This window comes from Malaclemys terrapin, chromosome 22, assembly GCF_027887155.1.
Source record: "Malaclemys terrapin pileata isolate rMalTer1 chromosome 22, rMalTer1.hap1, whole genome shotgun sequence".
NCBI lineage: Eukaryota > Metazoa > Chordata > Testudines > Emydidae > Malaclemys > Malaclemys terrapin.
In genome coordinates this window covers 10,443,160-10,565,471 of record NC_071526.1, presented here as the reverse complement: position 1 = coordinate 10,565,471, position 122,312 = coordinate 10,443,160, and the positions used below count along the sequence as shown (strand labels likewise).

Genomic DNA, 122,312 nt, shown 5'->3' with positions numbered 1-122,312 from the left:
GGATTACAGTAGATCACAAATTAATATGAGCCACCAAGATGATGCAGTTATTAAAAAAGGCCAATATTGTTCTGGGGTGTATTAACAGGAGTGTCGTATGTAAGACGGAGGAGGTAAATATCCCTCTCCACTGGGCATGGCTGAAGCCTCATCTAGCGTACCGAGTCCAAGTTGGTGTGCTGCACTTTAAGAAAGATGAGGCCAGAGGAGAGTACCCAACATTATAAAAGGTTTAGTAAACCCTGGGCCGTCTCCATCATTTCTGCTGCCCCAAGCAAAAAAAAAAAAAAAAAAGCCGTGAGCGGCAGTGGCAGGTCCTTTGCTCCTAGAGGGAGTAAGGGCCCTGCTGCCCCCGAATTGCCGCCCCTCTCCCTTGGCCGCCCCAAGCACCTGCTTGTTAAGCTGGTGCCTGGAGCCGGCCCTGAGTAAACCTGATCTACAAGGACAGGTTAAAAAAACTGGGCACGTTCAGTCATGAGAAAAGAAGAGTAAGGAGAGGATCTGATAAGTCTTCAAATATGTTAAGGGCTGTTACGAAGAGGATGGGGAGCAATTGTTCACCCTGAAAGAAGGATGAGAAGTAACCAGCTTAATCTACAACAAGGGAGATCATGGATAAATATTATAAAATACTTTCTAAAGGCTAGTTACGTACTGGACTAGGGTAGCATGAGGTTGTGAAATCTCTGTCATTGGAGGTTTTAAGAACAGGTGAGACAAACACCTGTCTGGGATGGTCTAGGTCGGCTTGGTCCTGTCTCAGCGGGGGGGGGGATGGACTAGATGACCCTCCTTTCTATGAGGATTCAGAAAGGTGATGGTCAGGAGTACTCCTGTTCTTTTTGCGATCACAGGGACGTGGCACTGGGGGGACACAGGGCTTATTTTGCCAGGTCCACACTCGGCACCCCACTCACAAGGAATGAGTCCTTTCAAGGTAGAGCCCAATCGAGCCCATTCATTTGATGACATTTCTAAACATTTCCCCTCACGCATACACGGGTGAAGGATTTTGGCCCCGGGCTATAGGGGGCTATGGGAGCCACCAACATCAGCCCGGCCCGGCCCCGCAGCGCTGCTCTGCGGGATCCTTCACCTGAGCGAGCAGCGGGGCGGGGGGCACCAGGCTGGCGCTGGAGAGCAGCGGGGCAGGGACCGGGGCTGCCCCTTTATGCACCGGGAGAGTGGGGCGAGGGGCCGCCTTGGGCGGGCGCCCGGGACACCTGGCCAGGGCTGGGGCCGCCCGGCCCGGGGGAGCGGCTCGGCCCCGGGCAGGAGGGAGGGGAAAAGCCGCCGCCCGCCCCATTGGTCTCCGCAGTCACATGCTGGGCGGAGGCAGCTTCCAGCGGCGGAGCGGAGACGCGGAGAGGGAGCGGCCGCGAGTCCAGCACCATGTCCGGCCTCAAAGTCTACAGCACCTCGGTGACCGGCTCCAGGGAGGTGAGCGGGGCCGGGGCCGGGGCCGGCAGCGGAGAGGGGCCCGGCTGCACCGCCTCCCCCGGGGCTGCCCGGCCCCGCCGCAGAGGGGCTCGCACCGCGGGGCGGGGCTGCGGCACCTTCCCCTTTCCCTTGAGCGGACACGGTCCGGCTTTTGTTCCGGGGGGTCGGGACTCGCTCTCCTCCCGCCCCCCCCCATTTTACACCCCAACGCTACACCCCTCATTGTAACCCCCCATCCCGCTGTGATATCTGTACCCCCGTTGTACACCCCAACTCCGCACCCCCATTGAACACCCTAACCCCCCCATCCCGCTCTATCGGTACCCCCATTGTACACCCCCAACTCCGCACCCCCCATTGTACACCCCAACTCCGCACCCCCATTGAACACCCTAACCCCCCCATCCCGCTCTATCGGTACCCCCATTGTACACCCCCAACTCCGCTCCCCCCATTGTACACCCCAACTCCGCACCCCCATTGAACATCCTAGCCCCCCATCCCGCTGTGATATCTGCACCCCCATCATACACCTCAACTCCGCACCCCCCATTGTACTCCCAACCCTGCTGTCATATCTGCATCCCCATCATACACTGTAACGCCGCACCCCCATTGTACACCCCAACTCCGCACCCCCATTGAACATCCTAGCCCCCCATCCCGCTGTGATATCTGCACCCCCATCATACACCTGAACTCTGCACCCCCCATTGTACTCCCAACCCTGCTGTGATATCTGCATCCCCATCATACATCCCAACTCTGCACCCTCCATTGTAACCCCCCCATCCCGCTGTGACATCTGCACCCCCCATTGCACACCCTAACCCCCCTCCCACATCCTGCTGTGATTGCCATCGCGTCCATCCCCCCCAAAATTATACACCCTAATTACCTGTGGGGCCGGGTCCATCTCCCAGATCCTGCTGGGATCCCTGTACTCCTCTATTATACACCCTAACCCCCACTCCTCCCACATCCTGCTATGATCACTGCACCCCCCAATATACACCCAAACTTCCCATGGGGCCGGGTGCCTCTCCCAGATCCTGCTGTGGTTCCCCATGGGGCTGGGTCCTTCTACCTGATCCAGCTGTGATTCTCTCCTCCCAAACCCATGGACTAATTCGCCATGGGCCAGGTGTCGTCAGCTGGGAGTCATTCCCCTCCCTGCCACTCCCAATAGGGCCCAGTCATCGCTATCCCTGTCCAGCGGTGACTGACTTCTTCCCTAGATGCCCTATTTCCCGTGGGGCATGGGCCATATCTAGCTGTGACTCGGTCTCTCTCGCAAGTCACTATTCTGCACACACCCGGTTTGTGTATGTGCTTCTGGAAACTTAAAAATCTTCAACCCTTTAGCCTGTCAGACACAGGGGAAAGTGTAACCTGCCTTCTCAATCTGTGTTTCAGATCAAGTCCCAGCAGAGTGAAGTGACCAGGATCCTGGATGGGAAAAATATCAAGTATGAACTGGTGGATATCTCCCAGGATAATGCCCTGCGGGAGGAGATGAGGACCAGGTCAGGCAATCCCAAAGCCATTCCACCCCAGATATTCAACGGCGACCATTACTGTGGGGTAAGGCTCAGAATCAATGTAGATGGGCTATAAGGACCTCAGAACCCAGGGGTTTGGTATTGACCAGTGGCTCTCAAACTTCTTTACTGGTGACCCCTTTCACATAGCAAGCCTCTGAGTGTGACCCCCCCCTTATAACTTAAAAATACTTTTTATATATTTAACCCATTATAAATGCTGGAGGCAAAGTGGGGTTTGGGCTGGAGGTTGACAGCTCATGACCCCCCATGTAATAACCTCGAGACTGCCTGAGAGGTTCTGACCCCCCGTTTGAGAACCCCTGGTATTGATCTTGATCTCCCAGCCTGGGTGTGCAAATGACGAAGTGCATTTAAAAGGCTTTCTCTGGGAAGAGATGTCGACCTGGCACTACAGGCCCTTGTCTTTAAGTTTAAAGGGCGCATGAGAGAAGGCTAACAAGCAAAGGGCATTGTGTGGCTGTCATAAGGGGACCTGGCGTTATGTGGGAGATACCGCTGACCCTTACCATTGCATTGTGGAAGCCACTGCATACGGTCCTGTCATTGCACCTTTGTCTGCAGTCATCAGTTCTGAAAACTGCCAATGCATTTGCTATTGCGTAACACATTCTATAGGCGTTTGTGAGGTGAGGCTGATTCCGCTGGGTACTGAGTTGGACCCACCGTATTTGCTTGCCCTGAACCTGAAGGGAAAGGCAACTGAGCTGTGCCTTTCTCCCTCCCAGCACTTGTTCTGTTTGTGCACCTGGCTGTGGCGGAGCAGGGGTGCCCACCTGAGCTGTGTGCCCCTGGTTTTGTTCCCTTCCCTGTTCTGAGCTTGTTTTGTTGCATTTTCTACCTGCAGGACTATGAGTTGTTTGTGGAGGCCGTGGAACAGAACACCCTGCAGGAGTTCCTGAAGTTAGCCTGAGCATTCCTTTCCCATCCTGGACTTTAACTCTGCATTCCCAACCAACTGCCTCTCTGATCATCTTAACTCCTAGGCTGTCTGTGCCATCCCGGCCTCATGGTCTATCTCCTGCCGCAGGGAAACCCAGGACCAAACCTCCTCTTTGCAGCTGCCTGCGATTTCTTCCTGCCTAACCCCAATAGTGTCTGATAGGGCCCCAAAGCAGCTCTGATATCACTGCACGTTCCTTCGACCACTGCCGGGCCTTGCTCCCAGGGCAGCTGCCAGTGCCTCTCGAGAAAGGAAGTCACCTGAAGTAAGGCCGTTGGAAAGCTCAGCTATTCCTGCGCCCCTCTCCTCTGAATGAGTCTTGTGTTTTAGAAGGGAAGGGTGTGGGATTGTGTGCTTCCTCTTTCGTCCTATCATCAGTTGCGGTTCTGGGTGAACACAGCAGCCTGTGCTTCCTTCCTCTCATGCTGATCGTAGACATGCTGAGGGCAGTTTGTTGTTTAAACTCAATGCAGAAGCACTGCACAAGAATAGGGTTTGAATTCCCTCATCAGCCAGAGAGAGGGAGGATGAAATAAATAAAACTACTTCAGTAGAGTGCGGAGCTCTCTTGAAGAGGCTCTGAGGGGTGGGTGGTGAGGGCAGATCTGCTATTAGGGGACCCATACAGTTCCATTAGCACATTCCTGTACTGATGTGATGTGAAAGCTCCCTTTAGGAGGGCTCAGGGGCTGCTCCAGAATGTCTGACGCTCCAGCCTTCCTGTCTTTCCTTTTCGAGCTGGCTTGCTGCGACCTGGACCAAGTGCATTTTGTTTTCCTGCCAAAAAGCATCTTTCTAACCACTGTTGTCTTCTGAGATGCTATTAAATGTTACTAAGCCTTTCTTGCTGGCTTTGGTGTGGTTTTTTTTTTTTTAATTGGTTTCTTTATTTTGATGCTAGATTGGGCATCATCCTACTTACCAATTCTGAGTGAGGGCCCAGCTCAGAGGAGCTTAGTCAGTTCTCATTGCTTTGGCCTGGCACAAAGATCTTAACACTAGAACGCCAGCACGGGCTTAAAGAACTTGCGTTGATGCCTTTACAATTCTGGAGTCTCTTCCAGAATTGCTCCCAGTCCCCCTCTAAACACTAGTGAAATGTACATGGCATGGAGGGGGGCAAGCTGCTAGTGAGGAAAACACTTGTCTAACTAGATGAGCAAAGGCCTTAAAAGTTACAGGGGATCCTTCCTATCTATGCAAGGGGGAGAAGACCTGTTTCCATCCACTCACTGAACTTCCTGTAGTTCAGGACCATGCAAGAAATGAGCTGGGGTGAGTGCAGTGGAGAGGAGTTTTGATGCAGGATTCTCTGGCGCCAGCCGTTTACCTTTCTAGTGTATTGTTGGCTGACCAAGGCTTTAGTACTTCCCCAAACATTCAAGTGAAAGTTGATAGATGAGAAACTGCAGCAAAATAACTGCACAGCTTAAGAGTGTTTGAACCGGTGAGAGTGCTGTGTGCTCAGGAGGGCCTAGTCAAAGGGGAAGTTGCCCAAAGGCTCTGCACTGCCCAAAGGGTGCAGCATCTTCATCCCCAAATGAGCTGCAGCTTTATCGTGTTCTCACACTGAATGGTTAGGCGGCTTTCCCGGACAGGAGGGGGGGGAGGCTAGCATATGAACATGGATTAAGGCTCCGTCCCTTCAGGGAAAGGTGGGGTATGTGCATAAGCCAGTCCCAGAGATTGTACTCTGTCCTTTAGTGAACTAGGCTGATACAGAAGGGGGCTTGGGTCCTTAACTCTCAAGGCCTGGACTCCTCCCATCTTATACTTTACACACATGGAAATGATACGCAAAGTGAAGAACAGCACTACTCATCTGATTGAATAGTACTTTGCCCAGGGGATAAATGACAACACAGTACAAAGCCTGAGAATTGGGCCCTAGCATAGGACAGAAATGGGGGTAGTAGGTCTCGTGAAAGCACTTGTTTCGTCGCCACAGGGCCAACGACTGGGGGAAAGGCAGAGGTCAGCCATACAGACCTGTAGGCTGTTAACATTGGACACTTGGGGCCTGTTTAAAGGAAGAAATGTTTCATGTAGAGGAAATGTAAGGATTGGCACCTCCTCACTGGAGTGGTTCCGGCTGTGTCTCAGTGCTGCAAATGACTCAGAACCTGATTCCACTCAGTCCAGTGTAACCCTATTGACTTTAATAGTTAAGCCCGTTTGTACACCAGTGAGAGATCAGAATCTAGCCCTAATGAAGAGAGCAGATGCATGTGGAAATGGCACTGTAGCCTAGCAGGGAGGGCCCTTACAGCATTTCACCTATGCTGTATATAAATTTACTTCTTGAAGGCTCTGTCTACTCTGCAATAAAAGACCATGGTATGGCCGTGTCTGGCCTGGCTCGGCTGACTGGCTAAAGATTGCAGTGTAGACATTCAGGCTTGGGCTGGAGCCTGGCCTCTGAAACTCCACAAAGGGGCGGGGGTCTCAGTGCCCTGGCTCCAGGCCACACTTGATCATCTATGCTGCTAGTTGCATCCTGAGCCCAACTCAATTGATGTGGGCTCTGAGATTGGTGCTAGTTTTTTTATTGCAGTGTAGACTAAGGGACCTGTAGACGAGGGCACAGGTGTTGAACTGAACTCACTGCAACCTCTGAGGGGCAAAAAGCTCATGTGACCTTCAGCAAAGGTGGAGAGAAACCTAGTTTGGATATAAGTCCCCCAGGGTAATATTTACACAGGCTGTCATGTAGGCTGCCATGTGATGAGGCCACAGGCCCAAAAGGGCTCTAAAGACAGCCCCCAGAGGCTAGTAGGATCCAGACTGGCAGGGTGTGTGGCCTTGTCATCACAGTTCTCTCACCAATAGTGCAGGGAGGAGCTAGATCTCCAGGGCTATTTCTCCCCCTTGCTTTGCCTTCAGGAGGTGGTAGGCCCAGGTAACAATACAGTTCAACTGAATCTGGAAAGACAATCCCACCCTTCTTCCCCCTTGAGTAAGGGAGAGGTTGTAGCTTATCTGATTGTGCAAGGCTGTTCCTTCCTCTTGTCTTATTGTAGAAACGGATGGGTGGGGAGGAAAGCAAATTGCTTCATGTGGAGTAGCAGTTGCAAGGCCAACTGGCTCATTTGAAGTTGTTAAACTATCTGTGGCCCTGTCCCTCCTTGGCCAAAGGGATCTTTTCCCGCAGCAGAAGGGAGGCGTTGGGAATCAGTCCACACTCCTGCAGGGTCATGAAGTTGTCAGTATACACTCTCTGGGGAAAGGTGCTGATGATCTCATACGGCTGTGGTTCTCCACCCCTAGGAAAGAACAGTACAATCTTTCCTGTGAGCCATGTTCCAAAAGATTCCACAGAGCTGCTGGAAATAAGCCAGTTGCAGGGTTACACAAGAGCAGAGGGCTGGAGGGAGCATTAGAGGAACAGCTGAGATGTAGAGCCCAGCCACTCGAAGGCTGTTCCAGACTGCAGCAGCCCCAGATGGGAAAGCTCTTACAACTCAATAACGGTGAGATCACCAGGCACACACCAAGCCTAGACCAGCAGGGCTACGTCCTGTGAAGGGAGCAGGGACAGGAGAGAGAAGGTGCCTCTGGTAGGCCAGAGTTGCTTCCAGGATGTTAAGAACAAGGACAGTTTTGAAGTGGATTGTGAGAAGGGGGTGACAATAGTCAAGGCGTCGGTTGCTGAGGAGCGAGTGTGGGGAGCAGAGGCAAACAACGACATTCCCAGGTACGGCTGCAGGAGGTGAGGAGGAGATGGGAACTACTGAAACCGAAGAGCCAGAAACGTGGAAGACTATGGGGATGTCAGCTCCCTGCAGGGGGGGGGGGGGGGGAATTTAAATCTATACACAATTCCCAAACCATGGGCCTGATCCTGATTCCTCTCTGGAGGTGCTGAGTGTGACAAGCACCTTCAACCCCCACTAACATCAGTGTATGTTGAGGAGGCTCAGCACCTGGCAGGCAGGCAGAGGCACTGTGATCCTGCACCTGCCGGAATTACATTGTAGAGTATTCTTCAGGCGGCTCAATTCCGGGGATCAAGTGGGATTTGGAAATGCCACTAGCTCAGTTTTCACTGTGGCCTGACTCAGTGGAGTGGAGGAGTTGGACTGGCTCCCAGACACCCCCCTTTCCTCTCCCTATACCTGCCTGCTCTGGGCGAGGTGCCGGCGCAGGTCTCCTATGGTCTCTGTGAAGAGCATTTTTACAATGTAGGTCTGCTCCCCATTCTCAGATTTTATCCGGAGAGTGGAGATGTTGGAGGCTGGAGGCTGGTCCTGTTCGTCTGCCTTCAACCTGAAGGCCATAAAAGCCAGTGAGACAAGAAACAGCAATTTTATAGAGAGACTGATCAGGCAATGCTAAGTGGGCTAGGCTGGACAGGGCATCAGGAGGGAGCCAAAGGGAAAAGAAAAGTGCTGGAACAGAGAATCTTAAAAATCTACAGAAAAGTCTACACTAGCTGGTAAAACAATTGGCGGTCGGGGGTGTGAAAAAAACATCCCCCTGACTTGCCATAAGTTTCACAGACAGAAGTGCCGGTGTGGACAGTGCTATGTCGGTGGGAGACGCTCTCCCGCCACACGTTGGGGGTGGTTTAATTATACCGATGGGAGAGCTCCCTCCTGTCAGCATAGAGTGGCTATACAGGAGACCTTACAGCGGTGCAGCTTCAGCTCTGCCGCTGTAAGGTCTGTAGAGTAGACGTACCCTTAGCAGGTTCCTGAACCCTGATTGACTGTGGGCAAATAGGCCAAAATGGCCTACAAAGTGCTACGTGCCTTTGAAATAGCTTAGGGTTACCATACGTCCGTTTTTTCCCGGACATGTCCGGCTTTTCGGCAATCAAACCCCCGTCCGGGGGGAATTGCCAAAAAGCCGAACATGTCCGGGAAAAATACCGGCCGGGCACTTCCTCTCCCGCGACTGCTCTGCTCCTCCCCGGACTCAGACTTCGGCTCTGTTTAAGAGCCAAGCTGCCCGAGCCAGCGCTACCGGCTTCGGGCAGCGCCCTTGACTCCGGACCCCGAGCCGCCGGGCTCCAGCTGTGCTGGGGAAGCGCCGGCTGGGGGCGCAGGGTCTGGAGGCTGCCCGGCAAACCATGAAGCCGGTAGCGCTTGGGCAGCCCTTTTCGCGTGGCTGGGAGGGAGGAGGGGGAGTTAGGTAGGGGACTTTGGGGAATGGGCGGAGTTGGGGCAGGGGCAGGAATGGGAAAGGGGCGGGGCCAGGGCCCCGTGGAGTGTCCTCTTTTTTTATTTTTTAAATATGGTAACCCTAAAATAGCTGAATGTGGAAAGACAGCCCCACCCGCCTACTCCTTTGCGTGAGGGAGAAGTTGCGGCCTATCTGATGATGCAAGGCTGCTCTTTCACTTTCTGAGATAAGCTGGGGCCCTTTTTTGTTCCTTATTACGGATCAAGGCTGCCTGGTAGGGTTGTTTATTTGCTTTTTTAAATACAAAATTCTGCTTGATTTATGGTGACATTAGAAATTCAGCTCTTGTCTAGCCTGGAAGACTCTGACTACAGGAGAACTAGTGAAATGGTGACCCCATTTGCTCATCTCTTCTCTGGAGGCACTTTCCCATTCAGAGGGTGAAAATTGAAAGAAGAAGGAATTTATAGCCAGACTGGTTCAAACTCCTTGGGTTTTGCTTGTTCTTGTGAACACCCCTTTAATACCAAGAACTAGCTAACATTTTGAATAAAGGAAGCCTTTGTTGAAGATGTCAGGATTCACCATAAACATCTCAGAGGCCTCCCAAAACTAGGAAAGATCAAACCTGGCCTTCCTGCTATTTCTAAAGTAAAAACCAAGTGGAAAAAACTCTAGTGGTTTTGCTTTAAAACACACAAATGAACCCTCCCTTTCCAGGCCCTCTTTATCCATCAGAAAGCAGCAAAAATGGGCAAAACCATTAAACAAATCTTTGCAGGTTGCCTCTGATGGCTAGTGGACGGACAGGAGAGACTGACCGTGCATTGGCTAAGGGACCACTGCCCTTTACCTCTCCTTCATTGCTGCAAGGCTGGGCGTCTCCACCAGGATCACTTCATTGCTACCTGTCCCATCAGAGCCCTGAAACCAAACAGGGAAACCTCAGATACCATCTGCCCAGCTTCCCTCGATTAATACCTGGGGGACAATCCCCCTGTTTTCTGGCCACAGGTGGAGAATGTGCCCTCCTCCTCAGCCCACCAGCTACAAGGCCAATGGCTTCTCCATCCTACCTCTCATTCCCATGCAGCATCACAAACCCTCTCATCTGCTGCTGCTCCCAGCAGGCTGCAGCAGGCTTGGCACAGTACCAGGCAGTCAGGTTTCTCCAGCAAATGGTAAATATGGCTTCTAAACTTTGTACTTAGTTAAACTATTTATTTAAAAAAAAAAAATCTGCCTACACTGGTCCTGGTGTTGGCTGTGGCTTCTTCTAATCTAACAACTGACTTCCACATTAATTGATTAGTTTGTTTTAAGCCAATAAAACTAGATTGGTCTATTTCCTTGTAAATGTTCTGTATGGGCACAAAGTTTAATTATCATAATTAAACCTATCTGAGGAAAGTACTTGCTCCCCTTCAAGCAAAATGACAGGGTCTAGATCTAACACCCGAGACAGTAACTTAACTTAAATATTTACTCAATCATCAGATGGGTTAATAATGATTTTTTTCCCCCAGGGAGAAACAGTTCCAGAAAGGGGTGAAAGGGCCTGGTGAAAATACATCTAATGCTTTCTGCTGGAGTCTTTTCTGAATCCAGGAGGTTGAAGATTTTTGGAGTGAAAGGGCCCAATCTGATTTTATTTGCACCTACATAAGGTTGTTGGCTTCCATAGAGTTACTGCTGATTCACGCCAGTGTAGCTGCAGAGTCAGAAAATGTCTATACTACGAGCAACTCAACTACAGCACTGTAGCTATTCCGTTGTAGCATCATAGCGTAGACACTTCCTAGAGCGACGGAAAGAGTTTTTCACATCACTGTAGGTAATCCACCCCCCTGAGCTGTGTTCTTCCGTCAACCAAACTGTGTCTACACCGGGGGTTAGATAAGCTTAACTACTGAGCTCAGAGGTGTTTTTCACACTCCTAAGAGATGTAGTTAGATTGACCGAAATTTTAAGCATAGCCTAGCCGTTAGGCTTATTCCGGGGCTCTGTCATACCTGCAGAGTTTCTTTGATTGGTCCTCGGATATCAATCACTTGTCCCTCCCGGATCAAGGATTTAGGAAGTTTGTTGAGAAACTGCTCCAGTGAGAGCTTGAGACCTGCCACGAGAGGGGGGGCGGGGAGGAGAGACAGGAACAGGGAGAAGCAGGAAGGGGAATCCTAGATGTATCACATCACACCAAGCAATTATATGAATACTAGAATGTTCCGCTTCTTGGGCTCATCAGAATTGTACTTTGGGCAGTTCCCTTTTAGGAACGGGTTATTAGAATCACCCATAAGGCATGTGATCCGAAGTCCATAGTATAGGAGAAGCTCTTCACAGCTAAATAACAGGGTGATATACAATTGCTGATGGGAAATGCATATGCCTAGATTATTATATATTGCCATATATGGCTGTCCAGGAACATACATAACCATATATGACTACTCCCACTATACAACTACATGTCAGAACATATGTGACCAGACCTTCCAAGATCTAGTCAGAGCAGTTTAATTTTCAATCTGTGCGAGTAATTTTTGGCAACTGTTGGAGCAGATTTCTGGACTGCAGAAGGAAAACAAGGAACCTGTGAGCTGGTCCTATATAATGTGTCTTTCCCTCATGGCTTGGAGATGTGCTGTGACATATCGGAGATGGAGAAGATGAGGCTGGCATCTTGAGGGGAAGATGTCCACTTACATAAGTAACTTGCAATAGAACAATTGTTTGTTTGAAGGCCCAGTCCCTGAAGGCCGTCACCCACACCATTCTTCTGAATGTCTCAAGTGGGCGATGCTGGAAAGACCTCTGCTGAGAATGAGCTCTGGGTTTCATGTGGAAAGTGGGTGGGTTTCATGCACATGCTGGGAAAACTGCCCAAACTGTGGTATTTTATGAATGGCGAGTCTCAGGACTGTTTGCTTCTGTGATCCCCGTGAAACTGACTATTGTGGCAGCTGGCTCTCAGCTACTGCAGCAGCACATGAAGCATAACACTCCTCTCAGAAATGTCACCAGGCAACTCTCAGAATTAACTCCTTGGTAACTGGATGACTGTTGCCAGGCTTCACCGGGGCTTTATTTATCCTCTATTTTGGGGCTAAGTAGGGGATCGCCAGGGATTAGCGGGAATGGCAAAAGACTCACCTGGGATCTCACTGGTTTCCTTTACCTCACTTGACCTCGAATGGCCAACTACCTGCCCCTGGCCAGGAAAGTTCTCTGGTAGCTGCCTCTCCCGAAAGAAAACGTCTCTCCTGTCAGTGACCTGTTCAATTAAAGCTAGCTGCCATTAGCAAGCTTGTCTGCCTCCAGGACCCAGCTCTCACTGCAGGGTAAGCAGCAAGAACAAAACAAGAACAAACAACTAACAGAGACAGCTAGTTCCTCCTGAGGGTGATTCTAATCTAGAAACACCTATAAAAGAAGCTGTCTGAAGATCCTTTTAGACCCTCCAGAAAAATAAACCCACGCCTGTGTCCCTTCAAGTCTAAAACCCTTCTAGTTAGCAGTTCAATGTCCCATCCAGATCCTAAGATAAGACAGATGATCACTCCAGCCTTGCACACATTAGTACAGTGCTTCGATCCTGCTTTGTGCCTCAGTTTCCCCATCTATGAAAACTGATCCTCAGATGAGAGGTGATGTGAAATTACAAAGTATTATTTTGTAATCGATAGGCACACCTAGGGTTTGCCTTGGTCTGTGCTAACAGAACAAGGGATGCGCAAGCAGCCAGGACCACCAGATGTCTCTCTGAAACCAAAGAAGCAAAAGCACCAGATTCAGCCCCCCACAGTCCCTAGTCCCACCCAGCTCAGCAAAACACAATTGTCAGAGAAGCACATGGCCACTGTGGTACGTCCACACTACAATAAAACCCCTGTGACTCATGGACCTCAGGCTGTGGGGCTATACAATTGCTGTGTAGATGTCTGGACTTGGGCCTGGGGCCCAGGGTCTAGGACCCTGTGAGGGGGGAGGGTCCCAGAGCCCAGGCTTCAGCCCGAGCCTGAACATCTGCACCATAACCTGAGGCCTGTGAGCCCAAGGGAGCGGACACAGACCAGCTGCAGGTGTTTTACGGCAGTGTAGATGTATTCTAAGTCCTGACTGGGTGTCTTCCATTCCCCCATGACACTCTAACCCCCACAGCGATAGGCCCAACATTTTCAAATCGTGTGCCTACAGGCAGGCACCTACACAGAAGTGGCCTGATTTCCAAGGGGGGCTGAGGACATACAACTCCATGGGATTTGTGTGCCTAATTTTAGGCACCTATATTTGAAGATCTGGATTATAATAGCCTCTGCAGCTGCCTCCTGTGATGTATCATTCCATATTCTTTATGAAAATATGCTTATGATCTGAATATGACGTAACAGAGATCTACTTTATGCAAGACAGCTCATGCGAGGGATCACTGGAAAGGTTATGATTTACTGAATGCGATTATCCTATTTGTACGCCTGCCTCATTGCTGTATCTGAAATTAGGAATATTGACTATGTATCTGTATTTCAACTATGCTACTTTGGGTGACACCCGCTGCTAACGCTTCAGGTACAACAATGGAAAAGGTAGACAGTGCTGATGGCCCATCAGCAAGGACAATGGACTGTAAAAGAGTTTAGTCTTCCTGTGAACCTGTGGGTCAGCCTGTGAAGAATGGCTACAAGGGCCCTACAGAGGCATGTGACCATGTCACCTGATACTGGAACCCATCTTGAATTCTGTACTTTTCCACGAGAAGCTGTGGGGAGGGGGAAGAGTGTCAAACAAGGAAACAAAGGACTCCCGCCTTATGCAAATCCTATTTAAGGGTGGGGAGTGAGATAATCCAGGTCCTCAGTTCTCCCCTGCTATCCCACCCAAGATGACTGCTGGAAACGACTAAGATTGAACTGGGGGAAAAGAACTGGACCCAGGCTGGAAGGGCGTCTGGCCTGTAAAGAAGATTATTAGAACCACATTTAACGTGAGAACGTACATGTAACCAGTTTCTTTAGTGTTTTAAGCTTAGTTTGCGTGCTCTGTTTTATTTTCTTGGTAATCTGCCTTATTCTGTCTGCTACCTCCTTAACTACTTAAAATACACCCGTTATAATGAATACATTTATTTCTGGTTTATAATATAGCCCAGTTGATGTGATTTCTAATGGGAGGGGGGAGAAGTTGCACACACCCTCCTCCACCCACATGGAGGGAAGAGGTGAATTTCATAGAATTTGGGGTTTGTACTCAAGGGAGGGTGGACAGGTGGGTGCTGTGGCCAAGTGACACCCCAGAGGGTTCAACCCATCACACCCCCTTTGACTGCTTTCTAGTGACGCAGAAATTTTGCCCTCACTGTCTCTTTCTAACCCAAGATTCACTGAATCAGAGAAACCGTTCAGTTCTAGTGCACCAAAGACCAAGGCATTTCCTGTAACGGCTGTAGCAGGTGCGTGCCCCACCTCAAAAGTCTAGCTGCACATGGGCTGGGTTTAGAAACATCAAACCAGATTTCGCGTCGAGAAAGGCCTGCAGAGTGGTGACTGCAAACAATAAGACAGAAGCAGTTTGCATGGAGAGAGGGATTTCTCCTAAAAGGAAGATGGCAGGGGCTTTGCATTGCTTACCTGAAAAGGAACGCCATCTGGATAGCGCGTCTGTAGCTCTGAGGGAAAATAGCCATCCATGATATCCTGAAGACATTGCTGAAACAAAGCATGAATGCTTAAAAACCAGGCCTCGGGCTCCATAGTACCTCGCTGCTGATACATTCCATTCCACCCGCATCAGACCTGGAGACCTACAAAGGCACCACAGGATCTCTAACGGAGAGAGACTGGCAGATCCTCTAACAACCATCATTCCTCACGAAGCCCTGTGGGGGGCAAATGGGACTAGAGTCACCCCACAAGCCTCAGCCTTTCCCCATTCCCACCCTCGGCCTTTGCTGAGGGAATAGTTAGATGGCAATAACTTGACTTCCTCCAGGAATTGGTCCATACCTGCGTGGACGGCTCCTCGTACGACCGGAAAGGTCCATTGAACATGACTATCCCATTCTGATAAAAAGTGAGGGCTATCGATTGGGGCTGCCTCAGTCTAGCACCTCCTGCTGTGCGCTCGATTTGAGACACACCTTCCCCAGCCAGCACGTTTAAATCTTTCAGGTTTTCCAAAATTAAATCAAAATCGATCAGATGCTTGGAAACAGTTGAGTCGCCTGCAGCAAGGAAAGCAGAGTTATCGAGGGGGAGGAGCCTGCAGCCAGGAGTGTTGAATCCACACGTACATCTCCCTGCATGGGCATGTTAAAGGTGCTGCCCAAACCCTACCATTTTGGGCCTGGCTCCCACCTGCCTCCACGTTGTGTCATTTACTCCTTTGGGAAGGGAGCGTGAAATGCTATCACGTCAGAATGGCAGTGCTTCGCTTCCGCACGGCAGAGGCATATATAACACCACAGTGGAGAACCCGTCCCCTTGTTACCAACTTATGAAACTGCATCATCAGCCAATGCCACAGCCTGCACTCCTTGGAGGCCCTGATTATTTTGATGGTTACAATGTACTTCGCATCGTTCCTTGCTTGGTACTGCACAATACAAAGAGGGAGGTGAGGTGCTGTCCCAAAAAGCTTACAACCTACGTTAGACCAGCAGCTGACTTCAGGACAGGCTCCTGCAGGGAACTCAGATGGGACACCAGCTGACTGACTGATCTCCGAGGCAGGCAGATTGCTTTTCTAAATAAGCCTTTCGCCTGCTGGGGGATTATTGGTGAGAGGGAGGTCTTTTGGGTGCTTGAGAAAGGGATGTCAGGTTTATGGGGTAGGGCAGGAGAGATGTGTAGATGACAGTGGGAGAAGTATATGAGGAGAGGAAGTGCGTGCAGAGATGTTGACTGGGATGAGGCCTTTGATATTTTCAATTCTGCTTTTGACAGATTCTTCAAAGGATAAAAATAGCATCAATAAGCAGAAATAATCTCTGTAAATGCATCAATCAGCAAATAAGGCCAAGTGAACTGACACACTAACCTCTGTGCCTTAAGCCCACTGCTATCAGAGATCATCTCCCTTACCTACTTCAAGGGGCTGTGAAAGTTAATCAGCTGGTGTTTTTCACAGCACTTTGAAGGTGAGGCTGCTACAAGTCCCAAGTATATTCTTCTCTCTTACCACTTAACAGGAGGCCATCACTAAATACTATAGGATTCAACACAATGCAACTAGCTCCCAACTCACGTGGCTGCTGGAGGAAGGGAACAATAGTGTGTTTTGATGCGGTCAGGCAATAGGGGCAAATAAATGCACATGATACATACGGAAAGGGCCGGATTTTGATCTCACACGCATTTTATGCCTGAGTTGGGAATCAGGCTCCAAACATTCAAAGTATGGGGACTGCTTCTGAAGATTTTCCTCCTGATAGCTGACCCATCAGCTCCCCAAAAGAAATGGGCTTTATAAAATATATGCAGTTACTAAACTATGTTCCTGGTGCTGCTTGTGTTACATTACAAGTCTCCTTTCTACTGAAATGGGTTAGGATGTAGACCCCAGGACCACCATGAGGAAATCATAACAGGGAAGGACCTTAGCATTTGAAAGTCTGCAGGACCTATCATGCCCAACCCACATCCAAAGCTATCTGTAAAACATTCGACCCTTTCATCCCCGCATCAAGTAGTACTAATTTTCACTGGGTATCTTCACCCCTGCTGTAAGCTGCTTTCACACTGTGCTCTGGCCATACAAAATCCTTCCCCCCTCACTGCATTTTCTATAATTTAAAGATAGGGTTTTCAAGTCCCACTGATTGCAATGATACCTGTACATCTACGACACTTATGAGCTTTGGAAAATCCCACGCTACAGTTTTTTGTCTTTCCCTAAAGCAAAGAGGTTGATGTAGGGGTTCAGATCCCAGAAGCCACCATCCCTAACATGCCCCCTTCCATGGGCAGCGTGTGAACCGCCGGCTGGGGTAGGCTAGCCCCCAGCTCTGCCCCTTCCACCTGAAGCCCCACCCCTTCTGCCCCCCCACTGCAGTCCCCGGCCCAGGCTAGTGTCCCTAGCCCCAGAGCACTGTGCAGGCGGCACAGCCCCGCTCCCAGCCCCAACCTGAGCCGGGGCCACAGCACAGGGATGGGAAACTGGCAGGAGGGAGCCTAGGGGCAGAGCATGGATGGGGACACGCCTGGCTGTTTGGGGAAGCCATGCCCCCTTCTCAGTCTCAGCAGAGAGACCAAGGGCTTGATGTCATTGACACCAAACTCCTCTCTTAGCCCTAGGGGAGGTCTCTCCAGGTCAGAGTTGAAGCACATTGGGAGGGGAGTGCAGTATGGGGGAAGCCTGATGTGCTACTGCCCACACAGTGCCTGTTCTACAGATAACAGCGGGGAGGTTTTCAAAGGGCAGTTAGGTGACTGAAGTCAAAGGGTGTTAGGTGCCTATCTCCCATTAGCGCCTTTGAAAATCTCCTCCGTTATGTCCAGAGATGTTAATAAAGTTTATGTAAAGGGCACTAAAAATTCACCTCTAAACACAAACTAAAAAGCCAAACACGTGAACCAAACAGGTTTTTGGACCAGGCATTTCAGTTGGAAAGGTGCATCTTTCCAGGGTCACACCCAGCTAAGATGTTATGTAAATAATAAGAATTGAATGAATGACCTACGGGCTAGGAGCTCTCTGCACAAGTCCTGGCACGATGGAGCAGTTCAAGAAGAGTCACAAAGGCCTATCGTGCCATGAATCTGATTGATTAATAAATCCCTAATTATCTGTTTTTCCAATCTGGAGAATATTATGCCTTTTTTAAATACCCCTGAGGGGCAGGCTATCTGCCTCAGCAAAGGGCATTGCTGCTTTACCTGGTTTCCAGAGACCCCTTGATGGCTGATTTTCCTGCTTCTTCAATGATTTCAGCTGTTCATTGCTCTCTCCAACCCAAATCAATCCATAATCATTCAGAAACCGCTGCATGGGGAAGGGGAGAAGAGGATGAACTAGCTTGAGAAGCATGGGAGCATAAAAGGCCAGGAATGGGAGCTGTACAATGTGTGTTGCCTTGGACAAGTCTGACCTTGTTACAAGGTACAGGGATGAGAAAACTCACTGAGCAGGAAGAGTAGCATGTCATGGACTCCAAAAGTTGTATGAACCTATCCACAGTGATCAATCATTCAGTACTCAGTCTATCATGTCTTTGATCACTGCAAAGACTTGAATTCTACTGAGTCAGCCAGTTAATTGGAACAGCAACAGGAGGGACTGAAACAAAACTAAAGCCATACAGATCAAAAGGAGGAGACATAAGTGTTTGTGTATAAGAGCTATTAAAAATGCATGCAATCTAGCCAGGTGTCAATAATAATGATATGCTATATTTACTTAGCACCTTTCTCCCACGAATCTCAAAATACATCACCAACATTAATTTATTAAGCCCCACAACTAAATATGAGTTAAGTCAGGACAACTACCTGCATTTTACGCACTGGAAAACAGAATAACAGAGAGGTTAGAAAACTTGTTCAAGGCCACACAGTGAAATTAGTGGCAGCACTGGGAGGAGAACCCAGAAGTCCTGACGCCCAGTTCCCTGCTCTAATTACCAGGTTAAAGTTTCAGTCAGACATCAGTTTTGCATTATAGAGGAAAGTGGTGTGGTTTCATATCAAACAGCTGAGCATGTATCAAGAGCCACTGATTCTGGGCTTGGGCAGGTCACTTAACCTTTCTGTGACACAGCTTTCCCGTCTGTAAAATGGGGATAGTAACAGAGCAGCTTTGGGATCCTTGGATGAAATGACTTAAATTGCAAAGTAATAGTATTAATAAATGTTCCCCACACTGCAATTTGGATAAATAATTCTTCACTTCCTGTCCTACAATCTTGTGTAGTGTTGCTGTGAGCTGTTCAAAGGCTACCGTATTCCACCCTAGAGATGACTGCATATCACAGGTGAGTGACGTGCTCCCCAGAGTGATGGATTCTCCAACACTTGAGGTCTTCAGATCAAGACTAGATATCTTTCAGGAAGATATGCTTTAGCCAAACAAATTATTGAGCTCCTTACAGGAATAGCTGGGTAAAATGTAATCGCTGATGGTATACAGGAGGTCAGAAAGACTAGATGATCTAATAGTCCCTTCTGGCCTTACAATCTAAGAATCTATGTACAATTCCCTGGGTTTCTTCAGAATGAGCAGTGATATGATTAGCAAGCTGCTAATTATAATTGAGTGTTACATCATATATCAAAACTGATTCAAAAGGGGAGAAAGGAAAAGGAGTGGGAAGGGGATTAGGGAATGTCCCTCATCTGCCATTTAACCTGTTCCTTCTGTACTGAAGCTGTAATAATAGGCAGTGATATTGAAACTGTCAGCTTAGTAAGAACCAAACATTTATGGACTGAATGAACAGGAAGCCAATCCCAGGGAAGCATAGGGTGAGGCCAAGGGGGTCCATCCATGAATCTCACCTCCATTTCCCAGACCTGATTCTGCAGCTGAAGACACTTCACTTCCAGTTCCTCTATTCTGCTTGACTCTGGGGAATCTGCAGAGGAAAGACAGAGACATGAAGTGTTTTATTTTTGCTCTAAAAAGCTTCAGACAAGAGCTGAGATAACAGTGTCAGGGAGTACTGAGTGTGTCTGGGCTCAGCTTGAGGGAACTATTGCTCTCCTCCCAGTCTTGCTTCTTCTAACCACTCCTAAGAACCACGTGGTTATGTGGCCATCTTCTGCTCGGGTTTTCAGTCTTGTGGGAACACTTTAGCACAGTGAAAGCAGGTCAGAGTGTGGCAGTTGAGTGCTGCACCAGAAACCAGCAGCTTAAAAGTCAGCTGCAGATGCATGCATCTGCGGCAAGTGAAGCAGTGAGTGTGTAATTCACAGTTGTCCTTGGGGGAGTACTGGAACTGGGCTTCCCCAAGGAAAGGACTGTGCTGAAGTCCCCAGCAGCACCTCCCAGTGCTGGAAAAGAGCACAGTCTGAGATTAAGGCTGTGTCTACACTGCCATTTTCAGCACTAAAACTTTAGTCATTCAGGGGTGTGAAAAAACACCACCCTGAGCGACAAAAGTTTTAGCGTTGAAAAGTGTCAGTATAGACAGCGCTTTATCACCAGGAGCCGCGCTCCCGGCGACAAAACTACCCCCCCTCATTTGGGGTGAGGGGGTTTAATCGCCGGGAGAGCTCTCCGCCGCGATAAAACGTGACTACACTGCCCACGCCACAGCGCTGCCACGGCCGCACTATAACGTGGGTAGTATAGACATACCCACACACAGGAAGCAGAAGGGTGCCAAGGACAGAACAACTTACCTTTTCCTTTCTGAAGGATCTGCACCTGCTTCTCAAGTTCAGCAACCTTTCTAGCCTGAAGATCCCAGAAAAAAGGCAAAATAATGATTCCACTTGGTTCCTTTCCTCTGAGGATCTCAAAGCACTTTCCACATACCGAAGATTTAGCCATTCTGCTCCCAGAAGCCAGGTAGGTTAACTACACACCCATTTTATGGATGGGCAAAGTAAGGTCTAGAAAGGGTGTGACCTGTCCCAAAATCACATAGGGCTAGACTGTGGAGTTACCACAGGCCCTGACATAACTGCGCAGTCCCAGGAGTAGGCCAGGACCAAGTCACCCTGCCTGCCCATCCATTTCCCACCTGCATGAGATGGGGAGTAGTGACCCCACGATGGCTGCTCCTCCTCTCGCACACAATCCAGTTACGCAGGTTGTGCTCATGCTCTCCTACCCCCCTTTGAGGGTGCAGCTCAAAGTTAAGCCAGTGGTGAGTACATGGCAAATCTGGGGTTAGAACTCAGCAGTCCTGATCTACTAGCCACTAGAAACACTATTTACCCTAAAGTGTCTATAACACCAACAGGGTACTATCCATCCCCATTTCTATCGGGTGTGTCTGCTTCAGAGAGACCTCTGGCCTTCTAATCAACTCAAACATTATAAAATGGAAGGAAGAAAAGAAACGTGCAAAGCAGAAGAGTCAATGACATTAGATGTTAGGGCTCATCTTTCCCTAGGATCACTGCAGTCTCGGGACTGTCCCTTACTGCAGTGCGGTAACAGCAGCTGGGCCTCTACAGTGAGTGGTCTCTGTAATTAGTAAGATACAGGCCTAGTAGTTGCCTTGTCTAAAGAACAATTACACGGTTTTAGCCCAAACTAGGTGTGATCGTGGTTCTGGCTAACGTGGCCAGAACTGTTCAGAAAGGGCCCAAATGAGGCTGGCATTTTTACCTTCAGCTGGATTTCCTGTGCTTGGCTCTTTGCTTTTTGTTCCAACAAAGCAATTTTTTGCATCATGGAGGACATGAGCTCCATGTCAGTCGGAGCTGCCCCTATAAGCACAAGTACAACACATCACCCAAAAAAGCACCTTCAGAATTGCAAGCTTAATTTGACCAAAGGGAACGCTTATGATCATCCAGTGCCATATTACATGGGCGGACGGCATCGTGCAGGAATCCTGGATTAGCCATCGCGGACAGCAGGAATGGATGCCCTGAGGGCAGCGTGTATAAATACTGCAGGTCCCGGGCCGAAGTAACTGGGGTCGATATGGACCTTGCAGCAGACGTGGTGTATGCATCCCTGGATCACCAACAGGCACACTGTGTAAGTGTTCAGGGAAGTGAAATGAGCACCAGACTCTGTAGCTGGATTCACTAATCAAGCCCCATCTGTGGATCATTACGGTTATAGTCCCTGATGCCAGCACTGTGTCTGAGTGAGACATTACCATGGGTACTTGTTTTTGTGGCTGTTCCCTTTGAGCAGGAAGGGGAAATGTCTTGCACTGGAAGCTTTGTTCTAGGAGACAGGATGTCATTCAGCAGCGCAGCTTCATCCTCTGTGAATCCAAGAGGCAAAAAAGCATTAGAGGCGGGGCCAGGTCCACTTTTTAGATGAAGCCTTACAAAAATCTTGTGACGAAGATGCTGGGTGTATCATTAGGGAAGGAGCAGGTTGGGGAAAGAGGTGTGACACAATCCCACTTGCCCACCCAAAGGCTTCCAAAGTGATGATTATTAAGCATCAAGAGTGTGCTTGGCACAATACGATACTCAAAGGACAATACAGTCCATACCCTGAGGAGCGACAGACAAAGATCAGACACCAAACTGTACTGGGAGACAGAGAGCATGGTGCTAATTTAGAGCATCTTTTTCTGGGGGTGAGAGAGGTGAGTGGTGGGATTGAGATTGCTTTAGAAAAAGGTGACGACAGCATAATACTGTCTAGGCTTAGCGTTTGTGAGCCTCACAGAAGAAGGGAGTTTCCAAGAGGGATTTGGAAGAAGCAGTTTGCTCTGCGACAGAGTGGGTGTTCTGAGCATAGGTGACAGCATGGAAGAATGAGGGAACCAGCTTCATTTGGAACTGTAAATCATTTTAGAGTCTAACGTGTTCTAACGAACCCTGGGGATGGGAAAACGACTTCCTACTAATCTGATATCAGACACATGTGGAAAGGAGAGAGAGAAACCAAGGACAAGAAAATGAACTAAGCACATAACACTTCAACGCAAAAACACATAAAGGGAAGAGAAAGGCCTTACTCACCATCGTAGGCACTCAGTTTAAATGGCACTGTCCTTTTCCTGCACATAAGAATAGGGAATACAGAAAACAAACAGCAGACAGATTAATTATCTGCTGGCTGGCCTGGGTAAATTTTTTTAGGGATAATAGACTTGTAAATTACATCAAAAATCTTCTTAAAATACAACCACCTCTACTTTCTTGCTAGTTCACCACACAGAGATAAACCAAACAAGCCCCCTCTTGCTTTGTAAGCTGAGTGAGCTCACACCCAAACAACAAATTCAGAGCAGCCTAACAGCAATTAAGATCACAGGAAGCCACAACTAGTGTTAGCTGCTTCACACTAGGGAAAAGCGAAAGAAAGACAAACAACAAACCTGGCCAACTGTGCTATGCAGAATTGTACAATATTCCTCCTGGCCCCAGCTGGGGATCAGCTTGCACCGCAAGGCTATAGAACAGGGGTGGGCAAACTTTGTGGCCCAAGGGCCACATCTGGGTGGGAAATTGCATGCAGGGCCATGAATGTAAGGCTGGGTCAGAGGGTTGGGGTACAGGGGGGCGGTGCCGGGTGCAGGAGGAGCTCAGGACAGGGCATTGGGGTGCAGGAGGGGGTGCAGAGTGCAGGAGGGGGCTCAGGGCAGGGGTTGGGGTGCAGGGAGGGGTGCAGAGTGCAGGAGGGGGTTCAGGGCAGGGAGTTGGGGTGCAGAGTGTGAGAGGGCTCAGGGCAGGGGGTTGGGGTGCAGGGAGGGGTGCAGAGTGCAGGAGGGGGTTCAGGGCAGGGAGTTGGGGTGCAGAGTGTGAGAGGGCTCAGGGCAGGGGGTTGGGGTGCAGGGAGGGGTGCAGAGTGCAGGAGGGGGTTCAGGGCAGGGAGTTGGGGTGCAGAGTGTGAGAGGGCTCAGGGCAGGGGGTTGGGGTGCAGGGAGGGGTGCAGAGTGCAGGAGGGGGTTCAGGGCAGGGAGTTGGGGTGCAGAGTGTGAGAGGGCTCAGGGCAGGGGGTTGGGGTGCGGGAGGGAGTGAGGGGCGTGGGAGGGGTGCAGGGTGCTGGAGGGGTCTCAGGGCAGAGGGTTGGGGTGCAGGGTGCAGGAGGGGTTCTGAGTGCGGGCTCCAGCCCGGCGCCGCTTACCTTGAGCAGCTCCGGGGTGGCAGCGGTGCGCAGCGGGGCTAAGGCAGGCTCCCTGCCTGCCCTGGCCCCGCTCCTGGAAGCGGCCAGCACCACGTCCCATGCTGCCCTCCGCCTGCAGGTACCTCCCCCGAAGCTCCCACTGGCCGTGGTTCCCCATTCCCGGTCAATGGGAGCTGCGGGGGGCAGTGCCTGAGACGAGGGCAGAGTGGGGAGTCCTCTGCCCCCCCACCCCCCAGGGGCTGCAGGGACATGATGCCCACCGCTTCCGGGTGCAGCGCAGGGAGCCTGCCTTAGTCCTGCTGGGCCACAGGGCTGGCAATCCCACGGGCCAGATCCGGCCCTCGGGCTGTAGTTTGCTCACCCCTGCCATAGAACCAAGAGCCCCAGCTAGGTTATTCTTGCTAGTATAACTGCACAGACTGTTCTGATTCATATAGGCCCCACCATGGAATGGTGGCTCACAGCTGGATTTGGGATGGCACAATACTGGATTTTAGGGCCCAATTCTGCAAGGTGCTGAGTGACTGCAGAGTGTGGTTCTGATCACCCTTAAATCCTACTGACTTCAATGGGAGCTGAAGGGACCAAGCATCTTGAAAGATCAAGACCAAAGAAGAACCCTCCCAGGTTACACCAGGCAGCACACACAGCTGTGAAGTATATAGCGTGGGGTGAGAGTTTGCTGGTCTTGAGGCATTTGTCATTTATGCCTTGATTATAGTGCTCGGAAGGAGAAGCAGCTGGTATCAAAATTTCACAAATAAGCAAGGATGGCAACAATACAAAGCAAGGAAGAGCCCTCATGGCTCATTTACCCTGGACTGTGTAGCTGCAGTGGGACTCTGCGGTGCTTTCCCAGGGAGGAAAGAGGAGAACTCATGGTTTATACCTTAGACAGCTCTAGATCCTAGGGAACAAAGATAGCGTTACAATTCCAGGCTGCAGGATGAAAGTGAGTGAAATGCCTTGGAACACAAGATTGAGGCACACCGTGAAAAGCAGATGACCCAGGATGTATTTTATCATCACACACTGTAGAGGTTTCCCTCAGAGCAGGTTGGTCTTAGGGCAGACCACGAAGTTAAAAGCATGACCCTTCATCTTTCATACAGAGCAGGGAGCCTCGCAGGGAATTCGGGTCCAGCCATGCTGCTTGGAGCAAAGGGTGCATTTCATGCTGGAGTCTCTTTTGCCCATAGGGTCCCATAGGATATGTTTATATAGCATATTAAAAAACACCGCTGGCCTGTAGCAGTTGACTCGGGCTCATGAGGGTCAGGCTGTGGGGCTTTTTCATTGCTGTGTAGACTTCTGACCTCAGGCTGGAGCCCGAGCTCTGGGACCCTCCCACCCTGCAGGGTCCTACAGCCCAGGCTCCAGCCCAAGCCCAGAAATCTACACAGCAATGAAACAGCCCCGCAGCCCCAGCCCCGCAAGCCCAAGTTGGCTGGCACAGGCCAGCGGCAGGTTTTTCTTTGCTGCTTCGACAGACCCATAGAAATGACGTCAAGCACTTCATTGTGGGCCCTGTGGTCTCTACACAGGCTGCAGCCTCCAGGTGACAAACCACAGTCTGCTCCATTTCATGCCAGTTGGGTGCAGCCCTCAGGCGAAGGCTGCCACGTTCCTTGGGTTGCTCTGGTGGGACAAACTCCTGCATCACGCGTGCCCTTCGGTCACTGCACCAGCGCAGCACAAAGGGACACGCTGATTTTGCCTCAAGAAGTCAGCTCACCGTGTCACGCCACCCTCATGTCATCACGGAAAGTGATGTCATGAGGCACCACCGTGCACCGTGCTAACATCGCAAGTCACCACAGTGCAATGCAATGATGCCCGGAGGCATCCTCATGCGATGCTGGGACATCACAACACATCCTTGTGGAAGCACCATGACAGCACAAACGGCCACTGTGCAATGTGATGACGTCAGGAGGCGTCCCCGTGCAACAGGGTGACCTCACAAGGTGCTACCGAATGACCCCAGTGACCTCATAAGGCGTCACCACGCAACCCAACGGCTTTGGGCGCCCTGGGCAAGGCGACATGTAACGAGGCACGAGGCCCGACGTCGCGCCCCCGCCGTGGTGGGCCCAGCCCGGCCTTACGGGGGCCCCTCAGGCTCCCAGCCCCCACGGGCGAGAGGGGCCAAGGGCCGGCCCCGCCTGGGGGAGAGGCCGCCTCGGGGTTGCAACGGACTCACCCGCCCCGCGTCGGGCTCGGCTCACGCGACGCCATCTTGTTTGGAGCGGTTGCCCCGGTTACGGCCGAGCGAGCTGATTGGCTCCGCGAAGGTCCCGTGGCTCGACCCCTTCTGAAAAGACTACTAGTCCCAGCATGCAACGCTCGGGTGTTCTGCACCCTCTCCCCCCCTCCCCCCATGGATCTGAGCAAGAGCTGGGGAGAGAGGCAGGGAATTGACCCCTCCCAACCTGAAAGGGCCCCTCGTGGGACAAGGCAGGGGCTGGGGACTTTGCCCCCCTTAAAGGGCAATAGCTGAGGGATCCCCCACCCCAGGAGAGAGGTGGGGCTGGGGGGCAAACTCCCCTAAATGGGAATGCACCCCCCCCCGGGAGCAGAAAAGGAGCTAGGGGGCCTTAACCCCCCTTAAAGGAGCAACCCCTGAGAGACCCCCGATGGAATATAGGGGAATGGATGTGGCATTAGGGGGGGAGGAATAGTTCAGTGGTTTGAGCACTGGCCTGCTAAACCCAGGGTTGTGAGTTCAATCCTTGAGGGTGTTGGGGTTACTAGGCCTGCCTGAGCCAAAGTTCTTCCATGTTTAAACTCTGTCCTTCCATGTTTAACTCTGATCGACCTCAAAAACCAAGGACAGGAATTGGAATGTGTAAACAGCCAGTTAGCAATTACAACTTTGCTCAAACCAGGTACCAAACAATAATGATGAGGTTTGCATGTTTCTAGCTGGGGAAGGGATAATAAACTAAGGGTAAACAGAACCAAATAACTGTTTAGAGGAGATGTTTCAGAGTAACAGCCGTGTTAGTCTGTATCCGCAAAAAGAAGAACAGGAGTACTTGTGGCACCTTAGAGACTAACAAATTTATTAGAGCATAAGCTTTCGTGGACTACAGCCCAGCATCCGAAGAAGTGGGCTGTAGTCCACGAAAGCTTATGCTCTAATAAATTTGTTAGTCTCTAAGGTGCCACAAGTACTCCTGTTCTTCTTTTTGTTTAGAGGAGAATTACTAACAAGCTAGATTTATAGCCCTAGAATGATTTAATTGCTTAAATGTATAAACATGCCTTTGGTAGAGGGGGGGCTTAGTTGTAAAATGTATAAAGAAGAGAGAAACTGTTTTTGCTGGTGTGCTTGATTTGAGACTTGCCTGTCTCCTTGCACCATTTTGAGATCTCAAATAAACTGTGATTGTTTCTCCACCCCGGTATGTTTATTGACGCAAAGCACTCCGGGCAACGAACCCCACTGTTGCTGTCCTTGGGCCTCTGTGCCTGCAACAAGGGGACCACTTGGCGATCTGGGGCAAAATCAGTACTTGGTCCTGCTAGTGAAGGCAGGGGGCTGGACTCGATGACCTTTCAAGGTCCCTTCCAGTTCTAGGAGATGGGATATCTCCATTAATTTATTTTATTTATTTTATTTATTAACCCCCCCATGTTAATGGGGCCAAGCCCAGGGATCCCCATCCCCAAGGACTGCGGCAGGGTCCCCATCTGGAAGCCCTCAGAGAGGGCCCCCACTTCTGAGCCTGCTGTGACTCCCCACAGCCAGCCCCGGGCTCCTGGCTAATTCCCTCGTCACCCTGTGGACTGCAGCCTGCAGCATGTGCTAGCCCAGGACACGCATTGCCCCACCAGGCATTCCTTCCCACCCGCTACACTCACCCCATGCCCACACAATGGCTCATGGGACAGCTGTATGCTGTTCTGTGGTGAGGCTTTCCCTTACCGCGTAGTATCTGAGCCTCATGTATGTCAGAGGGTTAATCTTCACAACTAACCCTGAGGCAGGGAAGCAATACTATCCCCACTGTGCAGATGATGAAACCGAGGCACTGAGAGGGAAAGCAGCTTGCCCAAGGTCACGCCGCATGTCAGAACCCAGCTCACCTCTGGCCTGGTCCTGTGCTTAAACCACAACATTCAGAATTGTCAACTCTAGCAATGTTCTTGGGAGTCTCACAACTCAGCTCTTGGAGTAATGTTATTACATGAGAGTCTCAACGTTCATTTAAACAAAATACAGAAATTCCAGACCTCGTGATTGTGGAGAAAAGGTGAACCCTAAAAAGCTACAAAACCAGAATGCAAATAAAAAGGATGCGAAATTTATTGTTCTAAAACTCCCATGCTTTTTAAGTCAGTCTCATGATTTTGGGTGGCTTGACTCATGATTTATGAATGTAGGGGTTGACAATGCTTTTTTGTTGCTATTTCATGGTTGCTATTTTTCCGTTTCCCCACATCTCCCACCAGTAAGAGTCAGATTTTATTCATGAGCTTTAACTAAGAAATTATTCTTTTTTAGAATCTGTTAAAAAAAACACTGCTGAGAGTTTTCAACTTTATGAACTGATCATTCAAGGTTTATGTCAATGGATTTGCACCCCACCCTTATCCAAAAACAGATCTGTGAGGGTCATGAAGATATCTTTTTAGTTGTATTTTCACAGTTTTTTCCCCCTCACTTTTTTTTCTTTTCTTTTTTTTGACTGTTTCTCTCTTCCTTTGTCCCTTCTCTGATCTCCGGTACCATGCAGCTTGTTTTGTCTGTGTAACATTGGAAAAACTCTATAAACAAAATGTTTGAAATATCCAAGATGGCTGTTTGGTTGTCATCATGCCATTTCTGGGGAACCCTTATGTATTTTTTAGGAAAAGATCTTCCATTGAAGCTATGCCAACAATTGACAACAGCTAAGGATCTGGCCTTCTGAATTTGAAATATGTGCTGAAAATTACCACACGCTCCTTTCATGGTCTGGTAGTCTCCACCAACAAACTTTCATTTCTACTCTTCTGCTTACTGAAACTGTCAAGAAAGATCTAAAACAGCTAAAGCAGAAGCTTCCGCATGTTCTGTTTCTTTCAGATATTGTATGTTAAATCTTTCCCTTTCCAGAATCTGATACATTTCATCCCTCAAAGAAATTCAATGGGTCCATTTTATCTGAAATATTTTGGTCGATTACTTTTTTCAAGCTGCCTTAAAAAGGCACAAAATAGTGAAAGAAGAATTAGACCCAGCTTGACACCAGTGTGAATCGGGAGTAAATCCACTTAAATCAGTGCAGTTACCCTGGTGTGAAACTGGTGTAAACTCAGGATGAAGCTCATCCGCTTTGACTAGATGTTACTCAAGTTTAAAAGGAAATATTACTATCCTCTGTCTAATCTAATCTATCATCTTTCTAGGTATGCTGCCCCTTCCTGTGGTATCTGTTGCTCAGTACAACATCCAAATTCATGACGTAGGAAATGCTTTTCATCATGAGCAAGCTTCAAAATATATTTTTAAATGTTTTTAAGAGAGATGGGGCTGAACTATCCCTCGCCCCAGATCAAAGCACCACTGAACTTTGTGGGCTCACAATCTACACCTGAATGTTCCAGTTGAAGCTATTTCTAGTTTTCAGTTGAAAAATAAGAGGGCTAGTTAACAAACCTGAAATTCAGGCCAGCTTAGCTGAAAGTTTGGCTGATGTTTGCAAACATCCCAGTGAGATGATTTATGATTTTGTCACCCAAGGCCTGGGAGATATGTGGCTGTTTTGAGGTTTCTAGAAAAACTTGAGCATGAGAGTGGGGGAACCAACACTTAAGTATAGATTCGCCCCCGTCTTCTCCAAGCCATAATGGCTGAGTTGTCCGCCCCATGTGGCCCTGTGCTTTGGAGACCATGCACTTCCTGGAATGTAGGGAAAAGAGAAGACTGACAAGAGCCCTGTGATCTGGGATCCCTGCAGAACCCCCATCCCAGATGCCAAACTCCTCTGCTGCTCCTTCTTGCCGTATCAAGAGAGCACAGTTGCCAACTTTAACACGATAAATAAGCACCCTGACTTTCACTATTAGCCAAAGATCAAGCTAATCCCATTTCAAAACAAGGCCAAAACAAGCCAATCCCTAAGAATCCCAACACTCTATGTGTCTAGATCCCCCCAGCATGAAGTCTGGGACTGTGGTGGGCCCACTGTGCATCCCTATCTCCACAACTTGCCCCTGCTTGCCGGGAGCCGATCAAAAAAAAGAAGCAACAAGCTACAAGCCAAAAACTAGTCAACAAGCAATTCACAAGCCAATTAAGCCAAAAACAAGCACAATTTCTGTGTTTTTTTCAAGGGTTTGGCATGTCTGCAGGAGAGTCAACCCAAGCCCTCCAGATGCCAAAAGCCTCTTAACCACCCCCCTGATAAGCACCACCACCTCGCTCCCCAGGAACAAACCCAGCTAGCCGTCAATCGATTGCCTCTCCAAATCCAGATGTGCAAATTTGGAATGTCTGCTTGAGCCCCTGGTATATGAACCCATGGCTAGTTTTGATTGTGGTTGATGAATTGCCCATGCTGAGAAGCTGTGATTTTATCAGTGCTACTGTCCTGGGTGTTTTGGGAAGGGAGGGATCTTGGGGATGTTATGATCAGAATGAATGTTGTACATTTTTAGGGCAGTTTCACTAACAATAAATCCACTCTGACCAGCAACCCAAATAAGGTGTGGCATAGAGGCTGCGAGGGGTTTGATTGGTGAGAGCTCTCTGCGTCTAAACAGGCAAAATTAAAGCTTCTGTTTCTGTTCTGGTGGGGGTAGAAGAGGACGCTTCCTTGCACAAGTTGCATCTCACTCACAGAGGTTTAACATGAAGACTGTCCTGCTTGTCACTGCTCTTCTCCTGATGAATTTGATGACTGAAACCTTTGCTACAACGGTAAGACCAGCCCAAATGATTCAGGTGGAGACCAAATTCCACCGAAACCACATTTGGGTCAGCTGAACCCTAATCAGCGAAATGGGACTGGGTTCTGGGGGAACTGATCAGGATCTATTTGTCTCTGTCTTCCTATTTTATTGTATCTTTCTATTTTAATGTGTAGTTTACCTTAATCTAATTCAATCTGGTTTTTATACCATGCTCACCCCCATCTGGGCCGGCTTTAGGAAGTGTGGGGCCCAATTCGAACAGTTTCGACGGGGCCCCAGCAGGGATGACTAAAAAAAAAACACGTAAAAAAAACAAGTGAGGCTTATACTCACTGGGCGGCGCTCCTAGTCTTCGGCGGTGGGTCCTTCACTCGCTCCGGGTCTTCGGCGGCACTGAAGGACCTGCCGCCGAAGTGCTGCCGAAGACCCGGAGCGCCGCCGGGTGAGTAAAAATTAAAAAGGAGCCTCTAGCCAGGGAAGGGATTCTCGGCCACTTCTCCCCCTGCCACTGGGCGCGGGGCCGTCTTAGGCGCGGGGCCCGATTCGGGGGAATTGGTGGAATTGGTCTAAAGCCGTCCCTGACCCCCATAGTATTTGAGCATCACATGAATTTTAAAAAGACATTTTATTTACCAATATTGTTTATATCTTAATTTCTTTCCCTCCAGCTCCACCCATAGATGTTATTTATTATTTGTCTTACCATAGCACTTAATGCTATGCCCATTGTGCTAGGTGTGGTACAAACAATTATCTATCTATGGTATGTCTCTGTCCCTCATTACCGTAGCATCTCACCATCTTTAATGTATTTATCCTCACAACACCCCTGTGAGGGAGGGAGGTGCTATTATCCCCAGATTGATCCCCAATCTCTCCCTTCGCCGGTCCCCTGCATCTGTAAATTAAACAATCCCAGGCCTTTCAATCTCTCCTCATATGGAGGGAGGTCTTTCCAGCCATCTAAGTATTTTTTGTCTCCAGTCTCTAGACCCACTTTATTCTAGAGACAGTGTGACCCACCCTGCATATCACCCACCAATTTTGCCACCTCCTTACTCAACCCCCTCTCCAGATCATTAGTAACTATGTTAAACTGTGGCCTCCCAGAGCCTGGATCTAGTAATTTTTCAGGTAATTTTTCAGGCATGCTGCGAAGCCCATGTCTTCTTGTAGGCTGTTAAGGCGGTTGGGGGTTTATAGGCAGAGGGGCTGAGCAGGGTCTCATGTTACGGCTGAATAAAAGGATCGGTGTTTTTCTTTGGTGGGAGAGTTTCTCAATAGTATTTGAATTACTGGAAATTTCAAATGAAATACTGTATGGCTCCATGTGAGATATTTAACAATGAGTTAAAAATGCTGAGAGGTGCCTAGAGAGGTGACTAGGTGGTGAATAAACTGAATAAATCAACAGGCTGCGAGCGCAAGTCCCTGTATTTGCAGGTGTAGACAGCGACTAATCAAAGATAATAATAAGGACTCAGGCTCAACTGCTCATTTTGTTTAAGACACCCCCCCCCCCCCAATCCTGTAGTTTTTTGCACGTTGACAGATCCCTGCAGCCTCCCAGAGCCCTGCTGACTTCAACGGTATCGGCGCAGGTACAGGCTTTGGAGCCTTAGGGTATGGCTACACTACGAAATTAGGTCGATTTTATAGAAGGCAATTTTTTAGTGTCTATGCGTGTAGGTCAGGGGAGGGCAAACTACGGCCCACGGGTGGGATTCGGTCCGCGAGCCGTTTTAAGCCAGTCCATGAGCCGCACCACACAGCTCGGCCCTGTTCCAGCACTCCAGCCGGGGCGCTGGGTCGGGGGCCACACCACGCGGCTCAGCCCCACTCTGGCCGAGGTGCAGGGTCGGGGACTGCACCCCAAACCTCTCATCCCTAGCCCCATCAAAGAGCCCGCACCCCCAGCTGGAACCTGCACCCCTTCCCGCACCCCTGATCTCCCTCCCATCCTCCAAACCCCTCAGTCCCAGCCCACAGCACCCTCCTACACCCCAAACTCCACATCCCCAGCCCCACCCCAGAGTCCTCACCCCCTCCCACACCCAACCCCAAATTTGTGAGCATTCGTGGCCTGCCATACAATTTCTATTCCCGGTTGTGGCCCTCGGGCCAAAAAGTTTGCCCACCCCTGTGCTAGACACTCTGGTAATGGAACCAGATGAGTACCTAAGATAGACAGAATTCATTCTTCAGGACATACGTCAACCATTAACTAATGGGGGTTCAGAAGAAACTTTCTCTATGGACAGGTCATTCTATATCTGCCTACTGCAGGGTTTCTTGCACCTTCCTCTGAAGCAGCTGGGACTGGCCACTGTTAGAGACAGGAGCCTTGGCTAAATTGCCCCTAGTCTGATAGAGTCAGGTAGTTTTGATGTTCCTCTTTTGGCCCTTCCTTTTCCATTGTTTTCCCAGTGCTCGGGTTCTGCTCGGTGTGATTTTTTTCCCAACCATTTTTCTCTGCCGCTGAGCTCAGCGTTCCCAGCCTGCCTCAGTGGGGTGGGAGCAGGGGCGGCTGGACTAGATGGCCTCTTAAGGTCTCTTCCAGCCCTGCTTTTCTATGATCACTGGGTCCCCTCCCATGTCATGGTCTAGTTCCACAGCCACTGCTGTTCCCAGAGTCCCCACAGACCTCTGGGTGGCAGATAAATGGGTTCCTCGTCTCCTCCCCACACACACTTTCCAAGGGTGTTTTGCTAGATGAAGTATGAGAACAAACAACACGTGACCGATGGTAATCATGTCACTTACTGCTGGGAGGTGCTCAGGCACACATGGAATAAGACCCTACAGAGAATAATAAATAAAAATAATGGGACAAAATGAAGAAAGAACTAAATTCTTTTCCAGTTGCACTGGTGCAAATCTAGAGTGGCCCCAGAGAGGATGTCCACTGACTTGCTCCAGGTTTGCACCAACGTAACTGAAAGGCAAAACTGGCTCAGAAAAGATAGGCGAGGCTCCCATAGAGTGGGCTGGTCTGATGGGGAAGTGGCAGAAGTTCCTACAACCGAGTTGATTGTGCAAAGTGCCTGAGTGACCCAGCAGATCTCGTCCGTTTCTCCTTTCTATAGTTCGCTCTTCTCTGTCTCTCTGGATTTCCCCCTCAGTCAGTGCACTGGTCTGCAAAAGGAGACCTGCTACATAACAGGAAGCTGCTTTCAGGGCTGGAATTGTTTTGTTCACACAATGTCATGCATGCACTGGAAACAACAGCCTTGAGGTCTTGGCAGCACAGTGGCGGAGGCTTGCAAGTCCTCAGCACGATACCTGCTCCGCTGGTTGGAACAGAGGACCCTTCTCGAGCCAAACTGGCCCAACTAGGGACACGTTCTAGCCGCAGAGAGAGCAGGGTGGGTCTAGGCAGCACGGCTTAGTAGGCTGAGCACATGGCTAGGATGGGGGGAGGAGGTTCTGAGCCCCTCACAGCCATTTGGTAGCATTGAGAAAGTCACTTTCCCTGTGTGCCTTAATTCCCTCCTCTGTGAAACAGGGATAATGACACTTATGTACCTACGGTGAGGACTGACTGGTTACAGTTTGTAAAGCAGCAGAATGGGGAGAGGAAGATACTGAGGATTCTTTAACACTGTCCCTTAGGGCAGGATGGGAGCTGAGAATGGTGGTACTCTGCCCGCAGCCTCAGACTACATCCCCCACCAAGGGAACTGCATGTCTCTGCTACATGACATTTTAAATTCCCGTCCCTCTTGGCTGGGCAGGGTTCTCGGCATAGGGGGTCCCAGAGTCACAACCTGGGGCTGGATTTTAAAATGGGACGGATGCTGTTATGTATCCTGTGCAAGCTGAGATCAGGATAAACGACCCTCATGCTTCAAGACGTAAGCTGATTGCCTGGTGGGGTCAGGAAGGAGCTCCCACCACTGCCTATGCAGCATTGCACAATTGCTCACGTTCATTAAGGGTCTTTATCCCTTCCTCTGAAGTATCAGGCACTGCTCAGGGCCAGAGGCAGGATACTGGGTTATATGGACCAATCGGTTAGAGCCATTATGGCAAATCCCACATTCATATCTTGATCTGAATGAGGAAGGTCCAAGTATCCTCACAGCTACTCAGCATGGGGCTGCCTGGGAATGACACAGAGCCACTGCCTTACTCAAATAACCTTTCTGATTGCTCTTCCAGCAAAAACCCACGGGGTCACCCAAAACAAGCCTGGGCACCCCCTGCTGCGTCCCAGCTTCTCTTTTGCTGGTGTTTGCCTTGGCAGCAATTTACCTCCTCCGAGCAAAATGAGCCCCCACACTTCACTCCCCAGAGAGATGCCAACGCTGCCTTCTGCCTGCCACCAGCTCAGCCTCTCCTGCCGGACACCCCGCTGGAGCCTGCCAATCCGCGTAACCCAGCCAGCATAACCGCTCCAGTTCAAGTCTTCCCGCAACACACCCACTGCGCACTTCTCTTCGCAGCCATCGGCTTCTTTCCTTGTTTCCCATCAGAGCCATTCGTTCCACCACCTGCGATGGAATCCCGGCAGCAGAGTCCAGCTTCACATGGAGATTCCCATTAGGATCACATTGGAGAGGCAGATGCATGTCTCACCACAGCACCTGAGGAGCCTTGCCATTGATTGACCAGCTCCTGTGCAGAATGGGCCTCCCCAAGGAAAAGAGACCGAGATTGCAGCAAGGGTGTGTTTTGTTGCATGCTTGTGTATGTTAGGGTTACCATATTTCAACAATCAAAAAAGAGGACGGGAGGAGCCCTGCCCTAGCCCCGCCCCTGCCCCTTCCACTCCCTCCCACTTCCCACCCCCTCAGAATCCCCAACCCTCCCCCCCACGCCTTGTCCCCTGACTGCCCCCTCCTGGGACCCCTGCCCCTAACTGCCCCCCAGGACTCCACCCCCTACCTAAGCCTTCCTGCTCCTTGTCGCCTGACTGCCCCCTCCTGAGACCTTCCCCACATCCTAACTGGCCCCCTAGGATCCTACCCCCTACCTGTCCCCTGACTGCCCCAACCCTTATCCACACCCCCACCCCCAGACAGCCCCCCCCAGAACTCCTGACCCATCTAAACCCCTCTGCTCCCTGTCCCCTGACTGCCCCCTCCTGGGACCCCTGCTCCTAACTGCCCTCCAGAACCCCACCCCCTACCTAAGCCTCCCTGTGCCTTGTCCCCTAACTGCCCCCTCCTGAGACACTTTGATCTTAGCTCTAAGGAGCCGAGAAGACCCCCCACCTGTACTCTGACTGCCCAAAACCTTACACCCCCAACCCCCAGACAGCCCCCCCCTGAACTCCTGACCCATCCAACCTTCCCCCTGCTCCCTGTCTCTTGACTACCCCACCCCCCCGAACCTCCCTGCTGCTTCTCTGACCCCCGGCCCCCTTACCGTGCTGCAGAGCAGCGCGCTCAGCAGCAGGGGGAGGGGAGCAGGGTCGGAGCTCCAGACTGCCGGAGGCCGAGGCGAACGGCCGGCCGGCCGGCGATCTGCGAATACAGGGGGGGGGGGGAGGGAGAGAGAGGAGGGGAGTGGTCTCAAGTTGCAGGGGAGTGGAGGGGGGAAGTGGAGGAAGGGCTTTGGCTGCTGGAGCCCCGTGCGAGTGGCTCGATCCAGCCGGCTGCCCTGTAAGCCTCACACGCTCTGCATGGGGGGGAAATCCGGACATTGACAAATTCCCGCCGGACGCTATTTTTAACTCAAAAAAGCCGGACATGTCCGTGGGAATCCAGACGAATGGTAACCCTAGTGTATGTACTGCACTAATCTGAAGTTCCCCAGGCCTAGCCCTTGGAAGGCAGATCCCAATTCCATGAAAACATGTTCTGATGCTTTGAGAAATGAATGTGACTAGAAATGCTTTGGGGTCTTTCTGATCCTTGCAGAATGGCAGCCAGTTCAACCTAATAAAATGAAAGACAAGCTTCCTTACTGCCGCGTGTGTGTCATCATCTGCTTTTAGCTGAATCAAATTCCTCCAGCCCAGTGGGGGTTTCAAACTTTTACGCTGCGTTCCCCTTTCCAAATAATGTCGTCTCCCACATACCCCCATCTGAGATAGGGTCGTTCTGTTCCTATGGTTAGATTGCCAAGTCTTAGGCCTTGGCTACACTTGGCAATTCACAGTGCTGCCGCGGCAACGCTGTGAAGCGCGAGTGTAGTCGCGCCGCCAGCGCTGCGAGAGCTCTCTTGCAGCGCTGTAAGTACTCCACCTCGCCGAGGGGAGTAGCTTGCAGCGCTGTGAGCGAGCGTGCAGTCAGGACCGGCTCTAGGCACCAGCAAAACAAGCACCTGCTTGGGGCGGCACATTCCCAGGGGCGGCACAGCAGCTGGTAGCAGTTGTGGAGGCAGCTGGGCCCGCATGGCCTCAGCCGCACAGTGCAGGGCGCAGGGCATCTGCAGCACGCGGGCGCCGCTCACCACCTCGGCCAGGTTGTCTTGGCGCATGTTGCCCATGCCGGCCATGTCATGAGCAGGCGCAGTCCCCAGTAGCTCACCCCCTTCACCCGCAGGATGTCCGGGGACTTGGCCGCCAGCACCGACTTGTGGGCTCGGATTCGCCGGCCGGTCACTTCGATCACCAGGTCCGGCTCCTCCGAGACCAGTTGCTGAGGGCTCCAGGGCTGCGCTCCAGCCTGTGGACAGTGTTAGAGCAAAGGTCAACTATTTGCCTATTTTCCCAGCCGCTCCCCACATCCACGAAGCTGCCTTCCGCCTATACGTATACAAAACAATCAATCAAGGAAGTCCAACAGCTGTATCCTGTTTACCCCTAGAAAGGAATTTAAAAATTCCAGAGGTTAGCAGAACGTATGCACGCTAAGTTGTTTGTTACTGTGTATAAAAAAGCTTGCTCTGCGCTTGTAAGTTGTGCTTCTCCCTCTGGCATTAGTCGAGGGGGACACCCGCTCAGCTGACTGATCAATAAAGAACTTGAAGCCCTCTTCTAGACTCCCGTGCCTCCTTGGGGTCATTGGGCAGCTCCAGGGGGAAACGAGCCCATTTGGCTAACAACAGTAAGTGCCAGGGGGCGGCCGGGCGATGTCGCCTCCTTCGGACTCGGACACGCGCGTTGTTAATCTCCCACTGGCTCTTCCCCACCTGGCTGCAGGAGGAGGCTGCTCCGGGATCCTGCCGCGGGGCTTTGTCCCCCGCCCCGGGCGAAGTGAAGCACAAGGAGTAGCTGAAACCGCTGGGAGCTTGCAAAGGGAGCGCGGCGCTTTCCCCACCCCCGCTCTCCTCTTCCCCAGCTGATGCGCTCCCTTCCATGGAGCCGGTCAGCTGCTGGCTGCCCTTGCTTCTCTCCGCGTCCCCCAGAGCTTTCCCGGTGGCCCTAGCTGCTGCCCTGCTCCTCTGCAGAGCCTTTCTGGACAGGTCTTTGCCTCCCTGATATTCCCATCACCCGGATAAAGGACACAGGACAGGACTGGGCTCTCCATGGCTCTAGCAGAGGCTGGACCTGGCTAATGTCTCCCCCCCACACACACACACACACACTCCCAGCTCAGCAGCACAGTCAGCCACCCCTTCGCCTTCCTCTTCTCCTCCTCCCCCCCCCCCCTTTGCCTTTTTTTCCTTTGCCGTTTAACGTTACTGTGGGTTTTCCTTGCTCAACTTTCCTTCTTGGCACATGGTCAATTTCAGCCTTGTTTCCCAGCCTGGCCTCCTCTCACATGCCGACAGCAGAAAGAGGTGTGGGACAGCCGTCCCTGCAGCCACTCGCTGCTGAACTTTAAAACTCCACTAATTTCAACATTGGTTAGATCTCTGTAACCATCATATGTTTGCTGCAGCTTGATTGCTCAGACTTTCCGTGAGTGGCATTGACAGATCAATGTATAGCAATAAAGTATCTCACTTCCTGTTCCTTGGGGGAGTTGGAATTTTTTTTCCTGGAGCAATTTAATTTTCTATAAGCCTTTTTCCTATTTTTTTTTTCTTCAGAGTAAGCGACACATGTTCTTTAACAAGTGAAAGATCACTGAGATTTAAGAGTTTTGATTTATCGGATGTTTGTATCAGCCTGCATGCAACTCCCAAGATCAGTTTGACTAATTGCACTGTTTTATTTCAGCTCAAAGAGGAACTAAAGATTTTCCTTGTACTTTCTGCTCTGAAATTTGCAGCCACAGAGTCAACTAAACATGCTGATCTGTGATTATATTCTGCGATTATTTCCCCAGTATGCAAACATGTGTAAAAGCCAAAAAAAAAGGGGGGGGGGGGAGGGGGCCACCAACATTTTTTTTGCTTCGGGCGGCAAAAACCCTAGAGCCGGCCCTGCGTGCAGTGCTGCAGGCACTGATTTCACTGGCGCTTTACAGGGCTGCGCTCGGGGGGGGGGCGTTTTCACACCCCTGAGCGCAGCAAGTTGCAGCGCTGTTCAGCACCAGTGTAGCCAAGGCCTTACTACATAAAATGCATTGTCCACCATTACAGGATGTTTCTCGCATACCCCCTGACGAGAGCTCGTGTACCCCTGGGAGTCTGCGTACCCCAGTTTGAAAACCACTGCTCTAGACACACGGGGCCAGAGATGTAGCTGAGGTCACTCTGAGTTCAGTGAAATCACAGCAGGTATGAATTTGGCCTGAGGGTTCTTCAGTTGCCCATTTCCCCCTCACATAAATACCCTCTGGACATGGCAACAGTGCAGACCCAGCCAGAGAAGCTAAAACCTTATCTACACATAACCTTGCACCAATCTAGTTAAAACCAGTTTAAAACCTGAGCTAATTAAACACAGACAGCCACGCATATCAGTTTAAAGCTGGCATCTGTACCTTTACTGATGCAAGCTAGAGCAATACAAGCCAGACTTAAATGAATTATCCACACAGGGCTTGTACTCATGTAACTAAACGGGTTTAAAATCACACCTTTAGTTAAACTTGTGCCTGTGTGTGAAGACCAGGCTTGGCACAAACACACGGTTGCTCCTCTCCTGGCTCTTTGGAATAGAGAACAGTGAAAAAGCAATCGTGAAGATCACACGAGAGGGGAAAGGGATGTTGGACCGGTGGGCTAAGAGAACACTCAAAGTTTGTCTACACACAGCCTGTGGCCTGCGTTGTGTAGGAGGTGAGACTAGATGATCATAATGGTCCCTTCTGACCTTAAAGTCTATCAGTCTATGAATTGGGACAGCCCCTGGGTGGACACGCTTCTTTCACCACATGAATATTCCCTAGCTCCTATGTCCAAGGCCCGGGCTTTAATCTGTTACGCCACCCTGCCTAACGTTTAGTTCAGCTTCTTCCATCCATCCCCGGGTGTACCTCACTAAATTGGTTTAAGAATGACTTATTGTGGTTTAGCTTAAATTTGATTCCTAATAAATGTACACTAAGCCAAAACAAGCCACTCTTCTCAGTGAAAGAAGCGTGTCCACCCAGGGGCTGTCCCAGTTCATAGAATCATAGACTTTAAGGTCAGAAGGGACCATTATGATCATCTAGTCTGACCTCCTGCACAACGCAGGCCACAGAATCTCATCCACCCACTTCTGTAACAAACCCCTGACCTATGTCTGAGCTCAAATTGTGGTTTAAAGACCTCAAGGTGCAGAGAATCCTCCAGCAAGTGACCCGTGTGCCACACTGCAGAGGAAGGCGAAAACCCCCCAGGGCCTCTGCCAATCAGCCCTGGAGAAAAATTCCTTCCTGACCCCAAATATGGCGATCAGTTAAACCCTGAGCATGTGGGCAAGACTCACCAGCCAGCACCCAGGAAAGAATTCTCTGTTGTAACTCAGATCCCACCTCATCTAACATCCCATCACAGGCCACTGGGCATATTTACCTGCTAATAATCAAAGATCAATTAATTGCCAGAATTAGGCTATCCCATCATAGGGTGACCAGACAGCAAATGTGAAAATCGGGACAGGCGGTGGGGAGTAATAGGAACCTATATAAGAAAAAGACCCAAAGATCGGGACTGTCCCTATAAAATCAGGACATCTGGTCACCCTATCCCATCATACCATCCCCTCCATAAACTTATCAAGCTTAGTCTTGAAGCCAGATACGTCTTTTGCCTCCACTGATCCCCTTGGAAAGCTGTTCCAGAACTTCACTCCTCTAATGGTTAGAAACCTTCGTCTAATTTCAAGTCTAAACTTCCTAATGTCCAGTTCAGCGAATTGGTTTAAACCCATCCCTTTAGGGAAACCAGCACAACTTTCTCCCCTAGACATGGCCAAAAGAGAGCTTTTCAAGGTGGGTTAGTTAAAGCAGTATAAGTTTTGTACGTAAATCCCAGCGTGGACTGCAGAAACATGGCCTGGAACGCTGCCTGCCTTACAGGTAGGCCCGAAACAAACCCAGCTCCAAACACCCCTGACTGAGGACAGTTCAGCCCTGGCTTCCCATCAGCCGTCTGCAGCACGGGCTCATCTTTAGTTTGAAACAGGATGGTGCTGACGCCCACTGCCCTCCTAAATATACCATTTCCTATGTAAGGAGACTGCATGCAGGCATGTGTGAAAAGTTGCAGCACCGCTTGAGTGGCCTCAGGCCACAAAAATAGAGCAAAAAGAACAGGCAGGATTTCCTGGTTGCAAAGTGTAACAATGGCTCTCATCCCAGGGCTCAGCACACTGGGAGTGTGTGTGTGTGTGTGTGTGTGTGTGGGGGGGTTATGTGTGATGTTCTCAAGCCATTCATCAAAGCCAACTTTACCCCACACCAACCATGGCCGTTTTAAAAGTATTTCCCCCCCTGGTTTAGTTGCTGAGGGTTTGGGTGCACAAGAAGCTATATCTGCCTAGGTGCACAAGCTGTATCTGCCTAGGTCCTCCTATCATGTGGATCCCCCTGGTATCTGCACATGGCGTGTGGTTAGGAGAGGCCCCCGCCATATGGCAGGGGCGCCGTCTTTGCATTTGCAGAGGATGGGCTGAGCCCCGCACACCTGACAGAAACTTGATGCTCCGTTGAGTTTCCAAACTATTCAAATCAATTCGCAGCTCACTCGAAATCTAGCATGAGCTCAGGACTGAACAGTGACCCAGGATCACCTCACTGACTGTTGAGAGTCCCAGCTCCTCGCAAGATGGGGCCACCCATCTACAGTGAAACAGGCCTTTAGGAACCTGTTAGCTCCTCAGCTCAGGGATTGAAATGACTTCTGCTGCTCAGCTGGGCTGTTCACTCAAGTGCATCCACACGCCTCAGAGTTTAGGGCCAGACCTTCAACTGGTGTAAACAGCACAGCTGTACTGAGCTACGCTGATTTACCCCAGCTGAGGGTCTGGCTCGTAGGGCCTGCGCCTCAGACAAGGTCATTGACCTTTCGAGCCTGACCCATGCAGTGACTAAGAACTGATGTTTCAGTGGATAATGTTTTCACCCATCAGCTCACAGAGAGCTGAGAAGCGAAACTGAACAAATAATGCACCAATCCAGTTACTGCAGTTGGGGAGAAATTGCTTCCTGACCCCAGCAGCAAACAGCTCGTGCCCTGGAGCATGAAGTTTGCTTCCATCTGGCTGAACTCACAGAACTAAAATGCTAACCTTGGCCACAAAATTATCCAGCCCTTTTGTGTGTTTGACTCTATGGCCTCTGACAGGAGCAATAGTGCAGCTAACAAATGAAACTCCCTTCTCAGCCCTATTGCACCCACGCTGTGCTGTGCACACCTCTTTCCTTTCGCTCACCAGATCAACAGCATCATTGCACAACATGCTTAGTGAACAAAGAGTGGCCTCTAGAGGTCACGAGGGAGTACAGCAGCCATAAAGAAACTACCCATCAAAGCTTTGTCTCCATGAGAAAGGTGCCTTAACTTCAGATGTCATTTTAACCGGATACTGTGAAGCTGGTTCAAAAGGCTATGTAGACACTCTTACTTCAGCTGGAAAGTCACTTATTTTGATCTCACCCTGATCAATTTAAGTTAAACCAAGATAAGCCTGGTTAAAACGCAATGAGTGTCCACACAGCCTTTGAACTAAATCAGTTTAAAAATCACATCTTTAGTTAGACTGGTGCAACTCTGCATCTAGACATGTCCTAAAACAGGTTAGCTTGGAGAGCAATCAGGAAATGTATGGGTGTAGCTGGAGCAGAATTCAGCCCTAAACTTCAGATCTGGGTCTAGATGTGGATCAGCCCAGAGCTCCGGCTCCAATAGGAGCCAGGAAGGGTGGATTTCGCTCACCTCTAGTGGTAATAAGGCTGATGATGGAGGTGAGAATTCTGCATTAATACAATAAAACAGGGCAGGAGAGGATTATTCCACAACCCAGCCCATCCAGGATTGTAGACCTACACTTTGTCTTAAAAGCTGCCGCTTTCTTTTCGGTGTTCTTCTGACCCAAGAACGAGCGTTTATTTATTAACTCAACAAGCATCCATTGCCCTCAGAATAAACTCTACCCACCTCTGGGGGCGGGGGGAAACATACTCATGTGACTGCATGTAACACTTTCACTTCCACCGGGTTTGTCTGCTCTGTTTCTGATCGTAAAGTAAAATGGGGCTACTGCTACTGACCTCCTTTATAAAATGCTTTGAGAGCTACAGATGAAAAGCACTATATAAGAGCTAGGTATTAGTATTATTGTTATAGATAAAGTGAAATTTTATACAAGCATAGAAATTAAAGGGGAAAAAGACCCTCCCCTGCGCCATGCAGCCCATCTCTCTCCTGGTTACTGCAGGATTGTGCCCTGCAGGCCTTTTCTAGTGCTTTGTGTGGCCCGGAGCATGAATGTATATTCATGTGTGTGTTTGTATAATACAAGTGGAGTCTTGAGCAGCGAAAGCCACAGCTCCGCAGCTGGGTCAGGAATCACACAGGTCAAGGGAGACTGAAGTTGGAGTCAGTGAAGGTTGCAGCGGTCAGGCTCAATGTCTAATGCTGTTGATGCAGGTTTGGGTGTAGACCTGCAGACCAGCTGAATGACTATGCTACTCCAATGACGGTGGAGGGGCGTGCACTGCAGTCTGCTGGGGGTTGGAGGTCGAAGCTTCATCGGAGATCTGCTGTGAGGTTCTACTACGTGACATGCTAGAGGGCGGGTCAATATCACCTGATATTGGGATGGCAACTAAACAAGTGCAGGGCAACAGCTAACTCTCTGAATAGACCAGGGTCATTCAAGGGGCTTCGCCACAACTATTGAATGGGACAGAGAGGCGTCACCCTCTGCAAAATCTGAGACCTCCTCCGTGCTTCATATGACACGGACGCCTTAGTGAAGGTGAGCACATTCTCTACACCTAATAAACAGTGTTGGGAGGAGAGCACATGCAGGATCATAAACAGCACACTGGAAGCACTGGTCAATGCTCAGCATGGGAGCAGGAGAGCAGATTTTTATTCCTAGCTCTGTCTGTTGTGGGACCTTGGGAAGACATTTCACCTCTGTACAACTCAACTGCCCCAAATGTAAACTGGGAGCTGCTAACCCCACAGAGGGGGGTGAGGCTTAATTTATTAATGTTTATAAAGTGCTTTAAGATGCTCAGCTGGGAAGTACTCCCCAGCGATGGATGCTAGCTGGCAATGCAACCAACGATGTACCCTGCAATTGCCACTCTGGACACAAGAGGGCGCGCGGTGGCTGCTCCCATGTTGTTAAGGTGTGCAGCTGGTTGTGTGTGCAATGACCCCTCCCTTGTGTGAAAGGCCCTAGTGCAGGGGTTCTCAAACTTGTGCATTGGTGACCCCTTTCACCCAGCAAGCATATGAGTGCGACCCCCCCCTTATAAATTAAAAAACACGTTTTTTATATTTAACACTATTATAAATGCTGGAGGCGAAGCGGGGTTTGGGGTGGAGGCTGATAGCTTGCGACCCCCCAAGGAATAACCTTGTGACCCCCTGAGGGGTCGCGACTCCCAGTTTGAGAACCCCCGCCCTAGTGTCTCACGTCCGGCATCTCAGAGACCAACTCAACGAGTGTGTTAGCGCGTGACTGGTGGTACAAACCGAGCACCCCGCCGGAGAGCTGGTGTTAGAAAAAGGATCGTATCCAACGCACACATAAATACAGGGGCTGAGGAAGCCATGACAGGGCAGGAATCTGCATTTCAGTCTTTGCTGTACAGCCCAAATCAGTCACACCAGAACTGGCTCAGAGCCTGAGGACTCCAGATGACCCATTGCACGCACTCACAACATGTGTGCACACGGGTACTGCATGGCACTACACAGGTGATTCACTATAGTTCAGGTGGGTCCTGATGAGCCCCTCAATGCTGAAACAGGACAGGCAGTGCCATCTCCACTCCCAGGCAATCCCTGGAATTGACGAAGGGTTGAACTGGAGTAGTCACAACCCTAGAATGGCCAGCGGGCAGAGGAGAGGCTGCAGAGACGTGCCTGTCCAGGCTTCATTCCAGGGCAGGGGATACTTTCTGGTAGGAGCACCTCTGAATCAGTTTGCAAGGAACCCTGATAACCCAGAAAGACCATGGGAAGAGCTGGGGGCACTTGGTGGCACCTCCAACAGGATCCAGGCCTGAATGTAAGCTCTTAGAGCACTTGTATGTCCCAGATCTGCGTGGGTCTTTCCTCAGCCACGTCCCAGAGGATGGCGTGATCTCGGTCATACAGTCTGCCCCCTGCACAGAGAGAGGGGAGAGTTTGATGGGGAAAAAATAGGAAGTATTTTCTCTCTCCCTCTTCCCCGCCCTCAACTCCACCCCCTTCTCCGCATAATCCTGCCAATCTCCCAACTAGGACCCAGTGCTTTTAGTCACTGTTTACAGGAGCTGAGTCATTGCCTCTCTGGTAGCTCAGTGCCCTTATTTTGCCCCTTGGGCTCTGCCACTCGGCCATGCAGCCTCTCCTCTGAGAAGTCTCCAGTGGGGAAGTAAAAAGCCTCAGGTTTTCCCCCTCTGCCCCACCTTTCGAAGAAACAGTTTTCCACCCAAAAACATTCATAGCAGTCAAATGATCCCTCTCCAGTGGGCAGGGCTGTCTCTGCCACAGCCCGGAGATTTTGGGAGTGGATCTGAGGACCTGGGAAACTGCCCTCCCTGCCCCCCAAATTCAGAAAGTGGGCAGGCCCAAGCCTCACCTTTCACATCCAGGATCATGTCCTCGAACATCTGGCTACAGATCCGCCCGAAAGAATCGATTCTCCAGGTCTGGCGGGGAACTCGGCTCTCAGCCCACAGCACCACCTTGGCGCCTTTCCCGGCCAGACCAATCACCTGCAGGCTCATGGTGGGGGCAGCCTGAAATCAGCAACAGCCAAATGTGAAAGTGAAATGAATTATATTAAAAAAATAGAATGAATTAAAGAATGTTGTATATACCTTTAAGTAGAAATGAGAAATGCTGCAATCCATGTGGCAGGAAAGCAGACATTAACTGCTTAATGAATTGCCCCACTTAAGGGCAATTGGTGAAGCATTAACCTTAGATCGATAATAGTTAATAAGGAAGCAGGATATACATATTGTGCCCCATGCAAATTTTACAATTTTGCTCTCTCTGTCCCTTTGTTTAGTTCGCACCCTTTTATCTGTATAAATAAGACTGTTTGAATCTTGCATGGGGGCTCACATTATCTGAATGTATTAGCAGAGCGCTGTGCTAATAAAACAGAGTGGTCTGACAAACTAGGAGTCCTGAGTCTAACTTTGACACAAACCAGTCAGCCCCTCTGCAACGTCCCACGCCCGGCTCAGGCATTCCAAGCTCAGACTTGCCCTCGCAGTAAGGGACAGGCAGAGTCCAGTGCAAAGTGCCAGGGACATTCCTCCCTGCGATACCAAGTGCAGAACCGATGAAGGGGGATGTCAGTGCTGGGGGAGCCTTTTTCCAGGGGCACACACTGCTCTCTGCTGGCTGCCCCACACCATAATGGGCTGGGGAGTAACCCCAGAAACTGAGTCCACAGGTGTGACATCTCCCCTGGCAAGAGGAGAGCCATGGGTCCATTGCAATGCACCTCCCTGGGGAGCCATGATCTAGGGGGACCAGCCCCAAACAATCCCTCCAGCTCTGGGGGTAGGGTAAGAACTGAGAGATTAACAAGGTTGCCATGGTAACCACTCACGGATGTATGCACATACGGACACTGTGGCCATCAGCGGGGATTGAACCTGGGACGAGGGGTGTGGATCTGGGGTTCTGCTTTGGGCCCGTCTCAAGCCACCTACAACCCATGCAATCCAGGGCTCGCGACATCCCCATGAGTTCCCTCCGAGTCTCCAGTCACCCTCACGCACGGGCCAGGCCTAACCTGGTTTTTGATGAGCCCCTCCTCGTAGTACCAGATGGAGCTGCTCTGGTCACTCAGGTCCGAGACCACCACGCGTCCTGCTTTCATGTCCTCAATGTCGTCTGGGACAGAGAGGAAGAACTGCAGCTCCGCGTTTTTTATCCGGAAGTAGATCCGTCTCTGGAAGAGACAAACCATGAGCTTCTGCTGCCCCATTTCACAGCATCGCTCACCATGGCCACCCTCCTTCTGGTACAGAGCAGCAGTTACATGGCTTGGGTCTGTTCACAGGTGAGTGTAAAGAGCCAGCTAGTGTCCCTGTGCACCACTGCCCTCTACTGGATTGAATCAGAACTGCTCCAAAATGTGTCATAGGCTCTATACTGCTAACAGCTAATGGAGATCCTCTTTTAGCTCAAGGGGAAAAGTGCTGGGCTTTAGGCGCAGGAAGAGCTGAGTTTTGTTCCTGCAGTTGATATGAAGTTCTGACCATGGCATAAACCATGTAGAATAAATGTATTGCCCTGTCCCTTCCTCTTGCCGCTCCAGATGTCCTAATGACCCTCCGCACCAGCTGAGCAAATCCCCAGACTAGTGCACATCCGTCTACTCCAGCTCGAGTGTAGATGTACCCTGGGCCAAACCTTCCTCTACCAGCTCCATCCACGGAGTGTAACTAGGAATCTCCAGCAAACCCCAGTGAATTCCTAGTAAATCCCAGGACATCTTCATGCACTCCCGGTAATCTCAGCACATCTTCTCAGTCCCCTGGGCTCCTGGCCTAGACAGAGAGGGAACAGCCCGCTGGCAAAGTGTCAGCTCAGTAGTGACACATGGCTGTCAGCATCACTTCTGTTCCTCCCCCGTTGAGAAGGTGGACTAGGAAAGAGCAGAGGACTCCCTCTCGGGTCTTCCCTACCTCCAGCACACACAGCAGCGAGGGAAGTTTGGTGCCCAGCACTCACCTGCCGGATGGGGTAGAGGGAGCCTATGTGCTGAAGCCCGCTGTAGGTCAGCCAGTTGGTGATCTCCGTACAGTCCAGCAGCCACTGGCGGCCTCGGAAGTTGCTGTGTTCACACAGCACCCATCTGTGGGGAGGGAGCAAAGACGTTCTGGTACCTTCCCCGTGCAGAAGAATGCTCCAAGGAGTGCACAGGCCAGGAGGGGTGTCGCCCTAGCGCAGGGGGTCTTAAACTTCATTGCACCACGACCCCCTTCTGACAACAGAAATTACTGCACCACCCCAGGAGGGGGGGCCGAAGCCTCAGCCCGCCCGAGCCCTGCCACCCTGAGCAAGGGTGCCAAAGACGAAGCCCAAGGGCTTCAGCTCTGGCCGGGGGACTGGGGGCTCAGACTTCAGCTTCGGCCCCAGAAAGTCTAAGCTAGCCCTGGCGACCCCACTAGAACAGAGTTGCGACCCATTCTGGGGTCCCGACCCACAGTTTGAGAACCGCTGCCCTAGAGACCCCACCAAGCTCTATGGTAGTTGCATGCTCGATTGGGTAGCAGCGGGGATAGCCAGGGACTGGGAGTCAGGACTCCTGGGTTTTCTCCCCAGCTCTTAGAGGGAGCACGGTCTAATGGCTACAGGAGGGGATTGGAAATCAGGGCTCCTGGTCCAGTTACGGGATCGGTGTGTGACCTGGGGCAAGAAGCTCAACTTCCCTCTTCCGAGCTATTTTTCTATAACTAAATGCACGGATTGACAGCAGCAAATCTGCTCTCAGCACCCGGCCTCGGGGAGCTAAGCCCGTCTGAAAAGGGGTCTCCAAGAATATTTCATCCCATCTTTAATTCAAGGCCAGCCTGCTCTGAGTTAACACCCAGAGGGTGTTACCTGGGGAAATTGCCAGGCCTGTGCGTTTCAGGTTATTCTTTAACCTTCACGTTCTTCCACAACTGGGGCAGGGCTCAGCCACCTGGGAGTGTTTGTCAACCTATTGTTTCGGCCTGGAAGCTGCACAGCCTGGCTTCCTGCCAACATGGGGGCGGAGCCAAAACACACCTGCGTAGCTGACGTGTGGGGCGGGGCCCTGTGTCAGATGGGGAGAAGCAAACAGAACGGGTCTGTCCTGGTTCTGTTCCTTAGCAGCGCCCGTCTCTGGGGAGGAGCCATAGAGGGGGCACTGAGCACATTGTGAAGGGGAGACCTGGGAGAGGCTTCCCCAGCCAGGCTGGCCTGGGGCAGCTGTGACCAGGCTCCTAGTGTCAGCTGTGGGCTGGGCTCTGGCACAGGCTGGGTCTGACTGTCCCAGGCTCAGGAACTGGTCACAGCCCGTCAGGAGGCAGGCGGGGCTTTCCCTGCGGCTCTGAGCATGGTGTGGAGTGATTCCCTCAGCGTCTGGACACTTCCCTCTGTGTGACACGGCTCCGAAGAGAATCACTATCAGTCACTGTCCTGGGTACGTGTCAGGCATCACAGAAGGATGGCTACCGTTCCCTACTGCAGGGGGGTGATGGAGATCCGAGGTGGGTCACGACTGAGCAGTACCCAGGACGTGTGGTGGGGTACGGCACTGCTGGTCGTGATGGATGCGCACCCAGTGGGCGGAAGGTCACTGCTGGGCACTCTTCCTGGTTTATCCAGGCGGATCGCTATTTCCGGATGTCAGAGGGGGCCCCTGAGAGGACGCCGGCCCCTATTCTTGATGTGTGCTGCTGGGGGAAGTTTGTTTACTTACATCCCGCCTTTTACGCGCACAGACAGCACATGGTTATTGAAGCCCTCGGCCTGCAGGCTCCGCACCTCACTGGTCAGCTCTATCTCCTTCCCTTCAAAACACTCCAGCCCATGCAGGAAGATCCAGGGCTCCGAGAAAAACTGCAGGGAAAAGGGAAAGGGATGGAGGCAGCAAAGGGGCAGGATGGGGTAGGCAGGGAGAATACACATGGTGATACGCATCCAAACGGATAGACGCGCTGGGGGCAAAGCCAAGAAACTGCTAATGGGGAGGAAGAGGCAGCATTGGGATTTGAAATACTTACAATTGGGACCTTCTGCAGCGACCGGATGGCCGTGGACGAGCCGCAGCCCATGGCGGTGAGCGACGGATACTCGCCGTCCGATAGAACGTGCTGTTCCCCCTCGAACTCCCGGCCGTCGTAGAGAATCCAGCTGGAAGTGAGATGCACCCACAGGCATGATTCTGTCCCCAGGGGCCTTCAGTGCAGGCAGGGGGCTGGGGTGCAGGCTCCCAGGGCTCTTCCCAAACCCTCCTCCAGTGCCAGTGAGAGGAACCCCCTGCAGCCCCCTCCAAACACAGAGAACCTCACCCCCTCCTCCCCTCCTCTTCCCCAGCACACCCTGCCACGCCTCTATCCAACCTGCAAGATACCTGCATTCCTCCGGAACCTACCAGCCCCCACGTCCTTCCCTCCTTGGAGCCGGCAGTCCCCTGCAACTCCCGTCCAGATCCTCCCCACCCCAACCCTCAAAAGCCCATGTGCTTCCCAGCCCCCTTGCCAAACACAAAGGGCCCAACCACCCAAATCTGGAACTGAGGACCCTACTCTTCAACTCCCCAAAAGGCCCGCTGGGGCAGAGCCCCCAGGCGTTCCTGGCATGATCTCCCACCTTCCCAATCACCCCGTCAGAGCTCTAGGAGGTTCGTGCAGCTGCCAGCGTTTCGACGCCAGCTCGGCAGTCCCTGCTTAGTAAATATGGCGTGCGGCTCTGAGCATGTGCGGCAGCTCTGGCAGGGCTGAAGGACGCATTACCTGCCTCCGTGGACCCTGCAGGACTGGGGAGCGAAGGCCTCCGGCAGGGACACCTGATTGTCCTCAAAGGAGATGTGATCACCAAGGTAATCAGGACCTGAGAACAGCTGGATCTGGAGAACCCAAAGAACAAAACTGAATGAACCAGGCCTGGGCCTGGGCTTGGGCCAGCAGGGTATGGGATCCGGGGGGGAATTTAATGGAGATGGGACCTGGGGAGGGATACACGCGACTCCTCCAGCAGGCAGCTCATGGCACCTCGCGAGGCAGCATCTCCCAGCAGCTCAAGCTTGTGCATCCAACCCAGCACCAAACCAGTGCCCGCTCCCACTGACATCCCCTTACCAGAGGAACCCAGACCCCAGGGGATGGGCACGGCAGAAAGGCCTAGACTGCAGAGAGTCAGATTACACCCCCGCCCCCAAGGATCCCACCTCTTACCCTGGAGACAAAATGCAGACTGTGCTCCCCGACCTGGAAGAAAACAAGCCACACCGGTTACTATCTCACCCCACCTGAGCCGGGGCACACGCCCCACAGCGGTGAGCACTGCGCTCAGACGGGGCCTCAGCAACCCCCATTAACGTCTCCCCCCGCCTGTGCCAGGAGCACACGCCCCACACCAGCTCCCTTCACGCCCCGGAGGGCTTCCCATGATGTGCTGCAGAGCAAAGGGCCCCGATTCGGAGCAGCTCTGTCCCCACACCGAGCACGGGACGGGCGATACTCCCTTTGCTGGGAGTATTGCCCTGGGACCATCTCCTGCCACTGGCCACTCCCTGTACAGCAGGAAGGTGGATGGCAACAGAGAATCAAGCCCAAAGAACATAGATTGAAGGACTTCTTTCCTTAACACCCCTTGGCCACAGGGCAAGGACAAGGCAGGGTGGGACACTTTTGCCCAGAGGGGCAGGCAATTGGGGTGATGTGGGCTCCCTCACAGGGGGCGGGTGTATGGGGAGACACAGGGCTCCCTCACCTGGAGGACAGGTTGCACAGAGGAGATCCGGCCAGCACTGGCTCCCCAGTCCTCGCAGTTCCGATACACTCCTTTCTCCAGGATGTACTGCTCGCCTGAGAAGTTTGTGTTCTCGTAGGCCACCCACCTGGCCAGAGAAATGGAACAGGGTGACTTAAGCACCCATCTGGCTCTCAATGCGCCCTGCCAATCATACAAGGGTTGCACGTGGGGGAGTATTACTTCCTGACCCCAATGGTGAACAGCCCTGAAGCATGTGGATTCCTACCCCCAGTCCTTAGCACAAATGTTCCTGCCTGTCACTAAATTACCCAGCACTGGATTTGCCAAGACCCTAAACTCCTTTTCCCTCTTCTATACTGAAGCCGTCTCCCTTGTTCCCTGTTACAGCACTGTCCCCGCCCCCCACAGTCCAGCCTCACCCCGCCCTTCCCCAGGGTGCTCACACTCCACTCAGCACATGGATGGACTGGGTTGTGATTCCATAGCCAGCCAGCTCCACGTCGGGCAGCGCTTCGCTTAGCTCCACACTGGGCCCATCCTGGAAGTCCATTGCCTCGTAGAGCACCAGCGCCGGGTCCGAGAAGTCCTGTGGGAAGGGGGAACCCTCTCTCAGTCTGTCTGTCTGTCTGTCTGTCTGACTCCCTCCCCGGTGTGTCCCTGCTTGGCGGTGGGTGCCAGTGGGGCACGGCGGGCTCCCTCCACAAACACAACCTGGGTCCCCAGTGGTGCTGGATGCTGCAGGTGATGGAGAATGGGATAACTGCTAGCTCACCCGGTTCAAATCCAGCCTGAAAGTTGTTACCAGACGGTGCCCTGTGTGTAATGAGTTTGGTGGGTCTTCTCAGGTGTCACAGCACAAAAGCTACTGGCACTGACTGGCACCCTTCTGGACAGTGGCCTCAGAGCGGGTAAGGGCTGGCTAAAGGCGCTGAAGTCCCCTGGCGCTCTGACTTCAGCTAAGGCATGTGGGCGGGCAGCGTGGGAGAGCCTGCCCTGCCCAGGCTGGCGTGGGTAAAGGAGATGACAATCCAGCCATCTGCCGGCCCCGCCGCTAGCTCCTCTCACCGTCCGGATCAGCCGTAAGGACATCAGCTCGTCGCTGTAGCCTCCCCACTGCGCCCAATCATGGTATTCGCCTTCCTCCAGCAGATACTGGTGGCCCCGGAACCCCTCCTTCTCGTAGCCGACCCAGCTGAAGGAATGGAGACAGACAAGCAGTTAGTCCCGTCATGCACCTTCTGGACCCACACTCACCCCCAGGCTACTGAGATGCTTTTCCTATTGCTAGGGGGACCCCTTTCCCCTTTGTGTATAGGGGGCGCTTCCCCCAGAACAGCTCCCGGGCTTGCAGACCCCTGGGCTCCTTCTTCACCTTGGACTTTGGCCACCAGGGCACTTTGCAATGACGACAATCTCACCCTCTGGTCCCTGCAGTTCCTCCAGACACTCACCAGCCCCCCAGGATGCGCAGAGACCCCACCGTGGACATCACAGGGCCCAGGCTGTTCTCCTGCTTCTTCAGAGCATAGATGTCTCGGTTCACTTCGCAACTGTGGCCCTGGAAACATGCCTTCTCGTAGATCACTGCCTGGAGAGACACAGGAAACACATGCGGGGGGGAGGGATAGCTCAGTGGTTTGAGCATTGACCTGCCAAACCCAGGCTTGTGAGTTCAATCCTTGAGGGGGCCTTTTAGGGAACTGGGGTAAAGTTCTGGCTGGGGATTGGTCCTGCTTTGAGCAGGGGGTTGGACTAGATGACCTCCTGAGGTCTCTTCCAACCCTGATATTCTATGGCGATTGAGGAACCAGATCCAGACCTAGTGACTCCTGCTGGGACTGGAGTAGCTGGGAGCTCCCCCACAGCCTGTGCTCCTGCCCCGTTCCCTAAAGTGCCCCCTACTGGAAGAGGCTGGAGTAGCGGGAGCACTGCCACAGTCAATCTTCTGACACCATTCTCTATAGTCACCCCTCCTAGCAACAGCTGGGAGTGGGTTGTGAGCAGTCCCCCAGCCCATCTCTTGGCATGATCCCCAACAGCACCTCCCAGTGGGAGTGGCCGGTTCTGCAGCAGCTGTGAGCACTCTGGACACCCTTCCCTTTGGGAACTGACCCTTCACCTGATCAGTTTTAGGGCCCCGGCTCAGCAAGTCCCTTCCTCTCTTACCTTGGGCTCCCCAGGTTTCTCTACAGCAGGGCAGCCCTGAAACAAGAGGAAACCAGAATGAGAATTGCCTGGCAGAGAGAGAGAGAGTGAAGCAGAGCACAGATTCAAGGCTAGAACCAGACCAGGCTAAGGGCGTGGGGCTCAAAAGCTACTAAAGTGAAATCAGGCTGATTTATAGTCTTGTCAGGAAGGAGGGGGCTGTGTGTGAGCTTCAGCTTGTCTTCTGCCCTGTGCAGCCCTGGGGATTCAGAGCGTTCCTGCTTCGTTCCAGTCCCCACAGTGCACTGGCCATTTCACTAGGTCCCAGGCACCTTTCCGAAAATGCAGCTCGGGACAAACCATCTCCATCAGGGGAGGTTCAAATGCCAACGGTGGTGGCCATCCCTTTATCAGATATACTTGATCCTGATACAAGGCTGTCTATCTTAGAAGGGACGGAGTGATTAGCTGGTAGCATCTCCCAATGGGAGGGTGGGAGGCACCAATGCAAAGCACTCACCAGTTTAATAGGATGCATAGAGCAGACGGACGGGTCCTTCGCACCCCAGGCTTTTAAATTGGGATACCCGCCAGGCTCCAAAACATAGGGGTCGTCATCAAAGAAAGGTTTGGAGTAAATCAGCCACCTGGAGGACAGCGAGAAAACAATTACATACAGACGAGCTTTGGGCCTGATCCATTGCTCTCTGAACTCAATGTGAGTCTTTCTACTGATTTCAAAGGGCTCTGGATTGGGCTCCTTCTCTGGTTTTCATTGAACTGGGAAGCCAAAGCAGGAAGAGAGGAACCCCGCCCAGACCCCAGCGCCACAGTGCGCATGTCTTACAGGCCAGAGTGGACAATGATGGAAGAGGCCTTCAAGGGCTTGCCACGGACCCGGGTGTCTTCTGAGGAATCCATGAACCTGACTTTTGTGCCTTCTCCATTCTCCTCGGTAAACAAACTGATCTTGGGGATCCGGTAATCCTGAAACAGGAGACAACAACCTGCTAGCCAGCAGGGACCAAGGTACCCTTCATCTCTCCCCGAACTTGTGCTAAGAACCACCCCAGGGAAACCTACCCCGGCCTCCCATCAGGTGCCAGCTGCTTCACTCTCTAATTTAGATCCCAAAGGACAAGTTAAGATCAACGTCCATCAGGGCTTTTTCTCAGGTTGCGGAAAAGGAGTTCAATGACACCTTAGATTCTCCTTCAAATGGACCTGAAAGCCCTAGAGATTCCAAGAATCTGCCTTGTAAAAAAAAAAATCCACTGCTCCATCCCTGACATTACTCTTATTATTGGCCTCATCGTTGTCTATGTTGACCTCCTACAACGAATGCTTCCATGGACAACGATCTCATCATCACTCCATTGGCACTGCCCCACTGCATAGCCCTCCCTCGCACCCTGCTCCCGCACCAGCTGCCATGCAGGCCCTTCCGCTGGGGTTGGGCCACGAAGTTCACGGGAGTTGGGTCTAGGGCTTGGCCCCAATTCTACTGAACATCCCATTGCTTTGGAGGAGGTGAAGTGTTTTCTAAGAGGATCAAACCCACCTGGAGACCAGCCTCGATGGGGTCCTGCACTTACCCTCACCACCCTCTTGAAGGAGCCGATGAGGAAGGGCGCGTTCTCAGGCGCCTCCCCGTCTTTCCCATAGGCTGTCCATGGATTGTTGATCTCCACATCCCCCTCGGCCAGCACACACTTCCGCCCATGGAACCGCGGCTTCTCGTACATCACCCAGCTGGAGGGAGCACAGCGTACGGGAGGGGGGCTTGCACCGAGAGCACTGCAGGGTAACCCTGCTGCCTGCCGGCACAGCCTCTGAGCCTGTGCCCATCTTGGGAGTCCAGCACCGCTTGCCTGCCCACTGGGACCCTGCCCGGGCAAAGGGAACCCTAGTGCTCATGTGGCGTCCCAGTGGTTCAGTGGGACTCTGTGTAGGAGAAAGGGTCTTACCTATGAGGATGACTTTGCAGCATCAGGGCCTTGGACAGTAACCTGGGGTCAACACACAGCAGGGAGCAAACCAGGGGAATAACCAGGGAGCCCCGATTAAACAGTGAGCTGATAACTGAGAGACTGTTAAATTCCCAGCAGAATGGGAGCGCCTGGACGATAATCAGAGGGATGAGTACAAGCCCAAGCTGAGCCAAGTGGGGCACTGTTTAAAGCCCCCCGTCATGTGGTTCCCAGAGAGTGACCAGAGCCCTGGATTCAGTCTTTGGCTGAGGGCATGTTACCAGTGACCAGGGCACTAGTTTCTAACCACCAAGATTAGGGCCCCGGCGTGTTAGGTGCTGGGCACGCCCTGGAGCTCACCATCTAAATAGACCCGGTCGACAAAGGTAGGAGAAAGGAAGGATTATTCTCCCCGATGGTAAAACGAGGCACAGAGATTTTTTGCCCGAGATCTCACTGGGAACAGTGGCGGAGCCCTCATCTCCTGAGTCCCAGCTCAGTACCGTAGCCTCCCTCTCCAGCTTTGGAGAGTCGCCCGAATGTGGGGATTTGGGTTCTCATGCAAGCTGAGCTGGGCGGCTTCCTGCGGGTCACAGACTCATAGACTCTAAGGCCAGGGGCACCATCAGGATCATCTAATCTGACCTGCACATGGCAGGTGACAGAACCTCCCCCACCCATTCCTGTAGTAGGTTCCTCTGGTCGACCTACTGAAGTCCTCAAGGCTTGATTCAAGTTACTGAGAATCCACCAGTTACTCGAGTTCAAACCAGCAAGCGAACCATGGCCCTCACGGCAGAAGAGGAAGGCGAAACCCCCCAGGGGTCTCAACCAATCTGATCTGTGAGAAAATTCCTTCCTGATCCCAAATATGGCAACCAGTTAGATCCTGACCCACCACCAGCCAGACACCTGGGAAAGAATTCTGTGTAGTAACTCAGAGCCCTCCCCATCTAGTGTCCCATCTCTGGCCATTAGAGATATTTGCTACTAGCAGTTGCAGGTGGGCCATGTGCTATTGCAGGCAACCTTATCGTACCATCCCCTCCATAAACTCATCGAGCTCAGTCTTAAAACGAGTTAGGTTTTTTGCCCTCACTGCTCCCTTTTCGGTGCCGTCATTCCCCCTGCAGCCCTGCGCGGCTCTGTAGCCTCCATCCTTAGCCCTTGTGTCTGCACGAGCTCACGCTAGAGCAGAGCAGCCGGCGGCATGCTTACCCGCCTCGGACCACCTGGATGGAGATGGTGTGGGAGAGCTCCCAGGACGTAGCATCGGCGATGTCGCCCCAGATCTCCCTCTTCTGGCCTGCGAAGCCCGACTCGGAGAACAGAATGATCTGGAGAGAAATGACACCACCGCTAACCTCACCTGCCTGCCCTGCCCCCGCGCATGGCTGACGCCCCCACCCCAGCCCTGCCCATAGCATCAGTACCTTCCCAGGTCTCCCGTTGAGCTTCGTGGAGGGGTTCTTTGCCTCTTGCTGGAAAAAAAGGAAAGGAAAACTGGGTAAGAAGCGGAAGGAAATGGCACGTCCTCTGGAAAGAGCCTGCACTTCGAGAAGGCTCCCTCGGTCCCTTCTCGTCTTCTCTGGTCTGCCCCAAGATTCCTTCCTTCCACACCCCTGGCATGCCATCATCTCTGTTCATCAATTACCTCACCCACTTCTCTCTATCTATCCAGCCCCTGTCCCACACAGCCGTCTCTCTAGCTAGCCTCAGACACATCCAGCTAGCTAGCTCTCTCTTATACACAGCTTTCTATCTATCGAACCCCATACACCTCTGTCGGTCTACCCCTTATACACAGCCCTTTATCTAAACATCTCCATTCTCATCTATTTAGTCCCTACATATGCATTCCCTGTGCATAGCCATCTATTTACCTAATCCCAAACACACGCATCGATCTCTCATTCAGCTCTCCAGCTTCAGCTCATCTCTCACTCCAGCTGCTCAGTGTCTCTCTCTGGGCCACTCAGATTCCATTACTCACCTTACTCCACGAGCAGAAGGCAATGGAGCTACTCGTGGAGTAAGCGCTGCACAGTTTGAGGAAGGGGTGTCAGAATCGGCCCTTCTGTCCGTCACAGAGCAGCTCGTTCCCAGCTGGGCTACCCTGTGTGGGGCATGATGCCAGCGTCAGTCCTGCCTACGCCTGAGAGCCTCGTCCTGATGGGCGTCTGCACTCCCGCCTCCTGTTCTCCATGCTGCTCCGCATTCTCCCCAGGGCTCCAGAAGGATGCAGGTCCTGGGGCCTGCCGGACTGGTACTCCCTCACATCAGCTCCCCATCAACCAGCACTGCAAAGCTTCCCCCCCTCCAAAGGCCGACCTCACAACAATCACAAATATTACAATGGCCAAACCCTGCTGTCCTTACTCACGGGGTGTTTTGCCTGAGTAAGGACCTCCTGAGTTGACCCATTATTGATGATCATTATGATTATCAATACTGCTTTGGGAATCCAGGTCCCACCAGCGCCATCAGTTTCCTTGTAGTTTTCCCCCCCCCCCCCCATCAGCTGTGGAACGCAAGCTGCCGGGTCAGAGCCGCGCAATGGGACTGAGGGAGTTTCTAGGGCTTGGAACCCCTGGTGAGTTTTGATTCCCCTATCACCAGATGATGCGCTCAGGGGCATGGCATTATTGGGACTGGGGTGAGGACAAGCTGAGCCGGCTTCCTGCTCAGAGCTCGAGACTCACCTGACTGCGTAGTGTGGAGTTACTCACCCCAGCTGCAGGGTGATCCAGCAACGGGGGAGGAGTATTTTTTTGCTCAGACTCCATGAAGAGCAGAGGATTCTGGCCTGTGCTTTTGTCTGTGCCTGGTGCTTTCTGAGGGTCCAGAGAGAGGACTCTTGTCATCTCTTGGACTCCAGCGGGGGAAGGCTCAGAGGTCAGCTGTTCGCAGGGTTTCAATTGTGGCCCATTGGGTGGCGTCCAGCTCTGCCCACTGGCATTTAGCAGAGCCGGGTCAATTGGCGTGGGTGAGCTCCTTCCTTCTCGCTCCTTCTCCAGAGCTTTGAGCGGGGGCGTCACAGAGGAGATGAACCGTCTGTAGAGGAGGCTGCTGTCCAAGCGGGAGTAGGGCTTGTCTTCTGTGGGGACTGCCTTCTGCTCCTGGAGATCTTTCAGCAGGGAGGTGCCTTTGAGGATGTTAGTGTTGAAAAGGATGCTTTGATTCCTGGAAGCCTTCTCATCCCCTGAGGGCTGCCTCAACTTCCCCAGGAGAGACAGCGTCTTCTCCTCTATTTCAGATGACATGTTTTCCCAGGGGTAAATTTTCCTGGGCTCCTCTTTGTCTTGTGGCTTCTCATCCTTACTGAGATATGGGTTCTCTATCTCCTCTTCCTCCTCCTCGGAAGGATCCACGTTCTCCTGTTTCAGTCCATTCTCCTCCAGATGCTTCCGTTCCGTCCGACCAAAGAGCTCGCTGAGGGCCTCCGGGAGGGGAACCTGGGACTTGGGAGCGACGTGATACTCGTCAATGGGCGGCAGGGTGGCGTATTTTCCACGCGAGGAAGAGCGCGACAGCCGGGGGATCTTGGGAGGCTTTCGGATTTCGGAGGGTTCCATGTTGCGGAGGGTGTCCACCAAAAGTTCCATGTCCACAGACATGTCGGGGTCCTCCTCTGCCGTCTCCTGGTGACTCAAGGCTTCAGGGGAGGCCTCGGTCTCTTCAGATGAAACGTTTGGCTCTTGTGCAGATCCCTCGGAGTTCCCAGCTGGTTCATCCCCCTCTCCCCTGACCGTAGCCTGGGAGACCGACAGCTGCACTCCAGCTAAAGGCTCTGGATTGTCACGTTCTCCTTGGGCGCTATTTCCAGGCGCGCCAGCAGCATTAGATGTACTCTTTGTCCCGGGTGCAGCTAAACCGGCGCCCTCTGTGCTTGGCACGCTGCTCTCCGTTTCTGACCCAGTTGTGGCTGCGCCGCCGGGATCTGGCAGGCTGCCGTCGGTTTCAGGCATGCCCCTGTCTCCTTGGGATTCACTCACAGCAGCGCCGCCGGCTTGCGCCGTGCGGCTTTCTCCCGGCGATCCAGCGGCACAGCTGCCAGCAGCCTCACCAAGGGCCATCAGGCTTCCACCAGCACATTGCCAGCAGCTTTCGCTTGGGGATCCAGGGGTAGACGTGCTGCTCCCTCGTGCCAATTCGCTTACACTGGTGCTCTCAACGGTGGGCACAACGACTTCTCTTCCGGATCTAAACCCAACAGTGCTGCCGGCTTTGAGCATGAGGATTTCCCTTTCGGATCTAAATACAGTAATGCTGCCAGCATTTGGGACAGGCCATTGGCTTTGGGAACTGGTTACAGTAGTGATGCCGACAGCACTGGGGCCGTGGCTTTCTCTTGGGGAACAAATGGGCGTATTGGTGCCAATTGCACTGGGCACATGGTTTGCTTTTGGGGACCCAACAGGTGTAGTGATGCCGACAGCACTGGGGCCGTGGCTTTCTCTTAGGGACCCAGTGGGTGTAGTGGTGCTACCAGCACTGAGCAGGTGACTTTCTCCGGGGGATCCAGTGGGTATAGCGGTGCTGGCCGCGCCGGGCTGGCAGCCATCCTTCTGGGATTCAGTGACTGTAGTGCTATCAGCAGCCTGCCTTCCCCTTTCAGTCGACCTTGTCTCCTTTTGAACGGGAGAATAGACTTGTGAGAACACGGGCGTGTGTTCAGAGAAATCCTTCTGCAGGCCGGGAGATCGGGAGCAGCTGCTGTCTGTTGGAGAAAGCAAGTCCCCAGATTCCCTGCCTATTGTCCCCTTCTCCCAGGCCTCCAGCAGTATCGACACCCGGGAGGGGCTGGCGGCGGCCTCTAACCTCCGTGACAGCAGGGAGACCTTGCGGGAGCAGGGCTTGGCCTCTTCCTCGGGCTGATCAGCGGGCGCTTTCTTCCAGCTGAACCAGGTGCTCTGGGTCGACTTTCCTGGTTTGGGGTGATGGGCGCGGGAGCTACCGCCGACCTTCTTCATCTCGTCTAGCCCCGTCCCAGCGTCACGGACTCTCTCGGATTGGGCCTCCTCGCTGTCTCTGCACGGCCCGAAGGAGCTGGGGGAGCTACAGAGGGAGGAGAGAAGAGACAAGAGAAGCTGTCAGTGCTTGGGCAAGGCCCAGAGCTCCCTGCTTTGGCTCTGTTCTCACTCACCAGCATTGAGAGCCCGTCATACACCCAGGGCCGCCCAGAGAGGGGGCAAGTGGGGCAATTTGCCCCAAGCCCCCACGAGAATATAGTATTCTATAGTATTGAAACTTTTTTTTATGGAAGGGGCCCCCGAAATTGCTTTGCCCCAGGTCCCCTGAATCCTCTGGGCGGCCCTGCATACACCCACACTGAGCAGCTACCGTCTTGTAGAAGTCACAACCCGCACCGAGTTCCTCCCCCTTTCATTAACTAACCTCAGATCAGCCCAGCCCGGCCCCCCATGCCCTGGACTTTCTACCCGGCTCGTCCTTGTGACTCGTTTTCTTGGGAGTCCTGATAGGAGGTGGTTATAGTGCAAGGCAGGCTTGGCTTAATAGTTGGTGTCACATAGAAACTGCTCTAGAGGGCCCGGACCTGTACCTATAGAGATTATTGCCGCTTCCCCCTCCCCCCACCCCGGCTCTGAGGAATGGATCACACCCCAGAATCTGGGTCATTGGCCTGTTATGCAGTGAGAGTTTGTACATCAGGGTGGGCCCCAGTGGAAATCAGGCGGAGTCCATTCGACGTCGCTGCCTCCCACTGGAGGAGCAGTCGCCCTAGGAGCCAGCCAAACATCAGAACCAAGGTGCTGAGCGACACCTGTAAAAACCAGCTGGAGAATGTTCAACTGGCGTTTCCTGTGGGAGGGTGGAACACAGCCAGCCCGGCCTGCCCTACCTGGCAGAGCAAAGTGTCCATAATCTTCAGGGTGAGTCACCTGGGTGTCTGGGCCAGCGACTCTGCAAACATAGGAGCCAGAAACCAACCAGCCAGGATACTCCCCTCCCTCTGAGGAAGCAGGAGCGGAGCTGCCTTTCCTCTGTTCTCTTCCCTCCCCTGGGAAAGGACTGGCTCGCTGGGAGTTCCAGCTGTAGACTCCTCAAGAGGAAGGGAAGAATTTTTATTAATATTGGGCCAAACGCCGCGTTTGCTCGTGCCGAACGTCTGAGGAAGTCAACGGATGAGTCCCTTTGTTAGTATTTCTTGGCAGCAGAGGTGCGGCTCTTTACATAGGGATCGCCAGCCTGGAGGTCCATCTAGCTCTTGGTCCTGTCTCTGACAGTGGTGGCACCAGATGTTTCAGAGAACCCCACAGTAACACACACACATTCTGTCGAATCCTGTTCTCTAATACTCAGAGATTGGTGTAAGCCCATCTCTTCCAAAACATTGCTGTCATTTAGTAGGATGTCTTATATATAAATATATCATTTTTCATTATATAAGCATATATAAATAGCCAATCCCACATTGAATCTTGCTAAGCTCTGGGCCCTGTTAAGTCTGTGGTTTTTTATGGATGTGCGGGAAGAGTGAACGACAGGATTAGACGTTCCTCCCACCTGCCCACTGCAAAAACAACGTCCTCCTAGCTAAGCGCTATCTTCTGTTGGGGAGACTCTGTTATTATGGAGCGTGGCTTCCCCAGAATAGTTTTATTATGCTCTTCGGTTTACAACTAAGCAGCTGACAAGGCATCACAATCAGGCACCTCCTGCATGACTGAGCCGGAAGCATCTAGCATCCTTGGCTTCTCATCGTGTCTCTCCATAATGAGTTTGTTCAATGTCACTGGGTCAGACCGGGGGTCGGAGGTATCCTGCGACTTCCTTGGTTGTACAGCAATGGGGCCAATGGATCCAGGGGCAGAGAGAGGAGAAGGGGATGCTGCTCAAAGGAAATCTTTGAACCAAGAAGGCCAGCAGGAGGTAGCCCTTCAGACCCCCTGCCACAAGAGGAGAGCACTACCCTGAAGTCTATGGGCTGAGGCCCTGTCTACCCAGGAATTTCAGCCAGTGCCGACCCCTTGTGCAGACATGATTTGGGCCAAACGCCCAAAAAATAACTAATAATAAAACCCTAGCTCTTATCTAGCACTTTTCATCTGTAGATATCAAAGCACTTAGCAAAGGAGGTCAGTGTCACTATCCTCATTTTACAGATGGGGAAACTGAGGCATGGGGCAGCAAAGTGACTTGCCCAAGGTCACCCAAGTCAGTTGGTGGCAGAGTGCCATTCCAGCCTCTGTCCACTAGGTCATACTAACATGTAGCACCTGCCCTGGCCTCCTCTTTCGGAGGGGGTAATTTGTATAGGCACAAGTCCAGCATTCAGACAGACACATACTGGAGTGTGGGCATGAGTCACGTCCCGAGAAGCCCGAGTGCTTGAATTTGCTGCTGCCATTAGGCTTTTAATAAAGATTCTTAACGAAGTTCCTGTGATTCACATAGGAGGTCCCAGGCCATTAGCATCTGAATACTGACGTTACAGTAACCTGACCAAATGCAGTTTGGGTGACCCCATAACTACGCAGGACCTGCATGTTGGCAGGTGACTTCAAGGTGTTCCTTCCCTGGTCTAAGCAAACACTGATTTTGCCTGAGCTCTTTAACTATTTGGATGGCTTTTCAACCCAGAACAACCCTTGTCTGCTACAGACAAATCTCAGTTCCCTGCACCACATTTCCAAAAGAGCTCAGGGCCAGATTGCCACCCACAACCTGCAGCTGAGCCTGACATCATCAGATTCTTTGGACCCTGGCCAATCAGGCTCCAGACCAGACTAAGGCATGGGAATGGGGTTAATCTCCTCAGAGCAATGGACAGAAACCACGTGTCCTGGCTCATACCAGTAGAGCAGTGGCCTTCCACCATGTCGCCCATGAGGTGCTGCTAATTCTGTCTGAGGTAGCTATATGGCCCCTATTCTTCTAGTATCTGAGGACCTCACAATCTTTAATGTATTTATCCTCACTCACCCCTGTGAAGCAGGGCAGTGCTATTATCCCTGGTGTACAGGTGGGGAACTGAGGCACACAGAGGCTAAGTGACTTGCCCAGGGTCACCCAGGAAGACTGTGGCTGAGAACTGAACACTGGTCTCCCAAGCCCTACACTAGTGCCTTAACCACTAGACCATCCTTCCACTTCTGAAGACTCCAGTAGGGGACCCAGCAGGTCTGGACAGTATCACTTTAAACCAGTTCCATTCACTCCTGTCAACAGGGACCCAAAGTGCGGCACCGCCAGATTGTCCCATCTCACGGGGACTCCCAGCTCTGGAGCCCTGCAGACTTTGTTTAGTGGCTACGGGAAACCGCTTGGGGCAATCGCGAGGCAGCATGGGCTACAGAGCCATCAGATGGCACTCCGGTCTCCATCTGGCCCCAGACGGAGCTCTCTCTCTGCTCCCCCAGTGTCTGGCAGAGATGAGTGCCTGGAGGGAAGCATCAATCAGATAAGATGGAGCTAACGCTGGCTGGCAAAGGAAGCACTGAGCAGCTGGTTAAGCCTGTGACCACTCCCTCAGCTGCAGGCATCTCCCTCTCTATTGCTGAGGTGGCTCCCAATCTCTGGGGTTTGGCAGGTGTCTGCCACTGCTCCTAGATGCCCAGATTGCTTCAGTGGCCAGAGACACTTTCTTTCCCCCACAGCCGGTCAAGGGCTGACACATTCCTTCCTTGGGGATGCAGGCCTCATTGTGGTCCCCTTCAGAACGGACCCCCAGCTCTACCTCAAAGGCCACCTGGAAGCTTTGGCTACTGCAGAAAGCGTCTGGCCACCTGCCGAGCAAAACGAGCTGGCAAGAGCGCATCACAGCGATGCGCCGCTTCCTGGTGAAAGTGAAGGTGCTGGTCACAAGGCCCAAAATGACACAGGCCCAAGTTACCTAAGAAACTGACTCTCCCCCCTGACTCACCCCACCATCGGAAAGCTCGGGCTGTCTGTCCCAGGAAGGAGTCACAGGCTGGGAATTCTCAGCAGCAGCCTCCTAGCTTCTGGAATTCATTCCCGCCAGAAAAATGGCTCATCCTGGACCTGGTGACATTTAGAAGAGGTTGCAAGGTGCAGCTTTGCGTCCAGCCCTCCTGCTGACTGTGATCACAAGAACCCTGGTAGGTGAGGTAATAGCTTTTACTGGACCAACTGAGAGCCCTGGCATTTCACCGACTGACTTAGTTTCTCCGGGTCTGTCCTTTACAACTGCAGTTCCATGAGATGCATTTACTGACCTCCTTCGTAAAGGGCTTTGAGATCCACTGATGAAAAGGGCTATGTACGAGCTAGGTATCGAAGTCTTTAAACCACGATTTGAGGACTTTGGTAAGTCAATCAGAGGTTAGGGGTCTATTACAGGAGTGGGTGGGTGAGGTTCTGTGGCCTGCGTTGTGCAGGAGGTGAGACTATGACCATGATGGTCCCTTCTGGCCTTAAAGTCTAGGAATATTGCTATTATTGTTATGATTCCCAATGTGGATAGTTAAATGCTCCTAATCCAAACTGTGTAAAGGGCCCCGAAATACCATGCGCCCTAGAGACACACACAGGGGTGCTGGGGTTCAGCACACCCCCTGGCTTGAAGTGGTTTCCATCACATACAGGGTTTACAGTTTTGGTCAGTGGTTCTCAGCACCCCCACTATAAAAACGGTTCCAAAGCCACGGGACACCCACAACAATAAATTGCAACTTCCGCCTTGCCAATCAGCATCAGCTGAAATGGAGGCTTTTGTGATGTGGATACTTGAACCTTAGGCACTAGATGGAGACCTGCAGACTCATGGCACCCAGGCCACCGGACAGGCATCAGATGGTAACAAGTTCCAGCCACCACTTACTGGGGCTGGCTTTGAACCGGCGACCTCGAGGAAGAGCCCCAGCTGCCTTCTGCCTGTTTCTGCTCAGCTGACATTTCATGACATTGTTGTCTACATTTGGGGGCTTCCCCTGGCCCGAACCCCAATAGTCCGTCGATGGAGCCATATTTTCAACAACAGCAAACTCCTGTGACTACCTTGCTCCTACAAAATACACGTCTGGACGCACAAAAGACCGAGCTGCCCAGGTAACACCACCAGACAGCTGGACACACAATGATGGGCTGGTTGCCAGTGGGGCCTATTGGAAATCCTGGCTGCAGCCAGCGCCCTGTGGTCTCTAGGTCATGATCCGTTGGATACACGGGTTGGAACGTAGCCATATTTTTGTGTGTGATCCAGGTTGTTTCTTTATGCCTCTGGCAGGTTGAATTCTGCTCTCCGGTCCCAGGAGTAAATCCAGAATAACTCCACTGCTATCAGTGCGCTCGCTCTGCATTGACACCCATGGAACTGGGAGCTGAATCTGGCCTTGCAATTTTAGAGCCGAGACCCCCAGATCCAACCCCCACCCCACCAGGATTTATACAAGCCCAGAACTCAGGGAGCCCCTTTCACTGTTTTTATGAATGGCTGAGTCCCCATCCCCCCCATGACGTCAGTGGGCACAGGGGCCCTCTGCGATTCTGGCCAGAGGTTCCCCTTCTCAGGTCCCTTCCCAGCTGCTCAGGGACAATGAGTCAGGCAGAGGGAGAGAGCGCTCAGGTGCCGGGGAGGCTGAATGGATACAGCTCCCAGGGTGGGGAGCAGAGACATTCTGGCTCCGGTCTCTGCTGAGACATGCCTCCCTCCCCAGGTCTTGCCGACCGGCCTGGGCTGGCCCAGGTTCCTTTCAAAACCTGTTTCCTCACGTACCTGCTGGCCGGGGCTCCTGCCGCGTGGACGGCTCTCCCCTCCGCTGCCGAGAGGTCCCTGCAGTGGGCCAGGCTCTGTTCCTGCCAGTCCTGTCTCCACCTGGGGTTGGGCTCTGATCCTTGCAGCGGTGTCACCAGGCACCCTGGGACTGGGCGGACCTGCCCGGTCACCCCAGCAGTACCCTCCCTTTGCAGCGTGAAGTTTTGGAATTCCTTGCGTGCTGCCAGCTGGGGAGCCGGTCTGTCTGGTTCCCCATGACATTGCTCATCCATTTTCTGCAACTCAGCAACCCCCTGAGAAACTCCTGCCTCCCCAGCTGGCTTCGCGTCTCCGTGGGAACCCCGTCCATTCCCACGTACCCTAGGCAGATCCTCTGCTCTGCTCTTCGCACCCTCGTCCTGCTCCTTGGTCAGAGTGATCGTTACCTCGTAGCGGATCTTTGCAGGCCTGTTGGCAGGGGCGGGTTCAACCCCCGGGATGGTCTCCAGAGGCCGTTCCGGGCTTTCCCTGCCTATTGCAGGTTCCTCCATCCTGCTGATCCGATTATAGGAAGGACTGGCGAACAGACAGGTCTCCGGTTCAGAGGTGGATTCCCCATGGCCATGGCTCACATGGTCTGGCTGTCCCGCTGCCTTAGGGCGGAAGGTCCCCGAGTCTAAATACTCTTGGAAAAGGCTTTCAGCCCAATCTGTCAGAGGCTCTGGGGCTCTGCTGGGTTCCTCCTGGGCGGCTGGGAGCTTGCAGTCTTCCCCCTGCGTCTCGGGGCTGGCAGGGAAGTCCAGGGAGGTGCTGCCGATGGAGACAGATTCTCCCCAGGAACTCCCATCTTCTTTGTCCAGCAGAGAGTCAAAGGATGCGAAGATTTCCACCTGGCTGGGTGCGGCTGGCTTCGAATTCCCCATGTCCATGGGCCAAGCAGATGGTTCTAGAGTCTCCTGCTCTCCGGCCAGGTTCCCAGCAGAGCACAGGTCAAGCCGGTCTGCCATATCCAAATCACTGCCGACTGCAGGTCTCCGTAGCCGCCCGCAAGGCCAGGGCTGGTCCAGTGAGCTCCCCAGCTGACCCGTACCACCGGCGCCGGTGCCTGAGAGATCCAGATGGCTGTTTTGCCGCCTCCGCCAAGGCAGGGTCCCAAACGTCCGCAGGAGGCCGTTGCTCCAGAGGTCGGACTCCGAGTAGCTGAGAGCATGCGGCTGTGGGGGGAAGGAGAGGGAATCATGAGCGGGTGCACGGGCAGGAGGCAGCGGAGGCCGGTAAGCAGCCACTTGAGCTCTCCCTCCCCACACAGCAGCACATCGGTGCTGGCTAGCAGGAGCATCAGCGAGAGCCCCTGCCCTGAGCGTCAGGGCTCGCAAGGGCGGGATCCTGCACCTGACTGGCTGAGAGGCTGGAATTCTGCCCCCCCGCCCCAACGCTTGGTGTCACCCGGGCTCCCCTGCTTCTAGAATTGATTCACGTCCACACTGCTGGGTTCGATCAGAGCAATAGGGGAACCTTCAGATACGCTCAGCATCCTAGTGCTGGTATCCCAGCCCTGCTGAGCGCCTATCCGCCGGACAGGGGCAGCACGGCCACCCTTGCCCGGCCCGGCCTGTGCAACTCAGCGCTGACCAAGACAGGCCTGCCCAGTCTCCACGGCTTGTTCAACCCTTAGCCTCCGCTGAGTCTGCAACACAAGCGCTAGTTGCGATGTAGCTTTTTCACAGAGCACTGGACTCCCCCTCCCACCCCCGTTTGCTTCACACCGATGGGGATGAGATTTGGTTTCTGGCAAGTGAGAAAAGATCCAGAACCCGTCTCCTGAGCCGCCCGCTCCCCGATTACTGCATTTCCACAGTGCCTGGGGCTTGCCAGCTCCTGCCTGTGGGTCTTCTTCAACTGTGCATTGTGATCCCTATGCAGACAGCTCCCACATGGGGATCTCTGTTCACAGGGGCAGGCGGGCAGACCTGGGTCTCAGCCAGATTCTCTGGCTGGTGAAGGAGGGAAGTGGAAAGCGTGAGCCCAGGAGAGAGCTGGTCCAGCAGTGGCAGGATCAGAGTGTCCTTCCCTTGCTCCCGCAGCATCAAGGCAACACCAAGAAATGAACGAGAACTCAGGCCCGGCAGGGGAGGGGAGGGGATCCAGGAGGCTGGCCAGCGCCCGTCACTTTGTCTCTGACTGGCAGTTTCACGCAGCTGCCCTGGGAACGGCAGTGCCCGTGCAGATCAGTGGGGCCGCGTCATCGCAGCAAGAGGAGGGAGGGCCTGGTTCCAGGGACATAAGAGAAAGCCCTTCTCTCAATTGCTGGGGGAGTGGAGGAGACCCCACGCGCTAGGAGATCTTGGTGCTCCTGTCACTCAATAAGGCCTGTCCCACTGGGTTAGGTCTGGGACTCCATGTCCCTGGGCTATGGGAGTTCCTGGTCACTGAACGAGATCCCACTCCAGCTGTCGGGGAAAGTCCTAACCTCTGACTCAGCAACTCAGGCACTGGTCCCTGCGTCACTGGATCAGGTCCAAGTCTCTGTTATAGTAAATCCTGCTCACTAGAGGAGATCTGAGTCCCTGGGCCAATGCGGGCGGCTCCTGATCCAACAGATAGGAGGTGGCCCCCGTGTCCCTGTCTCTGGGGACGTACAGGCTGGCAGCCGCAGGGATCTGACATGTAGCAGCAGAGCGAGCGCCAGCCTTACATAATCCCCATTGGCCCCTACACCGTGGTTTCACTTGCCCCAGCTGAGCCAGGCTCCAGCCTTCCCCTGGGGCAAGGCGCTGGCTTCCGCGCAAACAGCCAGAGGGGTTCCACCCTCAGGAGTCACTGGTGCAGCAGGAAGGAGCTAAAGCTATTAGACACAGGCCAGCAGAGCACACGTGTTCCACAGGCACCTGGGGAGATTAGATCCACCACCTTCGCACGTTCCCTCACCCACCCGATGGGCAGCTTCCCACGAGAACTGCGCTAATACCAGGGGTGACTCACGCAGCCCAGAGCAGGGACCCCGGGGGCAGGTTTCTCTCCTTTAATAGGCACTGGGTTGTTTTCTGTCCTGTAACGTTCCTAGGCGTTCACTGAGCTGATGGGCTAGAGCCAGGCTCTGCGCAAGCCCCTCAGCCCTGATGAACGGGCCGGCGTAGCAGTGTCTCTGCTGAAGTCTGGGGATCCCTGCACCGTCCCTGAGCAAATTCTTCTCTGGAGTCGCAGACCCCTGCTCTGACGGAACGCAGGGAACAGAGGAGAGACACGCAGGAACCCCAGAGCAGGTGTGTTTCTAGCGGAGGCCTCAGGCTGTTTGCCATGGGAACAGGCCAGGTTGTAGATACAATCAGTGACTGCCATAGAGTGTTGCCCACTCTCACGATTTTAATCATGAAACTTGTGACATTTGGTGGTTTTCTTAAAGCCCCAGCTCCTGGAGTCAGGTGATCACCCGAGACTCTCAGCTTCCATTAAAACGAAAGTAAGTTCCTAGCCCTCATGATTGCTGAGAAAAGCCCTTAAGCATGGACAGAGGGCCCATAAAAAGAACCCATCATTTACTGTTTTTTTAAAATCTCATGAGAGTTTAAGCCCATCTCATGATTCTGGGGGGCTGATTTATGATTTTTGGACACTTGCAATTAGCAATACTGGCTCCACTCTCTGTGCTCCAAACCAGCCGCAATTACCAAACTACTTCCAGTTCAAATCTTCCCCTGGTGGCTTCTGCTCATCTGCTTGCACTGGCATCACAAACACACACAGAAGGAACATCACGGTGGGGGATTTGGGGGCCCCATTCAATGATGGGGAAAATCCCTTCCTCTTACGGCCGTGTCCCTGCAAAGCACAGCCTATCATAGAAGATTAGAGTTGGACGAGACCTCAGGAGGTCATCTAGTCCAATCCTCTGCTCAAAGCAGGACCAACCCCAACTAAATCATCCCAGCCAGGGCTTTGTCAAGCCGGGCCTTAAAGACCTCTAAGGATGGAGATTCCACCACCTCCCTAGGTAACCCATTCCAGTGCTCAGTTCCTGCCGCAGGGCCAGACGAGGTGTCTTGCAGATATTATCACTATGATGGATGGGCAGACAGGTGAGAGACAGAGGGAAACACAGACAGAGAGCTGGAGAAAATATATAGATGTGCATATGCTTTCCCCAGTTAGGAGAGCTCGTCCCTCCCCAAAGCTGTCAGTGGGGTTTAGTGATGGGCCCAGGCGTTTCCCCCCAGGCCTCCCTGTTTATGGCTTTCAAACGCCAGCAGGATCAAAGCGCGGACAGAATTACATGGGAAACAGGACATTCCAAGGTATTGCTCTTATTGTCATGCAGTACTCCCGAGCTCCCAAGAGGGGGCACCCTCACCCCACGGCCTGCTGCTTCTGCAGAAGTCAGTGAAATCAGCAGGAAGGAAGAAAGGCACCAAGAGCAAAGCTACAGTGAATCCCAAGGGGGTCTGGTAACCAGAGTAAGGGACGAATGGGGAGCCAGGACTGCTGGGTTCTGTTCCTGATTCTCCCCTGCCTTGCGCCTTGTGTCACCAATTTGCTCCTGTGGAGAGCGAGTGTCAAACACAACCCGGTAACAATGGTGTACATGACACCACGCGGCACAAGGCTCGGGAGAATCTGGCCCCCAGGATCACTGACCCTGGCAAGTCATTTCCCTTCCTCGTGCCTTAGTTTCCCCATCTGTCACTGGGGAAATGAGACTGCCCCACTTCCATGGGGACAGGCCTGGGGCATCACTCATTAACTTTGAGAGCCTGGAGCATCTGTCTCTCTTGAAGTGCAAAATATCATTCATCAGTGATGCCCCATGCCCACATGCCTCACTGCACCAACCCTCGCCCGCGGAAAGCAGCCAGACAAGCCTCTGGGATATTCCCCTCCCTGGATGGAGGAGGCCTCTGACGGGAGAGGCACAGAAAGCTGCAGTTCTGAAAGCAGGGTCCCGCCTCCTGGGGATTTCAAGCACTATTATCCCCATTTACAGGTGGGGAAACTGAGGCACACAATGATTCAGCGACTTGTCCAAAGTCCTAGAGCAGGTGAGTGGCAGAGCCAGGAAAAGAACCCAAGTCCCTGGATCCCCGCTTTAACCAGTAGACCACACTCCAGCCCAGCTGGAGAACCTGTCTCCTTAACCCTCACACGTGCCAGGGCGGCCGGCCCCAACAGCGGGGCCAGCCTCAGGCACGTTCAGTGGAGCAGACTGGCCATGGCCTTGCGCTCTGAGAGGCCCGGTGCCCGGGGTCCCTGCTGCCAGCAGCACAAAGGGCCGAGCGACCCCATGGTTACTTGTTGGAGAATCGGGCAGGCCTCTGGGTATCAGTTACCAAAGGAAGGAGAATGTTACAGCGACTGACCCGCTGGCTCTGCACAGGGGATGCTCACAGGCCGCTCCACAGCTCCTTCTGCCCCAGGAGCTGAGCAAGCCCGCACGCCCCAGGCCAGACCCAGGTCCTTTCCACAGCCATTCATGCCACAGAGGCCTCACCTTCGAAGATGCCTTCTGGGGCCTTCTGGGATGGGGGGGCTCCTCGCTGCGGCTTCCCCCAGCTGAGATCTTGTCCTCCACGGCCATCCTAGAGTGAAGCGCAAAGTCCATGGCAGACATTGATGCTAGTGATGGGCCCAGAGCCCGGTCTGCCTGATCTTGGGGAAAGCTCTGAATCCAAACTGCCTGGCTCAGACCTCTCTCCAGGTGGAAAGAGGGGAGTACCTGGGCTTTTCAGTTGTCTCCCAATGATCTCAGCCCATCATGAGAAGAACCATCTTAGAAGGCAGAACCCTCCAGTCTATGTGCACAGGCTCCCTCGACTATCTTGAGGGACTTTGCCTCCCAGTTCCCCATCCCGTAGGGTAGGACAGGAATGCATCTTGTTTGGACTGGGTGTGCTAGGGTAGGGAGTTGGCCTCCTGAATCTACAGCCCATTTTGAAGGGTACAGGCTGGACACCTTGACTTTGAGGGTCACATGAACCGAGCACCATGGATTCAAGCTATGTACAGACCAGATACTGCAAACACAGATCATGCTGACTATAAGGTGTATATGGACCAGGCAGTGGGACTGGGTCCTCTGTGTATGGACCAGATACTCTGACTGTGAGATGCACGTGGACAGGATGTATTGATTGCCGGGTGCGTATTGACTGGATGTGCACTGATTAGATTCTGAAACCACCAGGTTGTATATGCTCTGGACATGGTGACTACAAGCTTGGACCCATTAGCGACCCGTTCACACAAAGGAGACACAGGCAAGAATTCAGCCCCCGTCCTCAAGCGCGCCAGCCTAGGGGCTGCTCCCGCCTCCTTATGGGCTGGGAATGACAGACAGACCCAGATCCTAGTCGCCTATCAAACCTCCCCAGGCTGACTCAGCAGCGGGCCTGCTTCCTGAAAGGGTTCCTGTAAACACACCAAGAGCAAAAGAGACAAGTTGTATAGCCCCCGCTCAGCACATCCCTGGGTGGGGAGCGTGTGAGGGGGATAAACATTCACAGCTGAACGCGGAACATGCCCCTGGCGCGCACACACGCAAACACACACCTGTGCTCGTCACAATCACAACATGCACATGGACAAACGGGCCCACCACTTGTCAGGCACATGCGAAAACACAGCTGCCTGTCACGGTCACTCACGTGCATGCACAGATCCACCCATCGCGCTGATGGGCAAACCCCCGCCCCCGCCCCCACCCCACGTGTGCAGACGGCTCCAGGTCCAAGCTAGCAGACCCCTTCCCCGCAGCCAGAAGCTCCAGCTCACCCACTGCCCGCCTCCGGGGAGCTCACCTCTGCAAGGACCCCCGCAACTTGCTCCTCTTCTCTTTCCCTTTCCCATCCTGGTGGGCTGCAGCTCTAGGGGCGCTGGGGCCATCCCTGATGCCCTCCTTCCTCTGCAGCTCTGTCAGGCTGATCTCACTTCGGGAGAAGAGCTGGGCGAGCCGCCTCCTGATGCCCCCTTTCTTGGCTCGGGGGGGGTCCCGCTGGGGGGAGCCTGCCTGGTCTTCGGCCCTGAGAGACATTAGCAACCAGAGGGCTAGAGGCCAGTGGAGGGGCGAGCCGGGAGCACCGCTCCCCACTCACCCAGCCGGCTTTTCTTAGCCAGGAGCCGGCATTGGCGTCCGACCCACCTGGGAGAATCCGGGTGTGTGTGCTGGGGAGGGAGCGGGGAGTAACACCTGCTGCGGCAATGCTGACAGATCCAGCCGTGCCCAGCTGGGAGCACGGCCAGAGCGGCCCCCAGAGGACTGTGGGGCCCAGGCAGAGGGCCTGGTTACCAGGGCTGTTACCTGGCACTGGGAACTCGAGCCCGGTCACGTGAGCGTGACCGCAGCCTGGAGACAGGTGTGCAATGTAACCGCCCAGGGAAAGCGCCCAGCCAAGGCCTCGGACGGGGGGAAAGGGGGTCTGGGATTTGAGACTCAGTGGCTCCAGGAAAGAATCCGACCTGCTGCATGTTTGTTTAGAGAACAAACAAGGCAGATCTCAGCAGCCTGAGTCCTTGGGGAAAGTCTCACCCCGGCACTGTCAACAACAAACAGTGAGACAGCAAGGGACCGAGAGCGTGGGACCGAGGGCCCAGGGGAACTGCAGCCTGGCCCATAGATTCACCGTTGACACAGTCCCCAGTTCCACCTTTCGGAGGCTGGTCCAGGCCCCTCCAAAGGCTGGGGGGCTGGATCAAGCCCATCTCTACTAAGCAGGCCAGGGGAGACCGAGTGGGTGGTCTCATGGATCTTTTACATCCCTTACTTGGGTAGAGGAGCCCCCTCTGAGGAGCCTCCCTCCCGCGTTATCAGGAGGGGAAGGGGGTAAATTTGATCATTGCCCCCATTTTCCAGATTTGGGGGTGACTTCCCAAGTCTAGTCTGAGATGCAGTACCTGAGAGGGGCCAGGGGAACCCTGGCTCCCAGCCCCACTCTCATTCCACTAGCCCGGTTTTCCAAACAGCCTAGCTGTTTGAAAGTGGCAGAGCCTTATAATAAATCTTCAGTCCGCTGCTTCTCCATATTCCCCCTGATGGGGCGGGGGGGTGTTGTGCCCTAGATAAAGTCTGAGGAGGGGCCTTTTGGGCATTGTTAATAATAAATAACTTACATTTATATATTTACCTGAAGGAGCCTAAAGCACTTTATATACTGATCACTTCATCCAACGTTAGAATGCAGCCACCTCTGGGGTGGAGCAGCTGTTTAGCAATACTGCACAGCAGTTTAGGACAGGAAGTGAGGAGGAATACTGTATCCTTTCCAAACCCTAGGGGGATTTCAGGCAGCAGATGGCAGTTCCCTGAGTTGGAATTTAGCCATAACAATGGGGTTAACATCTCCACGCAGGCAAAAGGTGCCTGGGATCTTTAATGACCATAGCTATGCAAACGATGGCTCCTCCCACAGCACGGCACCCGCTCATGGAGGACGAGGCACTGACTCACAGGAAACAGACTCACCAACTTCAGTGTCTGCCATCCAGGGGCTGAAACCCAGCCCAAGCCTCCTTAGCACATGGCACCCGAGAGGGTCACACCCCAAGCTGATGCTGTTGCACACTCACTGTATGGAACGACTATGTGGAAATTACCCCATGGGTCCAAACCATTGGATCTCAAAAATGGGGCAGGGGACTGGCAGCACGGGAGCCCCAGAAAATGAGAGCTAACAGGCCCAGGTTAAGGCAATCCAGCTCCCTCGGGCCCCTCTAGTGGACCCCACCCCTTTGCCATAGCTCAGCCCCAGTTGGAGTGGGAGCAAGGCCCTGGGAAGCCTGTGGAGCCCAGGCAGAGGGACCAGTTACCAGGGCTGTTACCTTGAGCCCTATCACATGGGTCCCCTAGGGACACCCCACATGAGAGCCATTGGCCGAGCTGGTAGGGAGGTTACTACCACTCCATTGTGGGTAGGCTGGGCGTTCCCACCCCTGCACTCTTGCTCCCAGCACTCAGGCAGGCTGGGGTCTGCCCTAAAGGTGGAGGATTTATCTCCCACCCACTTGAGCAGAGGACTCTGCATAGCGTACCAGGGCCCTGCCAACTTCACCCCTGCAGGTGACAGCAGTGAGGGCCCCCTCCCAGAGCAGTGGGTCTGGTAGCAAACACCCCATTGAGATGACTGGTGCAGCTCAGCCTTCTCAGAGCTCTTGGTTCAGGCTCTCTGCAGACTCAGGAAGCCGCCTCTGCGCTGGTTATATTCATGTCACAGCTTCAAGTTTTTCTTCGCCCCCGTGAGGGCTGGAAACATCATTCTTGTACAAATGAAAGCTGAGCTTTGGGCATCAGCACTGACTCTAGTCCCAGGCACAGGCCTACGGGGCCCATGGCTTAATCCGGCCCCGAGTGCTGGGCATGTCTTTCATACCAAAGCATCCCAACATCCCCTTGCAAAGGCAGCACCAGGGAATGAATGCACCAGACAGAGTCCTAGAAACCTGACTCCTCGGGTAGTATTATTATTATGTATGATGTGTACTGCAGTCGTGCCCAAGAGCCCCGCTCCTGCCCCAGGACTCCATTGTGCAAGGTGCTGTACAAACACAAAACCAAGAAACACATGCTCCCTGCACCAAAAAGCTGCCCCCTCTCTGCCTGGCCAACGTGCTTCAGCCCTGCATTAGGGGGACCCCATCTCGGACCTAGAGGGGAGTTCAGTCTCCGAGACCCGCTCAGTCCTTAGCCTCTCTGCTGGGTCTGCCCACGAGGGGGCCAGGCAGTGCCAGTTGAGGGTGGGGATTTGAGATGTGGACACACCAAACATTTCACACAGGCCAGTGGCCTGTCACCGCAGCCACCAGACTGGCCTGGCACTACTGACCGAGTCGCCTTCAGCAACCCAGATGGGAAAGACCCTATAGGTCAGTGCCGGTCCTCTGACCCACCCAGAGCCTTGCTAACCTCTCTGGACTCGTCCCTGCTGCAAGTCCTGGGGTGGGGCTTGTGAGCCGCGGCCTCAGTCTGTCACCGGGTCCCTGAATTCTGGCCCAGTAGCCTGAAAAGAGGGTCTGAGAGTCCAGCTGAGAGATGGAGGGAGCCAGGAAACATCAGGAGGCCAGGCTGGGGCTGGGGCTGGGGTGGTGGCCAGGCTCCACACACCCCAAAGGCAGGACTCAACAGGAGCTGAATTAGGCTGGGGACGGGCTCCTGAGGAAGGCGCTGGGAGCGCCACTGCTTGGGACTTTCGGCTGCCTCCTGCCCCTCAGAGCCAGCTCACGCCAGGGCTCTGCTGTACACGTGGGCAATACAAGGGCATCACAGTGTCTGCAGTCGGGTCACTAGAGCCGCATGAGACAAGCACAACAGGCAGCGTTTGCTAAATCACTGACAATCCCCGGCGCTCCTGCGACTGAGTGACCACGGCGCTTTAGAAAACCCTTCGCAGCGCCAGCCCAAAGCTCCCAGAGCTGGGCTGAGGGTGAGCGTGAAGGACCAGCTGGGGGTCGCCTTCCCCTGAGCCGGGGAAAATAAGGCGCGAGAAGTCCCTGGAGATGGGGCAGGCCAGCAGGGTGCGGACACCCACAGCCCAGTGAAATAATGGGAACCAGTGCAGGGATTGTAAAATGGAGATGACCCCAGCCTCGCTGCAGCTGCTGGTGTGTTCTAAGGTGAGACCCGCAGCTAGCACAAAGTAAAGGCAGGGTGTGGCTGTGAAACCCGCCTCGCTCAACATACTGTGCCTGGGGGGCAGCTGTGACTCCCACCAGGCCGAGCACTGGGCACTTTTCTAAAGGGACTGAGCAAAGACACTCACAGGACTGCAGGCTGGGAACTCGCCGCTGCTCTGGACTACAACCCAACAGAGCGTGGGAGTGGGAAACCCCACTAACCAAACAGGAAGTAAGAGCAAGGCAGAGCATGGCTCCAACCCATAATACTGTGATTAACCCAGTTAACCCCGTGATGACCACTTGACTTCAGGCAGATTGCCATGGGCTATCAGCAATGCGGGCTGGGCTCTGAAGTGAGCGTTGTCTAGGGTTACCATTTGTCCGGATTTACCCGGACATGTCCTCCTTTTCGCGCTAAAAACAGCGTCCGGGGGGAATTTGTAAAGCACTCACAATGTCCGGGATTTCCCCCTCCCCCGGCACAGCAGAGCGAGCGGCTGGGAGGGCTGCAGAAAAATCCCGGGCTGGACTCCTGAGCAGCTGTAGAGGAGCCGGAGCCGCCCTGCATTCTGAGTTGGCCTCTCCTGCAACCCGGTCCGGCAGCACTGTGCAGGGCCAGGGACCGGGTTTTGTTGTGCTGGGGAGCGCAGCCACGTGTCCGGCTCGGCTGGCACAGAGCCCAACACCCTGTTCTGAGCAGCAGGGTAAGGGGGACCGGGAGGTTCTGGAGGGGGCAGTCAAGAAACGGGGGGGGGCTTTTGGGGGGGGTGGAGAAAGTTTTGGGCAGCCAGGGTACAGGTAGGGGATAGGGTCCTGGGGGGCAGTTGGGGGGGGCTCTTAGGAGGGGGCAGTTAGGGGACAAGGAACAGGGAGGCTTAGGGGTGTGGAGGGCAGTTAGGAGCAGGGGTCCCAGGAAGGGGCAGTCAGGGGACAAGGAGCAGGGGGGTGGGGAGCTGGGAGTTCTGGGGGGGGCTGTCAGGGGGCAGGAGTGGGGAGAGGGATCGGAGCAGTCAGGGGACAGGGAGCAGAGAGGTTTAGATGGGTTGCGAGTTCTGGGGGGGGCTGTCAGGGGGCAGGAGTGGGGAGAGGGATCGGAGCAGTCAGGGGACAGGGAGCAGAGGGGTTTAGATGGGTCGGGAGTTCTGGGGGGGGCTGTCAGGGGGCAGGGGTGGGGAGAGGGATCGGAGCAGTCAGGGGACAGGGAGCAGAGGGGTTTAGATGGGTCGGGAGTTCTGGGGGGGGCTGTCAGGGGGCAGGGGTGGGGAGAGGGATCGGATCAGTCAGGGGACAGGGAGCAGAGAGGTTTAGATGGGTTGCGAGTTCTGGGGGGGGCTGTCAGGGGGCAGGAGTGGGGAGAGGGATCGGAGCAGTCAGGGGACAGGGAGCAGAGAGGTTTAGATGGGTTGGGAGTTCTGGGGGGGGCTGTCAGGGGGTGGGGAGTGGTTGGATGGGGCATGGGAGTCCCAGGGGTCTGTCTGGGGGTGTGGGTGTGGATAAGGGTTGGGGCAGTCAGGGGACAAGAGGCAGGGAGGCTTAGATAGGGAGTGGAGTCCTGGGGGGCAGTTAGGGGCAGGGGTCCCAGGAGGGGGCAGTCAGGGGACAAGGAACGGGGGGAGGGTTGGGGGTTCTGGGGGGGCGGGAAGTGGGAAGGGCAGGGGCGGGGCTAGGGCGGGGCTCCTCCCGTCCTCTTTTTTGCTTGCTGAAATATGGTAACCCTAGCGTTGTCCTGTGGACTCACTTTATTCTGGTGGCTCTACCTGGAGGCTGGCAATCTCTCTCTCTCTCCAGACCAGGGGTTCTCAGCCAGAGGTCCAGGGCACCCAGGGGGGCTGCAAGCAGGACCAGTGTTAGACCCGCTGGGGACCAGGGCAGGAAACCCTGATGCCTAGGCTTGCAAGCTTTCTAATGGCACAAAACTGAACACCCCTGCCCCGCCCCTTCTCTGAAGCCCCGCCCCTGCTCGCTCCATCCCCCCTCCCTCCCTCACTTGCTCTACCCCACCCCCACCCTCACTCACTGTCACTGGGCTGGGGCAGGGGGTTGGGGTGTGGGAGGAGGAGTGAGGGCTCTGGCTGGGGGGTGTGGACTCTGGGGTGGGGCTGGGGATGAGGGGTTTGGGGTGCAGGAGGGGACTGGGGGATGGGGTGCAGGGGGGGTGAGGGCTCCAGCTAGGGGTGTGGGCTCTGGGGATGAGGGGTTTGGGGTGCAGGAAGGGGCTTGGTGCTGGGGCAGGGGGTTGGGGGGGTGCAGGCTCTGGGAGGGAGTTTGGGTACAGAAGGGGACTCCGGGCTGGTGCAGAGGGTTGGGGTGTGGGTCCCGGTGGCCCCTAGGCACATGGGCGGCCAGGGAAGCTCCATGCACTGCCCTCGCACCAGCAGGTGCCGCTCCCGCAGCTCCCAGTGGCCGTGGTTCCCAGCCAATGGGAGCTGCGGAGCTGGCACTGGGCCCCCAGCCCTGGGCCCCCACTGCACCGCTGACCAGACTGATCTGACGGGAGCCACCAGGGTCCCTTTTTGCACCAGGCATTCCGGTTGAAAACCAGATGCCTGGCAACTCTGACACCTGTAGATCAATCTCTGATAATTTTCATATAACTTTACATTGTGCCTCTTCGTATAACCTTGTGGTGGGTCTACCCACGTGTGACCTCTGTTTTCATGGGACTTTGTATCAAAGCCTCATTTAGAAACTTTGCATTGCCCCTGGTATAATATTATAGCCCCTAAGGATAGAATAAGATAGAAGAAAACATTCTTTTTGCTAGCAGTAGAACAAGAGCTCTCCCCGCCCCCACTCTTAATCAATTGCCCTGTTGAATGAATGAGGTGTGGATGAGCAAGGCATGGAAGGCAGCACCTCCAGACAGCCTCAACTGTTGGAGAGGGGCTGGGAGCCAGACCCAAGAACAATAAAACGTGTCAAGTGGGCTCATTAAAGACAAGCAGACATACCGACGGCCTCGGGGGTTAGAAGCAAGCACCTTCTTTTGGAAACACCCTCTTTGCAGCATTGGGACAACACTCAAAAGAAAGCAGCACAAAGGACCAATGGACACACACACAGAGTTTGAATCTGGTATAGATTTGCATAAGAGGAAAGCTGCTATAAAAGTGAGGTGTCTTGCAGAGGACCCCGGGTCTCGTCTTGTCAACATGGGAGCATCGATCCGGATCGGCAGAAGCCCGGCTCCACCCCCTCCCCCATCTAACTCACCTGGCCAGTGCAGTTAAGGGGAGCAGCTAATTGGTAACAACAAGACGGAATGGAATTGTGTGTGTGTGTGTGTGTGTGTGAGCATAAGTGTAATATATTATATGCATATAATACAGTGTTAATGAATACATGTATTACTAATAAATGTGGCGTTTTGCCTTATTCCCCCTGAAAAGATCCTGTGCAGTACTTTAAGTACAACACACCCCCGGGGCTGCAGCCAAAGCCTGAGCAATGTAGCTTTGCGGGGGTCCCTGTGGCGTGGGGCCCCAGGCAATTGCCCCGCTTGCTACCCCCTAACGCCGGCCCTGGCTTTTCTATGCAGACAACCAGTACTTGTGGCACTGGTGGGCAATGGAGTTTTTATAGCGTGCTGGGGGGCTCCGAAAGAAAAAGGTTGAGAACCCCTGCTACAGACCACGGCAGGGAGCTCTGTACCGCCCCAGACCAGGCCGGCTACAGCAGATCCACCCTCCTTGTGACAGACTGAGCAGATGCCAATCTCAGAGACAACTCCTTCTCCACGCCCCCCTCGCTGCCCTGGCCTTCCTGGTTGGCTTGCGTCTGCCCTGGTGCTGGCCGCCTTCCCAGCACTGATGTATTCAGTAGTCGCTCCGCCACGGTCTCCTCCCCGCTCCCTTCTGTGCTGGCTCTGAATCTGAACGCACCGCCTCCAGGTCGCAAGCGGTGCGGGTACAACCCCAAAGGCTGGACCCAACAGTTCTCACATGAACCACAAGGAGGCACCAGGGGAATGTCCTTCAAGCCCCGTCTTGTAGCGAAATGCTAAGCAATGAGCGAGGTGCTGACCGTGGGCTCCCTGCTTCAATCCCCATGCTGCCACCCCTGACTAACCCAGGGGACCTGGGAACTCAAATCTGAACTCTGCTCCACCAGATCATGTCTGAAGTTCGCCCACCAGGGGGCACTCCAGCTGCAGGCTGAAGGCAGGGGAGCTGCAGGATGATGTATTAATTTAGATGAACTAAACGGGCTAAAGCTGTCAATCTCACCCAGTCACTGTCCAACCTTACACGTTAAACAAGGTCCGGGGCTCGGTAGTCAGAGCCCTCCACCTGCTCAGCCCCACGGCAGACGCGGCATTAACAATCCTTCCAACCTTTGATTAAAGATACCGAAAAGGAGGGAAAAACAGTTCAAGCCTTTGGAAGGCAAAGCGTTCAGCTGAAGTAAGGCGTCCATTTCAGCCCCATAGGCAACCCCCCTGGTGTCTGACAGTCTCAGATGCTGGGTCCCCTGGGCAGACACATCTCAGCTGCTGTGGAGGCGGAACTGAAGACGCATGGAGCCCAGCCAGGTGCCTTTCCCTTCTCCCAGCCTCGCTGGTTTCTTCTTCATCTCAGGAGGAAGCTTGTTCCTCGAAACGCTCTGCTCAGCTCTCTGCAGAGTTTTCGCGTCGGCAGCGGGCGGGCAGCCGTCCAAGCAGACAGAGCTCTCAGCGCGCTGGACCCGGGCGGGGGGGGAATCAGAGGCCTTTCCCCACTGAACAGGCACCTTGGAGGAGCCTGCTCCATGACTCAGCTAGGGAAGGAGGCCCACCCGCCTGGCCTGCAGTCCCCACTTCCAGCCCCAGCTCTGTGACCCAGGGAGGGATGTATCTGGTGGGGAAGTCACACACTTCTTAACCTGAGAGGACAGACCAATCCCTCCAGCCCAGCCCCTGGCTAGACCAAGGGAAATAAATGGCTTGTCTACCTCTCACTAGCCCCATTTTAGAGGTGGGGAAACCAAGGCATGGAGCAGTGCCATGACTTGCCCAAGGCGACACAGGAACTGAGCCCAGATGCCCTGGCTCTGAGGCCTCTGGCTTAACCACAAGACCATGCTTCCTTTGGGCAGGGCCGCCCAGAGGATTCAGGGGGCCCGGGGCAAAGCAATTTCGGGGGCCCCTTCCATAAAAAAAGTTGCAATACTATAGAATACTATATTCTCGTGGGGGCAAAGTGCCCCACTTGCCCCTCCCCCCGGGTGGCCCTGCCGCTGGGCCTGATCCTGAAAGGTGCTGAGCCACCTCAGCTCCCAAGGAAATCTGAGGGGACCACAGCACCTTCCGGAAAAGGCTCTTCACCCCACAGGACTGGGCCACAAGAGAGGACACAGGCCCTGCTCCTGCTCCCGTCAAAGTCCATGGCAAAACTCCTGTTGGTTTCAAAAGAGCAGGATCAGGCCCATAATATGGCCACTACCCTGAGCGCTTCGTACTGTGTCACTGGGGAATGATGGGTTAATTCCCCCCACCCCCAGCTTGCAGCCTTGAGTGAGTTCTAGGAAGGCCCCAGGCCCTGTCCTTAGACAGCTGGGTACCTGCCTGCCTGCCCCCCCATGCGCCATGCGGTGGGGATTAGTCACCCGGCCTGCTGGTAAATGAGGGGATTTCTCAGAGCGCAGCAAAGGCGAGAGCTCGAGGCTGCTGCTTCCTTCAGCTCTTCCTGTTGAAGTGACAGGCAGAGGGGCTGAGAGGCCAGCCCAGCCCTGCACACAGTATCTTCCCCCTCAGCCGGGGCTGGGGCGGGCCATGGGGGGGAAGTCAGCGAAACATGAGTCACGCACCCGCAAGACTCTTTAAACCGCAGCTGCTGGATGGCGAGAGCTGCCTCTGGGGGAGAGATGCTGGTGGGGGTTATACAAAGGGGTGGCACAGCCCGCATACAGCACGGGAAGCCTGTGAGCCAGGGAGACGCCTCCAAATCACAGGGGGACCCATGGAAAAAACATTTCATCCAGGGCCGCCCGGGGGGCAGGGGGGCAAGTGGGGCAATTTGCCCCAGGCCCCGCAGGGGCCCCCATGAGAATATAGTATTTTATAGTATTGCAACTTTTTTTTCTGGAAGGGGCCCCCAAAATTGCTTTGCCCCAGGCCCCCTGAATCCTCTGGGCAGCCCTGGTTTCATCCCCTATTAGGAACCTCCTGCTTCGGTTGGAGTCTGAGGCTGGGACTGGAATAGGTGTGAGTCCCCCCGCAGCCACTGCTCCTGCCCCATTCCCTACAGTGCCCTCTGCTGGGAGAGGCTGGGACTGGAGTAGGTGTGAGTTCCCGCACAGCCATTGCTCCTGCCCCATTCCCTACAGCGCCCCCTGCTGGGCGAGGCTGGGACTGGAATAGGTGTGAGTCCCCCCACAGCCACTGCTCCTGCCCCATTCCCTCCAGCGCCCCCTGCTGGGAGAGGCTGGGACTGGAATAGGTGTGAGTTCCCACACAGCCAGTGTTCCTGCCCCATTCCCTACAGCGCCCCCTGCTGGGAGAGGCTGGGACTGGAGTAGCTGTGAGTTCCCCCACAGCCACTGCTCCTGCCCCATTTCCTACAGCGCCCCCTGCTGGGAGAGGCTGGGACTGGAGTAGCTGTGAGTTCCCCCACAGCCACTGCTCCTGCCCCATTCCCTACAGCGCCCCCTGCTGGGACTGAAGTAGCTGGGACACTCCCCCCAAACAACCATAGCTTTTGCCCTGCTCCCTAGAGAGCCCCCTGGAATAGGCAAGTATGTGGGAGCTAGTGTCATGGTGACAGCTTTGTTGCAGCTCCTAGGGGTGAGCACGAGGCTTGTCACTGGGGTTCACAGCCTGCTCCCTGCACAGCCCTGGAGCAGCCAGTCACGTGACAGATTCCTTGTCACCATCTCATGGGTGATGTGCTCGTACCAGCTGGCAGGAAGAACTCCCTTCCCTGGGCCGCAATGGGGAACCCTGCTGTTTCCCAGGCTTGATGAGGAAACAGGAAGCCAGGTCATGAGCAGAGCACTTCCCCTTGGACTGGAGTGGCAACCTCCCTCGTCACCTACTGCACGCAAGACCCCTCACCTCCCCACTTGGTTTGCTCAGTGGTTCTGGAAACACTTCCGAGAGTTGCTCACAGGGCCTCCCATCTGAGACCCCCAAAACCCTTCACAAACAGATACCCATTGATTAACCCCACCCCTCTGATGCAGGTGAGCATTGTAACTAATCCCTGGGCAACCAGGAAATTCACATCAGCTTTGAGGTCAGAACCGAGATCCCCCTCCTGTTCTAAAAGCACAAGGTCCAGTCATTTGAGCTAAAGAAGAATCCCCAGAGTTGTCAGCAGTATAGGGTCTATGATACACAGTTGAGCAGGTTTGATCCCAGCCAGCAGAGGGCAGTGGTGCACAGGGACACTAACCAGTCTATTACATTATACCCATATTACTGGTGGAAAAATCAAGGCACAGAGCGGTAAAGTGACTGGCCCAAGGTCACTCAACGGCATAACCAAGAAAGGAACCCAGGAGATCTGGGTCCCAACCCAGTTCCCTCTTCCAACCTCTCCATCATGGACTATTGCTATAGCAGATCAGAACATTGGTCCACCTTAACCAGTATCCTGTCCCTGGCAGCAGCCACTCTCTAGTTCTTTAGAGGAAGGGGGTGGAATACAAACCAGAATGCACCTGGTAACCACGCAACGCTGTATGCCAGCTACAAGTAGATTCCTTCCTGACCCTTGCAGCAAACAGCTGGTACTCTGAAGTATGTCTGATTGCTGTTGGCCTGCCATGCAACGTGGCATGCTGGAGGTGGTCATCCATGCAGGCCAAACGTCTGTATTGAAGTTGAAGAGCTGTATTATTGCCCGGTGGCCATGCCTTAACCACCCGTGGCTGTGAAGAATCTATTGGTCAGTGGTTGGGGATGTTGGAGGAGGGGACCGCTGGCCTGAAGAGAGCTCAGGCATCCCCGTGGAAATACCGCTCCCCAAAACCTCCTCCTTGGGTGGCTGAGGCCTCTACACAGACCCTTGGAAACCAAAAGGCCCCAGAAAACAGGTTATTCCTCAGAGAAATTTGTAAAAGTACAAAGGCAGAAAGTTTTATTGACTAGAAACATTGGAATCACAACCCCCGGCCCTGGCCCCTTCCACGTTACCAGGCGTTTCCGATCAGCAGACGTTTCTGCTGTGGCACCTGAGGTGGGGGTTGGTGGGGGTCTGTCTGCTGGCTCCAGAGTAGTATGTGACTCGCCCTGGCTTGCAGGCTGTGAAGGGAGCTCAGTGGGTACCAGGGGCCAGGGAGTGGAGAGCCGGGCCTGCAGCTAGGAGGGATATAGAGGACAACGGGTGCCAGGAGGTACAGAGGCAGGGGGCAGAACGCAAGGGGGATAGAGGAGTGAAGAGTAGTGGGTCTAACATGAAGCACGCAGGCAGGCTGCTGGCCATGGAAGGTGCTGGGGAAAAGACGCGAAGGAGCTATGGGGTGAGGGGACAGACCGGTGAGTGGGGAGCAGGAAAGTAGTGGGGTGTCCCCTGGGGCTGGGCAGATGTCCCAGGGCGCTGCACTAGACAGAAATCTAGCCGCTAATGGGTGCAGAATGTTGGGCGTGGGCTAAATGTCCCCCCGCCCCAGGTGCCACCTTCCTGCCCCCAGGATCAGGCCCCCGCTGGCCCCACTTTCTCACCCCCTCTATTTCAGCACTCTACACCAGCAAACGGCCCAAGAAATATACAAAGGCTCCGGCCAGGGCTGCAGCCAGCCGAGAAATAAATAAAAAAACAAGGGCACAGTCAAATGTGAGGGTGGCGGCCCCATCGGGGATACCTGAGGGGGTCACAGACCAGGGAGGGCGTCACAGCCCGAGATCGGGGAGGGGAGGGGGGCACATGAGAAGTTAAAGCTCTTTCCATAGGCCAGGCAGGGTCCCTGGCTTGTACTGAGTGCAGCTCCCTGCCCCCACAAGAGGGGCACTGGAGAGATTAAAGCTTTCTATAGACAGGGGCGAAGTCTTGCTCTTATACACCCCCCACCCCACAAGCAGGGCGGGGGACCTGAGAGGTTGAAGCTCATTCCATAGATCAGAGAGAGGAGCCCCTTGGTTTTGTACCTTCATGTCGCTTGGATTGTGCCCTCAGGGGCTGTGGGCACGACCAGACATGTGGCACTTTGAGGATTCATCACAGATTCCCAGGTTGTGACCCCGGAGAGGAGACTGCAGGAGCCCCCTTCGGGCACTGAGGTGCTTTGGAGTTGGGATGAGCTTGGTGGATCCCAGTTTTTGGTATCTCTATACAAGGCCTGGGGCCCGGAAGCCGCTGTGGTGCTGAAGGAAATCAGGTCCCACTGGGACGGCAGAGCTGACCGGAGCTGGTTCCTGGCCAGCCCGGGGTTCCTGCCACCCTCACCTCCTGGTGGGCATGGTAGCGTCACGTTTAAAGGGGAGGTTTGGGCCATTCACAGAGATAACCCAGACCGGGCAGCTCCCGGAGTTCTGGGACAGTGAGTCTTGACCTGCACTGGAGAGAGATCCCAGGAAGCCAGGGAAGGGCTGGGCTGGGCTGTACAGGGCACCCTACAGGCCCCTAGGCTGAGGGCACTGCTACGGGGCCGGAGCTCATTTAAAGCCCAGGTGTCAGCCCCCCGGGCAGTGCTGAGACTGGGGAGGCCAGTGCAAGAAACAAAGCCCCCTCCCAGCACTGCCTGCAGAGCAGGAGGCGATACCCACAGCTCCCTGGCACCTGCTTCACCCTGCGGATACGTCCATGGCTGCTATCAAAATCCCAGGCTGCTGTACCCCATTCCAGGCCCTGGCACCCAGGGCTGGTCCGTGGGACTCGGAGGGGAAGATACAGAGCCCATAGGAGACTGTAAGGGCTTAGTCTGTTGCCTAGCCCTGGCCCAGAGGAAGCCAAGGGACCACAGCTAGCCAAAGCCAACCAGTGGGCGTGGGGTCCAGTCCAGTCCCAGCAGAGCGAGCGGCTCAGGCCAGCTTCAATGGGAAGTCTTCCTGCTTGACAGAGACACTGTAGTGGGGCAGGGGCAGGAGCGGAAGCTGTTTGTGGAGGCCAGGCAAGCAGGGGCCCTTGTTCCTGGGGAGCTGCCCACGGCTGCCTGACCCCAGCTCCCTCAGGATGAGATTCTCCAGGAGCCCGGGAGCCCGGGCGGGGTCGGCCCCTTCCCCCTCCAGGCGCTCGGCGTCCAGACTGAAGTCGAAGTGGTCGATCATGGCGTTGAAGTGGCCGAGCTGGGCGGGGGGGCCGGCGGCGCCAGGGGCCAGCGGGCAGTAGCCGCGGCGGTGCAGCGCCAGGCTGAAGGGATGGATGTAGGTCTTGGGGCAGCTGGGGCAGCGGTGTGGGCGCTTGCACTCGTGCAGCCGCTTGTGCAGCTTGAGGTGGACGTACTGGGTGAAGCGGCAGTGGCAGAGGCGGCACTGGTAGGGCCGCTCGCCCGAGTGCAGCCGCAGGTGGGTCTTGAGGTTGCTGGTGCTGCTGAAACGCTTGTGGCAGACCTGCGGAGGGGCGGACGGACGCGTGTCAGACCCACAGCTGGCCGCCTGCCAGCCACCACAGCCCCCGGGCTCAGCCCCCGGCCTGTCCCCCAGGCACGGGCCTGCTGCGAGGATCAGCTTTGCTGGGGGTGACTCCAGCCCAGGCAATGGAGCTGGCCTCACTCAGCCCAGGGCAGAACTTGGGTCCTGTGCCTTAGGCTCCGTGTCCAGCTGAGCCCTCGTCCCCCCGACAACCATTATCCACCCTCCCCCTGCCCAGGCCCCGTTGGGTCTCTGCCCACCACGCTGATGCCATTGCCCCTCCTTCGATACCACTCCATCAGGCTGCCCCAAGGGACAGTGCCCCGCGCTCTCAGACCTCGGAGTCCACCGCCCCCAGGCCGTCACGGGCTCCGATGGGCCCGGGGGCCCCTTTCCCAGCGCCGGGGCCTTTAGCAGGAGGAAGGAGGGCGCGTCACCTACCAGGCATTCATGAGGCTTCTCGCCCGTATGCACCAGGTGGTGCTTCTGCAGGTGAGCTAGCTGCGTGAAGCACTTCTTGCAAATATGGCACTGGAAGGGTCTCTCGCCGCTGTGCACCCTCAGATGGACCTGCAGGGGGCACAGGGGGCGGGGCAGGCGTGGGGAGGGAGGGAAAGAAAGAAAGAAAGAAAGAAAGAAAGAAAGAAAGAAAGGTGGGAAAGTGCAGGAGTAAGCCATGGGAGGAGCCCGGGGGTTGAGAAAAGCGAGGGATTGAAGGAGAGACGCGAGAGACATTTCCATTAGGCGATGGAGCCTCTTGCTCGAGAGGCGACTGTCCCTCTGAGTTGGGCTCTTCTCATCTGGGGGATGGATGAGCAGGGATAATGGGGGCCTCTGCCTGTCCCTTGCTGACCAGGAGGGGGGGCCCTTTCCTGGGCTGGCTCTTCCCTCCTGCCTGGAACTTTTGGGGCAAGACAGGGAACATTCTGGCTTCCCCCATCCGGGTTGTGCTGTGCTAATGAGAGAGAGAGCCTGGAGAAATTCTCCTGCAATGTGATCCAGGTGCCAGATCCCGACAGGGGACCTGCCCCGAGCTGCTGCGATAACACAGAGGAAGGGCAAAGACATCTGAGGGGCCTCTAGTGACATCCTCCCAGACCCCACCCCTATTCATCAGGGGCACCCTGATCAGCTTGAGACTGAAGCCCACCCACGAAGCACGATCCTGGGTAGCCCAGTGTCCTGCTATTAACAATGGAACATCTTCAGCCATAATGATTTGTGACTGGGAGATCTAGGAGGCGGGTGAGACGTGACTCTAAAGCAGTGGGTTTCAAACTCTCTGAGTGCCACCCCCCTTATAAATTAAAAACACTTTTTAATATATTAAACACCATTATAAATGCTGGAGGCAAAGCAGGGTTTGGGGTGGAGGCTGACAGCTCGCGACCCCCCATGTAATAACCTTGTGACTCCCTGAGGGGACCCAACCCCCAGTTTGAGAACCCCTGCTCTAAAGGCTGCTGAGAGGGTTGGAGATTGACTGATTAAGGAAGAGGCACAGGAGGGTATTTACCAAATGAGGAGGTACTTTTCCTCCATAGTGCGCAAAGCAGAGGTGAGTCAGTATCATTATACCCATTTGACAGATGGGGAAACTGAGGCACAAAGCAGGGGCGTGACCGGCCCAAGGTCGCGCAGCAGGTAGAGTCAGCAATACAACCCGGGTCTCCAGACTCTCAGCCTAGTGCCCTAGCCACTAGACCATGCTGCCTTTGAAGAGGCTAGCAGGAGCATACTGATGTGGGTCGGGAGGGGCGAGGCTGCGGACAGAGGAGGGTGGGAGAGTGTCCTGAGGTGGCCCTTTGGTACCTTGAGGTTGGAGAGCTGCCCGAAGCTCTTGGCGCAGATGTTGCACTCGTATTTGATCTTGCCGTTCTGCTTCTTCAGAGGGTAGGGCACGGGCGTGGTGCCCAAGCGGCCGGCCGGCGGGCAGCACTTTGGTGTGCTGAGATTGATGGCCTCCAGTGGCTGGGCAAGCAGGGAGGTAGGTTTCTGTTGCTGAACTTCAGAGGTATATGAGGTGCCCCCGGCAGGGGACGAATACTGCTTTGGTCCATAGTCCAAGCCCGGAGAGGAGAAAGCGCCACTTTGGAGGGAGATTAAAACATCCTGTGGCTTCCGGAGCTCGTGGGCTCCCTGTTTTCCATGAGGCAAGACAGTTGCGTAGAGGCCTGGGGATGGAGATGTCCCGTCTCCCCGGGCACGGGCGTATACCTGCGGCTCCAGCGAAGGCAACCCCAAGGGAGGGACTTCCCCCACCCTGCTCATGGGCGGCGCTGGCAGGAAGGGCGCGGCAGGGGGGGGCAGCACAAACCGGGGGTAGTGGGCAGGGATGGGGCCGCAGGCATAAAGATATGGCTGGGGCAGGTGGCCCGTTGGCAAATACAGAGGGGAGGAAGGGTAGAGGCTGCTGAGACAGCGCTGCAGCTCCTTGCACAGAGAGGTAGTTGGGCCGTACGGGCAGCAGTTGAGGACTGGCTGGTTCCTGGGGCTCGCGGCTCTTTGACATGGAGGGCTGGACTTCTCAGGCGCCCCTTCCTTGCCAGGGGCATTGGGGAAAGGGCTAAACCCCAGGGGCCACTGCTTGACGTCCTGGGGGAGCTGCCCACGCAACGCTACACGTCGGCATCCTGATGGGCTCGGTGGCAGGCCCCTGTCCAGCGCTTCCAGGTCAATGCTCTCATCTTCATCGCCTTCTTCCTCCTCCTTTTTCTTTGTGAGCTTAGCTGTGAGGTTTGGGTTGGCGGCCGAGCCCCCCTGTGGTGGCTGAGGCCCCGGTGTGGTAGGGGCTTCTGCGGTGGATTTCCGGATACCATCGTGCTCTGGAGAGAAAGAAGCAAGCACACGTTACCACACATGTCTGGGTACTGGCTTTGCCAGGAAGTGTCATGGGCAGGGGAATCCCACCCCCACCCCCTCCATCCAGGCACTGTGAGTGACTATTGATTTACCTGGCTGTTTATTCATATCCTATCCAAGGCTCCCATCCCAGGCTCCAAGCGCCTGAGACACTTTAAATGCAGACAAGTCCCCAGGGCCCTGCAGCTGGGCCTGCCGTATAGACAGAACCCAGCTCCTGTCCTGAGGCGGTTGGGTCCATCTGGTGGAAATCCCATCATCGCCAATGGTGATCTCCCAAGACCACGGGTTGTGGGTGAGATTTCCACCCTCGTGGGACCAGCTGCACCCCCCACGTCTTTCACCAGCGCTAAATTCACTTTTTGGGGTTAGCTCCTCAGTTGGCCTGGAGCGAGGCCGATGACTAGAGATGGACAGAGATTACTAGAGATGGACAGAGATTACTAGAGATGGACAGGTCCGTTTGGGTGAAATAAGGATGGAACTGGCCCAGACTCAGGCTGAATCCTGATTGGAAGATCAACATTGGTTCAGCGAAGGTTGTCCATTTCCTTGGATGCAGCCGTGGGGAGAGGAAAGCCGGGCTGGGAGCCTGCGCCCTTCAACCTTGCCTGCTCCCCTGTCACTCCATCACCTGCCCCTACTCCTCCCCCCCTTGCAAGAAACTCACCTGTACTTGGTGTCTCTCCCCTATTTCACTGGGGATCAGCTGGCACCTGGAGCTCACCTCCACACCCACCCACAATCAAGGTTCAGGGCTGGGCTGGGGATGGGCCAGCCAGCCTGTGATCAGCTGAGCTCCAGAGCAGAGTATCCGCTATCCATGGGCCTGGCTTAACTGGCAGGAGTTCTGTGCAAACCCAGACACGTGCAGGATGGCAGATACACATGCATAACCCCACACGCCCCCCCCTCCTTCGGGGCACAGCCCCCTGGCATGACTCCCCCTGCCCCCCATTACAGCCAGACTCTCTCTGGGGCCGCAGTACATCTCAGATACGGCGGCACACCAGCCACCCCAAGATCCCGTCCCCAGACACTCCTCACCGAGCTCCTCGGCCAGCTCCCTCGGCAGCGGGCACTGCAAGCGCTCAGCAAACTCGTAATTGTACCACACCAGGAGCTCGGCACCCGTCACGATGGGCTTCAGGGTGTAGAAGTAAATCTCCAGGCCGTTCTGGCAGGCCACCAGGTTCTGGGCCGGGGCGTCAGGGGTGGGGTTGACGTAGCGCATCCAGTTACTGCGGCGGGGGTCCCGGGCGTCGATGAAATGGTGAAGCTCGCCCCCCGGGGAGTAAATCTGTAGGAGGCAGAAGGGAAGAGACAGTCCGGTTAGCCACAGAGCTGGGGGCGCTTAGCGATGCCGGTGCATCTGTCAGGAGGTTTATGCTGCCTCTGGGGCCTCCTGGGTCGTGCCCACTAGGTTTGTCACTGATGGTGATGGGCACATGGTCACCCAGTTTTGTTATCCCCTTTTAACAGATGCGGGATGCTGAGGTAGAGAGGAGGGAAGTGACTTGCTCCGTGTCAGGTCCACATGGAACAGAACCCAGGAGTCCTGGCTCCTAGCTGCAAGTTCAGTCCACTGGAGCGAGCTCTCTCCCAGAGGCAGGAATAGAACCCAGGAGTCCTGACTGTCCCCAGCCAGGAGTTCCATCCACCGGAGCACAGGCGCTCCTTTCGCCAACCGCTCGCTGCCGGGGGTCAGCCCCAGAGGACCCTCCGCAAAAACGGGTCCCGCTCCAAAAGGTTGTAAGAACCGCTGTTCTGAGCACCTCGGCTGTGGAGCGTCTGCGCCGTGACCAGCTGCTGAGAGTGATGAGGTCCCAAGTACATGCGACACCTGCAGCCCGTCTGTGATCTCTCGCTCTCCCTGTGGGGCTCTCATGAGTCACTCCCAGAGAACTGGGCGGAGGAGGAGTTTTATCCCAGCCCCTGCTGACATCACCCCACGTGGGGAGAGGTTTGGTTTCAAACTCAGCCGCCTTGACCTTCGCCTCTGTGGCTTTTCTGGGCACCAGACTCGGTTCTGCCTCCCGGCAGGAGGGACTGGGCAGGCCCCCAGAAAGGGCTGGTCTGTTCCCCTTGTCGCTCCGGGAGGCAAACAGCTGAGAGCCGCCTGGTGCTTTGAAGGGCAGGAAGAGCTGACAAAGGCCAGAGGGCTATATACTGGCTGGCTCACAGCCATGGGATTATTTCCTTTTAAGAAACAAGAAAAACGAACCAAAGCAAAAAAAAAAAAACACTCCCCAGCAAGCACTGGGGCATGCTGACGCCCACCCGAAATTCCCAGCACAGAGGGGAATGCAGAAAGGGGCTTTTGCTTGCAGTTTGACCAGCAAAAGTTCCCCTCTTCTGGGCATGGGGAGGGGTTACTCTGTGTAAATAAGCTAGGGCAGGGTTGTCTAATGGTGAGAGCACAGGACAGGGAGCGGGGGGGGGGGGGGGGGGCTCCTTTCCTGAGTTCTGTTGCTGTGCCTCCCAGAGTGGCATCACTTTCCTGCCCCGTGCCTCAGTTTCCCCATCTGTAAAGGAGGGGTAGCCATACTGATCCACCTTGCACAGGGGATTGAGAGACTTAATTCCCTGAGGTATGTAAAGTGCTTTGAAGGAAGATGCCATAAAAGAGAAATGATCACTCAGAGTACGTCGGTATTGCAGGCACAGGGCGTGACCACAGCTTGGGCAGACGTTCCCGAGCTAGCTTTAACCTCAGGCCCTGGAGCAGTGAAGCCGTGGCAGCATGCACTTCAGCACAGGCTGGCCCTGCAAGCAATGCCCCGGGGTTTGTACTGCCGCTGAAGCACATCCAGCCGCGGCTTTGTGGCTCCGGAACCAGAGGTAGCTAGATTCAAGCGAGCTCGGGTGTGGTGGCTGGAGCTGCAGACACATCCTTAACCAGCAGCCCCAGGATGGACTCCAGACCCTGGCCAGGTGAGGGGCTCTGGTCAGGACACATGATGGCACCCAGACGTGACTCATTCTCCCATTAGGACTCTGTCCTCAGCCACACTGTCTGCCCAACAGCATGCTGGGGCATCGATACAATACCGGCTCGAGGAGACACTGCTTCTGGCAATGCTGTAGAGCGTTCCCTGGCCTCTTCCCTGGCAGCCATGAGATCCCAGCCACCCAAGCCCTATATGGCTACATGAGTGGAAGACAGTGCCCCCAAAGGTCCAGCTATAGCGCTGGGGGACCAGACTGGGGATGGAGACAGAGTGCTCTGGAGATAGCAAAACCTTCCTGCAAGGTGGTTCCCTGATTCGAGTGTCTTCCAAAGACTGAGCCAGAGGCAGGCCCACGCTGTGCCCGGCTCTGGAAAGATGCCAGTGACTCTCTCTCCCAGGCACTGGCCCCCATGCTGAGCCAGCCTGCCCCCAGAGAACCTGGCAGGTGACTGGCGGAGGCGTGGAGTCCCGGGTCAATAGGGCAGGTTGGGGCCAGTGGAGCTGAGCAGGGCTCGGAAGGAGCAGAGGGCCTGGCAGAAGCCGGCTGTCTCATAGTGCTGGTGACCCAAGCCTTCTAGGGAAGGTGCTGCTTGTCTCCGCCCCGGGCACCCTTGGTAGCTGACTGTTAGAGGAGCCTTCCACCCCCGCAGGAAGCTGCCCGCTCTGGCTGGCTGCCAGGAGCAGAGACATGTCTGGGAGGAAGGCTGCGCAGATAGCCCTGAGCAGTGGGTGAAAGCTCTCGGAGGGGCCGGCCTTGGGGCTGGGAAGAACACACCGACTCCGTCACCCTCCTAGGAGGGAGCCGTTACTCACTCTCCAGAAGTGCTTCCTGTCGGCGTTCTTTGGCACGTTCTCTTTGGTGTAGACCTCCCCGACCAGCGGCCCGAAGCGCGTGCCCGACGGGATGTACTCTCGGCTCAGCACTGCCACCACCTGCAGGGGCACCAGCATGCAGTCAGCACCGGCCAGCCCTCCTCCCACGCCTGGGAACGGGCTCCAGGGACCATCCCAGCAGCCTCCTTGGATCGTGAATCTTTACAGCACTCCTGACACACACATATACCCCCAAACTACCCACCCACACAAAGCCATCCCCCTTCCCCCGTGCCATACACTCCGTGCACCCTCCCACAACTGCATCACAGCTACGGCCCAAGGCCACCTGCCACCTCCCCCCTCCCCTGGGGCAGGTCTCGCCGGCACCTCCAGTGCAACCCAGCTGGGGAGACCAGATTTTGGTGGCGGTGCAAACAGGTGATGGACAGCACGGCCCTGGGATCGGTCTGGTGTTAATTAGCCCAGGCCCCTGACACGCTAATCCCTAAACGGGATTAGGCAGACGCTTCACTGGGGGGGATCAGCACAGATGAGCTGCGTTAGACTGTGAATGAAAGTTCTTCCAATTCCCATCAGAGTGTCAGAAACTGGCTCCTGCTGCCCCTTCCTGGGGCCGGAGCCTCCCAAAGAACCCCGGAGTTCCCCCCAAAACACTCCAGCCTTGCTACACCCAGAGACACCTTCAGTCCTGCCACGAGGGGAGACGGCTGCACACGGGGCAGCGTGTCTGTTCTGGCAGGCCCAGAGACGGGCCTGGGCTGGACCAAGCCGGGTCTGGCCTCCCCTTGGCCCAAAGGCTGGTGACATGCAGGGCTGGATGCAAACGCTGCCTGTGCGAGGGGGCGAGGAGGAATTCCAGCTGCCAGCAGGCCCACGCTGCGATGGGATCTGGCCGCTCGCGCCTGTGGCTGGTTCATCGCACGAACGCACCCTTCTCTGCCTCCTCCCGCTGGGTGAGGGCAGGCGCTCGTGGCCTCAGCATCGGCTGCCGGCAAACGCAGCGTCCGTGCAAGTGGAGCCTGCAAAGGCAGCGGGCATGGGGAAAGCTGCCCCTCCAGCCTAGCAAATGGGCAGCACGGGAGTCGGAACCCCCTCCCGTTGCCGCACCCTCCCTCTGGCTCATTCCCGACCGGCACCCCGCTCCTCAGCCCTATTCCCTTCGCCCTTGGGTGCACAGAGCGGGGGGACTTCCTCCATGCTCGAGGGAGATTGTACAGGAGGGAAGTTTGTCTTCTGCTCTGCATCCCCATCCCCCATCTCTCCCCTTCCTCCTCCTTCTCCTGATCCAGCAGTGCTCTGCCCCCCCGTCCCCCCCCACCCCAGCACATGAGAGCTGGGAAGAGGAGCAGGCATATGTGTTAATCAGAGTGCTCCCCTGGCGGGTTCCCAGCTGCGGGTCCATGGAGCAGGCGGCGGGGCTGGGGGCAGGGGAGGAGTGGGGGCAGGCTCAGGGGTGGGGGACCAGCAGGGGTCTGGCTAATATCTCTCCCCCGCTTGTCACCATGGCTCATTGCCCCTTCTTTCCCTCCCCACCCCTCAGCTCCCTCCTCCTCCCCCACCAGCCACGTGCTCTCTGCACAATGGGACCCAAGCTTGGTCAGTCACCTCCTTTTAGCCTGGGAACCAGCAGCGCCCACAGCCCATGTGGGCTCTGCTCATCTGCACAGGGTGAGCACGGCTGCCAAGAGGGAGGGGCACCTGCCCAGGCAGGGGGAGGGTCCCAGAAGAAGCTGATGGGGGACCTGCCCCAGTTCACTCCATGGTAATTTTTCCCTTGACTTGGTTGGGCCCAAGCTGCGTGAGGCTCCCATCGGCTTGGCTTGGCATGCCCAGGGCTATCACCAGGTGGCAGAGGAACTCCAGCCCAGGGGAGTCTCCCACCGGAACCTATCCCAGCCGGGCACATCAATGCACCTCCTACCCCAACTGCGTCAGCAAGTCTGGTGTAATACACCGGGGCCTTTCTACCGCGGGAAATGCAGGAAAACCCCAGCCTTTCCTTGCTCGGATCCCAGGGCAGGCCTGGTTAGCTCACCCCTCCCACCTGGGACAGCCTGCCACAGCAGGAAAACCCCAGCCTTTCCTTGCTCGGATCCCAGGGCAGGCCTGGTTAGCTCACCCCTCCCACCCGGGACAGCCTGCCACAGCAGGAAAACCCCAGTCTTCCCTTGCTCGGATCCCAGTGCAGGCCTGGTTAGCTCACCCCTTCCACCCGGGACAGCCTGCCACAGCAGGAAAACCCCAGTCTTCCCTTGCTCAGATCCCAGTGCAGGCCTGGTTAGCTCACCCCTTCCACCCGGGACAGCCTGCCACAGCAGGAAAACCCCAGCCTGACCCAGCTGCTGGGAATGTCCCTGATTCCTCACTTTCACTTCCTCTGCTCTCTGCCTTTCCCAGCTCCTTGGAACCCTTCACTGCCCCCTCGACTCACGCTGTTCCTCCTCTGCATTTCCTTCCTTCCCAGCAGTAGCCCCCCGCCCCTCCACACACACACACCCCCACGAGAGCAGCGACCCGGCCCATGTTCCCACCAGCACACGTGTCAGGAGATGCCCCTCCCCACCCCAACCCCCTACTCTGCCTGTCCCTAGCTCCAGGCGTGGCCTATGCCCTGGGCTGGCGCTAGGCACCTGGAAATCTGCCCCCTCCGACTCCCTGGGAATGGCAGCAGGGTCTAGTGCTCACACCCGGGGCGGGGGATGCACTCAGCTCCCCCCCCCCCCGGTTGATAGCTGCCAGGGCTCCCACAGGTCCCTGGGCCTTTGTGGGGACAGAGAAAGACAAGGTGGCAAGTTCTCAGGGCATTTCCTGGGTGCAGGCAGAAGATTAACACTGAGGGCCCGGGAGAGTCACAGTCAGGGAGCCTGTGAGACATAACCAGGCTGCCCACCACCATGGCATGCCACCCCACCACCACATGAGCACACTGCCAGCGGCGACAGGGCCTAGGGGTCTGAGCACCGGCCGAGGCCAGGCAGGGCTCACTGTCGGAAGGGAATGACCCCCCCTCCCCCCCCGCACACACACCACCAGCTGGGCACCTGCCCCTAGAAGGCCAGGCTGCAGGGAGGAGAGGGCTGGGAGGGAGGGGAAGGTTAATGCCTTGGTGGCTGCGTCTCGCTCTCCTGCTTTGATGGGAGGAAGCTGAGCCCAGAGGCTGTCACTTGGTGAATACCACAGGCAGATACAGCCCTCGCGGGGCCTGCCTGGGAGCTTCCTCCCTCGCACTCACACCCAGGAGGCTCAGGCACCTTCAGCTCTCACCGCACCCGCCCAGCCCCTGCTGCTTTCATCTCTCCCCGCAGGAAGCAGAGAGACGGGAGCTGGCCCGTCTGTGTGCAGGCCTGCTGGTGTGCCCCCGCTGATGGTGTGCGATAGGCACGCGTGGCAGCTTGCAAGGGAGGAGCATGTTCGAGCCTGCCGACGACTGTGGTCTGTCAGTGTTACACACAGGTATGGGCGTGCATGTGAGCATGAGCACGGGGGTGGATGCACACGTTAGCATGTGCAGGGGTGTGCGTGTGTTAGTATGTTCACATGCATGCGTATGAGCACGAGCAGGTGTGTATGCACAGTCGCATGTTCACTAGCAGGTTCACAATGTGTGTGTACGTATGTGAGAATGTGCACAAGTGTCTTGCAAGTGTGCAGTTTATCTGCCTAGAGGAATGGTGAGGGGGCACAAAGGATACCTCGGAGCCCCTCTTCTTGTCCCATTGCCTCTTGCCTGGGCCGGGGCTCCCAGGAACAGCCAAACCCTTGGTGCCTGCGACTCACCTTGTGGCTGCTGTTGCACTGGAAGGCCAAGTTTCGGGGTAAGGAGGCTTGTGCGCGAGGGACGTCGGGGCGCATGAGCATTTCGCACGGCTGGTCCTTCACGATGTAGGTGCATCGTTCCTGGAAATCCGCCTCCCGCCATTGCAGCATGGCACGGAGCTCCCCTCGCATCGCCGCTCGCTCGCTTCCCTCTCAGTCTGGCCACAGCATGGGGGAGCCTGGCACAAGGAGGACAAGAGCAAACTGCTCACTCACAGTACCAGGGGCTGGGGCCACGCAGTCACTGGCCGGGGGTGGGGGGGGTTACTGTCCCTGGGGGCTCGGATCAGACTCATCAGAACGCTAGACAGGGGGCTCACACGTCACACCCTACAGGACCCGAATGCAAAGAGCCGGAATCTCCAGGTGTAAATCAGGAATAACTCTACTGACAGCAAAGGAGTTACCCTGGTATAAATCTAGTGGAGGTCAGATCAGAATCAAGTTCTCCAGCCGAATTACACACTTGGTGTTTCTCTCTCTTGCCCCTGCCCTGCCCTGCAATTAACCAGCCTCACCTGCGAGTGACTCAGTCATCTCCAAGGAACCAAGCTCAGCGATCCCCAGGGACCACACTGGGGTCGGCGATGGAGAATCTGGGCTATGCAGCATCCTCACCCACTGCTAAATTAACCGGGGTGGGTCCCTGTGGCTCAGATCAAGCGTGGTCGCTTAATAGCAGATGCACCCAAAGGGAACCAGCTCTGTGATCTGTGGTAACATGGGATGGATTTTTTCCACCTCTAACATCCCTGCCCCTAAGGCGCTCTACACCCCTGTGAGTTTGCTTCTTTTTAGATCTTCCCCTTCACTCCTAGGGCCAATGGTCACTGGGATCTCTGGCCAGGGGCTCGTTAGCGCCAGCTAGGGGTGGTCTGCGGTAGTGGCTGGAACTTAAGGGCAGTTTGTGCTGTGCAGCAGGAAGAAAACACAAAAGGCCTGATCCCACTCTGAGCTGGCAGCCTTTTTCCGGCCACTCTGCGCTCATTTTGCCCCTGGGGAATGACTGCATAGGCCACACGGCAATGGAGAATCTGCAACCTGCAGTGCCAGAACTTGGGCACAGTCCGTCATCCATCCCTCTCTCTAGCCCGTGTCCATCCCTGTAGACAAATTCACTTGGACCGATGCTTTTGTCCCCTGCACTCTTACAAGTATTGACTTAAAAAGGCTGCAAAGGACACTTGAAAGTACCCCAATGCCAGCGGGTTGCTGACCCCCCATGACATCTCACAGCTGACGGCCTGCATGGCTAACGCACACCATGACATGCAGACGCCGGGCAGGAGCATTAGCCCCCGGGACTAGGGGGTCTGAAAACAGATGCTGTGGCTGCCATGGGTGGAAAGTGCTTGTGGGAACAGAATGCAGGCAGGGAGCACCAATGACAATTGAACCGCCGACGGGCGCAGAACCCATCCCGGGGCCAGCATGACACAGCTGCCATCTCTGCCTTTCCAGCTGTCCAGCTTACACCAAGCGCGCGGATCATCGTCAGCTCTGCACTGGGCAAATAAGAATTTTTTTTTTTAAAGGGAGCGGGGCCAGGGGAGTGGAGTCTCCGCCAGAACAGAAGGGAGGGGGAGTATTTGCTCCTAAAAATGAACTCCTCAGATCCATCCGTCCAGCCAGGGCAGTGATCCATACAGTGAACATTGTCTTCTGCTGTATCCAGTCGGGTTATAATTGTCGGCAGCTCTGGGGCTTCCCCCTGCCCTTGGGTGGCTATTCCACACTCTATCAGGAAGTCCTGTCTGACAGTCCCCCTCAGTTCTCCTAGTTACACCCCCTTGTCCTCCAGGCTCAGATCCGAGACGGTGATTGTCTCTCATGCTCATGCACACGGAAGGGCCAGATTTAGGCACCAAAATAAGGCCCATTGATGCTGGGCTCTTCTGAAAATCCGGCCCAGGCATCAGTGTTGAGAACTGAGAGCTAGCTCTGAGCTTTCCAGGAAATCTGTCCTCTTGCCAGGTCTTTGAAATAACCACGGCGGGAATAGAACTGATTTTGTTATTTTGGAGTGAGTTTGGGAGCGGACTCTCTTATTGCAGGTAAAAGCATCTCACGTCAATTCAGGCAATGCCAAGTGACCAACTTGAGCCCCTTCTAGGCCAAAATCAGTGGGTCCAGACTTGCTATACCAAGCTAAGTGGAGTACTCAGGAAAAGGGGCAGATGGGGAAAATTCCTAAGGAAAGTTGCTCCGAAACAGCCAGATCAGGGTCTTTGGGGCAAGCCCATCGTATCTAACAGATCCTGGGGCTGCCAAAGTCAATTGATTGTAACAGGGAGCAGAACTGAGCCTTTAGCGCCTTTACTCTTTCCAGATAAATGAACCCCTCCGCCCCCTTTGTCATTTTTGTGTCTCTTCTCTGAAGCCAATTCATTTTACCTGCCTCTTCCCAGTCCCGACGTGCCCAGAGCTGGAGGTGGAATCCCAGCTGTGCTCTCTTACAATGATCCCAAATCTTTGTCCCCTGCAGGCTCCCCGGACATTGGGGAGCGTGGATGGGGCTAGCTGGGTCTCCTTTCAAGTGGCCATCCTTGATGCACATACAACTTTGCTAGCCTGACACTGACTTCCCCGCCAGTGCCTGCGTCTCCCTGGGAACTCTCCACGCTGGCTGGCACGTGACGGAGTCCCGTCGAAGGAAGGAGGTGCAGTAGCCGGTTGGCAGGCCTCAACAACTGCATCTCATAGAGGAGAGCGGGGCGGGGGGTGGATCGGGCACTAGAGGGCTGCAGCCAAAGACAGATGGGCAGCAAGAGCTCCCGGGAAATGCCGCTGGAAAGTCAGGTTTAATTCATTTCTAGGACAGCCTCGAGGCACAGTCACAATCAAATCGACAACAGGATTCGTCTCTCAAACTGATGTGGACTCACAGCCCAGAGTGCCCCCGTCCCTTCCCCAGCAAACAGCCCCTTCCCAAGCAGCCTCCCTAGGAGCACGCCCTACAGCAGCAGAGCGCCTCTGTCAGACCAAGAGGCCGGCCCAGCCAAGGGTGCTCCTCCGAGCATCTCCCGGCCCTGCATGCCAAGGACTGTCAGATCCAGCAGATCCCAGCAGGAAGGCAGAGATGGGAACCCAGGAGCTGCTCACTTGGCTGGGATGCCTGACTGCAGAGCTGGCTCCAAGTCTCGGTCCCAGGCTGGAAAGTGGCACTTACCTGGGATCACCTCCTCCTCCACCCAGCACAGCTGCGGGCAGCCCTCGCCGGCCCTGCCATGCCCCCCAGCCTCCCGCCTCAGAGGTCCTTCCCCATCTCTTCTGGCCCCGGCTGGTGTGCTCTGCTCTCAGGTCCCCAGCATTGGGGTGAGCCGCTCCTGCAGCAGGATGACAGGCAACAGCCCTCATTCTGACAACCTGTTTGTGGAACACGAGCTCTCCCGGGGGCGTCACGTGCCGGGGATTACAGGGGATTAGCCAATGGCATGCAGGGAGATGGCCCCTCTTTCACCCCTGCCAGAAAAAGAGAGTCCAGATGGAGGATTTGGTAGCCCTCCTGTTAGGATGCAAAAAGTACCAGGAGGAGTCCCAAAGGGGGGGGGAGGGGGCGCAAGTGGCCTTGACCCCTGCATAAACTGGTTTAGTGGGTGGGGGTAGCACAGGGAGGGGATCAAGAGAGATCCGTGCTGGGGGGCACCTGGCCTGCTTTGTGGGACCTCAGATTTGGCCTTTCCTATCAATGAACTGGCTCCAAGCTGGGAAAGATGCAAGGCTTTTCCCGGGCCATGGGGGAGAGTTTGTGGGTGTGAGGGAGGTCTTCATGATTCCCTATTATCACAGCAAAAGAGACTCTACCTGGCCGGATCTCCCTCTAGATACAACACAATGGGGTCTCACGCAGCTGCCAAGGTGAAAGGCTGGGGTTTATGAGGTTTCCTTGGTTTGACTGATTGATTTAATGAACGATCACTTTTAATGATCTAGGCTTGGTTCTGCAGCGAAATTTTCCACAGTGCAGCCCAGCAATATGACAGTACTCAGCAGGCATGCACCTCCATGGCACGCGGAGTGCAGAGACCCGGGTACCCCAGCCTGTGTGAGCCCCACAGCAGTTCAGCTGCTCAGATCCAGACCTGGGCTACCCCTGCCTACATACAGCTCCAGAACCGTCTGAGTGCAGAGATCCAGGTAACCCAGTAGGCAAGCACCTCCATGACAATGTGACCACAGAGATCTAGACCGGGGCTATTCCAGTAGGCAAACACCTCCACAGACAGCTGCAAACAGCAACCCAGAACTGGAGCGCGGACGTGTACAAAGAAATTCCATCGATTTGCTTGGCAGGCAGTTTCCTGTCACAGATCTTCACGCAACCACAAACAGGCAGCCCACCCCTGGCGCTCACCCACTAAGGAGAGCAGGTCACTCACACTCCTGCAAACAGCCTTTGTAACAACTATAGACCATCGCTGTTCTGTGCATGCGAGAGAGAGAGAGAGAGACCTCACCCCAGGACTTCAGCAAACCGCCAGCGACCCCACTCCTTTGATGTGGCAAAAACCAGAAAACTGCACAGCACCAGAGTCATTCAGCGCCTTTCTGTTGTTTGACGTCGCTAGGGTATTGCGTTTGTTTTTGTGCATTTAACAAACACTACAAATATGGGCCAGGCTTTGGTGGGTGTAACTTACACCGTGTAAATCAACAGAGTAACTTCTGTGCTGCTTTACCCACACCGGGGCTCTGGCCCTGCATGGGGTGCAGGAGCAACCGCTGGTTTGGAAGCTCAAAGGAAGTGCAATTCTAGTCTTTGCCAGCAGGAGTCACTGCAGGGACTGGGACAGGCGCACGGGCCAGAGGGCAGTTCGCAGCTAGTGCAAACCCAGCCTCTCCCAGCAGGGGTCACTGAAGGGTAGTGTGTTAGGAGCACAAGCCATGAGGAAGCGTCCGGCTATTTGCAATGCATAGATGAGCCCTGGTATAATGCAAAGTACATGGCAGAATTTCATTCAATGGCCTTTTGTTCCTCATGGCCGGTGAACATGGGCTGGAGCGTGCAAAGGGCTGAGGACCTCACCGTCCTGGGGAAGGTTGGGATGGGACCCTGGGAGTCTTTCCTCTTCTTCTCCAGCGCCTCCAGTGACAAGTAGCAGGGAGCTGGGAAGTTTGCCTTCTATGGGGAGATTAGAGACGCTAAATGGGTGTTGCTCTGGTAGAAGACGGCCGAGGATACCCACATGATCGCAGCCCACGTGTATCTGAAGGGTCTAAATGTCGAGGATGGAGAGGAGTCCACCAGGGCCAGCATCCAAGGAGGTGTATCCGAGGGTCTCAATCCAAATGGACTCCAGTGAAGTCAGTGGGAGTCGTGGGTGCTCAGCACCTCTTCAGATCAAGCCACTAGTGCCTAATTGATGCACCCACCTTTGAACAGGTTGGCAGAGGTGTCTCCTCCCAGTTCCCCCACCCCACCAACAGCTACTGCTACAGAACAGGAAACTCACTCCGTCATGGGGCAGTCGCTGAAGTTCAGAGCATCACTTTGAAAGAACAGTTTCCTCTGAGCTGCCAGCTGTAGCAAGAGGCCTCAGAAGCTGTGATGTCCGTTAGAGCTCTTTGGAGCTCATTGGTTTGTCAGCTCTGCTCCTATTTGGGCTTGGTTCCTCCTGGGTCAGGAAGGTGGAGAGTCTCACCTGTGATACCATGGGCAAAGGGAACCAGTCCCAGGTGAGGCCAAGGGGCAGGATCACATGCCCTGATGTTCATGCCACACAGAGCTACAAGATGGAAAATGCATTAGGAAAACTGGGCCACAGATGGATGTGAGCCCAGAGTTCCTGCACAGTGGCTGTGACAGTGAATAAAAGCAACGCTGGGCTGCTTCCATCTAAGCATCCCAAAGCACTTTACCTAGCTGGTTAAGCTTCACGTCAACAGTGCAAGCTAGGAAAGGGTCGTTAGAGCCATTTCACTGATGGGTCAACTGAGGCACAGAGAGGTGACATGACATATCCAAGGCCACATAGTGAGTCGTTGGGACACTGTGGTGATGAGAGGCAAATAAATGCTCTCTTAGATATATAGATTGGATTAGACTAGATCCAGGAATAGAGTCCAGGAATCCTTGTAATTCCCCAAACCCAGAAATTCCTTCAGCCTTGTGAACAGTGAGGGTTCAGATTCATGGGAACTACAATGTTTTCTGAATTTTTCTACACATTTGGCTAATAATTTTTGGACAAAACGACTTGGAATGGCCATTCATTGAAGGTGGTGCCCGATGTTTTCTCGTGTCCCTCGATCTGCCCAATGCCAGGCGTCATGACACTCAAAACATGGGTAGAGGTTGACTTTGATTGGTGCAAGCAGCACTTTGGGACGGCAGGAACAGGAAAGCTTTTACAGAATCGCCATTGTCGGAAAACTAGAGACAATGCAGCAATGCTGCGTCCTAGAAGGTGAAGGAGACAAAACCAGGGTGACAGAGAATATGTTTGTCAGAGACATCTGGACTAGACAGGGCTACTTCACAAAAGTGAAAGGAAACTCTAGGACCTGGTAAAATTATCCCTCCTCTTCCAAACACCCCTGGACCTAGGGAGGGGGTGAGCATGGGTCCATGTGGGGTATTTGATGAACAGAGAGTAAGTGACTTCCTAAAGGTCACATAGAGAGCGTACAGCAAACCTGGGAGCAGAACCCTGGTCCTGCAGGCAGCAGCGCTGATGTTATCTACTCACGCACAGTATGAAAGCACCAGGGCCGTGCACAGCATTCTTAATGGCCACGCTTCTCAGCTTGCTGAGAAGCATTGAAGCCTGGTGAGATGGCTGCAGAATATGGGGTCTAGGCTTGAGTTGGAGCTGAATTTGCTGTGACAGGTGAGCACATCTTTACAACAGGCCTGGTCTACACTAGAAAGTGTTTGCCAGTATAGTTATACTGATACCATTATACTGACAAATCCTCCTAGTGGAGACACAGCTTATCCTGGCAAAAGCAACTTTTTTGGTGAAATTGCGTCTACCCAGGGGCTTTTGTCAGTATAAAAAAATCACCCCCCTAACTGACATCACTGGACCGGTGTTTTAATGTAGGACCTAGCCTGGGAGCGAAGGCAGGTTGTGCTCAATACATATCTGCGTTAGGTCCCGATCTTGCAACAAGTTCTTCTGCACCCACGTATGGCCCCACTGAAGTCAATCGGGGGTCTGTCTGCATGGGATTCAGCGCAGGATTAGGGCCGTAGCTATGCAGGGAATGTGCGTATTGTATCAAGCGTGCACGGGATGATCCAGGTGGGAGCCGTTCTTGACCACTCCCTCCCTTTAATCTGGTGAACCCTCGATGCTATTAATTACAAATGTTTTAAATTGTGTCTTCATTCACCTCCACGCCAACCAAAAATAGAAGATGTCGGGGGGAAAATTGAAAAACTTAAGAAATTCCAAAACCAAAAACTTTGTTTCAAAATCCAGGCCAGGTTGCCAAGTGACAGCAACGTCATTACCAATCCCGTCGGTGCACATTTACAAAATCCAAGCGTTTAAAGGGAAAGGAAATGAATAGTCAGGGGCATAAGAAATCTTCCCCCGCCCATGTAACAAACAAAACAAATATAAACTAATGCATATTGCATCACAACCCACGAGTTTCAACTCTGGTCCACCATAAATATGTCTCTTTCACAAGTAATCCCAAACTATAACACATCACACAAAACATTTCTGAAAACGAAACGTCAAAGCGACATCCCAATACGGATACATTAACGACACATATTGATCAGCCCCAGATGCAAGCCCACAAATATCCAAAATGGATAATGTTCTATACTTTCCTATTACCCTATGTTCCTACCATGAGTGCACTTAAAAAGTTCATTCTGGGTTTAACTATATTCTCAGTTCCAGCAATATTCCCTGTGCTGAACATGGGGAACACAGATAGAAATGGTAACATCTCTAGAACTGGAATGAACATGTTTAAGAGCATCTATTGGATAACTATAGTCTCAAGAGCCATCAATTTTATGGAATTGACCAAAACATTCTCCTGTCAGCTAATACACTTATAAGTTGACAATATTTCCCATATAACAGTATCTTGTAAAAGAAAACACTTATTTACTGAACTCTAGATAACAAGAATAATACTTATAAAACCCACAAACAATTCACAGATTAGAGATAAGGCCGTTGTATTGCAATGAAATACGCATGTCTTTATACGTGATAAAATGATCATAGAATCATAGAATATCAGGGCTGGAAGGGACCTCAGGAGGTCATCTAGTCCAACCCCCTGCTCAATGCAGGACCAATTCCCAACTAAATCATCCCAGCCAGGGCTTGATCGTGTTTTCAGCTATTCTGAGGCAAGAGTTAAGATTTATGATGTCCTTAGCTGTTTGTTTCCTTGCTTTGAAGAACTTGAGTTTTTAAGTGATATGCTGGGAAATCACGCGGGTGTCTCTTAGCAACCTTCGCTGGTTTCTAGGAGAAAGGTATTTAGGCTTCGTATAGAGATGGGTCTGAACGAACAGCCAGAGGGATTCCGACTTCGAGGCAGCTCCGATCCAGGACTGAATTTTGCACCTGGTCCTTCTTCTTTTTTTTTTTTTTTTAACTGGCCAGTTCAAAAACCTGGATCTGCGCAGCCCCTGGGCTTTGGGAAAGTTCTGATCCAGATCTGAACTTTGCATCCCTAACAATCAATGCCCAAGGTGAGCGGTTTGGACAAGAGGCAGGTAACAGCATCAGGAGAGGAGGCTTTCAACAGAGGATTTGGCAAGGGAGACAGAGGCAGAGAGTGAAGGAAGGAAAGCAAAGGCGGCAGAGAAAACAGCAAGAGAGACCCCAGGAGAAGGGCATTGCCTACCTGGCCTGGGCAGCTGCTCCTTAACCCTGATTCCAGAGGATGACAGAAGGAGAGAGCGCCCCAGCCTCTGGGAAGTCTCTTTAATGTTATGATTCAGCGGCTGGGCTTGAAGTGAGTTCATTGACAGGAAGCGTCTCTCGTTCAGGGGCTCTTGCTAAATTTGGAGAGGCGAGTCAAAGCAACCTCTGCATCAGCTGCACCACAAGGGAGGAGGTGACAGCTGGGTTCTCTGATAAATAAAGTCTCCGCTCCTCTCTCCTACTGCACCCGCAATCTCTCCTGCCCTTGGGAGCCTTCCTCACCCAGTGGGGGAAAGGACCACCAGCTAGGAATCACTTCTCCCTAGTCCATTCTGTGCTGGGCTCCTCTCCCTAATGCCACCAGCCTGTCAGCCACTCGAGTGCTCTGCCAGCCCTCTCTTTGCCTTGCAGGTGAGCAAGAGGAGCACCCCAAGTCCCTTAGAAGCACGCCCCTGTGACATCCAGCCCCTGACACTGGCTACTCACAGAAATCGAAATCCCAGCCCCCAAAGGAGCCGGGTACCCCCGTTTTACTTTAACCCCCTGCTCCTGTCTCACACACAGCACAGGTGAGCCTTTATAACAAACCAGTAACAGGTTTATTTAAGAATAAAGATTTAACTAGAAACAGGAGAGATACAAAATAAAATGGTGCAACCCGAATTAAGGCTGACGTTGATCAATGGTTCCCTTTCCTAGCTAATAAAGTGGGATTTCTCTCCCCTTCCCTCCCCCCCCGCCCCCCGGCAGCATTCAGTCTGTTGCAAAGCTGGCTGGCTTCACAGGAACCAGGATCTAAACTGTCATGAAAACAGCCCCACTCCAGGAGACGTCTCCTCGGGGAATGGCTGCAGAGGGCCGCTCCCCACTATGTGTTCTACTGAAGCAGTCTTTACCCATAGACTGGGGGACCCTGTCTGTTGCAATATTTCCACCTCCACTTGGTTTCTATCGTTTGCAGTTGTTGGTTTTGCACTGACTTTTCTGCAACGGGGCAACGGTAAACACTTGAACCTTGCATGACATCACGGGCTAACCAGGGAGAGGTGGCCACTCCCTCCTGCATGAATAGGCCGTCACCGAGCTGTATTTCTCCCTGGTGATGCCTCTTAGCTTGAAGAGCATAAGGGCGTCAACTTCAGTATAGTCACTTAATGTCTTAACATCACGCCATGATTAGGAACCTTGATAAGTTGCCAGCTTTCAATAGAGACCTTACATGTTACCCTTTATGGCTAAACAGTCTGGGAGCAATGTATTTGATGAAGTGAGTTTGTCAGGTCTGAGACGAAAAGTTGTTTGCAAAGAACAGGGGACCTTTGCCAAGGGTCTTGGTGTCACACCTGGCTGGCCTGAACATCACAGACCTTAAGCAGCTGTAGTTCCCATTGGCTTCAGTGGGAATAGCGGGTGCTCAGCTTCTCTGGACATCACTTATTTTGGTACCTGAAAGTGGATTTATGGGCCTAGCTTTAGAAACCCAACTTGGACATTTGTAGGCCTCAACCTCTCCTTGCTTCAGCACCCCCATCTGTAAAATGGGTCCAATAACTCTCGCCAGCCCCTGGCGTTGTGAGACTCAGTCCATTGGTGCTTTGAAATCCCAGGAGGAGAAGTGGTAGAGAAGGGCAGAATGAAGCACTGGGTAAAGTCAAAGGACTGGGATAAAGCAGGTGACAGAGCCTGAGACGCCAACGCTCCATCACAGCATAAAGGAGACTGGGACCCAGGGATTAACACCCAAGGGATCTGTGTCGAACCCCATTCTTAACTCCACTTCCTCCAAGCTGCCTACCAGTCTGGACTCCTGCAGCCGGATGCAGGGGAGGGCAGGTTAGGTTGGACATAAGGAAAAACTTCCTAACTGTCAGGGTGGTTAAGCACTGGAATAAATTGCCTAGGGAGGTTGTGAAATCTCCATCATTGGGGATTTTTAAGAGTAGGTTAGAATTAAACACCTGATAGGGATGATCTAATACTTAGTCCTGCCTTGAGTGCAGGGGACTGGACTAGATGACCTCTCGAGGTCCCGTCCAGTCCTACGAGTCTATGCCTCCACATTAAGGACCGGATCCTCAACTGGTGTAAATCAGCACTGAAGCCAATGGTGCGTGCCTGATTTACACCCGCTGAGGACTTGGCCCTGAATAACATCACCAGTTTGGCTTGTCCAACGCCCAGAGCCATTGAGAAAGGAAAAACTTGCCCCTCGGCTATCATCGTCCCGTGAGAAGCCTCAGAAGACCCAGACTTGTACCAACGAGTGAGTCACATTCTCTGGGGAAGGCTGTTCCCGGAGGCCAGGGAACCTTGGGCAGATGGGCAAAAGTCCCGGTTCCAAGGAACTCTGAGCAGAAACTAAAGAAGCTGCCGCCTAGAACACAGAGGGTGCGGCTGATTCTGGGCAACTACCCCAGGGCGGGGAGGAAGGGCTCAGGGGAAGAGAGGCTGCAGTGTGGTTCAGGAAATGACTCCAGAGACTTCAGGAGAAGAGAGGATGTGGCACTAGTTCTGGGCATCAGCAACTTATGGGGCTTGTTGGCTGTTCTTGGAAAGTCCCTTCACCTCTTCACAATGTGCCAGCCCATCCATGGGTCGCGGTGGGGCTCTTAGCCCTGATACTCAGAGAGGTGGGATTCGGGGGATTCAGTGCAGTGAGTTTGACTGTGTGTTTCCCCAGTGCAGCTCTCTCTCCGGTGTCCTGTCTCCAAATGTGCCAGTCCCGGCAGCTCTACAGCGGGCAGTTCTGGAAGAATGAGCCCCCGAGGGCAGGTTCCTTTGATGAAAGGTCCCTTGTCTGAAGGAGGGTTTATTTCAAGGCGTGGTGTTAGATCGTGTTAAAAACTGCCAAGCCCCTAGGCAAGGCAAGGCAAGTTTTGCTTGAGGGGGGACTAAGGGTATGGCTAAAGCCTAAGCATTAGGAAGGGTTGGCTCAAAACCCTAGCCAAGACCAGGCCTAACACTTGGGGGCCAGGAGGAAATACTGCCTGGGAGCAATATGGACTCTGGCCTCTGGCTCTGAGTCAGTCTGGCAGTTCCCCTGGTCCTATACCCCTCCCCTCCCCGCCCCGACTCATTTTGTGAGAGCCCCCTTTCACTCCTTCCCTCTCTGCCTCCAGCCCCATGGGCCCCTCCTGGCCCCAGACAAACTGGAAGAGAAACAGGGGCAAATGAAGGCTGTTCAGGGCCTGTCTTAACCAAAGCGCTCGGCACTTTGGCCAGGGAGGATGGTGGAGCGATTTTCCCCCTCGACGCGTCAGAGCACTGGGACAGCGAGTGAATCGGAGAGCTCCGGGCCCAGCGGCCTGGGTCCAAATACGATGGAAGGGGGCAGGGGTGGAGTGATCATTCTACACCTCAGGAGTCTGCGCCAGCACACAGTTAACGATGTGCCACTTAGACCTCACCCTGAGCTGGCCAGGATCACCGGGACAGGCAGGAAATTCCCAGCGGGAAAGATGAGTAAAGCCACAGCTCGTCCACACCTGCATTACACACTCATCCCATCACAATCACACTCCCCACTTTACCTGCACAGGATCACATGCACACTCACCCCCCCACACACACCCCCACCCGTCACCTGCTCTGCGTGCGCAGCAGCGAGCAGAAACGTTCTGATTCGTCCCAGAGCCGTTGTACCCCCTGCCCTGCCCTTGGGAGTTGAGGTTTGTATTTTCCCATCGCTAGACACACTCAGCGTCCAGTGACAGAGCGGTTGTGATGGGAAATGCAGAGCTGGGCAGCAGCTCACATGGACCCGTGGTTAATTTCGGAAGGTGACTAACACCAGCTGCCTCAGTGACACAGTAACTGGCTGGTTCTTCTTTCCAGCTGGGCAAAATGCAGAAGTCACTGGAGATCCACATAGCCTCTGCCAGCAGCAGCCCTGGACTTACCTTCTGCCAGGCCCAGATCCATAGAACATGTGGCCAAATCTCGTGATGTGATCGTAAGTCTCATGAGATTTGGTGTTTTTCTTAGAGCCCCAGCGCCTGGAGTCACGTGAATTCATGAGAATAGATCAGTAGGTTTTCAGGGACCATTATGACCCTCTGGTCTGACCTCCAGTGTAACAAGGGCCAGAGCATCTCAGGTTTCATTTTAAAGTGTTTCTTCTCCAATAGCTCCTGTCACCCCTTCCCCACAAGAGTTTGTCTGGGCCCTGCCCCCAATTCGTCCAAGAGATCCACTCCCAATAGCTCCTGGTTCCCTCTTCCCCCACAATAGCCCCACCCCACCCCAGCTGGGGCACTGACCTCTGCCTCGCTGCTGCTCCATACGGCAAGGAACCACTCGGGGAGCAGAGAGCAGCAGCCAAACGGAGTGACAGCCCAAACTCTCCTGCTTGCCCGGAGCGTAGCTCAACGTGCGATGTTCTGGCTGGCCGGCAGGAGTGTGTGAGGCCCAGCCTGTGCGTGTGAGTGTCACACGACATGCCTGACGCTCGGCCGAGCTGGGATCTTGGAGCAGGGACTCATCCGTGTGGTTTCCACCCAAAGCCACCGCTCTATTTATTCAGCTTACGCTACAGATGGCAGTGGGAAGCACCGCGGTACCAGAGGGCACATGGGAATGACTAGGGCAGAGACACAGCATCAGAGCAGCTTGTGCCTGCACCTCCTGCTTCTCCTGGCAGGAGCCGTGCAGCCCAGGGCTAGAGAGGGAGAGGCCGGGGCGTGCTCCCCAGCCTGGCTGCTGAGTGTCTCTCCTGTTGCTGAAAGCACCCGTCACTCCCAAAGCCCATGGCTAGGGGTTCATAAAAGCGGCTGGCAGGAGCCTCTTGAGAGCTGGGATTAGAGGAAACTGATTTTGTTTTTCTGGGGGAAGACGTTTGGAATCTCTCCTGCATTCACCCCCGCCTGGCTCCTCGGAGTGGGGTAGCGTGGGGGTGCACCCTTCTCCTTTCCCCTTCTATCTGTGTTGCTCCTTTCCCCCTCTCACCCCCTCCTCCTCCTGGGGACCTGCAGATTAGATTTTTCACCTATAAATTTTACCCTCGGTCCACTGACCTTAATCCTCGATAATCCATAACCCAATCCTTCCCCCGTAATCACCTTCCATTTATGCCATCAGGCACTAATCCTGCTCTCGCTCCCAGCTGGAGTTCACCCCCTTCCTGCCCCCAATGAAACAGAAGCCCCCGGAGAAGGAGACTTCAGTATCTCTGCTAATGCCACGTTAAGACCAATTAGCCACTTTGTATCAGGAACAAAGAGGGAGTCAATCCGGGCAGCAGGACCAGGGGGGCAGCCACACAGACGTGCTCTTCCCCCCTGCTGGGGCTGCTTCTCTAGCATAATTCCTCCACAAAACAGAGCAAGTGAGAGCGCGGAGGCTTGACGGCTCCAGGGAGGAGATGCACCCATGGGGCGAGACGCAGAGAGCCCAGGGTGAGTCACTGGGAACGCAGGAAGTGTGGGCACAGGCTGAGCCAGAGCGGGTTGCCCCGTCCCATGTTGGACCCTGCAGCCCAGCCAGATCGCTGCTCCCCACTATAGCTGCTATCTTTCCCTTACCCCAAACACTGCCTTCTCCCAGAGTACATGTCCCATAAAGGGAGAGGGACAAGAGGAGATGACTGGGCATAAAGACTCCTGGGATCTATTCCCATCTCTGCTGACTCACTGTGTGGCCGTGGCCGAGTCATTTTGCCCCTCTCTGCCTCAGTTTCCCCCTAATACTTAATCCCCTTCCCCAAGACGGTTGTGAGGCTTAATGGCACTTGCTTTGTATATATATAGTACCTCTCATCCCAGGGTTTGCAGACTTTATTTCCAATTGTAGGGAATGTGGAGAGAGAGAGAGAGAGAGAGAGAGAGGGGTATCTACAAGGAGGGTGGCAGTGAGACTTTTGGGAGCCTCTAAGTCACCCTTTCTCACTCCCTCACAACATCAGAGGGTGCATGCGCACCGTGGAAGGGAATTCGGGCAGTATGCCAGGTACATGCCATTTGAGGGTGCAGGTAGAGTTAACCCGAGACTTGCTGTGGCAGCCATCCCTGGGGACACGACTGCACTCCAGAAACTCAGCTTTCACGTCAAGAAAAATGATGTTTCTGGCCCAGATGCTTGTAAAGATAACCTGAAAAACATGACCTGGCTGCAACTGATGCAGCGCCATCTGCACAAGTCTGTTGACAGCCTGAAACAATAGGTCTGCTATGAAGTGCCCCATTCAGCTCAATGGAATGTTAACTCTGAAACCTAAAGATGGCCATTGAAATGGCAATATGGTTAACTGTTTCACTGCTGGATATTTTGACAGAAAGATCCAGCTAATGTGTCTATCCTACAATCCCAAACTGCCTTCCATGCCTTTCCTGATGCAAACCACCCCCCCACTATTCCATACTGAGCTTCCCTCACCGACAGCTGCAATTCAGTTAAACCCTGTCAATGAAAAATATGCAGCAAATGGAAAATGTGGGGACAGCATAAAGGAAGGCCTTGTTCTACGCTGGAGTAGTTAAAGCAAAACATCCCCTTAAGTGTGAAAGTAGTTAACTGAGCTGAAGGTGTTTACATCAGTAACAGAACTAAACTGTACCACTGTGACGCAGTGGGACTGTTCTTAATGTTTCCTCTGAATACTGTTTGGGTGCCTCAGTTTCCCCTATGCATTTCGTAAATCTCCAGTGTGCATAAATGGCCAACAATCTGTCTCCTAGCAACAAATGGCCAGGGCCCTTCCCCCCTTGCAATGGGATAGCTAAAGGTGAACAAAGAGATCAGGTGACCTCCTGCCCGGGAAAGAGACAAAGGCCAGAAAGGAGAGGCTGGAGGGGATTTCAGTTTGGGGCTGGCTGGGGACGAGGAGTGAGTGCAGACGGGGTTGTCTGGCTCGCTGGGTCCCAGAATGGACGCAGCTGAGGGGTCCCGTTCGCTGTACCTACAAGCTCTGTTTTAGACCATGTTCCTATCATCTAATAAACCTCTGTTTTACTGGCTGGCTGAGAGTCACGTCTGACTGCGAAGCCGGGGTGCAGGACCCTCTGGCTTCCCCAGGACCCCGCCTGGGCAGACTCACTGTGGGAAGCACACGGAGGGGCATATGCTGAATGCTCCAAGGAAGCAGGAAGGTGAAGCCGTGTGAGCTTCTTGCCCTGAAGACAGTCTGCTCCAAGGGAGAGGAGGCTCCCCAGAGTCCTGACTGGCTTTGTGGGGAGCAGTTCCAGAGCATCGCCCGGGGACTCCGTGACAACCATTACAAGGCACCTTCCTACCAGTAAATCTATGTGTGTGGCTCAGGCCAGAATAAACAACAGGGAGCTGCTGTGTTGCTCGGATTACTCTTTCTGACCCTGAATTCCAGAAAAACCTCCCAATTTTAATGGAAATGCAGCTGGTGCCGGACGAGGGAGCCTTGCTGCAGAGCTGAGCATCTCCTATGTGTCTGCACATTAGCGTGCCCCTGGTACATGGCATGGCTTAGATCCCGTGCTGCTGGGCACAGGAGATTAAACAGGCAGCCTCAGAGACGCCGCACACAGAGCTGTGGAAGGATTCGGCTTAGTTTTTCCATTCAGGAATTTCCCCTGTCAGCTACGGGCCTTCGCCAGATGAGCCCGGATTCAAAATGACCACATGGGCCAAGCCCAGAGGGATGGAAATATGAAGCCGCTGCAGCTGGCACCAGGGTCACAGCCACTGGCTGAGCTGGGAGAGGGACTGGGCATTTACACACATTCCTCGCGGGTTCTAATCCACGTCCTGGCCTGCTGGCAGGTGCGACCCTGCTGGGAGAGGCCCCACCACCGCACTCTTATTAGGGCTGGTTATGCTAACAGGTCTAATTGCACTGCAGGAGCGAAGGGGTGGAACGAACAATCGAAAAGGGATCGTGGGGAGGAGTTCCTGGGAGGGAGCATTTTCCAGGTGGATTTGGGCCCGGCAGAGTAGAATAATAATAAAGGGAGAACTGCTTCTCGTTCCAGGTCCCCCAGGCTTTCGATTGCTTGGGGGAATTCCTTGCATCTGCTCCCACTGGCAAAATTCCTGTTGACTTTAATGGGAGCTGAGAGTGTGCATTACTTTACAGGATCAGTCCCTCTAGATCGAGGCTAGAGATGGTGACTCTTTTATATCCCAGGACCAGTCTCGCCCACCAAGGGCTCTCCCATGTAATCCTCACTCCAGCAACTCACCCCCCAGAATGAATGGGGGTGTCCTTCCCTGGGAAGAGGGAGATGAGGGGAGAGGGCATTGTGTGGTCTTGGGAAAGGGGGTCATTTGGCTAGCACTTTGGGGGGGTGTTTAAAGATAAATAAAGCTCTATGGGTTTAGGGACAAGGTCTGGGTCAATGTTAAAACCCAGTCAATAGTGGAGAGTTACAGAAGGATCTTCTCTTTTTTCATATTACCATTTATTCTGTATATTATGGTAGCAACACCCATGGGCCCCACTCAGGATTGGGGCCCCATTGCACTAGGCGCTGTAGAAACACACTGGGAGCTGGGGGGGGGGGACAACCCCCGCTGTCAAGAGCATTGACAACTGGAAACGGGGTAAGGACGTGCGGTTTAAACGGCAAGTTCTCATTCCCCAGGTGCCTGCACAGCTGATCCACCAGATCACAGGATCTTGGCACGACGGGATTTCCAAAGCATCCTAAGGGAGCCAGATGTGCCCGTCCGACCCAATGGCAGCTGAGCAACTTCCTCCCCGAGGCTCCTTGGAAATCCTCTTCCTCTCCTTCCCCCTCTGATTTGTCACACTTGCCAGCTGCGGCTTGTCCTATACTTCCACGGCAAGCTCTTGGGATCAGGATCTGGGAAGCACCTAGGATGCTGTGAGATCATCATTGTACTATACCCGGCAGGGGCGGCGATGTGGGGGGGGGGGGAATTCTCCAAGCACAGCTGGCAGGATCCAGCCCCAGGCATTTACCTGCTGCTCCCAGAGGAGCCGGGAGCAGGAGCATTTAGTAACTGGCACCTGCATGAGACGGACACGTTGGGATTTGGCCTCTAGCCCTGGATAAATCTCCCACTCGGCCCATTCGTTAAGCAGCTGGCTCGTTACTGCTACAGAGCAGCCCCCTTAAGCAGGGATTTCAATCAGCGACGGAGCTTATCCCATATAAAAAATGATTTCTTAAGTATTCTGACCATCTTAGAATGCCCTGCCCCTTTAATCCCATGGAAGCCCCTCACCCTGCTGCCCCTCTGGGATCAGAATGACTGACACCCGCCAGCGCTGGGGAGAGGGGGGAGAACCCTCTCAAGCCTGACACTGCAGATCCTCCACACTCCCTCTGCCCCAGAGCCAGAGGTGTGGTGATGGGGGGGGGTCCCACTAGCTTGGGGGGCCTCCAGGCATGAGAACAGGATCCTCCCAGGGTGTCCCAAGGCAGGGGGCTTCTGGCCCCGTCAGCTACAGTGGCATCAAACCAGGCTCGACCTCTCCCCACCCCAGAAGCAGCTGCATTTCAGTGATGGGAAGGGAATAAGAGTGCGAGAGAGAGGGCCAGAGCCAACGCCTCACTGAACTCAGGGGGCATCTTTTCATTGACTTCAGTGGGCTGTGGAGGGAACCGGAGAGAAAGTGCATAGAGTGCCCTGAGCAGCTTAGTATACATTTGCTAGATATCACTGGGTGTCACCCCATGGTCTTAGCTGGGGTTGTCCAGTCACCTCAGCCCAGTCCCTCAGCCAGAGCTTGGGCACTGAGGCTCAGCGGTGGGGAAAGGAAATATTTATGCCCGGCGCGGCTTGCTGCCCACACCTTAGGCTAAGCCCAGGCGACTACATGCCCATCATTGCATGGGCAGAACAGCAGCCCTAGGACATCTAGCTGAGGGCACGGCCGCACTTGCATTTTTCCGAGGCAGCCAGTAGTTTCTCACCTAAACCAGAGGGCCCCAAGGCCAAGACGAGCCCCTGGAGAGCACAATTGCATTGTCAACCCAGCCCAGCACGTCTGCTTTGCAAGGCCGCGCTTACACACCACATTCACGTGCCTAACTGACTCTGATTCACGGAAGAGCAACAAGCCAGGCTCTGGTTTCCTCCTGCCTGCAGACTGGAGCACTGAAGGGCCGAGGTTTGGAAATCATCCTGCGAAAGTTCTCCTCAACCTCAGAGAAAGAGGAAGCCGGGTTTATTTTTATTCTGCTCAAAGGCTGCTGCCCCTCACACACACAGAACCCCCGTCCATCTGTAAAGGGACTCATTCTAGCAGATTGGGTTGAAAAAGCAGGGCCAGACGCCAAGTTGGTGGCATCCACACAGCTCCATGGAGCTCACCAGCTGAGCAACAGGACCAGGAGATTCCATGTTTTCCTCGATTTGCAGCTGGGATTTTAAAAGGAATCGAGGGGGGTTGAATGTCAATGGGGGTTGGGTGCCTAGGACCCTGATTCTCAAAGGTATTTAGGCACCTAAGTCCCATTGATTTCAATGGAAGGTACAAGCCTAAACACCTCTGAGGCTCTGGGCCTACGTCCATTAGACATTTCTGAAAATCCCGGGTGCTGCGTGGGCCACAGAGCAGGCAGCCCCACGCCCTGCCCCACCAGGGCGTCCCACTTCTGCACACCTCTACGAGAGAAAGTCGTTTTTCTTCCACGGCCCCGGCAGCCCTTGGCCGCCCTGCTGAGACCGCCAGGAGGGGGCGGCAACGCGGCATTGCGACGCAAGCACCTATCCAGCGGGAACTGTGCGGAGACCATTTCACACAGGCCTCCCACGAGGATTGCTGGTTCGAGTCACTCACCTGCACTAGATTTGCACCATTCACCTTGCTTGGCGGCTGCATGGAGCTTCAAATGGGATTTCAACACCAATTAAAGCGATTTGGCAGTGGGGCTGGGTTCTCACCGACCCCATGTGATGCTGACAACCCCAGGACGGGGCCAGTCGACCCAGAGAGGGAATCTGACTCCGAGCTAGACCAGTGTCACTAGGGGATTTGCACAGCTCCAGCAATACAAAGCAGCCACAAACCCAACTGAAACGGGCCAAGTGAAGAGCACAATGCAGATAAACAAACAGAAGAGATGATGAAAAGTGCATTGACACTTCGAAACTCTCTCCCTTCCCATGATCCCAGGTGTCACTAGAATGGCAGGGAAGGGCATTTAAAATGAACCAATAGGACTTTGGGCTGTCTGGTGGCCCTCGAATTCTTCCACTGGAGCAAGTACCTCCCCTGACAAATGACCCCGGGCCTCATTCTGATCCCAGGCATAACTCCATGAATTCCAAGGCCAGACAGGACGATTAGTCTGACCCGCCGTGTAACGCGGGCCATAGACCTGCCCCACAAGAATTCCTAGAGCAGCGCTTTTAGAAAAAACATCCAATCTGGATTTTAAAATGGTTGGTGATGGAGAATCCCCCCACGACCTTGGGTGAGTTGTTCCAATGGTTAATTACCCTCATCGTTAAAAACTTATGCCTCATTTCCAGTCTGGATTTGTCTAGCGTCAACTTCCAGCCATTGGATCTTGTTAGACGTTTCTCTGCTAGACTGACGAGCCCATTATCAAATATTTGTTCCCCAGGCAGATACTTTGTGATCAAGTCACCCCTGAACCTTTCCTTGGTTAGGCTAAATAGATTGAGCTCCTTGATAAAATCACCTCTCCAAAGCTGTTCAAGATTCCTCAGTTTATGGATCCAGACTCCATTAGCCCTTTTGGACACAGCGCACACTGGGAACTCATGGTCAGCTGACCCCCAAATCTTATTCAGTCCCTGCTTCCCAGGATACAGTCCCCCATTCTGTAGATATGGCCTACATCTGTTCCTCGATGTATACATTTACCTGTATTAAAGCGCATATTGTTTTCTTGTACCCAGTTCACCAAGCGATCCTGCTCGCTCAGTATCAGAGACCAGTCCTCTTCAGTATTTACCACTCCCCCAATCTGTGTGTCATCCAAGACACAAAACACCAGGTCTGATCACTACCTGCCTTTCGCCCTGCATTGTCAGCTATGCCTGTGCAAAGGGCATGCAAAGTGCAGGTCACAAGGGCAGCATCGTGCACCCCCTTTGCAGAGGTGTGAAGTGCAGGGCAACGGAGGGGGTTGGTTCTTTTACACCATTGCAACCCCAGTGACTCTAGTAGTGTTACTCCTGATTCATACCAGCATATATGAGATCAGAGTCAGGCCCACTGTTCTTAACAGCTGTGAGGAGTTAAACGGGGGTGGGGGGGAGAATCTGGAGGTGGGGGAAACTGTTTCTCTCACTGTAATTAACATTTTGGCCTCAGCATCAGTGCAATGAGGGCTTTTGCCTGCTATTGATTTCTTCTTAGGTACAGCAGCTGCCAGACGCTGTTAAATAGCACAAACAGAGAAGGGAGTATTGCTGATCTACATTCAACTGCATGTGCAAAAACCACCCCTACATCCATGAGAGGCTGTGTTATTTTGCACATGCAAATGAGGCGGGTTCAAAGGCCTATTTTGCAATTGCGCATCCAGTTAGACACACAACTGAGCTTGCAAAAAAAAAAAAAAAAAAATCCCCCTTTCTAAGGGGACTACTCACAAAAGGGAAAATTCTGCCACACAAGATGCAGGGGGTGAAGAGAGCGCAAGATGCCAGCTTCCAGGAAAAAGTCAACAGCTCACTGAACTGACCCAACTCAACCCCGGCCTATGTCGCAGCACATCGGTGCTTTGAGATCCTCGCAGTGGAACGCACCGCAGAGGTGCCTAGGACAACTCCGCCAAAAATGAATCAGAAGCTGAAACGGATCACTTTGTGATTCGTCCACGGACATTAGTCAAACATTTCACCCTGACGCAGCCTTGCAGCCGTTATTGTCGAGTCAGCTACTGCGTGGGGAGCGTCGAGACTCTCTCTCCGTAATCAGAAATCAACGGGCTGTTTATGAACTCTCTGTGAATGCCGGGGAGTCCGCATATATAGGGGATCAGGGCCCTAGAGACATCTCTTTGGACAGATAGATTTGTGCCATAACACTATCCCCCACATTTCTCAATTGCCACTTACCCGTCCTAGAGTGCCCTGCGCACCTGGAAGGTCCTTTTCCTCCAAAACCGGAAGAACAACTCAGAACCTGCTGAGGCAGGAACTTGGTTTTGATGTCACAAGGACACCGGCTTTGTACCACTGCGCAACCCTTGAGAGACCAACAGAGGGATGCCAAAGGGCACGTGGGATGTCCCTTTAGAAGGGGTGGACAGAGCTCACCACCCCAGCTCCCTACCTCAGCCTGACACTTCCTGCTCCAAATGTAAATTCACCGAAGGAGCGAGTGGCCCCCGCTGCTGTTACCCTGTGGTCAACTTTCTAACCTACTCCCTCCTGGCTATTTTTAATCAGCTGCTTTTGATGTGAGGCAACTTCCTTTCGCTGAACGGGTTCAAGCTAAATGTGGGGCTTTGACGAACTGGCCTGCCAGGGCTGCAAGAGGAAAACCCAGCAAGTAGCAAGAAATCAGCCCTTGGTGGAAGCCAGCTCTCTGCTGGAGATGGACAAACTGATTTGCATCAAATAGGAACCAACCCAGCACTTCGCCCCAGACTGTGAACGAAATGCAAATTGAGCTTTGTTTAAGGTTTGAATCAGTTCTTTCTGCCTAGCTCTGGTACTCATCTGGCCTCCATCACCATAGTCTCTCACTGTCTCTTAGTCCTTGATGTATTTATTCTCTCAACACCCTGGGCGGTAGGGCAATGCTGTTATTCCTCTGGGGGGTGCAAGGTTCAAGGGGAGATGGGCGGGTGGGGGGAATCCAAGGCCGGGAGGTGCAGAGACAGACTCCATTAGCATGGGCGAATGTATGATACTTTGCCCTTATCCAGGCTCTGCCAGCAATAAGCCAACAGAGATCCTGTCCGATCTTGGCTTCCTATGCACTGAGCAATGTCCAGGGGAATGATGGGCAGGGAGGCAGCTCGGTACAATCTGCAGGCCGATGAGGCCAGAGTTTGACTCACCCGCTGTCCTGCTTTCCCCGCTTTTGGGGTGACATCGGACAGGCCTTTCTGATTCTCTGCAGGACATGTTCCCAGTTCTGTCATGGGGGTGCGGGGAGGGGCTTTTTATCTGGATTTTTTAAAAAATACATCATTAAAACATTTGGCACCCGCTGAACTGCCCCTCCCCACAGAGTGGGGCCGATGGACAGCAGAGCGCTCTGGCAATGAACAGGAGAGGGTCAACGGGGAGTGAGCGGAGCTTGGAGTCAGCTTGGCTCTGGCCTAAAGGTTACATAAACCCTCCGCGTGGAAAACAACAGCTGCCGATTTCACGGTTGAGCAGGTTTCTGGGTTATCCAGGCAAGTGGGGTCCTTGCAGATCTCGTTAGGGCCCCCGTTTCATTATCCAAATCCCCAGCGAAGGCAGCGTGCTCCACGCGTCCATGCGAGGCCAGCGCCCTGCTCTCTGCGTTCTGATTAGTCCAAGTTAAGCTGCAGCAGGAACTCGAACTGGGAAGCCAGGCTCCATGGAGAGCAATTTTGATAGCCACCACCGTGTTCCTGCTGGCTGCAAAGCCCACCACCGCCAAAGCAAAAGAATCTAGGATGCCTGTGAAGATGGGAGGCATTGTCTGCTGTAATCCCCTTGCGCTTGGAAATGACACCCTTCTCAGCTGGGTGACACCTTGTCAGCAAACTTTAGCCTCAGCCCAAACATTTGTTAACCTCAGAGTTGCTTTGATTCAGGGTCAGTGTTAGGCAAAAGTGAATCGGGAGGCACGTTGAACCAGCTGATTTAAATTGGCACTGACACTGATTTACCCCAGCTGATAAATCGCAGCTATGATACCCACCGGATACATCCAGCCCTAGTTTTTACCCGCAACTTATCCTTAAAGGGGATCTGCACAGGAAAACAAACAAGAGTTGTGCCCTTTTCTCCTCTGAAAGGTCCCCGTCCCGTCCCGTCCGTCCCCCCCACGCCGCTTGTTTTTTACCTTAACCATTCAAGTCTTGTCTGCCATGGTTTTCGTGGAAGACTCTCTCGAGGACTGGTAATATTCTGAAATCACAAACAGAAAAACCCAGACAGCTGAGAACCTGAGAGAGAGGGGATTTTCAGACAGACCATTTCAAAACCCTTTGTTTTCATTGGTTTGGTTATGACCTATCTTAACTCAAGACACCTGCCAAAGAGCTGAGAGAAAAATTCTCCTTGTGACAATTTGAGGACAATTGTCTACAATTAAGAAGAGTGCAAGTTCCCAGTCTACTTCTCAGGTCTGCCAGTGGAGACTGTTCACAAAAACAGAGAAGGCAAAATGCCTGGTACTTTTTTTAAGGTAAAAGTAAAACAGGAGAAAAAACCCTGTCCGGCTTTCTTTATCCATCATAGCAAAAAACAACCAAACAAAAAAGGACACAAGCCCATTTCCTCGGCAGGCCCTCAGGAAAGGAAGAGAGTGTACGGTTTACACTGGTCTCCTCAGGGCTCATTCATAACTAGAAGTGGGCCCAAGTCACAGCAGTGGCATCTGGACTTCAAACACCGCCAGATCCTAGAGCGACTGGACTCAGGGTTTCCAGGCTGCTCACTGCGCACCTAGAAGCCAGAGAAAATGTTCAGTTTGGATCCAAACTTCCCCAAAGGGTGAGTCACGCCCCTGAGTTTATA

The 122,312-nt window shown here is 53.8% G+C and overlaps 4 protein-coding genes and 1 long non-coding RNA gene across 6 annotated transcripts; 2 read left to right on the top strand and 3 right to left on the bottom strand.

Annotated features, from left to right (window-relative positions):
• Positions 1-1,316: 1,316 nt before the first annotated feature.
• SH3BGRL3 (SH3 domain binding glutamate rich protein like 3) lies at positions 1,317-4,788 on the top strand. The gene is made up of 3 exons (XM_054011778.1): positions 1,317-1,440; positions 2,857-3,024; positions 3,850-4,788. Exons 1-3 carry the CDS (start codon positions 1,393-1,395, stop codon positions 3,913-3,915), a joined length of 282 nt encoding a protein of 93 aa, XP_053867753.1. The 5' UTR covers positions 1,317-1,392; the 3' UTR covers positions 3,916-4,788.
• A 1,655-nt stretch (positions 4,789-6,443) lies between these two features.
• UBXN11 (UBX domain protein 11) lies at positions 6,444-26,024 on the bottom strand. The gene is made up of 15 exons (XM_054011777.1): positions 25,979-26,024; positions 24,591-24,682; positions 22,668-22,705; positions 21,845-21,955; positions 21,343-21,443; positions 20,406-20,460; positions 19,560-19,636; positions 17,943-18,048; positions 15,072-15,289; positions 14,697-14,774; positions 12,223-12,343; positions 11,082-11,185; positions 9,923-9,993; positions 8,065-8,211; positions 6,444-7,208 (listed from the first exon to the last, which is right to left on the bottom strand). The coding sequence occupies exons 2-15, from the start codon at positions 24,653-24,655 to the stop codon at positions 7,049-7,051; spliced, it is 1,452 nt and encodes a 483-aa protein (XP_053867752.1). The 5' UTR covers positions 24,656-24,682; positions 25,979-26,024; the 3' UTR covers positions 6,444-7,048.
• Positions 26,025-27,974: 1,950 nt separating this feature from the next.
• Positions 27,975-37,601, top strand: LOC128827765 (uncharacterized). The gene is made up of 2 exons (XR_008443098.1): positions 27,975-30,685; positions 34,840-37,601. It is a non-coding gene; the product is annotated as an uncharacterized LOC128827765 (long non-coding RNA).
• A 5,395-nt stretch (positions 37,602-42,996) lies between these two features.
• On the bottom strand, positions 42,997-73,574 carry CRYBG2 (crystallin beta-gamma domain containing 2). Its single transcript, XM_054012111.1, has 22 exons — positions 73,125-73,574; positions 71,819-71,906; positions 66,358-67,550; positions 58,361-60,716; positions 57,092-57,139; positions 56,877-56,995; positions 55,284-55,440; positions 54,536-54,675; positions 54,209-54,335; positions 53,710-53,745; positions 52,995-53,131; positions 52,609-52,735; positions 51,987-52,129; positions 51,541-51,667; positions 51,003-51,035; positions 50,562-50,674; positions 49,830-49,959; positions 49,526-49,665; positions 47,809-47,932; positions 46,865-47,023; positions 45,692-45,851; positions 42,997-45,233 (listed from the first exon to the last, which is right to left on the bottom strand). The coding sequence occupies exons 1-22, from the start codon at positions 73,355-73,357 to the stop codon at positions 45,145-45,147; spliced, it is 5,979 nt and encodes a 1,992-aa protein (XP_053868086.1). The 5' UTR covers positions 73,358-73,574; the 3' UTR covers positions 42,997-45,144.
• Positions 73,575-84,992: 11,418 nt separating this feature from the next.
• Positions 84,993-121,701, bottom strand: ZNF683 (zinc finger protein 683). Of its 2 annotated transcripts, none has more exons than XM_054012113.1 (7): positions 121,636-121,701; positions 97,846-98,063; positions 94,045-94,164; positions 91,328-91,580; positions 89,231-90,243; positions 87,860-87,988; positions 84,993-87,397 (listed from the first exon to the last, which is right to left on the bottom strand). In XM_054012113.1, the coding sequence occupies exons 2-7, from the start codon at positions 98,014-98,016 to the stop codon at positions 86,870-86,872; spliced, it is 2,214 nt and encodes a 737-aa protein (XP_053868088.1). In that variant the 5' UTR covers positions 98,017-98,063; positions 121,636-121,701; the 3' UTR covers positions 84,993-86,869. The 2 variants fall into 2 exon arrangements, with proteins under 2 accessions (XP_053868088.1, XP_053868087.1); XM_054012112.1 differs by lacking the exon at positions 121,636-121,701 and adding an exon at positions 106,714-106,871.
• Between the last annotated feature and the right edge of the window lie 611 nt (positions 121,702-122,312).

Bases quoted from the DNA above. Each gene is read 5' to 3' on its own strand.
- CRYBG2 (XM_054012111.1), bottom strand. From the start codon at position 73,357: ATGTCTCTCAGGGCCGAAGACCAGGCAGGCTCCCCCCAGCGGGACCCC. The intron at 57,140-58,360 runs GTGAGTCTCGAG...CTTTTTTTCCAG, and splicing joins ACTCCACACTACGCAGTCAG to CAAGAGGCAAAGAACCCCTC. The intron at 51,668-51,986 runs GTGAGCACCCTG...TTCTCTGGCCAG, and splicing joins ATCCATGTGCTGAGTGGAGT to GTGGGTGGCCTACGAGAACA.
- SH3BGRL3 (XM_054011778.1), top strand. From the start codon at position 1,393: ATGTCCGGCCTCAAAGTCTACAGCACCTCGGTGACCGGCTCCAGGGAG. The intron at 1,441-2,856 runs GTGAGCGGGGCC...TCTGTGTTTCAG, and splicing joins CGGTGACCGGCTCCAGGGAG to ATCAAGTCCCAGCAGAGTGA. The intron at 3,025-3,849 runs GTAAGGCTCAGA...TTCTACCTGCAG, and splicing joins ACGGCGACCATTACTGTGGG to GACTATGAGTTGTTTGTGGA.
- UBXN11 (XM_054011777.1), bottom strand. From the start codon at position 24,655: ATGAGTTCTCCTCTTTCCTCCCTGGGAAAGCACCGCAGAGTCCCACTG. The intron at 21,956-22,667 runs GTGAGTAAGGCC...TTGGATTCACAG, and splicing joins TAAACTGAGTGCCTACGATG to AGGATGAAGCTGCGCTGCTG. The intron at 11,186-12,222 runs GTGAGTCTTTTG...CTCTCGTGGCAG, and splicing joins GGAAACCAGTGAGATCCCAG to GTCTCAAGCTCTCACTGGAG.
- ZNF683 (XM_054012113.1), bottom strand. From the start codon at position 98,016: ATGCGAGGGGAGCTCCGTGCCATGCTGCAATGGCGGGAGGCGGATTTC. The intron at 94,165-97,845 runs GTGAGTCGCAGG...GTGCCCCTGCAG, and splicing joins AGTGCAACAGCAGCCACAAG to GTGGTGGCAGTGCTGAGCCG. The intron at 90,244-91,327 runs GTGAGGAGTGTC...CTTTCTCTCCAG, and splicing joins GGAGCTGGCCGAGGAGCTCG to AGCACGATGGTATCCGGAAA.